This window comes from Megalops cyprinoides, chromosome 6 (assembly GCF_013368585.1).
Source record: "Megalops cyprinoides isolate fMegCyp1 chromosome 6, fMegCyp1.pri, whole genome shotgun sequence".
In the NCBI taxonomy this organism is placed as follows: Eukaryota; Metazoa; Chordata; class Actinopteri; order Elopiformes; family Megalopidae; genus Megalops; species Megalops cyprinoides.
In genome coordinates, this window is record NC_050588.1 from 17,174,846 (window position 1) to 17,304,291 (window position 129,446).

The 129,446-nt window shown below is 42.6% G+C and overlaps 3 protein-coding genes across 5 annotated transcripts; 2 read left to right on the forward strand and 1 right to left on the reverse strand.

The window, feature by feature from the left end:
- The first annotated feature begins 1,011 nt into the window (after nt 1-1,011).
- On the forward strand, nt 1,012-67,472 carry LOC118779168 (voltage-dependent L-type calcium channel subunit alpha-1D-like). Of its 3 annotated transcripts, XM_036531128.1 has the most exons (49): nt 1,012-1,171; nt 8,678-8,984; nt 10,517-10,622; nt 25,365-25,504; nt 27,915-28,081; nt 28,358-28,510; nt 29,296-29,492; nt 30,720-30,823; nt 31,901-32,064; nt 34,815-34,902; nt 35,298-35,324; nt 36,175-36,335; nt 36,539-36,764; nt 36,937-37,144; nt 37,387-37,507; nt 37,660-37,774; nt 38,608-38,656; nt 38,839-38,887; nt 38,980-39,109; nt 39,629-39,758; nt 40,540-40,599; nt 42,133-42,239; nt 42,521-42,608; nt 43,010-43,117; nt 43,198-43,250; nt 43,345-43,491; nt 43,751-43,952; nt 44,368-44,526; nt 44,944-45,054; nt 46,677-46,760; nt 47,676-47,687; nt 51,269-51,301; nt 52,224-52,352; nt 53,039-53,104; nt 55,775-55,866; nt 56,022-56,181; nt 56,468-56,595; nt 56,820-56,916; nt 57,112-57,214; nt 57,570-57,671; nt 59,475-59,608; nt 62,504-62,620; nt 63,051-63,442; nt 63,771-63,797; nt 64,482-64,613; nt 64,999-65,165; nt 65,521-65,642; nt 65,903-66,220; nt 66,424-67,472. In XM_036531128.1, the coding sequence occupies exons 2-49, from the start codon at nt 8,788-8,790 to the stop codon at nt 66,724-66,726; spliced, it is 6,285 nt and encodes a 2,094-aa protein (XP_036387021.1). In that variant the 5' UTR covers nt 1,012-1,171; nt 8,678-8,787; the 3' UTR covers nt 66,727-67,472. The 3 variants fall into 3 exon arrangements, with proteins under 3 accessions (XP_036387021.1, XP_036387020.1, XP_036387019.1); XM_036531127.1 differs by lacking the exons at nt 1,012-1,171; nt 8,678-8,984; nt 10,517-10,622; nt 47,676-47,687 and having other exon boundaries at nt 25,375-25,504; nt 43,751-43,811; nt 43,905-43,952; XM_036531126.1 differs by lacking the exons at nt 1,012-1,171; nt 8,678-8,984; nt 10,517-10,622; nt 47,676-47,687; nt 63,771-63,797 and having other exon boundaries at nt 25,375-25,504.
- A 4,789-nt stretch (nt 67,473-72,261) lies between these two features.
- On the reverse strand, nt 72,262-75,247 carry LOC118778989 (parapinopsin-like). Its single transcript, XM_036530794.1, has 4 exons — nt 74,917-75,247; nt 73,485-73,813; nt 72,600-72,842; nt 72,262-72,393 (listed from the first exon to the last, which is right to left on the reverse strand). The coding sequence occupies exons 1-4, from the start codon at nt 75,245-75,247 to the stop codon at nt 72,262-72,264; spliced, it is 1,035 nt and encodes a 344-aa protein (XP_036386687.1).
- Nucleotides 75,248-85,452: 10,205 nt separating this feature from the next.
- LOC118778990 (voltage-dependent calcium channel subunit alpha-2/delta-3-like) lies at nt 85,453-127,835 on the forward strand. Its single transcript, XM_036530795.1, has 38 exons — nt 85,453-85,535; nt 86,743-86,824; nt 92,498-92,614; nt 95,692-95,751; nt 102,256-102,418; nt 104,130-104,261; nt 104,587-104,647; nt 104,852-105,002; nt 106,129-106,203; nt 106,871-106,960; nt 107,978-108,091; nt 109,688-109,766; nt 110,794-110,927; nt 111,147-111,164; nt 113,959-114,030; nt 114,163-114,243; nt 114,729-114,803; nt 114,941-115,024; nt 115,174-115,245; nt 116,365-116,426; nt 117,048-117,115; nt 117,850-117,895; nt 118,393-118,490; nt 118,662-118,755; nt 119,249-119,344; nt 119,499-119,620; nt 120,218-120,295; nt 120,557-120,618; nt 120,794-120,838; nt 121,031-121,093; nt 121,838-121,908; nt 122,480-122,555; nt 123,178-123,230; nt 123,715-123,770; nt 124,647-124,764; nt 125,640-125,752; nt 126,813-126,895; nt 127,743-127,835. The coding sequence occupies exons 1-38, from the start codon at nt 85,453-85,455 to the stop codon at nt 127,833-127,835; spliced, it is 3,240 nt and encodes a 1,079-aa protein (XP_036386688.1).
- The last annotated feature ends 1,611 nt before the right edge of the window (nt 127,836-129,446 follow it).

The following is a 129,446-nucleotide window of genomic DNA, read 5'->3' on the forward strand; positions in this document are numbered from 1 at the left end:
TCTGATTAGAGAAAGAGTTAAACATAACATTATATTATTGACTTATTCGTTTACAGAATGATTGCACAGCATTAGAACAGTAAAAGCTACTAGGTTAATAAAAATTCAGAATCGTCTCTGTTGTTGTTTAATATAATTTTAAACTGTGTTAATGTGCTTGACACTATCTGTTACATCATAATGAGTCACTCTCTTGTGTGAGAGCTAACTCACCTACACCTGCTGAAAGGATGAAACGGGAACCACGGGCAAAGAGCAGTGATCCTGGCACCAGCAGAATCCAAGAACACATTACATGTATTGTAAATATACTCATATAAATACAAATATAAATTTGCCACTATTTTAATCAGCACCTACTGTACAGAACTCTGTGCAAGCGTTTAACGAATAGTACCATATTGCACATGCTGCATACTAGTGTCCTTTTTATAGGGACATAGGTTCATAGGTCGGATTTATCAAGTAGGCTCTGATGATCTTAAGTAAAAAAATAAAGTGACTCATCCATGCATGACTGTACAAAGACCCAATAATACTCAGAATTTGAAACTATTGTGTTAGCAATTGTAGTAATTTGTAAAAAAAAAAAAAAAAAATGTTAGTTAAATGCAAAAGAAATCAAATCTATATATTTTGAAGAAATATTTCACATCCTCCTTTTATTAGACATGACTGTAATCTTTCATTTGGCAATAAAGAACAAAACTTGAACAAAATTTTCCTTGAAGGGATTCCCTTTTGCTTTATAATACATCTTGAGATCTTTAATAAAATTGTCCTGGATAATATCGGTGTTTGCGAGGAGATGCAACATAGGTAGGTTTGAAATATATTGGATTTTACTTTATGACGTGTAATTTTAACCGTGGGATGCAGTGAGCAGTGGAACAGCCGGAAGGTAAATTGCTGTGATGTAGCGGCTGATCTCACTGTTCGCTGGTCTCGTGATGCTGCTTGCGAACGAGGATGTTCCTGCGCGCGCTCGCTCTCTGCGATCGGAGGGTTTAATTAATGCATATGTGTCCCTCTTGCCCTCAAGCTAATGCATTTTAATTCGCTATTTGGGACTGGACGTGCGTTTTTTCGGTTGGAAAAGCAGCGGACTGTTCTTGTTGAGATAGCGTGGATAAATTCTAGTCATCAGCTGGACACGGAGTTTTCAGAAAAGGTATGTTTTCATGTTTTTTGGGGGGGCAGTGCATGGCACGTGCTGTTGTGCCCTTGGTGGTAACGATACATGAGAACTGGCTGGTAATGTGAACATAATTTGTTAATTTGTTCACGGTATGCTTGTGTCGATTCTATCCTGCGTGTCATTTTGATAACCGGTCTTATTCTCTTTTTGGTTTTCGCAAAGGGGGAGGGTGCGCTGTTTTGGGGTTAGGTAAAACCGTTCATTTTAGAACGAGTGATCATGTCCTGACGAACCTGACTGAACGGTAGGGAAACAAAAAAAATGTAACGCGAGTCTTCCGGCGGAGCTGATGCGCTGTGAAACTGCAGTGTAACACACTGTAATGTTAACAGCGGCGGCTGATTCTAAAGAGCGTCGGAAGGGCAATCTGATGGGCACGAGTCGCAGTTCTCGCAATGGATTCAGGGATGTGACTGTCGACTTAAATACATATTCTGTGGACTTGGGGAAACATCAGCACCATTTATACGCAGCGTGATACGGGTATGTTCAATGTAGAGTGATGAATTCTGTTTTGAATATGGGTACATTAAGCTGTCATCGATGCGCCTAATGAAAAAAGAACTTACATTTGACAGCGCGAGAAATTAATGTATATGGGTCGTGAAATGGTATCGAAGAAACCCTTTGTTAATTATAGCATTCTGAAAAAAAGAGCAATGATGGGGAACCAAATGGGCGCTTCGACTGTAGTTTGATAAATGAATGTAGCATAGATTTCACCGTGCCATCAGTATTTTCTGAGGAAACAGCAGAGATTTGAATCAGATGGAACAGGCGATATGACGCTTATTTTATTTCCGTGTTTTCTCCGCGGGGCCTAGCAGTTCAAGGACTTACACAACTGATTTGACCAAGTGATGTATTAGAGTGACAGCTTCGAATTCACGCAGCTTATCCGGGTGTTTTTGGCACGGGAAGCGTGTCAGCTGTGATGATATTTCAATGCCTATGACAGTGTTTTCAGTTGTAATGAATTCAAGAATGTTTACAAATAATGCCCTTGGTTGCTTTCATGCCACGGATACTGTTTAGCGAGGCTAGCCGTCGCACTTCATGCAGTTTCGCGGAATCTGTGTGCAGATAGCCGAGTTGCATTTAATGATTTTTCCAAAGGCAGCAACTTTGTCACAGCCATTGACTGTTCTTTAGCACAAAAACGTCGCCGTTTAATCTAATGCCGAATAACTAAAATCTTTTTTTTTTCACCGTTTCACAGCGCGCGCGCACACACACACACACACACACACACACACGCACACACACACACACACACACACACACACACACACAAGCATATAACATCACACCTAAGGCAGTATTGTAAACTGTCAGCTTTGTAATTCCCCTGACCCTTTCCTTGAGAGGACATGTGCTTCCAGTGTCGTGTGCTAAAATAGGGTGAGTATGCCCATCTGATGGCATTGTACAAGCTCTCAGCATCATCCATATCATCCTCAGTGAGGTTTAAAATGTGTTTACTTTGTGGCAGTAAAAGGCAGTATTAAATATTCAATATATCTATCAAACACTATTAGATTATTTCTGAAGTATCCTGATGTTTTAGTTTTATTCTGTAATTAGCAGATGACCTCCATTCCCTGTCACTATAAATAGGTACATTTCTGTAACTGGGAGAAGGGGAAAGACAGCTTTAATAGGATGGAGCTGGTATTGTCCCAGTGCGTTGGGCACTGGTATAGTGTGTTATAGAGTGAAACAGGGCACTGAGATTGTGTGTTTTAGAATGAAACAGTGCAGAAATATTATTAATAGTGCTGGAGTTATGTGCATACAGTGGAACAGCGCGAAGATATTGTGTGCTTTAGAGTAAAACATTGCAAAGGTATTATGTATGATGAAGTGAACATTGTGAAGGTATTGTGTGCTATAGAGTGAAACAGGGCAAAGGTATGATACATAGATCATGTGTTATAGAGTGACAGTATAAGAATTATTTTGTACAACAAGGTCAAAGTACACCCATTACCTTTTGCTATTGCACAGTTGATGGGCACCTCACACCTGAACTGTTAGATGACAGTTCTGGTCATAGCCATAATGTAATAGCATACAGATAAAGGGACAGAGGCCTACCTTTTACATGTGTATTTATGGTGATTAAGAAGCGTAGCACATTTAATTTTGAGATGCAGTGAAGCAGTGGGCAGCCTGTTAAAGTGAATTTACAGCAGTTTCCTCCAACAGAATTTATTCTGCTTTGAGTTATCTAGGTTTCTCATTGTGGAATATAAAATACAACTAAAATTGCTCAGTGAAATGTCTAAATGTGCCCGGACTTTAGCACACATTTTCCCAGAGGACCATTGTCTAGGTCCAGCATGCACACAGAGGAGCACAAAGCACATACAAATCCATTTACCAAATCCTGTTGATCCCATCTGCTCTGACATGCTTTTATAAATGCTGTAAACATACCTTTTTTCTTTCTGTTTACTAATGGTGATGGGGTTGCTTAATTTCAGTGCCAGATCAAGAGTACGTGTAGTACTTCAGTACAGCACAATTTTAGGTGCAAAAGCTGGTCACCATTTTGTAAATTTAATATTAATTAAATAATAATTTGTTCAATTTGTAAATAAATTTAAGTGTAAATAAAATTTAACATGATGCCAGGTGGCTTGGTCTTTCACTTTAACACAGCTATACACAGTCATATATATATATATATATATATATATATATAGAGAGAGAGAGAGAGAGAGCTCTGCAGCTCTGTCAGCATATGGAGTACATGGGGTGCAACATAAAATATATTCATAATCATTTTAAATGAAATTACATTACGTTTTTGACAGGAGATAAAAGATTTTGGTGAGAATTGTTTTAAAAAAATGAAATTCTGTATGATTCTGTACATTTCTACTAAATATTGGATTAAAGCTAAAAGGATAAAGTTTAGTCATGTGGTTGTAAGTCATTACAATTTCTGTAGTTTGAACTGGATGTAGTAGTAGCTTGAGTACAATTCCAACAGGGGTGACTATCATTGTGTACCGATGAATTAATACATATATTTATAATTAGTACAACAGCACATATGTAAGGCATTCATGTGTTATTCACTTTCCCTAAGGACATTAAGGAGCTAACAAGTAGGGATGCCACCTTTGATTTGTGAAAAACCAGGACACTCGGACAAATTTATTTGTTTATTTATTTATTTTTATTTATTTATTTATTTTTTTTGGAGGGGGGGGATTAAACCATATTTGCAAATATACTATGATAACAGTTGTAGAACTCCCTATTGCCTCTCTTACCTATATTTGTCCCTACGCATACACACTCCCTGACGCAGACACACTCCCTGACGCAGACGCACTCCCTGACGCAGACGCACTTCCTTTTTTTTTTGGCATAAAAGATTTTTATGTTTGCTTAATACAAAACTCTGGTGCTTCTTTGTTTTTGCATGATTTTCCAGCGCTGTTTTTCCTTCTTATTTAACTGAAATTTTGGCTGGACACAAAACACAGGTGGCGGAGAACGGGTCTCCTTGGGTGGGTCCTACCCATTCAGAAAAGTTTTCTCTTTTTGCCCAGTCTGAGTTGTACATTGTAAATTGTTTTTCTTTGACGCTGGTGGCTCGTCTGATTTTGTTTTGTCATCCTCCTCATCCATCTCTCCCCCCATTTCACAAAACCGGCAAAATAAATAGAAAGTTTTAAAAAAAAACTAACATTACCTCTAGATAGCAACTGAACTCACAGTGGGGTTGTGGATGTGGATGCGCGGCAGACCAACAGCCCGGGCAGTTGTTAGGCAATAAGATAAGCTTTCGTATTTCTGCTACAAATCAAATAAAAATTTAGACATGGCCAGTCGTCGCTGTGTTTTACCCGTTTTTACCTGTTTACAGACATGGGATTGGATGAACTATGAACTTCTAAATTAGAAGTACATTTTCACAAAAAACCGGGACAATTTGTGTCCCGGGAAAGAATAATAATTTTCCGGGACAGTCGCTCAAAAAAGAGAACAATCCTGGGAAAACCGGGACGGGTGGCAACCCTACTAACAAGTAGTTTCAGTGTGGCACTGGCTGGCCAGTCTGCTGCAGGCCCAAGCATTCTCATGGCTATAGCCTCTTTTACATCCCATCCTATGGGATGGCCTTAAAGAGCTCAGCTCACAGTAACAGCCAAGACTTTACTGAGTTGCTAGAAAAGCTATGTGTCCTGTGATACATTAGCCTACCCATTTCTGTAAAACCTTTTCCATTCCTAGTTCAAACAATAGACCTCATTGAAAAAATATTTTCACTAAAACACTGCCTTCCTCATTAAATGTGTCATTATGTTGGAAATCTTCCTTGATTTCCAACATAATGAAGTGGAAACAATTTATAAGTTAATATATGGAGGGAATAATAGCCTCTCTGTGAAGTAAAGCCTAGTAGGCAGTTCCTGAAGCACTGGGAAGGATAGCAGGCTAAAATATTTGAACCTTGTACATTTTGCTAAAACGTCATCTTTATATTTAAAAGTAGACCTAATTACTCATATTCCCTATCCACTCTTAAATGTAGCCAAATCCATAGTCAGGGCTCCTTTTGGCAAGAACTAAAGACACTTCTAACACAGAGAGCAAAACCTGAGACTCTCTGGAATGGAATGACACAAAGGGGTTTTTGCTTCAGTGGGTAATGCGTTAGAGAATGTGGAGCCATGCTTATCAGACATATGTCTGGTATGAGTATACACCAGGTCATGTGGTACTGCTCATCACTGAGATAATTATCAGGTATGAGAGTTTCCAGTTACCCATTTCTCTGCTGACACATTGTAGGATCATGTAAAGGTGTGGCTTCAAATCAAGGGGGTGATTCGTACTGAAAAATGAAGGTGGCCTTCATGGTGAACAGATGGCTGGGACGTGAGGCTAGCTAGGATATACAGCTAGGTAGCAAGGAAAATATGGATGTGAAAGTGTATCAGAATGTCCCGATTAACATTTGGCTTGCTATTTATGTGCTATTTGTAATTTCGTACATTTTTGCTGTTCTGTAGACTTGTCAAATCCTCTTCTTCAGTTTTGTCTGCTTCTCCTTTCTATAGCCTGCAGGATATATTCCCTTGTCATTCAGTCTGGACTCTTGCTCCTTCATTCTGAAAATCAACCGGCATGCTCCTAAAACGACTGGATTTCCGAGTCCAGTGTTTTCTTCAGCAAAGAGCAAACTGTCAGCAAAGATGTCTATTACAGGGAGTTGTAAGGGCTTCATTGCTTGAATGGGATGGCTGTTAATGTATATATCAGATAGAGCAGATGCCCCAAACACCTGCAATTTAGTGTCACGCCAATGGGAAAATAAAGAAAAATACTTGCAAACAAGTGGAAAGTGTTTTTTGGTGTTCTTAAAGTTAAAAAAACCTTTTTTTTTTGTAGAGATGATGTTGGCCTTTTGTATCTTTTTTGTTCACTGAACTGATTTTTTATGTATTTCACACCCATTTTATGTAATGTTTTCTACACTCTTTCTTTATGTGAAAGGAGCTCTATAAATCTAGTTTATTATGATTATTTATTATTATTATGGCTTCGAGCATGTGTAATGATTTAGATTTTGTGAGAGGATGTGTAATGGGCTAGCTGAGTTGTATTTAGAAGTAACTAAATCACAATTAGAAAGGAATCTACACACGTGTTTCATATTAATGTCAACACAGATTATGCCTAGGAAAGGCATTTTAAAATCAACACTTTAATATGTGAATTTCTAAAGCAACATGAGAGAGCTAACAGATTTAAAAAGACGTTAAAAAGTTGGTGCCTGAATTGCAGGTGTGTCAGGCACACAAGTGGCAAAATTATTTGATGTGTCAAGGGGAAGTGTCAAAAATCATGATGGCATATGCCTAACAAGGAAAAACTATACCAAGAAAGAGGAACAGTGATAACTTGTCAAACCTCACTGACAATGATAGACTGACACTTTTGGTAAAACACAGTACATTCAATGAATAAAGGGCCATACGAAAAATTAGTCCCACAATATGTAACAGTCAGCAGTGCAACACAATACAGTTGATCCTTATTGGGAAAATGGTGCACTATATCGTGAATAAAGTCTGTACAAGTAAACAAATAAAAATGGGAAAAATCAGCTGAACTTCTCAGGAAAATAGGGCATTTAGAGGAAAATAAATTCTAAATGTCAAAGTAAAGAAGGAAATAAATAAATACTCCATTCAAGCTTGATATGTTAAGTAATGTTAAAAAATGTTAATTCCCTTTTTGTACATCATTCATTCAAAATGATATTTTAGCCCAGATATCAGATGGCTATGCACTCAAACCCTAACATCCAGAAATGCTGTTTGACCCAGACTGAACGTGAGTGATATAATACAATTATAGGCCCGGACCCAACGTGTGTTGTTGGGTCCTGATCGGGTTCATGTTGGGTTGCAGAGCAATAACCCACTCCCAACAAAAACTGAACCGTAAGCTTCACAGGCTGTAATACCAAGGCCAGTGGGCAGCGATGCATAAACTTGTGTAATGAGCACAAAACCTGTACTTCTGAGCAGTGGAAGAGAACAACATGGACTGAGTCATCTTGTACTCCTTTTTGTACATACGGATAGGTTTAAGGTTGGAAAAAGCCAACGGAAGCCTGAAACTGTTCTGAAGGCAAAGGCAGTCCAGCTCTTTAGTAGTTAATAAATATTCACACATTGTTTGGTATATCATCATTTTGTGCACACCCTGTACATGTATACACACATAGTACAACCCTACAAGGTGTACAGCCATGAAGTTGTTCACAGGCTCTTGTTACCTGATCTGTTTTTCCAGGGAGGAATAATGTATCCTTTGTTGCTGTGTTAATCAAGCAGTAATGCCCCTCTGCTCACAGCCCTCTTCACTTGGTGTGGCCCACCTCTGTGCTCACCTGCTGGAGTGTGTAATGAGATGGGTCTGAGGGTGCTCCCCTTACGCTGGTCCACATGCTTCCACTCTGGCAGCCTGTGCAAAGTCATTCACCGAATTAGTCTGAATCTCCAGGAGTTTCAGAGATTTGCTTTTTAACTGAATGGTAACAAAACATCATTCTCACTGTCATTTTCTGAATGCTGTCATAAAGCATTACTAATGTTTTCAAAATGCTTATGTAGACAGTGAAACTGTTGCAGAAACACAGATATGCCAGTTTTTTCATACCTAACACCTGTCCATCACAGTGGTGTAGTTACTGTTTTTATTTCTGTACTCTGTGTGGCATTGTTGGTTTCATTTATTATTTTTTCTCTCTTCCAATCCCTCTTCCACTTTGTCCCCATCCTCTGTTTATTCTTTCTCCATCTGCCTCTCCATCCTTTCTCCCCTCTCTCCCTCTCTCTTCCCCTTGTTGTACTCACGCAAACACTCTTTCCTCCCTTTCGCTGTCACATGTCTCCTTCTTTCCCTTTCTGTCTCTCTCTCTCTCTCTCTCTCTCTCTCTCTTTTCAGGGGCAAATTATGCCAGCAGCAGCAGGGTCGCTCTCCCTGGTGACGTGCCAGCCCTCTGGTCAGACAGCTCAGCTCCGCCCCCCACTCTCCCCTGGCAGGCTGCTCCGACCATGAGCGCCAGCGCCACCGCCCCTGCGCCCACTCCCACTCCCGCCCCTGTCGGATCGCTTGCCCAGAGGAAGCGGCAGCAGTATGCCAAAAGCAAGAAGCAGGGCAGCACTGCCAACAGCAGGCCGCCGCGTGCGCTCTTCTGTCTCACCCTCAACAACCCCCTCCGCAGAGCCTGCATCAGCCTGGTGGAGTGGAAGTATCCTTTCACCCAACAGAAGGCTGAGTGTTACATGATGTCTGTGTGTGTGTGTGTGTGTGTGTGTGTGTGTGTGTGTGTGTCTGTGTGTGTGTGTGTGTGTGTGTGTGTGTGCACGTGCATGTGTATGTGTATGTGTATGTGTGCATGTGTGCATGTACATGCATCAGCATATATAGTGTGTGTTAGAGTGGGTGATAGCTGTGTGTGTATAGTGTGTGTGTTAGAGAGAGTGATAGCTGTGAGCTGTGTGTGTGTAGTGTGTGTTACAGAGGATGATAGCTGTGTGTGTATAGTGTGTGTGTTAGAGAGAGTGATAGCTGTGAGCTGTGTGTGTGTAGTGTGTGTTACAGAGGATGATAGCTGTGTGTGTGTTAGAGAGGATGATAGCTGTGTGTGTATAGTGTGTATGTGTTAGAAAGGGTGATAGCTGTATGTGTACGGTGTCTGTGTTATAGGGGATTATAGCTGTATAGAGTGTGTGTTAGAGAGGATGATAGCTGTGTGTGTATAGTGTGTGTTAGAAAGGGTGATAACTGTGTATATATATATAGCCATTTTGCTCAGGGGAAAGGGGCTTTGGCCTTGACCTTATCTTCAGCATGAGATCACATTGTCATTTTTCCTGTTTTTCTTGCTTTTATTTCCAATGTAATTTGAAGAAAATGTTTTCATCCATTATATGTGTTCTTTTGGTATTGCAATTTGAATGTTTGAAGAGCTCCATCAAATGTATATACGTGTCTATAGGGGTTGACTCTAGTGTATAGAATGAAGGCCTCATTAGGCGCAGTGTACAGAGTGAAGCCCTCATTAGGGTACAGACTGAAGCCTGTACCTTATGATTGTGTCCTGATTTCACACTGAGCAGTCACAGAGCCCAGGGTGCCACACAGGAACAAAAGTAATCATATCTGATAAATGCGTTATTAGTGTTAAATGGGTAAAGAGATGCTTTGAACAGCACACTTATTCATTTTAGCTCCTTTACTGGTCGCTGTATGAAATAACTGTTTGCATTCAGGAATAAAACTGTGGCAGTGTGGCATCTATTTATTTTTTTTAATAAATATATCATAATAGATGAACTACTTGGTGACATACTGGGGCAGGGGGGTGCTAGACAGTCATGGCATCTCTGGAGGCAAGATACTGCGCTCCAGTTTCTAGTTAGGTAGTGATCCACATGCATATGATATCATGTGCAGACTATGCTGGTTCTGTAAAGACACTTATCCATTCAGGGCAGTGAGCATTCTCTACTAGTGTACATAGGAGGGGAGACTTAAGATTGTAATTGTGCAGTCACCACTTGAAGACTGTTTTCAGGAAAGCTTCAGCTAACTTGAAGGGGCCAGGACAGCATGTCAAACTAGATGGCTGCTATTGATCAAAATGGCATTTTTTTTACGAAAGAGCAGAGCAGAAAGCCATTATTTTTCACTTATTAGGACATCATTCCGCTTGATCTGAGTGTGATTTTGGGTGTGAACCTTTATGTTAGGATTGCTTTCCTTGACCAGGTCTTTCAGGCCATTTGATATCTTTATATTAATTGCCATTTTTGCCAACTGCATGGCCTTAGCAGTGTACATTCCCTTCCCTGAAGATGACTCCAACTCCACCAACCACGACCTGGTAAGTATGGATGGGCTCTTCCTTCCTGTGGTTTTCAGACGACACATCCAGGCCAGGTGGTCGGATGTCACCTTAGTGGGGACTACCTACTCAGTGGATTGAGACAGAGGATGCCTGTTTTTCTTTTGAGATGGAGGCCTCTCAGCGCCCTCTCCCTCTTCCTCTTTAATGGTCATGGACTGGATGTCCATCCCTCATTGGAGAATTTTCAGCTTCTTCCTCAAGGTTTCCTTTAGATTCAGCATGTTTTGTTGTCTGGATCAGGAGCGTCAACGAGCATTGAGCGAGCTCTGAAAAGTCTCATAATTCATGTTGGTTCCTAATGGGCTACCTTTTCATCCCACCAAGACAGGAAAACTAGCTAAGTACTGCTTTGCTGTCTGCCACTTTGTGTATAATGCAGTGTGATGACTGTGGGCTCATGTAACAAACAGAACAGAAACTGATAGAAATTTATTTTCTACAGTTACCAATTAACATATTTTATAGCATAAACAGTATATTTTAGCATGATTGGAAATGCACCAATATCGAATCTCTGTATTCAAGTATGATGATTTTATCAACTGTGGGCCTCTCCCTAGTGACAAACCCTTTGTAACAGGCAGAAAGGTAAGGTGTCAAGAGTAAAAGAGTGAGAGTGTGTAACAGGTAGACAGGATGTACCAGAAAGATAGGGTGTACCAAACAGACAGGATGTAAGAGGCATACAGACCATGTGTAACACACAAACAGTGTGTAAGACCAATTTTACACTGGCTTGGAAGCCTGGGTTTTTCCTTGGATTTCCTAGGTTGGCCTTTGGTATAAATGGGTCTTTCCAGGTTATCAGACCTGGGAATGTTACCCGGCTCTGGAGCTGGGTCCAACCAGGTAAATTCTCCAGTCTACTTCAGTGTAAATGGGGATCCCGCGTTCATTATTTGGGTATAGTGAACTTCTCCCTTTGTGACTTTTGTGTTCATCCATTGCAGGCTACCTCTACATTCACAATTACTGTCATAAAGGACATCAGAAAAGCTATCCTCCTGTGTAGATATTGTTGTTGACTTCAAGTTCAGATTCCTTTCATAGAATCTCTCGCAGTTCCATTCAATCAAGTAAACCGACACTTCTCAGGCTGGAGTTTGCAAGAGTACGTGGAATTGGATTCAGTTTATCATCATATATTAACTGACACAGAGAATAAAATAAAAACGTGTCTGAACAATGTCTACCAAAAAAAATGTAGGCTACTGCATTTTCTGTATGTCACTGCTATACTGTATTTCACTGCAGCTGTGTCCTAAAGGCAACTGTCATATTAACTCAACTTTGCATAAACCCTGAGGGCAGAAAATTTTAATTTTTCAAGCTAGCTAGCTGTCAGTCTAGTGGAGTACATTAGCTGGCAAGATTGTGAATAGCTAAAATGGATAACTGGAAAGAAGGAAACAAGTCAAGGTCAAAAAGGAAAGAAGAATGACAGAAAGGGAGGAGGAGGGGAATGGTGGAAAGGGAGGGGGAACATCTAACCACTGCCAGTGTCTTCAGAAATTCATCTTATTCATTGGTGAAATGTGTAATGTGGGAATGTGGGAGAGAGACAGAGGCAGAGCTCAGCTGAGCAGTAGGATTTTAACAGATTATTCTGACCATTGGCTGGATTGGGCAGGTCCCATGTAAATGAGGGGAACCCAGGAAATTACTCGATTCGCGTCTTGGAATAAAACTGTCTCATGCCTTTCGTGCATGCGATCACACCAGTGTGATTAGCCCTTTCGCGTGTACAGTCCAACTGGTGTGATTAGAACACAAGATCTAAAAATTCTAGGTAACTTTAGCTTTGAGGAAACTGGGATTTATTATTACAAAGTATAGCTAATGCGGCGGTGAAAACTATGAGAAGCTTAATAACACTAATGAAAACATAACGAGCCATGTAACGTAACATGCGCGCTACATAGCATAAAATAAGTTACGTATGAAATGGTTAAGAGTCATACTGATGGCTTGAGACAGGACATAAAAGGCAGACAGTTTGTAATGCAGCGACCGGATGTAAGAGGCAGACTGATGGCTTATAACACATAGACAGGATGTAAGAGGCAGACAGGTGGCGTGTAACACACAGACAGGATATAAAAGGCAGACTGATGGTTTGTAACGCAGAGACGGGAAGTAAGAGGCAGACAGGACTGGTGTAAAAGCAGGGCCAGGGGATTGCAAGCTGGGTGGATTATCTGTCAGTGCAGACAGAGGCAAGTTGAGACAGACAGGCCTGTAATGAGGAGGCACTCTCATCCCGGCTCTTCATTAAGATACAGGCCACAGATAGCACCTTATTAAACAGGAGATTATGGCATTTTCACTTCATCTGTCAGCACCAGAAACAGTCACAATGTTCAAAATCTTTTGGCTCCAGCGTCAGATTGCGTGCTGTGTTTTCTTGGGACCAACATTTCAGTTGTGTGTAATTCAAGCACAGTCACTCACTCTTGTGTGTGCAGGTCAGTCTGTACAGCATGCTTTAATAATGCCCATTTTCACATTTGAAACATCATGCAGACGTAAGAATGAAATGTTTGAGAAATTTCCCTCAATACTCAGCTATGGTGCAGCCAATGACAGAAAATACTTTGTCTGGAATATATGAAGTGTGTGTGTATGTGTGTGTGTATGCAGGTGTGGGTGCGTGTACATGCATGTACACATAAATGTGGTTGTGTTTACACTTGAGTGTGTGTGTGTGTATGTGTGTTTGCATGTGCATGGTTGAGTGTGTATGTGTTTGTGGTGGTTGAAGGTGTTGTCATGCGTCCTCACAGTAACTACATGGCCTCACTCCGTCTGTATTTTAGGAGAAGTGCAAGGCTAACAGTCAGTGGATTTCCCTGTGAAGTCCCTCTCTCACTCCTGTACTCCTCTCAGTTAAACTACAAACATGGCGTCTCCAGCAGAACATGGCGCGTTTGGCTCTGAGGCCACGCTGATGGAGTCGCAGCCTCCTGAAAGCACTGAGTAATCGACCTCTGCACTGAACGCTCCTGCGGCTAACAGAGGCTCGGAGCTGCCAGTGGTGGGGAATGTCAGACATCATTACAGTCAGCGCGGCGTCTCGTGTGAATCGCCCTGTTCGCAGCGCACAGGCAAACAGCTAGGGAGAGAGGTGTGTTGTGCTGATTGTGCAGCAGGCGGGAGAGCGCTGGAGCCGAGCAGCCCGGAATCTGCACAGTTGAGAGACAGTGGACTGCGCGAGTGCGGGAGGGGAAAACACCCAAAGGGGATGAAATGAAGTGCTTCTCCTGTTTGTTACAGCGCGGTGGAGCAGAGAGTATTAGTTAGGCAGGCTGCATTCACAGCAAGGAATGCTGTGTACACATTGCACGCACATCCTCGGAAGCTGAAAGCTGTCGATAATGACATTTTAAAATGCAGAAAATGGAACCTGATATGTGTATACATGTATGCCTGCCAGCCATGTTATTAAACCTTTTTATGAATAAAGAGCAGTTTGTCTCTGAGCAGGCTCCGGCCTCTGGAGCATGTGTCCTGAGCCCCAAACTGCCATTGGCTACTGGGAGTGATGTGCTGTCCGCAACAGGAAATGTGCAACAAGCATGTCTGTGTGCAGTATCTGCAGGAACATGTTTGTGTCTGTGTGCAGTGTATTTGTGTTTGGGGTGTAGCCATCATGTCTGTTCAGTACTATCAGCAACTGGCAGAGACAGGGTACTCAAAATAGGGCTTCAACAGGGCTTCAAACAGAACTTGTCTCAGGAACAGAGGCAGCTCAATTAGCTATGGTTTCATTTGACTCGGTCTTCACCGAGTAAGATATTTAAAAGGAGTTCATAGTCAGACTTGTAGCACCAGGGCTATCTGAATTATTTATCCTTAAGATTTTAAGAACAAATATTTAATTTAATGGATCATGGAGGAACATCTGTTGAATGACAGAGGTGAGAGCAACGCTTCCTGGGATCTATGAGTGGAAAGAAGAGTGCAGTCTGGGAACTGTGAGGGGAAAGAGCATAGTGTTTTCAGTGTATTAGTATGTGAAAGGGTTAGGGCAGGAGAGTTTGTTGTGAAGCCTTACTTGTTGCAGTTTGAGGCAGGTGGCTCAATTAGATGAGAGTTGACTGATATTTTGCCAAATTCAGTCCTCTGATGGGCTGTGCCTCCTAGTAAATGAGTTATAGGTGTGGCTCCACTGGATGATCTGAGGTCAGGCTTATCCGTTCAGCACCGCCATTATTAATTATGGAATGTGCTTTTTCAGTATGGATTACAATAGCCTTGTACCTTGTGAATATTTCAGTTCCTCTGTGCTTTCAGGTGGTTAGAGGTGGGGTTCTTGAGATGAGTCATAGCTAAGCTTATGTGGAGTCTTCTGAATGAATGTGGAGGAGGACGTAACCTTGACTTGTATCTCTGAGCATTAGAAAGTAAGATGTGATTGGGTAATTGTAGCCAGACTCCTTGGGCGTGCAGCCGTTATTCATGCTTCACTCCTTTTGAGAAAGGGGACTTCTGGAGGAAATTACCCACAATGCATCACACAGGATACTTTGCCTCCTGGAGACAGCTGGGTGGCTAGGAAAGGGCAGAAGTCCTTGTGGCCATATTCAGAGACTTGATGTACGCAGGAAACAACCCTTGCTTCTATTTTCTTTCTCTTTGTGGAGTCTGTGTGACCGTCACGTGTATGCGTGTGGGTCGGGTGGCAGGGCTTTAAATGTCATGCTGTGTGTGCCAGTCGGCTGTGCTGTGTCTGGGCCCGTTAAGATCAGCAGCACAGGGGCACTGCAGACGGGGTTAGCGGTACTCTGATCTGTGATTTGATTGGCTCTGTCTGTTGACGTGGTGCTATGTTTCCTATGCAGGGGGGTGTTTATGGGCAGTTGCATGGTGACAGTTTGAAATGGTAACTATAACTCAGGTAAAGACTGTCCCTCTGACTGTAATTCTCAGGAGCAGAGGTTGTAGTGCTCTGATGTTTCCCTTTAACCATGACAGTGAAAAATAATTTCCAGTAAGGCTGTGCAAGTGTGCAAGAAACAGGTGTTTGTGTCAGCGCATCACAATTTCCACCATCATCCTCTGAATGTGAATGTAGTCTGTTTAGCAAATATTGCAGATAATTTAGTTGCTGTAATAAATGAGAATCCAGTGTGGTTTGACATTAGAGGGCACAGTAAGTGATTTTGGTGTGAAACCAGCCACTTACCTGATGAGCTGGGGAGTCAGAGCTGAGCTCCCTGCGACATGTTGGAATGGTTTATTGTAGACCGTGGCCCCTGGACTGTGGAGTGCTGTGTAAGCATGCTCAGTGCTGGCTGGAGGAGGGAAGGACAGCGTTGGCGCTTCGTTTCCGCTCCACAGGAACTGAAGAGTAAACAGTCTCTCAGGGTTCCTCATGCTTCAGCAGGCTGCCGCAGGCCTGCCTCCACACCACCCCATAATGGCTCACCAGGAGTTCTGCAGCAAGAGTTTGCCTGCTTGCTGTGCAGATTCACTTAGCATTCAGTGGAGTTCGTTTATGGAGTTATCTCCTTGGCCCTGACAGATATGGACAGAGAACCATCCATTGAGAATATTTCTTCATTTTACTCAAACATTGTGTTATTGGTGAGATCTTAAACGTGTGTGTGTGCATGTGTGTGTGTGTATGAGAGAGAGAGAGAGAGAGAGAGAGAGAGAGAGAGAGAGGGAGAGTGAGAGAGAGAGAGAGAGAGAGCTCACATGGAGCAGCTGTGTATGTTGGGATGGGGAGCAGTCCAGTCTTGGAGGGCTGCATGGTCACCTGGGCTTTTTAACTGAAACTCTGCCTCACTTGTAGATTGCTTTGGATAAAAGCATCTGCCAAATTAATAAATGTTAGTGTAAACTGAAATTATTATTTGGATAAGAAGTCTGTTATAAATCCGCTAATAAAAGTCATAGGGTGTTGGATCATTATCAGATAAGAGGACAATGTGTATGGCCGCTGGACTGGTTGTTTGGGAGTAGGGGTAGATCAGGGGTCAGGTGTGAGTCTGTTAGTGTCACATACACCATGAGCCACAGTCACTGAGCTGTGATTGGTTTTTTAGCAGTTGTGAACAGGCCAATGGCTAAGCTGTGATTCGTCTTTCCACAATACTGAATCGACAAGTCAGACGTTGCTGAGCTGTAATTGGTCTTTGGGATGGGATGACATGGGATGTGTAAACAGTGGGGGGTGTATGGCTTTATGGATTTAATCCTCCCTGGGATTATTACCATGAGCACTCTCTATAGAACACAAACCCACTAGGCCCACTGAATGTCACCTCTCAGTCTTTTTACACCTTCTCCCTCTCACATTCCTCATCTGCATTTAGCAATACTGCATTCACCAGGGAGGCTGCGTGGCGAAATGGATAAGGCTTATTAAGCCACAGGTTGCCAGTTCAAATCCTGGGTGCTGGTCTTGTTGTGCTCATAAGTAAGGTAATAATTCGAACTTGGGAAAATGTTCCTGTGGCTGTATCAGTAGATGTGCTCTGCATAAGGGTGTCAGCTAAGCAGATAAAAGATGCTGTGTGAAATGTTTCCCTTGTATAGATGGAGGCTCCTCTTCAGGAGCTGAGTGTTAAAGAGGGTTTTTTGCAGTAAAGATTCCTTGTGTCTCCCGGCCTCCCTAAAGCCCCATGCCTGATCAATGCTGGTTGACAGCGGCGCCTGCTGGCTCATCACTGACTCTGCATCATGCTCAGCCCGACACGGAGGAGTCCTTAAATATGATTATTTACTCGAACATAATGGTGCTAAAAATAGCAGTGTGCAACACAGCTAGAGATGACTGAATCCTCTTTAGTGGAACCTTACATCTCCCAGCCCTTCCAGCAGGACTCGAGGATTCTCACTATTTGCTAACACTATCCTCTGTCTTTCATAGCTCTGGAATGAAGGTGATTTTTGGTTGGCTGATATGCATTGGGGAAGGTCAGTGCTTTCAAAGGTGTTCTATTCTGTGCTGATGGAACACAGCTCACAGAATCATATGGTTTATTTTATTACTTTTTTTTGATACTCACTTTTGGGAGGTCTGATCGTTGTCTTTGTGTGTATGTACACGTGTGAATGTGCACGCATGTGTGTATCTGTGTGTGTATGTTTGCCCTAGTGTGTGTGGGTGTCTGTGAGGGTTTTAGTTTGGGCTTTAGTGTGTGAGGATGTTTGTAAGTTAGGGTGTGTGTGTGTGTGTCTGTAGCAGTGGAGATCAAAGTGAAGAATGTGCTGTTTCCTCAAATAAAAGGACAAAGCAGGCTTTTGTGTCAGTTTACCATAATCTGTGATATTTCAGAATGATGCCATGAAATGGATTGCGGGAAGTGCAGTATGAGTGTGTACAGTATAGGCTGTAGTGTGTAGCAGAGGTGCTGGATTCATCTCTTCTGCCAGCACTCTTGCCTGAAGAGACGGTTTGACTTCTGAAGAGACAGTCTGTACATAAATGCAGGTACCTGTGTTTGTGGTCTGAGGCAAGTTTCATAACTGGATCGTTGCACAAACAGTCATTGTCTGAGGTGTGTGATCTCTGTTTGTTGAAGCCCACAATACTCCCAATAATAGAGCAGCCCATGCGCTTCTTTGTCTCCCCTGTGGAATGTGCAGGGTATCAACAAAGGAAACAGCACAGACTCGGACAGGATACCATAAGCAGTTGAATTGATATGTATGTTTCTAATTAATAACACAAATGTCAGAGGAGAAGGTTACTGAATAATGGTATTCTGGAATGCAGAATCTCCAACATATGCTTTCCTTGTAAAAAGTCATCATTTTCAGACAATCCTTTTATTATTTAGTTTTCAGATACTCTGACTCTTTGCATCAGGCACAGTGATGGGAATACTGTTTTGTTGGACCTCACAATAATTTGACCATTTCAATCTAATTTTCCATTTTTTATTTCAAACCAAACTGACCCCAAAATCATGGTTTAAACATGCAATGCAAAATGGAAGATGGTTTGATGAGCTACTGATCTTTTTCTTGAAATAGAAATTAAAATGATCCTGTGTCTTTCAGTTGCACATTATTACTGTGCACCCCCACCTCCTCACTACACACACCCACACACATACACACACTCACAACTAAACCTGCTCACACTGTGAGCAAGGGAAAAAATGTAAACATCTTAGAATGTCCACCTTTTTACTGTTTTTCCTCCCCCACTGCAAACAGCCAGCTGCCCTCCCACACATAAATAAGCACAATTCTGCAGAAAACATTAACATTATTGTAGAATTTAATGCAGTTCAAGGTCAATCAGTACTGTAAAATCAGAAGATTTGAGTGGTATTTATAGTCTATATGAAAGTCATATGAGTGGGTATCCTACAATGCCGTGTGGCTGGCGCACACACAAACCCTGCTGCTGTGACTGGGAATCTGACAGGTCTGAGCACAGGAAGTAGGAAGAGACAGCCGACCGGCACTCTGGTGCCAAAGAGTGCTTTGCTTCCTGGGGAACTAATGAGATAAGTACGGGTATTACCACTGAAAAACCCCTTGTTAATGACCCCTTGTTAATGACCCCCCTCGTTCCTGCTCTTAGATTTGAATAGGGTACTGTGATGTGGACTGTAATGGAGGAACAGTCTTGGTGTCTGTTTGTCTGTCAGTTTATATATTGATTTGATTGATGCAGACTATTTATTTGCCAGCTCACAGTAAGGACCCTGTATTTTCCCTGCCGAGTTCAATAGACACTTGTGTGTGCACACATGCTTGCAGGTATGTGCACACCCACAAGAGAGTGCAAAATGTCTGATTACAGAGACCTGCAGGCAGCTGTTCTGTCTCCTGCTGAGTGACCAATTGATCAGGAGTGTCTCTCTAATGGCCACACACAGAGCACGCTAGGCAGCCAGAAGTAGAGGCCCCAGTACAACACGGAGCAGCAAAGCACCATGGTGCAGCACATCAGCCAGCTGAAAGCACTGATCGCAGATCAGTATGGAGCCACAAAAGCACTAGTCAAAACCACTGGTCCCAGTGTCCAGTGTTGTTAGAAAGGCTGAGTGGAAACATCTGTAATAGGCCCACCCCAGTTCAAGGTCTAAACGACTGATAGTGTTTCATTTGGCTGTGGTTTATATTGTACTTACAGCTGAAGATGGAGGATTATGATGCCACAGCTCTCAGTATTTGGTTTTGTGCATTAACAAATTTGGTGCTTATAAACAGTGACAGTGCTGTTTCTTATATTAACAAGGGAACCAAACAGTCCCTCCCAGACAGTAGTATCTCCTTTCCAAATTCACTGTCATACTGACCTCTGAGAGCTGAGTACACTCAAAGGTAACTCTACTCTCAGGTGGAACGGTGGCGGTGCTTTCAAATGACACTGCTGTGGTGTGACATCTGGGTGACACATGCACGCACACACATATACACACCCTCTCTCTTTCATATGTATGCACACATTTGTACACACGTGCACATACAGTGTCTCTCTTTCATACATATACACACAGACACATACATAGTCTCTCTAACACACACGCACACACACACACACACACACACATACACACCTGTCCATGTGGATTGTTGTTGTCTCTGTTCACCTGCTTTTCCTGTCCCAGCATGGTTGTCATATGATGCTGACTGTAACATAAGCAGCTGCCCCTGTCTGTTCAACCCTGACCATGACACTGACTCAACAAGCAGCATCTTAATCATGTAGCTTCCAAGAACATACCTGGTGTGTCAGGATGCTCACTGGTGTATGTCTATGTATGTGTATGTGTGTATGTGTGTGTCTGTGCGTGTGTATGTATCCAAGCATGTGTGTGTGCATGTGCGTGTGTGTGTGAAAGAATCAAATAGCACATGCCACACCTCTGCCCCTCTCTCTCACTGTCTCAGTCTTTCTTTCTCTCCTTCTCTATTTCTCTGTGTCACCTTCACCTGTGGTCTCTCTCTGGTTCTCTGTCTTTGTCAAATTTAAATTCAGATATGCATAACAAAGATTGCATTTCTAAAGCACTTAAACACAGTGCACTTTAAAATATGTCTCCTCAGTCTTTCACACACAAACCAAAGCATCATCCACTTCTGAAAGATGATTAATCTATTTCTTATGCAAATGTGACTGTTATGTATGTACAGGATATAGACACTCTTGGCGCAGTTAAAACGAGACAAGCTTCACGTTTCACCATTTAAAAGGGCAGATGACAGCAATGCTTATCACACACCAGTTACATATGACAGCATGTATGATTGACAGCATTTATCATCATCATTTATTTACTGCAAAAGTGCCAGTGCTGTATGACGTGAAATGGCATGCTAGGTCATGTATAGTAATATCGGTCCCAGGGGACTCTGAGAATCTCCTGCTCCATACTGCGGCCCAGCTGGAAGGCACTGAAACTGAACATTAATTGGTGAAAAAAGGTAATGAAAGTTTACCTTTGAAATCATTTTGGTTGATGATAAAGCACTACATAGATTACTAATTTGATAAAACTATGGTCCATGCTGATGGACCTACATCCATGACTAACAAAAGATGTGCAAGAGATTGCATATGGCATGACTAACAGAACATGTATGACAGACTGAATAAGACATCACTAACAGAACAAGGAGAAGAGTCTCCATCAGTCATGACTAACAAAACATGCAGATGGGGCTTTATCAGGCATGACTAACAGAACATGCAGAAAAGACAACTTCAAAGAGATAGTAGATCCCGATCACTGATGTAAAATGGGTGAAAAGGGTATGAAACCTGCAGTGGGTCAGATAGCTCCAATGCTCCTGTGTCTCAGGGAGGTGTGTGTTCTTACATGCATCACAAGAGGCAGAGCGTATTTTCATTGTAACCGTGTGCACAGGAGCATGGATGCGTTGTAGCTGTGTAGATGGTACCAGTGTGGTGGCAGGACCCCCTGCATCCTGTGAAGACATATAAAAAGATGCTCTCCAATCTGCATCTGTGAATGTCAGACTGCATCTCGCTACCAGAAATCCCCACTGTGCAGTTTCATCCAAACCCTGCATGTGTTTCAGTGTGGCACATGCAGTATTTCTTCGAGAATGTAAGCCAATGAAAAGGTGTACATCGTCGTCTTTTGCTGTCATCTGTTGTCAAGCATAGTAATCATCCACACATGCCTGATGTTATTTAGAATACTTTCATTTGCATGTGAACAAGACTATTAATGGGAAGTTTGATTAGGCATTTACAGTAAACATCTTCTTGGTAACGTTCCCTAAATCTGAGTATTTCCATACATACCAACTCTGATCTTAACATGAGGTTTGCATGTAAATGTGATCATTGACCTTCCTGCTGAAAATGGAGGGGACCATGAGCTCAACCTAAAGTCAACCTTTCCCTTAAGAAGCAAAGACTCCCTCACGCGAGCCTAAGTGGGTTATTTAAATGCTGGTAAAACACAGCCTGCAGACTGGAGATTCTTCATTGTCTGCCATTCAAAGAGCAGAAGAGGGCAATCCACTGCTCTCTGAGGGACGAGAGTGCTTGTATTCACAGAGTTAAAACGTGTGTGTCTAATGTTATCAGCGCACTCCAGACACAAAGCCATCTCTCAGATCCCGAGGCCATCGCAGAAACGCGGTGGCTGTTGGTCGTGTGTTCAGCAGAAGCTGATTGTTATCAAGAGACTCCCACCAAATAGGGACCTGGCTCAGGAGCCTCCCAGCCAATAGAGATCTGGCTGGGCTTAAACTCAGAGAAGCGTCCCACAGAGCAGTCTCAGTGCACAGTGACAGTAACAGAAAGATGGCAAATCGGTATTTCTGCCATAGTTTAAGACCAAGTCACCATTTCGTATGCTAACTGCAATGCTGAAGCGAGCCACCCTTTTTTATAGTAACCAACTAATGATGAAGAGCAGGTGTAATTAAGGGCAGCGGAAAATCAGGAAATAAATGAATCAATTCATTTGGCATGGGAAGATACCAATAGAGGACATAACACCAGACAGCAAAGACAGACACAAACAGAAGACAGAACACCAAACTCCATACAGTCAGAATAATTATTTGAAATATCCAAGCTAGTTGTTACTAGTTATTAGTTTGCATAGGTGATTGTTTGGCATTACTTTATAAAAAACTCTTACAGCAAATGGACACAAAAGGAATGCTGTGGTTTCTACCAATGTGAGAATGAGAGGGACAGGCCTGGAAGTGGCCCAGTGCCTCTGTGTAATAGTGTGACCCTGGGTGAATGCAGTCATCCTTCTTTATTATTCATCTCACCTCAGAGCAACTCCGAAAGCCACCTGTCACATGCAACTCTTCCAGGTGTTTGAGTAGCCTGGTGTACGTGTTCCTGTCCTCCAGGCTCCTGCGGTGTGTGTTTTTAAAGCGATCACCTTACTAATGTCTCCTTTTAGGTACAGTCTCACCTGGAGCGCTGCATAAAATCCCTCCTCGGGTAGAACGGCATTATGATGGCAGATTATCTGAAGGGACTGTGTTAATTACTGCGCAGTGGAGACACAAACTAACTGGTGTTTGGCCAAACTCATCACCAGGACCAGGCGGTGTTCAGTTACAGAATCACATTCAAAAGAGGTGCAGTCACAGACTGCAGAGCCTTGTCCATTTAATTCAAATAGTTTCTGCATAGGCTCCCTCTAGTGGACAGTTTTTGGCATTACTATACATAAAAAGTGACAGGCAGCAGCAGGGCATTACAGACACTCTCTCCCTTGTGTGAAGATCTGAAATTAAACAGACCTTTTATTTCCCAGAGTTCATTGCAGACAATTAATGATGATAAGAAGAACAATAATAATGATGTAATTCTTTGCACTTGCTTCATTAGTTTTACAAATTTGAATTTCCCTTTTTAATTATTTTATACCATGTGATGCATCCACTGAAAACATAAAGAAGGAGAATCCATCTGATTTTGTTTTCCCCATTTTCCTGGTCCAGTAACGTTATATGTCATCAAATTGCATTTCAATCTATAATACACCTATTCATGTTAACAACACAGCACAGCACATATTGGAGCAAACAAGGGAAAGAACTCATTGCCACTACTCCACACTGCTGCCCACGACCACCAGGTCCAAATTCCGGTGCTCTAACGACTACTCAACATTGACTATGGCCCTCAAGTGCAGAGATCAGCTCTTTAGCTATGACTGTACATTGTCCGATGCAGTTACTACTATTTCACAGTAACCACAACCCTCAGGTCGAGTCCAGCTCTTTAACTGCTACTCCACACTGCCACCCTCAGCTCCAGAGTCCAGCGCTCTAACCACTACTCCACACTAAGTCATGGCCCTCAGGTCCATGTGATCAGGAACAGGCTTGCTTTATTGTGATAGAGCTGGATTCTCTGCAAAGGTTTCTTAGCCACATGCAGTTAGATGAATCCCAGTGTGTGTGACGATGAGCCAGCCTGGTGATGGTGCAGTAATGCCTTATTACAGTAAGGCTGGTTCATGTTTATGAATGAATGTGAGCAGATAATAGAGACTTCTAGCTGCCCTTTTCTGGCTGCTGTTTATGTAAGAGCAGAAAGGTCCCAGTGGTGTGTTCCGGGTAGAGTACTGCAGTAATCTCTCCTTGTGTGTTAGCGCAGCAGCACTGGCTCAGCTAAACATACTCCAGCTCTTCTTTTGAAGAATGGCCTGGGACTGCTGTTTCACACAGTATGAACTATCTAAAAAGTGTGACCTGTGTGTATGTGTCTGAGAGTGTCAGTGTTCGTCTATGTATGCATATGCTTGTGTGTTATTTTTGTTAATGCCCCTTCCCTACTCTGGCTATAGAGCACGCCTCCCCTGCTATGTCCCTCATCTACACTGGCTTTAAGCCATGCCAGCAGTTTTAACTTTGTTTCACTGACTCATACAATCAAGCAAAACAATGAATAAATGTGTACCCTCTGTCCTGGAGAGTTTGAGAGTGAGACTTGCCAGCAGTTCAGTTATATTCTGACATCGGCGTCCTGTTACTGGATCCGTATAATGTTACATCCGAGTATCAACTCTGAGTGTATTGATTGAGTATTGTTTTATTGACTCAGAAGGGGTGACCAATGAGGGAGAAGGCTTTGATTGTTTGAACTCGATAAGTGAGATTGATTTTTCCATATTGACCAAAATGTTAACAGAAGATCATATCTCAGGGCACCCAGGTGGCTTAGTCAGCAAAGCATTTGTCTTGAGTGCAGGCTGAGTACAGCCTGGACTACTTGGCCAGGATATCTGCTAACAGTTAGAGCGGCACAGCGGCACAAAAAATTGACCTCATTTCGCTGGGCTAGGGGAGGGCTGGTTTACCAGCAAGTACCCCTAGCAATATCATTCTTAGGCACCTTGCAGTTCATCAGATGCTTGCAAATTGCTTGAATGATGTCAGTGTAATAGCATTTACGTTCCAATGAGCATCCACTTCAGTGTGGTGCAAAAAATAGCCATTCGCTACGTGCAAGTATTTAGAAGGATCGTATTTGTCTCACTTCAGTGCTCTTAGCAAGTACACAGGTTGACATCAAATAAGCACCTGACAATTCCTAACAAGGTTACATAAAAAGGAAAAAAGCATTTTTAAAAGAATGTACCTCTATCAATGGAGTTTTGTTTTTTATTTTTTATATAACACAAAAGAGGGCTGAAAACAGGTATAACATCAGTATATCAGTCAGTCCACTGATTATAAATGGCAGTAATAATTTAATTTCTATAATGTTCTCTCTCTTTTTATGTCTCTCTCTTCCAGGAAACGGTTGAATATGCCTTCCTCATCATTTTTACAATTGAAACCTTTTTGAAGATTATAGCATATGGATTAGTGATGCACCAGAATGCTTATGTGAGAAACGGCTGGAACATGCTGGATTTTGTAATTGTAGTCATAGGGTAAGTACGCATTCTCATTGTCTCTGTTTTTCCTGTTCTGGCTGCTCAAGGTATCCAGGGCCTCTGCTGAATGTAGTGATGGACAGTGTTCTTCCCAGTGTGCTCTGACCATATTGTCATTAGGGAGGCTTGTGTCCTTTAGGGTTCCAGAAGCTATGGCGCTGGTGGCGCTTCGGATCTGGTAGGTTTAACCATGCTGGGCAGGTCGCAGGTGAGAGACCAGACAAAATTCAGCATCAGGATCAACTGTATGAATATACATTAAAAAAAAAGGTTTTGCAAGGTTTGATCTTTTTTCATGGGTAAAACATTCACTTGAATCTACAGTTCCCCTGAAAAATCCTGAACTCAGTAAGAGTATCTGGTTGGCCATATAAAGCATTCATCACACTTTGTCAGGGACTGTTCTTGAAGCTCGTGCACAGCTTGGTACATATAAATGTGTTCATGCAGTGCTTGGTGAAGAACAGGGATGCTCTGCTCTTGTTAGAGTGCATATGTATGTGCGTGGTAGGTATGATTGTGATAGGGGTGAAAGCAAGACAAAGAACACAGATATCAGGGAGTCACAACTTGGCCCTATCATCAGCTTATGATGCTATCACCCAGTAAATGAGAATGTCTCCTATATATGTGAATATGCCCTTTTCCCTTCTCTGCAGTCCCCCATTCAGAATTGCCAGTTGGAAATATTAGGCTTGTCTCACCATGAAAATCACTGCATTTGTGCAGAAGGGCTGGGGTGTAGGGAATGCCTCCATACTCCTCTATCGCAGGATACTGTGTCCGTATACCTGATACTGCTATATCCATGTACCCCATACCCATATACCACTGTACTCCATGCTGCTGAACCCCTACACCCTGTACCCTGTACCCCTGTATCACTGAATACTTGCTCCAGTGTGACCCCCTGTTCTCAGATTAAACATGCAGATATGTGGCCCAGATAACAAATAAATCGCTCTGCAAGAAGAGTGAGTCACTCTCTCTCGCTCTCTCGCTCTCTCTTTCTCTCTCCACTCTCTCTCCCTCTCTCCTCTTTCCCTACTTCTCTCCTCTCTCTCCCTCTCTCCTCTTTCCCTACTTCTCTCCTCTCTCTCCCTCTCTCTCTTTCCTTATCTCTCTCACTCTCTCTCCCCTTTAATAAACACACAGTCCAGCGCATTGCTAGGTCAGCTCTCGTAGAGTGACACACAGAGAAGATCACCACCCTGTCAAGCCAAAGTGGAGGAGCTCCTGCTTTCAATCTGTGGTGTGTGGCGATGTGCGAACGCTAATAAGATGCAGAGTCCCCCGGCCCCCTGTTCAAAGTTCCTCCGAAGTGAGCATCTCTTTTGGAGGATGTAGGGTGCAGAGGCGCTGTCTGGGGTTTTCTAGCATGGTTTCGAAGTGGCGCATGACTTCCAGTGGTCAGATTTTGGGAAGAGGTCCCCCTAGAGAGCAGCTTTTTTCAGGCAGCTGGAGCCTCATTGTCTCAGAGGACTCTCACCCCAGTGCACCGCATCATTAATCTACCCCTGCCAAAGTGCTGGGTGGGTTCAGGCTTTTGGGTAGCCTGTGCTGGATTTAACCTGCCTGCAAAAGCATCAATGTGCTTCTTCTTTCTCTTCTTGTCTGGACCAAGACCAGGGCCACCTCCTATCATAATGTGCACCTGTATCATATTGTGAAAGGGGTTAATGTTGGGACAGACCCGGGATGGGGATAATATCAGGACAGAGGGGGGGTAAATACCAAAACAGAGAGAGAATAAGGACAGAGGGGAGGAGAGACTGTTCTGATGCTGTCAGTTATTTCTCCATTTTACCCATAGAGCACTACGGGCCTGCAGCATGGGCATGTGCGTGGTGTGCTCATGTCAATAAGGACACAGACCTTCCTTCTTCCAGAAGCAATTTACACATTTTAATGATGACATATACCACATGAATGAATGATTATGACTGGCTGGCCACAGGAATCTTTCTGGTTACTCATTATCTTAGAGGCTTTAGTATTTTCACCTGATCTTAGATTTTGATATATCTTTACTGAATATTTTACTTACTTCAACTGTTGCAACTGCGCATTTTGGCATGTGTCTGAACAGAGTGTGTTTTTTTTTTTTTTGGCTGTGAACCAAGAAAGCTGATCTTGACTTTCTTCTTGACTTTGTTCATGACTGAAGTTCATCTGAGCTCTTCCAGCTCTGTCTGCAGCAGCTTCAGAACTGTTCCAGTCTGCATTGTAATTAGTTCTGTCAAGAACCTGGCTGGAACAAAGGTGTATGATGTAATGCAGGTTATTTTAGTGTAATGTTATGGGATGTTATGGGAGGTTATTTAATGTAATAATAGATTTTTTGCAGGTTATTTATTATAATATGGCATTTTAGGTTGTTCAGTGCAATATGAATTTTTTGTTGCAGGTTATTTAGTGTTGTCTTGGAAGTTTTAACCAAAGACAAAGAGCCGGATGCAGCAGGGACCCAACCGTCGGCGCACGGCCACGGGGGGAAACCGGGCGGCTTTGATGTGAAAGCGCTCCGAGCGTTCCGTGTGTTACGGCCCCTGCGGCTGGTCTCAGGAGTGCCCAGTGAGTGCTGCGTGTCCCTGCTCTCTCTGCCCCCACCCATCCTGTATAAGCCCAGCTCTCTGTGTGGTTCTGCCCTCCCTGTGTAAACCCACCCTCACGGCATACCCCCACACTCTCTGTATATCTCTGCCCTCCTGGCATATCCTTGTCTTCTACATGTTCCCGCCCCTCTCAGCCTACCTCTGCCCCCCTGGTGTATCCCTACCCTCTCTGTGTGTCTCTGCCCTCCCGTTGTGCTCCTGCCTTCTCTCAGTATGCTCTTGCTTCGTCTCTTAGGTTTACAGGTTGTGTTGAATTCCATTATAAAAGCCATGGTCCCCCTCCTGCACATCGCCCTCCTGGTACTGTTTGTAATCATCATCTATGCCATCATAGGACTGGAGCTTTTCATCGGGAAAATGCACGCTACATGTTTTTTTCCTGGTACAGGTAGGTCTAACCGCCACAGTAAAAATGAAAAATTAGTTGCAGCCTTCACCTTTACCGCTATCATCATAACCAACATCATTATTTACAGAATCATAATAATGTCATTATCATCATCACTGTTAATGTCATCATGAGTGTTTTTTCCTGTTCTCTCTCACAGAGATTGAGAGGAGGTTCTCAACATCAGCCATTAAGTCCGTTTTTTTCATTCATGTACAATATAAAGGGCTCCCTCCTCACTTGCAGATTTTCAGTTTGCAGTTCTGAATATTCCCACCCCGAAGTGTGCCTTGTTCCCCACATTGCCCTCACAGAGTGCCACACTAATCCACAGTCTCTGACATTTATTTTTTACATTACATGTTCATATGTTTTTTTTGTAAACATGCACATTAGTGACCTTTGCATTATAACTTTGTTTTGTTTGGAAAATGTTGTTTCTTCTTTAAAACAAATCCCCTGTGGGATTAGTAGTGATTGATCTGAAGTCACAGCCATTTCTGCAAGATATTCCCTGCAACTCATGAGGTTCTGCTGTATTGCACGTTTGAAATACTGCCAGAGTTTCTGATTGATATACAAAAAAATGTATTTTGTTTTAACCTGAGTTTTCCTGATGCTGATCTACGTGTGTTGGATCTGTGCTGTCAGTTTGAAAGAGTAAGGCAATATAATGTAGAGGGTGTTACATAGTGAGGCAGTGTAATGTAAAGGGTGTTACACATGGCCATTTCATAAGTGTGTAAATTTCTTTTCCCCGTTTAAATTTTCTCTCTGCCCCGCAGACATTATAGCGGAGGAGGAACCTGCACCATGTGCAGTCTCAGGTCACGGGCGCCAGTGCCCCATTAACGGTACTGTATGCAAAGAAGGCTGGCACGGCCCCAACGGTGGCATCACTAACTTCGACAACTTCGCCTTTGCCATGCTGACTGTGTTCCAGTGTATCACCATGGAGGGCTGGACTGATGTGCTGTATTGGGTAAGTCCCCACCCCCTGCCTCACCTCCTGCCTCTCTCTGCATGCTGAGTGGTGGAATGACATGCTATATTGGACGAGTCCCCACCCCCTTCCTCTCAGCCTCTCTCTCTGTGCTTTTTTTGCTGTCTAACTCCTGGTTGCCATGGCAATGAGGAGATAAGGGTGCATTTCAGATGAATAAAACCAAAACTGCTTTCACAGCTTTACGTTACCTTTACCACCCACTGAAGGAAATCAGCCATAAGATGCTAACCTACATTTCCTGTGTATTATACATTCATTTATATGATACAAATGAAATTACAGATACAAAGCAAAAACTTACCTCTCAGAACATGTTCTCTCCCTGAGGAGTAAAAGGAACATTGGGTAGAATTCTCATGCAGGACATGTGCAGAGAACAGAGGTTGGTGCTGCCTGTCTGTGTTTGACAATGCACGCAGCTCTCTGGAAAGAGGTCAACTCTTTACCGTGAAAGTGTGAAATAAGGGCTGGTGGAGAAAGTGAGAGAAATTACAGTGCTAATTAGAAAGATAACTGAACCAATCATTTCTCTCCCTTGATAAATTAAGACTTTTCCCACTAGAAAAAGGTCAATAGAGTCTGCAGGAAGGCTGGATTGAAGATCAGTAGTTTTTTGTGATGGTTGGATTGAAGGTTAGAAGTGTTTGCTTGGAGATCAGGTTGAAGGTCATTAGTGTTTGTATGAAGGTCAGGCTGAAGGTCAGTAGTGTTTACAGTATGGTCAGTTTTAAAGGGCAGTGATATTCACCCAAATTATTCAGTTTGCTTAATACATAATTTTGCCCTCAATACAATTGTAGTTTAGATAAAGCTTAGTAATGTATCAGTATAATGGAAACAATAATGTGGAACTCCAGCATGACAGCGGTGTGCTTTAGATGGCTTATAGAAAATCAGCCCCTGTCCTTCATTTGAGGAGTAGAGATAAGCACAGTCACCTGAAAATGAGGTTACTCAGATGGTGAAATTGAATTATTTACAAATGAATTGGACTGAATAGCACAGCAGGTGAGTCTGTGGGCCAAGTTTAGTGATGAAAGTTGAAAATGCTCTGATAATGAATCCTTGTCAGACTTCTGTGGTTTTGCTATGATTCCCAGGTGCACTGTTTCTTTGGGGGGATGTGGATTCCCTGTGCTTTCTCTCTGTGTGTTTGGTGCTCTGAATCTCTTTCTTTGCTCTCCACTCCCTCTGCTCTTTCAGATGAACGATGCCATGGGCCTTGAGCTGCCGTGGGTTTACTTTGTCAGTCTGGTCATCTTCGGATCCTTTTTTGTTCTAAACCTTGTTCTTGGTGTGTTGAGCGGGTAAGCAGTTCCTCTCTTCTTCCAGGAAGTGCGTCCGTCAAGTTAGCCCCTTCCTTCAGTGGGCAGGACCTCTCTATGACGAACGCTTAGGGCTCATTGACTGTGGTTTTGCCCTGTGTGAGCACTCTCCTCAGCGCTGCTCCTGCCATGCAGTGCATGCTCTGGCCAGCAGGGGGAGCCAGCAAGAGGAAAAGGCTGTTGTGACAGTACTGTGAGGACAGGCCTCTAACAAGCTGCTCTGGGTTCCTGCAGGTTAATGACGCCATTGGATGGGAAACTCCTTGGATCTACTTTGTTAGTCTGATCATTCTGGGCTCCTTTTTTGTGCTTAACCTGGTTCTGGGTGTTCTGAGTGGGTAAGGGAGGAAGGATTGCTGTGGCGTGTGGGGTGCTGTTTGCCTAAGCTTTGCATGCCCCTCTGAGTGCAGAGCTGCTAAACAGCACCACCTAAGACCACCATACAGGACATGCACTGGAAACAAAGAACAGGAAGTGAGCTCCTGCACCTCCGGCAGAATTAACACCTGAGGAGCACAGCAGCACAGGAGTCATACCTGGGATTATACAGGGGGAAGGGGACATGAAGGGGGAGAGCTGGTGCAGCATTGGGAAATAATTCTTATTAATTCTTATTAACAGTGATTCTTACATAATATGGTCCATACTGACTTACAGATTTAACAACAAGGCCATGTATAAATCTTTTGTCTCTCTGTGTGGTTTGGGTTGCAGTAAAACTTGTTTGCATTTATAAATGTTTTGGTTTAGGAAAATAATCAGTCCTTTCAGTGTTTCCTTTAGAATATAACTTCTTGCATGTATGTGTGTATGTGTATGTGTGTGTGTGTGTGTGTGTGTGTGTGAGAGAGAGAGAGAGAGAGAGAGAGAGTTTGATTTGTTCCCAGTATTTATTTATAGCTCCATGCAGGCTATGTTTGACTGTATAGACAATGTATGACTACATATAGACTAATGTGCATAACTGAACATAGACTGCATGTGCATTTCATAGACTGTACATTAACTGTGCATAATCTGTGTAAAAGCTGTGTAAGACTGTGTGCTTCTTTCCCACAGAGAGTTCTCTAAAGAGCGAGAGAAGGCTAAGGCCCGTGGAGATTTCCAGAAGCTGCGGGAGAAACAGCAGCTGGAGGAGGATCTGAAAGGCTACCTGGACTGGATCACTCAGGCCGAGGATATCGACCCTGAGAATGAGGAGGATGGGGACGGCACACGCAACCGTGAGTAACATACACGCACACACACACACACACACACACACACTCACACACACACACACACAAACCATGCACATGCTCAATCACACAGACAGTATATGCGCAAACAACACACTCACACACTGTACATACAATGTCACACAAATGAGGATTTACTCCTGTGTTTGTAGTAGTTATATTATCTTTTAATCAAAGGATACAGGGGTGAGTGCTGTAGCTTGTCAGTTGAACAGAGCATTGAGCGCTGCATAATAGGCCTACAGTGTATTAACATCAGAGTGGATTTAGTGTGAGGATCCCTGCTTTCGTACAGTTCAATCATATGAGAAACCACGCTTTAATACTGTTCAATCTATTGAAAAACCATGTTTACCACACTTGTGTGCCTGCCAGCTACATTCTCCAGGAGGGACCCTGTAGGTATTGTCATTTGCTTTAAGATTACAGGTGGTCAATCTCTGTAGCTTCATCAGTTTCTGAACATGGAGGATATCTCTGTAATGCTCCTGTAACAGCATTTCCCCTAACAGCACCTCTGAACATGGCTCTTCTGTCTGTCCCTGAGAGTGAGAATTTAGAGACATAGCCAATTCCAGTATAGGTCTGTCTGTCGGTATGTGTGTGCATGTGTGTGTATACGTGGTTTATTTTACTCAAAGACATCCTGACAGGACAATTAAGCATTTGGTACGGCTTCTTTTAAAAGAGATGTCTCTGCTCTAGGACTGCTCTGCTGCCTGTCCATCACGTTTCCAGTGATAGCCTCTAAGGGTCAAAAGCAGCATATCCATCACATATAACCTATATAACCTATAACACTGGCTAATATAGGGAGATAATGTTTAGGCTGGGCTTGGACCTGTAATTGCTCACTGCTGAGGTGACAACAGAACCACAGTGATTCGAAATAACTGACGGGTGGATTTAAATAATGCACATTTTGAAGAATGAATACATGTAATGTAAATGTGAATGAACAAATGACTACTGTTGCAATTAAGCAGTATCTAAGATGAATGGAATACCTTGGACTTGTCACCTGTGGAAGGTCCAGTTTCCTGCTATCACACCCCCTATGACCGCACTGGAATGCAACGTTAAATTCATCACATTAAGAAAGTGTGCATCTCTGCTGCCCAGCTGCTCCATGATGTGACTCCTGTGGGCTGTCTCATTTTCTCCTGTGGTGGTCCCTTAGAAAGCTAGAAAAAAGTGTTTGCTTGTTATTGCTGTGTGTAGAGGGTTTCATAAAACACGATTGTGAAGTGTTAGCGCACAGCAGAGCATATTGTTCTTCACATTCACCAGCTGGTCCAGGAAGAGGGCCCTGCTGTACACCAACCTTTAACACCACCATCAGAGAGGAGCTAGAGCTTACATTGTGTGAGCATGTCCAGTGTCTGCCCTGGGCATGTGCAGTGCACTGTCTGCTATGAGCATGGCAGATACCGTATGCTAACATATATATGTGAGTGTTGTGATTTGCATTCCAGCTTCTTGGCTGCACTAGCACTAACTGGGAGTCGTGACCATGACTAATACTCTTTCCTCTCCTTGTGTTCATTGTTGCTTTGTGGTTGTCCTTCTCACCCGTGTCCACAGCCACTCATTTTGTCCCGTGTTTTCCCATCTGCTGAATGCATGGATCTGCATGCATTTCACATCAAGGGGTCACACTGGCTGACCTAATGGAGAAGAAGAAAGGCAGGTTTGCCTTCTTCGGCCAGTCATCTGAAACACATGGTAAATCATGCTCCACAGCGTCCATTCTGTGTGTGTGTGTGTGTGTGTGTGTGTGTGTGTGTGTGTGTGTTGGCAGCGCTGTGTTGCTGTGATTCAGTGTGGTGATTGGGTGCTGTGATTTGCATGCCATGATGCTAGAGAGTCCCCCTCTAGTACTGTGTTCACCTCCCTTTATTTCCCATTCTGTGTTTTCCACTTCTTTTTGCATCACAGAGATGCTGGCCTTTTTGTACAAAGAGGAACAAATGGGTCTGGCAAAGAGAGTGTCTGTTTCATCCAGCAGGCAATGTGCTTGATAGATGTATAAATCCCAACTCTATGTCAGATTGTCCTACCATTATAAAGTGTTATAGATAATGGCAAAAGCAGAGCTCAGCACTCAGTTCTCAGTGATGAGCAGCAGTGAGATTGAAGTCGTGCCGGTCATGCCGAGTGTGTCTTCACTGGGATCTGTCACTGTACCAGCAGCCCCGGGTGACCCCACGTTCCTCTGCAGCCCTGGACTCTGTACTCAACACAAAGCATCACACATGGTAGAGTTCTTCTGGTGCACAGAGAACCACTGAAGATGGACTGAAGCTAGGCTTGGTCACTCTCTGTGCTCCCTGTCATGGAACATTTGAGAAATCCGTCCTCATCTACAAAGATCCAATTTCTTCTGGATGTTTTTCATCCAGGATTAAGGATTGGGTGGATCTTCTGGGAAACTGATGTTGACATCTGAGAATGCATGAACAGTATTGAGAAACACAGAAACACAGAAATCCGAGATACTTCAACAAAACAAAAGGCCTTCTGCTTCCTTTTTTTCTTGTTAATGAATGTATCTCAATGTGCATAATTCTGGCATAGACACCTGGGTGACTGTTTCCTGGGAATTTCTGCATGGGGACTGAGGGGTCTGATATCTTCACGCCTGGTTGGGGTGTGTTCTGAGTGTCACCTGTGCGTTTGCTGTGCGTTCTGTTTAATGCAGCCTGTTTTGTGTGCGCTCTGTTTGTTTAACACAGCGAGCATGCCTGCCAGTGAGACAGAATCCATCAACACAGAGAATGTGAATGGAGAGGATGAGAAGACCCCATGCTGTGGCCCACTCTGGTGAGTCTCCTTCACACCACAACATCCTCCTCTCACCACAACAGTTCTTTCACACAACATCCCCCTCATACCTCTATATCTCTTTCACAGAACGTCCCTCTCACACCTAAATCTCTTTCACACAACATCTGCCTCAAACTACAACATTACCCTCAGACCACAACACTTCTCTCATACAACAACCACCTCACACCACAATGTGTATCTACCTCACAGGTCAACCTTCCAGTGCTGTCCTGTCTTGTTGTCCCATGTAAGAAATACAAAAATGATGTGACTGAGACTTCTCTGAAGTGGTCGTGCTTAAGTGTTTGTGTTCAGAGTCAAAGTGAAGGGCTTCATCTGTTTCCACTGATGTGAGTGTCTATAACTGTTTCATTCTTTGATTCTTACAGTCAAAAAATTTCAAAGTCAAAGTTCAGGTCAGTAGGGGTGATTATCCTGTGGGTGCATGTTATTGTCAATGCCTGCATCATTCTTTTCAAGTTTTTGCATGGACCACTGATTTTTCTCTTTGAGTGGTAGTGTTTTGTTTGCTGTGTTTATGTTGCTTTTATTAATGAAAAGCAACCTTCTCCAACAGAGAACTGGCCTGACCAGAAAGCCTCTCTGAGTGTGTTTTTGATCCTGTCTGAAACAATTTCTCTGAGTGTGTGTGTGCGTGTGTGTGTGCTTGAACCTGACTATAACAGCTGCTCTTGGTGTGTGTGTTTGAACGTGCATAACCCCATGATGGAATGGGGTGTTGTGAGGACTGGGTTGGTCCTCTGGCTTCTGACCCTCTAGCCAGCAGCTGTTAGTAGGCTGAGAGAGGAGCATTCTCATCCCTACCCGCCTCCTGCTAATTTCAATTTAGCTCTCTGACAACAGCACTACAAACTCAAGCACTACACTCAAATTCAGGTTTCATCAGCAGTCATGGCATCCTGCATGGCGTTGACTGTAATGGCTCGGTGAAGTGACGAAGCTGTGTACACGTAGATCACTCTGTGAGAGAACTGATCTCCCTCTATACCAGGAGTGTCGTCAGTCTGTCATATTGGGCGAGAGGGGCTTTACATGGTGTGAGTCTCCCTGCATGTGTCGCCTGCCCCATTTCCAACACCGAAGTCATAGTTTATGACACGGGCCCCACACACTGGCTGACTGACATCACTTCCTGCTTTCAGAGTTGACTATACAGACGTCACTTCCTGTTGTGAAACTGACGAAGTGACTGATGACTTCATCTCTTGCTGTCCGCCTCGATGACGTCCTTTCCTTCTCTTGCAGCCGGCGCTGGCGTCGCTGGAACAGGTTCTGTCGGAGGAAGTGCAGACTCGCTGTGAAATCCGTCACTTTCTATTGGCTGGTGATCATCCTGGTGTTCCTCAACACGCTCACCATCTCCTCAGAGCATTACAACCAGCCGAACTGGCTCACACAAGTGCAGGGTGAGGAACAGGACACTGTGCGTTGAAGATATTGTGCAGATGTGGCCAGTGTATAGTGTAGAAGTAGTTACCGTGTGGTCGGTGTGTTGTGTAGAGGTGCTTACAATGTGGTCAGTGTGTTGTGTTGAGGTGCGTATGCTGTGTGTATTTTGGTGATGCATTTTATGATGTGGTTAATGTCTAATTACTGTTTTCTCCCACAGATGTTGCTAACAAGGTCCTGCTGGCTCTTTTCACTTGTGAGATGCTGGTGAAGATGTACAGTTTGGGTCTGCAGGCATACTTTGTATCACTGTTCAACCGCTTCGACTGCTTCGTGGTGTGTGGGGGGATCACGGAGACCATCCTGGTGGAGCTGGAGATCATGTCTCCGCTGGGCATCTCTGTGTTTCGCTGCGTGCGTCTGCTGAGAATATTCAAAGTCACACGGTAAGTCTGAAGGGAGAAGGCCTGGAGCTCAGAATCTCATGCTGTAATGTTTTATTAGCAGAATTATGTCTGACGATGTGGAGGAGAGACTTTTATGCTGGTGGTCATCAGGGGTTGTATCAGCAGTTGCGGCTCTCTCACAGCACTCTCCCATTCCCATGCTCTGTTCCAGACACTGGGCGTCTCTCAGCAACCTTGTCGCCTCGCTGCTGAACTCCATGAAGTCTATCGCCTCCCTGCTGCTGCTGCTCTTCCTCTTCATCATCATCTTCTCGCTGCTGGGCATGCAGGTGTTTGGTGGGAAGTTCAACTTCGATGAGACACAGACTAAGAGAAGCACCTTTGACAACTTCCCCCAGGCACTGCTCACAGTGTTCCAGGTGGGCTCAGCCAAAGATATCCGAGGGCTATGCGGTCTTTGGTATATAGTGTGGTATCTTAAAATTGCACCTGGTAAAAATCCTTTAATGTCCTGAACCAGTCAAAGACTTCAGTGCCGTTAAACACTGCTGGCTTCAGTTCAAACTGTACGGGAGTGGGTTGTGGTTGGGAGGGTTATGAAGAGTAGCATGTTCATGGTCATATTCTGATGTTGTGTGTGTGTGTGTGTGTTTGTGGTCAGATTCTGACAGGTGAGGACTGGAACGCGGTCATGTATGACGGTATCATGGCTTATGGCGGCCCCTCCTCTTCAGGAATGATCGTCTGCATCTACTTCATCATCCTCTTCATCTGTGGAAACTGTATCCTTTTCACACACCTTCGGGCTGCACTCTGTCCCTCTGTCTCTCTGTGCTAATACTGTGCTGTGCAGTAGCACTGTTCAAAGTGTTAGGCGTAGTATAGTAAATAAGCAGCATGTGAATGGTTTTCCTTAAAAAGCTGCTGTGATCAGATATCCTGCTGAATGTGTTCTTGGCCATCGCTGTGGATAACCTGGCAGATGCTGAGAGTCTGAACACAGCTCAGCAGGAAGAGGCGGAGGAGAAGGAGAAGAAAAAGAATGCAAGGTAATTTCAAAATTTCTAATTAATACCAACCAATAATAATACCTGACAGCTAATCAATATCTCTAATCAATACCAAGCCAGTGGGACAATCTGAATACAGTCATGCGCTGCTTAACGTCCACAATACGTTCTATGAAATAGGACGTTATGTGATTTGGACATTGTGCGAACACCATACTATATACTTAGCAAACCTATATGGAGTAGACTACTGTAGCCAAGACACTGTAAACATACAGTATCGTACTGTATTTCAAGTAATGTATCTGGTAAAGTACACTGTAATATATGGGTTAAGTTGGTTAATACTGTACAATACTAAACATAATACACATTAACACACTGTACCATTATACGCCTGGCAGCGCAATCACTTTATTTCCATGAGACATGAGATACACATGTTGTTTGCGGGAAGTGTTGCCTTCACTACGTCCAGTAATGTCCACTACGTCCCGTTCTGCGATCGGGATTTTTAAACTTTATTATAACCTTATGGGACTACGGATGTATATGCGAACGGACATTGCCCCAATGGACGTTAAGCGGCGCATGACTGTATATACTTTCCTGTGTCAGTGAGAAATTTTCTTTTACCTAATACTGAACTTAACCTTTAATTCCATTTATAGAAATGGATACCACAGGTTCTGTCAGAATTTTTTGTTAATAGTAAAAATGTGAAATATTTGTTTGTGGTCTTGAAAAATGGTCAGCAACATAAATCTCTCTGTTTTTTCTCACTTTAAACATACCTGTGTGTGTCCATCTTTGTAAACATGCCTGAATGTGTGTGCTTCTCCTTAAGCATGTCTGTTTCTTCTGCTTTTCAGAAGTGGAGGAGATAAAAAGGACGATGAGAAAATAGACAGAGACACAAAGGTAAGCTCGCACTGTGCTATCTCCATCAGTGCGTCACTGAGTGTACTGACCGTGACCTTTCACCTGATCAGCTGAGCATGAAAGGTGCAGCTCTGCCAGTCCTGAATTGTCACATGACTGCCACATATGTGACCAGACTGCTCTGAAGTGTCATGTGACATGTCTCATGCTTTGTCATGCAGGTTCCTGTTGATGAGGAAGACGAGAAGGACCCCTATGCTGATATTCCAGGTAGACAGTGGAGAATACCATACCTGCAGTGTGGGGATGAGCGTTTTAGTGCCAGTATGGTGCTAATGGCAGGTTCTATGTTTTCCCTGCAGGGGAGGAAGATGAGGATGAGCCAGATGTTCCATCTGGACCCCGGCCACAGATATCTGAGCTGGTGAAGAAGGAGAAGATCATACCTATCCCAGAGGGCAGTGCCTTCTTCATCTTCAGCAGCACCAACCCGTGAGTGCCAGTTTTCATTTACATCTCACAGTCTGTTCCAGTGAATGTAAAAGCACAGTCTATGATGACTAGAAATTTAGCTAATGCATTCCTTCTTCCCTCTGTGTAGCAACCTCCTGGAGGTTTTGGTGCAGTCTGCTTTCCTGTGCTGATTAGAAATGTTCTGTTGTAGACCACACCCCTTCAAGAGTGTTTATAATGAAATCAGAGCACAAATCAGAGCACTTTTAGCTATAATAATGGCAGATACAAAACTTTTAATTTGAGTTCTAAAGGGTTGTGTCTGTTATTTGGTTTCCCTGGAAAAAAACATAACATTTTTGACATAAATCCAAATCTCCATCTGCACCTACTCAAATTCTAACACATTATTTCCCCCACTTTTATGAATAGTTTAAACTTATGACTAAAACGTACATTATGTCTAGATTTTATATTTCTTCACATACCAGTAGGCTTCAGAATAAGATAGTGTCAGCTGTATTGTCTGTGCCCATGCCTGTGTGTTTTGTGTTTCAGAATTCGGGTGGGATGTCACAAGCTCATCAACCATCACATCTTCACAAACCTCATCCTCGTCTTCATCATGCTGAGCAGTGTGTCCCTTGCTGCCGAAGACCCCATTCGTAACTTCTCTGCCCGCAACATCGTGAGTACATTGTGCTGACGTTCCCTGAACGTTAGAGGGTCATGAGAGCGTGCTCTCAGTGTTATGGTAACATGAGTAAATCATTCTCTGAATATTGAAGCATCATGTGTGTAGTGTTCTCCAAATGTTAATGTAGGGTTGTCTTTATGTTAGTCTAATGTGAGTAAAGCATTGTGAGTACTGTGAGTACAGCAATGTTACAGAGTATCTTGTGTAAAGCACTCTCTGAATGTTACAGTATTATGAGTACAACTTTCTCTGAATATGAGACTACTGTGAGAAAAGTGTTTAGACTGCCCTGATGTTAGATGTTAGACTCTGCCCTTATCATGAGAAGTGTGTGTGTTTGTGTGTGTGTGTGTGTGTGTGTGTGCGTGTGCGCGTGTGTGTGTATGAGAGAGATTCCAGGACATCACATTTATGGAACATGAATCTGGATTTTTGTGCTTCTGTATGTAATGACTGCCATTTTGTTTTTGAAAGCAGAAGATGTATTTCATTATTTAAAAGTAAACCAGGAGGGGGAACATCTGTCTGTACACTAGCTGGTGACCCTATATTTTCAGGAAAGGAACAAAGAAAATTGGTAGAAGTCTACAATTATTTCAGATAGAGTCTGAAATTAGAAATTAGTACAAAGAAAGCAGTGAAGGCATATTCTATAACTGGGAAACAAAAGTACAGTCCCCATGTTCCCTTTGTTTCCTGTGAAAGTCTACAGCGGCTGTTTCTCTCTGATATGCTGTTGTGTTTCTGTTAAACTTGTATGTTGCTTTTGCAGATACTTGGTTACCTAGACTATGCGTTCACGGCAATCTTTACTGTTGAGATCCTGTTAAAGGTAAATGCTGTGTTCCGTGCCTCTGTGCTGTGATGTGAGTGCCGGTGCAGTAACACTGTAACCGTCTTGTTACCTTCCAGGTCCTAGGCTATGCAGATTATGTCTTCACTAGCATGTTCACATTTGAGATCGTGTTGAAGGTAACCCTTCTCTGACAATCAGAGACTTGCTGCATCTTCCTCCTGTTTCACCTGCCACTCAATGGAACCTGGCTTGTCTTCTTTTTTTTCTTTTACCATGGCACCTCTTTTAAACCTCAAACATCATCAGCGCCTCATCATTAGGCCTGCAATATGCCAATAAACTCAGTGTGTAACGCGTTTGGGCGCTCTCTCTCTCTCTCCTCATAGCAGAGTGAAAGCACATAGCACATTCAGCAGAGGCATGCAGTGTCTGAAAGCACAGCGGCAAGCAAACCGTTTGGACTTGACACAACTGTGTGGCTGTGAGGGAAGAGAGGGGCCTCATGAACCCCGAAATGGGTGGAGCTTTCATATATTTTTGATGACTCTCTGCTTGGAATCAATCAGATTGTTTTGCCTTAGAGGGCAGAGTCTTTTGATTGGTTCAAACGAGTCAGTGATTGACAGCACACTGGAAGCTCACCTGATTTCGGGGTTCATGAAGCCTCACTCTCCCATCACTACTGTGTGGCTGTCTTTAAGAACTCAACTGAAAAAAGCTACACTTTGTGGGGGCAAAAAAAGTACAGAGTGTTCGTAAACCACAACTGGCTGCGACTTCAGTTGAGTTCTTAGGGCTGTTTTGGGGAACCTGCTTCCCTCGTTTCTCATTACTGACCTTACTTAGAAGTAAAAGAGGGGGCAAAAGGCCATGTCCTGTTAGGAATCTGACATGGTGTACTCTGCTTTCCCTGAGCTGGTGAGTGCATATAAATAATGTGTGTTATTTCAAAGAGGCATCAGTAGAGTCTCCTTAGTGGATCCGGTCATGTTGCATTGAAACACAATCAGTGTCCTCTGTCTGAGGGAAAACTCCTTGTCTTGCTAAAGAGTCTCTACAGCCCAGAGAATTTACATGCACTTATCTACTGAATCCTTTTTCTTTTATTATTTATACAATTTGCCTTTTTGCTCATTTCTTCTCTGCCTGCTGGTTTTTTGGGGGTTGGGGTTGGGGTGGAGGTGCGGGTATCTGACTGAAGGGAATGTGACTCTGTGGCAGACATGAATGTGACAGTAAGACGTTTGTTTTTTGATTGCTATCGCTCCGGTGTTAGCACATTAACTCGGCAACAAACTGCATGTTTTATTGCCGTGGCCCTCGCTTTGAATAGCAGATTGCAAAATAAATTGCTTACTACTGCATTCATGGGAAATCAGCCACATGGTTTAGCAGCGTTGCTGAAGCATCCAGCCTTCATTGCACTGAGTTGCAGTGAAGTGAAGTTTCCCACTAAGAAGACAGGTATCTTTGGGAGTTTGTATGCTGTGCTGGTGTCTATGAGAATGACTTGTAACATGGGCAGTAAAGTTCTAGAAAGAGCTCTAATGTCCTCGTGCCCTTCCACAGATGACCACATACGGAGCTTTCCTCCACAAGGGTGCGTTCTGCAGAAACTACTTCAACCTTCTGGATCTGCTGGTGGTGGGAGTGTCTCTGGTGTCTTTTGGAATTCAGTGAGTATATGCTGAATACCATATACCCCACTTACTAGATATACCCCACCCCCCTAGGTACATCCTGCCCCCAGGATAAACCCTGCGCCCTTATATACCCTGCCCCCTAGATGCATTCCTTCCCTGCATAGTGAGTGAGAGTGTGTGTCTGTTTGTGTGTGTGTGTGTGTGTGTGTGTGTGTGTTTGTGTGTGTGTGTGTGTGTGTGTGTGTGTGTGTGTGTGTGTGTGTGTGTGTGTGTGTGTGTGTGTGTATGGCGCTGATTCTGTGTTTGGTGTGCAGGTCTTCTGCGATCTCAGTGGTGAAGATTCTGAGAGTGCTGCGAGTGCTCAGGCCTCTAAGAGCCATCAACCGAGCCAAAGGCCTCAAGGTGCTTCCTCTCCCTCTTCCTCTTCCTCCTCCTCCTCACTTTTCCACCTCCTCCCTCTTTTTCTTATGAAACTGAAAAAATGCTGTAAAAATATTCCCCCAGACTGTCTTTTCTTCATCTTGCGAGGAGAATGCATTGTGTGTGAGCGCATACCACACAGACAGTGTTTTAATCCTGTCCAGACAAATAAGATTGGAGTAAACTTGATCATATAAGGTTAAAATATAAAAAATAGGAAATACATTTTAATCGTATTTTAGATTATGTCTTACATTACATGTTCCACAGTGGATTATGTCTTACATTATTTACATTATAAAACACCTGCTCCCTCCTGCCCCTGGACCTCTGCTTTGTCTATAGTGTTCCCGTTTGACCTCTGACCTGTTATCTCTCTCCAGCACGTGGTCCAGTGTGTCTTTGTAGCTATCAGAACCATTGGGAACATCATGATCGTGACCACACTGCTGCAGTTCATGTTCGCCTGTATCGGAGTGCAGCTGTTCAAGGTGCGTTACAGCGCAGTGTTCGGGGGTTGAGGTGAGCTGGATGCGGGCCTGCTCTCACTCTGCGCTTGGCTTTGTCACAGGGGAAGTTCTACCGCTGCACAGATGAGGCCAAGTCCAGTCCCGAGGAATGCAAGTGAGTCCGTCTCTCTCCCTCCACGTGGCAAACACAGCCAGTATCCTTGGCTTCGGTGGTGTCTCTTACCTGCGCTCATATGACCTTTCACCAGGGGGACCTACATTATGTATAAGGAAGGAGATGTGAACCAGCCAGTGGTGCGGCAGCGAGTTTGGCACAACAGCGAGTTCAACTTCGACAATGTGCTGATGGCCATGATGGCCCTGTTCACGGTGTCCACTTTCGAGGGCTGGCCAGCGTAAGGCTACATGAGTACCGACTGCACTGTGCAGCTTTTTACGCACACTGGCCCACTTTATACACACTGACCCACTCTGTACGCACTGAATTTCTCTGTACACAGACTTGCTTACCACTAGATGTATATCATGACCTGACTCTGTTAGGATTCGGGTTTCTTCAATCCCTATCCCTCTCTCTCTCTGCCCTCTAATTGGCTCTGTATCCATATCACTCTGTCTCAACCTTCTGATTGGCTCTGTATGTCTTTTGCGCAGGCTGCTGTATAAGGCCATTGACTCCAACCGTGAGAACATGGGCCCCATCTATAACTACCGAGTAGAGATCTCCATCTTCTTCATCATCTATATTATCATCATCGCCTTCTTCATGATGAACATCTTCGTGGGTTTCGTTATTGTTACCTTCCAGGAGCAGGGAGAGAAAGAGTACAAGAACTGTGAGCTGGACAAGAATCAGGTCAGAACTGCACCACTGTGACTGTGTTCATCAGCGCCACACCACTATAACCATGATCCTGTGTGTCATTCCATGAGTTTAAATTGAATGTTGGTTTTAGTGGATCAGCTGGTGGGGGGGCCATATGCAACATTGTCCAGGGTCACATTTAGCCCAAGAGCTGCACTTTGGTAATGCCTGGGGTAACTTAACTGGAATGTCCACATTCCTCCTCAGCATCAATGTATGTGTGTGTGTGTGTGTGTGTGTGTGTGTGTGTACCCACATGTGTGTGTATAACACAGTATGTGTGCTGCTCCTCAGTATCTGTGTGTATGTGTATGCACGTGTATGCGTGTGTGTGTGTGTGTGTGTGTGTGTTTGTGTGTGTGTGTGTGTGTGCATGTGTGTAACATGTGTGTCTGTTCTTCCTCAGCGCCAGTGTGTGGAGTATGCACTGAAAGCGAGACCACTGCGGAGATATATCCCTAAGAACCCCTATCAGTACAAGTTCTGGTACGTGGTGAACTCCACAGGCTTCGAGTACATCATGTTCGTACTCATCATGCTGAACACCGTCTGTCTGGCTGTGCAGGTAAGTCCCACCCTGGACAGTGCCTCTGCAGTTCCACAAGCTCCAACAGTGTCTGGGACTCAGTTTTCCCACAAACCCCACCCCCAACTATGCTCTCTGTGATTCCATAAGTCACACCCCCACAATGCTGTCTGTAGTTCTATGAGCCCCACCTCAGCAATGTTGTCTTGCTTCCAAAACCCCATTTCCAATCCTAACCCTGCGTATTTAGTGAAACATTTCGACTCTTATGGAGTATCAGTTACTAAGAGCAGAAAGTGCCACCACTAGGTTCTTTGTCATTCCACAAGCCCTACCTCCCAAAAACACGGTCTCTTCATGAGAAAATGAATTTATTTATCTCAGATAACCTTGTAATAATAAATATTGTTGTGTAAGATATGTTTCTGTAGAATGTTTTCTTTGCTCTCTCACCAGCATTACGGCCAGTCCCCACTGTTTAACTATGTAATGGACATTCTCAACATGGTTTTCACCGCTGTTTTCACCGTGGAGATGGTCCTCAAACTGATAGCCTTCAAACCCAGGGTATGTCCTCAGCTCATCTGAAACTCACACTATCAGACAGGATGTGTCTTCTTTTAACCTAATCCAGGATGAGAATACAAACAGCTATTAGACACATTCCTGGGGTATACCTTTTCCTGACCTGAACCAGGATCAGAGGGCAGATACACATGGTTTGGCCAGCACAGAATACTGACCCCAATGTGATTTCTTCGTCAGTTCCAACACTGAGAATCTGAGCAGCCTGAGTGTTGATGGATATGTGGCTCATGTGACGTATTTCAATTAATGACAAATATGTGGTGTGTGTGATGAGAGAGGTAAGATAACACTTAATTGGTCTGTTGCCACGATTGATGCTGATGCTGTCACTTGCAGCAGGTTATGTAACGTGTACCATATTTCTTTGTTTATTTGTAGAGTTTGCCTCTTCGAATGATCGGATGAAAAATATTTTCACATTTTAACAATAGCCTGACAAGGCCCTTTTGTAATGTGTGAATATATAAATAAAATAAATGAATGAATATTTATTCTGTAAATGTACATTATCATTTATACATAATAATTAACCTTTGTGGGCCTGTTAATTCCAGAATGTTTAGTTTAGGTTTAGTTTTTCTGATGAATACTCAGTTGCTTGTTCCTGTTCCCTTTGATCATTAAAGTACTAAATGTACCTGGAACAGCCACCCCTAGTTCACTTTGTCATAACAGTGCTAAGGGAAAGAGGTATTGCTGATAGACAGTTTGGCTATTTCACAACAGCTGTTTGTCCAAAAGAAGGACAGGATGCTGGTAAGCTGCTGTGCTTGGGTGGGGTGTGGGGCCTGAGTGGGGTGCAGTTGACTGCAGAGACTCCTGCATTTCATTTTCTCACTCTTCTCACTGGCTGAACTACAACATGCAGCATGATGAGTGATTTAGTGTCTCTTTCAGTTATAGACCTTTTCCACTGGGGAGCTGGAACCAGACTGGCTCATTATACCCCTTTTCCACTGTAGAGATGAAATCAATTTGGTTCATTATACCCTTTTCCACCATATATATGGAATCTGGCTGGTTCACCTTACCTGTTTTCCACAGTTGAGCTGTTGCCAGGCTAGTTTTTTGTACTTGCTGGTACTTGTGATGCTTGGAATGCAGTGATGGGTTTGCAGTGTGTAGACACCTCTGTTTGTGTGACGTGGGAGATAAACATAATTATTCTCTCACATTCATTCTCATATTGTCCATTTGATTTGCTGCTAACCCCCCTCGGCCTTTATATAGGGCTATTTTGGGGACGCCTGGAATGTGTTTGATGCTTTGGTGGTCATTGGCAGCATAGTAGACATCGTCCTCAGTGAGATTGATGTGAGTACACAATGCCTCACCCTGCCCTGCCTGTCCTCTCCCCTGGAGTCAGCAGCCTGGTTCTTCCTGTCTTCTGTCTCGCTGAGCTGAGCTGTGCCACTGAGCTTTACTAGAATTTCTTGTGTCTTAACCTCTCCACTTTTCTCTTCCTTCCTTTCCCTCCCTCCCTCTCTCCTGCTCTGTCCCCCTCTCTGTCCTCCTCTGCCTTACTGTTTCCCTCTGGCTCTCTCTTTCTCTTTCTCCTTCCTGTTTCCCTGTCTCCTACGCCTGGATGCGTGCATTAAAAGCACTACTTCACTGATGCGTGGAACACTTTTGATGCCCTGATTGTTGTTGGTAGCGTCGTGGACATTGCCATCACTGAAGTCAATGTAAGTAGTGCTGTTTCTTTGTCTCCCTCTCTGGGATGGGGGTCTTGCAATAACGATGTGTGTTAGGCCCCACCCAACCAGACTGCATCGGGTTCTCCTGTCAGTATGACATTATCCAGACGGCATCACACATCTGTCAGAGTCATCATTATGAATTACTGTCCAGATGATTATCAAAGTGATATGTGGCCTGCAGCACAATATGAATGTGTTTTCATTAAACTGTTTCGGTACATGAAATTATGCTTAAATTCATCACTATGTGCAGACACCGGGGGTTTATTGCAAGACTGATTTTTAACCATGTATTTTTATGTTCTGTTCTCTAGAAAAGTGTTTGTGCATATTTTAATAACAAAATCATACAATAGGAAGCTATAGTTTGTCAAGTATATGCATACACATATACATGGATACTTGCACACACATACACACGCACACACAAACACACATACACACAGATATTCTCTTTCTCTGTCTCATATCCCCAAACACACATACACATCTCTGGACATGAGGATAAGCAGAGATAATGTGTATATTTTAATGCAGAATTAATCAATTTCAGTTCTAATGAAGTGCCATCAGGATTAACTGTTGGTTTCTGTACTCTTGTGTCATGTCTCTTGTGTTATGTCAACACATCGTCTCTGTTGTACGTGCAAGTTTATGTCTTAAGCACAACGCTGTGAAAAACAGATTCTGGTTCACAGAGGGACGTTAAGCAAACTCTGCATTAACGCGTGTCACCTCTGCAGACACGTGTATGATGTGTGCGATTACACATGTGACATGTGCAATCATACGTTGTGATCTTTATGGTCATGTGGGTGCAGTCTGATTGGTTACACGTGAGATCCGTCAAGTTCTGTATAGTTTTTCTAATTTTTTTCTTTTGTTCATTCTGTTTCCTAGAAACTTGTAGAGGCAAGTATAACAAATACAATTTCCTTGCTTTGCTCTGGTCTTCTCTACAATAATACTCTTTCAGTATTTCTGAAAAATGTTTACACTCCACACATTAAGAAATACATTGTTAACCCAATAGCATATTATCTTGAACTTATTATTATTATTATTACTTATTAAACTGAACTTATTATTTTAAAAGAGTAAAAGACTTACTATTAGTCTATTAAAGAGATTGTAGTACACTGCTGTTAAGGAGATTAGGACATTCCAGAAAGGGAGGTGAAATGTGTCTCTGTCTACCAGTGGTGATCAGTTGTAAAATGGAAACAGGCTACGCTTGAGTCACAGTTGGAGTATAAGGTCTGTGTGTGTTTATAAAGACAGAGTAAAATGGTAACTAATCTGACTCAAACATGGCTTAATACATGCTCCCTGGTGTGCTAGTATTTAACACAAGATGAAACATGTTAACTCTACACCATAAACGTTCACGATATACACACACACACACACACATGGACTGACATGATATCCTAATGGTACCATTTTATTGGAGTTCATTTTATGATGTGTGGTTGTCCAAAATGTAGTTTCTGTGCAAAGATTACAAAACATACACACACCATTAAGAATAAAGCATGCTGTTTATAGATCACTGCACACCGCAGTTCACACAAGGTTGTCTCAGGGTTTCTGCTGAAAGCCACAAAAACACTGAGAGACCATTGTGTGAGCGCACAGTAGTGGTTCCTAGTGCTCTGAAGTGAAGTGGCTTTGTTTTCATGTATCACTTTCTGAACTTCACTGGCCGTTTTGTGTGGTTGCCTGTGTGAGTGCCTGTATGTGCAGATTTGTGTATGTGTGTGTGTGTGTGTGTGTGTGTGTGTATGTATGCGTGTGTGTGTGTGTGTGTGTGTGTGTGTGTGTGTGTGTATGTATGCATGTTGTGTGTGTGCCTGTGTTTGCCTTCCTGTGTGTGCATGTGACAAAGATCTTGTGATTTCATGATTATATCACAGGGTCTTTCAGTCCATTTATGTCATAGAGTTGTGATTACTATGTCATAATTAACTTTAGGAAGCTGAGGAAGTGGCTCTGCTAAGTTCAGAATGATGATGTAAAAGACCCTGTGATCTATAGCACTGTTTCACTGTATGCTACTCTTCTTCACAGTCATAGATATAGAATTATGAGAGCAGGTGTATCAAAACAGGTGCATTTCTGCATTTTTAATTCCAGGCCACTGTCTTTAGTGAACCCATACCCTCATTCTATATCTATGATCACAACACTCCTTGAGGGCGCACTCCATAGTAGCTTTGCCTTGCTCTGGGCTGCGACCTCCATACTGTGGTACGTCTGTGTGGTCCTCCCTGTCACCGCATGTCTCTGTGTGTGTGCTTATGTAAAAAGTATGAGTGCATGTGTGTCTGTGCATGTGTGTGCGTGTGTGTATGTATGTGTGTGCGTGTGTGTATGTATGTGTGTGAATTATGAGGTCAGCATCCCACCCCTAACATCCTCCCCCCCACCCCCAACCCCCCGGCGATGGCCTGCAGATGGCGCTGGGTCACCCACTCCATGCCCCTCCGGTCAGTCCAGTTTCAGAACTGTGTGAACTTTGACCCATCTCTCTTTCTGTCACTTCCTCTATCTTCACTACCAGGCAGAATGCCTCTGGGGCTCAGGGCTGCCTGCATGAAGATACACTACATGTGTGTTTAACGTGACTGACTGAATAACCAATCACACACAGGGTAGCAGATGGAATAACCAATCATAGGGTACCATGCTGACTATATAATGACAACATACCTGGCTGAATGACAAAACACACACAGGGTTGCAGGCTGAATATCCAATCACAGGGTAGCTGGTTGAATATCCAGTCATAGGGCAGCACAGATCAGAGCCAAAAGGAGGTGGGTGTGGCTTTTTTTAGGGCTGAAACAGCCTGCGATGGAGCTGCACTCTGCCCTCTCCAGAGTTCTGGGCTGAGGGTTAGTCAGATATTGCGCTCCCTCACATCTTCTCTGGGGCACTTCTCAGGGTCCTCTCTAACAGATTTTCAGTGTTTATGAGTGTTGGTTTTCCCAGGTTTAATCTGAATGATTGTGTGTGCTTTCTGTCCTGTCTCCTGTAGTAAGCTCCTTAAGCACAGAGGAGCTGGAGTGTAGGGAGCAGGTGTGTAAACTGCAGTCAGGTGCATGATCCTCACTACCAGCCGGCTGCCTCTCTCTCTTTCTCTCCCCCCCCTCTCAGCCTCCCTCTATTTCTCTGTCTCTTTCTCCCAGTCTCTCTCCTTCCATCTCTTTCTTTCCCTCTCTCTCTCTCTCCCCCCCCCCCCCCCTCTCTCTCTGTCTCTTTCTTTCTGAAATGCATGGGTTGCTCCAGTACAGACTGAAAGAAGCTCCTACTTGGAGTCTTGTGTGGAGTGCTTGTGTGCACCATGTTTAAGCTGAAGCATGTCTCATTAACGCTATGGCTACTGTAGGTTTCCTGGAGATTCTACCACATTAAGACACTTATACATTATTTTTTCTTTCTGCTCATTTACATGTCATCCCTTAAGGGTGTGCTGTGAACAGGGACATAGTGGAATGCTAAGATGTAGCTATGCTCTTTTCTGTTAGGGTATTTAAAAAATGGTGGATAGTTCAGTAGCCTTTTCTCTGTGTCTTTGGAGTCAGATCTGCCTTTTCTTTACTGTTAAACCTTAATTGGTCTGTTTTAGTTTAAGCTGATTTAGATGTGGGTTGTTTACAGCGATAATGCCAGGAGTGACCCAAGTGTTCCTGAGCTGACCTCAGTACAGTGATTCGCTCAATCAGGAGTCAACTAGGTGTGTGAGGGCTGACCTCAATACAGTGACCCCCCTCAGTCAGGAGTGACCCAGGTGTTCCCAAGCTGACCCCAGGACTGTGTAGCTCCACAGTGGAGCCCCTTCCACCATTCTGCAGTGGTCATATCTCTTCCTGCCTCACAGTTTCCGCAGACAGCCCAAGGTTTTGTGCTGCTTTACCTGGCTCCCAGCCCTCTGGTACATAGGAGAGCTGGCCTTTCCTGTACACTCTGGGAGGTCAGTGGATGCACTTGGCTGGAGAGCAGGAGACTCCAGGACAGAGCATGCATCCTCTGGCCCAGCAGATTCAGCCTTGTCTCCAACTCATTGTGTGTCCTGTCCTGAAACATCGCAGCAACGTTGTGTGTTAGCTGGGATGTCCTGTCCTCTGTGTCACAGAAACATAACAGTTCTTACCAACAGAAACAATGCTGTGTCAGCAGGGACATGTGCCGATTATTAATATCACAGGAACATTTAGACAATGTTGCATGTTAGCTGGGATGTACAGTCTTTGACATTATAGACACATTGTGGTAGTGTTGTTTGTAAGTCATTAACTTTACAGAAGAGCTTTGATAATTTTCTCATGATAGCCTATACATGACAGCCTTTTACAGAGGCCTTGTGACAGAGGCCTTGTTGGTAGTTCGTCTTTAATGTCTCAAGAATCCTTGTGATACGCTGTGTGATAGTCACTACTTTGGAGAAACATTGTGTGTTAGTCATTAATGCAGCTCTTGTGATTTTAAAGCCCACAGAGGCTCCCCAGGTGGATGAGTCTGGGGTAAGATACTCCGCCCATTCCGGGGGCCACGCCCTGCCCCGCCTCGACTTTGCTTTCAGTTTTTTTTTTTTCTCGTTTGTTTTCTATCTGAAACATGTTACCTGTTACCTCCTCACCTGTTTGGGTTTCAGTTTGATGTTTTCTTGTTTTGTCTGCCTTCCACGTTTTAGGCTCTGTAGTGTTTTTTGGTTTGGAAGGAGAGTGTCACACAAACGCCTGTCAGTGGGTGGGTGCAGGGTGCTGCTGTAACAGCGCATGCCTTCTCTCAGCGCAAACGGAGCCATGCTTGCACTGGGACACTCAGTCAAGTATGGCCAAGTCTTCCAGCATGCCCCCCACCTCTTTCCCCCTCCCACAGATCGAGCAGTAGACCTGGCAGTGCTTTAAAAATCTGCTCCATAGCCACACATGAGCTAAAGGCATGCCCTGCATGAAGGAGCTGGGACGCTGGAATCACTCTAAATATTTCTCCTTACCCCCCCATTTTTTCACAGCACTGCAGGGTCTTCATTTACAACCCTGGTTTAGCTTTGTTCAGGACCAAATTTATGTGTTACTGTTGTCTCCTACAGCTGGCTGATTTTGGTCCCATATTGGAGCTAATCAGGGTCTGTGAAACGCCCCCTATGGGTGGAACCTGGAAGTGCTGTCACAGAGAAGTGAATCACAGTCAGCTTGTGAGAGAAATTTTAGATGACTGTGAAACTCCTTTTCATGCATATTTGTTCATGTGTATCCGGTGCCTTTAAAAAAGCAGAGACCTTTTCAGTCAAATTAGGTCTGCATCTGAGAGGCCTGCCAGGACATGAGTCGTGCCATGGCTCACACGCTCCCCCTGCTGGCCACTCACTGTTAAAGCACTGCCGGCGCTCAGAGCATGTCTACTGGAGCTTATGCGCTGACTCCAACCCACTCTTTTCAGAACACAGAGGACAGCGCCAGGATCTCTATCACGTTCTTCCGCTTGTTCCGAGTCATGAGATTGGTCAAGCTCCTGAGCAGGGGCGAGGGCATCCGGACTCTGCTGTGGACGTTCATCAAGTCTTTCCAGGTGAGACACACTCATTCCTGACATCACAGGAGGTCATATGTTTGGACAGACATTACTGATGTTACCCTGTAGACAACAAAAAGATCAAATCAGTTCAGTGAGTTATCTGTTTGAAGTTTCCATAACCTGCCTACTAGCCACTTAAGGTAGCCTTTTCGTTTTCAGGATTCAACCATTAAAATTGCTAATTAAAATGACCTGGGCCTTAAACAATGTGAGAATCAACTACTGTGTGGTTCATCCAGTATGGCAATATCCAGTGTGTCACAGCTGCACTGCACACTGAACTCTGGGGCAGCTCTCTGTCTGCCTTACTGTTCCACACTGTTCTCTCTAACTCACTAACAGTGCACCAGTAACAAGAAACATAAGCTGCAATCATCTGATAGGTGAAGCAGCTAAAGGCAAAATCACTGGATTCAAATTTTAAGTCAGTGATAGATAGATAGATAGATAGATAGATAGATAGATAGATAGATAGATACATACATACATACATACATACGTACATACAAGTGTTTTGCTGCTTTGCAGGTCAGATCAGAGCGCTCCTCAAATCACCATGATCACATTCCTACCTATGCTGCGTAATAGGTTCTAATCTCATTCCCAGAGGTGTAAATGAATGGTTTAATAGAATAATTTGGAAAACATTGTTTCTGATGTGCATTCTGTGTGTCCTTCAGGCTCTGCCATACGTTGCACTTTTGATAGCCATGTTGTTCTTCATCTACGCTGTTATCGGGATGCAGGTGAGCTCAGCTCCATAATATGTCACCCAGTTTTGAAGTGAAGCATCTGAGCAGAACTACTCAGTGAGCTGTTGATGATAGAGTGCATGGTGTGTGTTATCTGTGTTGATGATGGAGTGCACGGTGTATGTTATCTGTGTTGATGATGGAGTGCACGGTGTGTGTTATCTGTGTTGATGATGGAGTGCACGGTGTGTGTGTTATCTGTGTTGATGATGGAGTGCACGGTGTGTGTTATCTGTGTTGATGATGGAGTGCACGGTGTGTGTTATCTGTGTTGGTGATAGAGTGCATGGTGTGTGTTATCTGTGTTGATGATAGAGTGCACGGTGTGTGTTATCTGTGTTGATGATGGAGTGCACGGTGTGTGTGTTATCTGTGTTGATGATGGAGTGCATGGTGTGTGTGTTATCTGTGTTGATGATGGAGTGCACGGTGTGTGTGTTACCTGTGTTGATGATAGAGTGCATGGTGTGTGTTACCTGTGTTGATGATGGAGTGCATGGTGTGTGTGTTATCTGTGTTGATGATAGAGTGCACGGTGTGTGTTATCTGTGTTGATGATAGAGTGCATGGTGTGTGTGTTATCTGTGTTGATGATAGAGTGCATGGTGTGTGTTATCTGTGTTGATGATAGAGTGTATGGTGTGTGTGTGTTATCTATGTTGATGATAGAGTGCATGGTGTGTGTGTTATCTGTGTTGATGATAGAGTGCATGGTGTGTGTGTTATCTGTGTTGATGATAGAGTGCACGGTGTGTGTGTTATCTGTGTTGATGATGGAGTGCATGGTGTGTGTGTTATCTGTGTTGATGATAGAGTGCATGGTGTGTGTGTTATCTGTGTTGATGATAGAGTGCATGGTGTGTGTGTGTTATCTGTGTTGATGATAGAGTGCACGCTGTGTGTGTTATCTGTGTTGATGATGGAGTACACGGTGTGTGTGTGTTATCTGTGTTGATGATAGAGTGCACGGTGTGTGTGTTATCTGTGTTGATGATAGAGTGCATGGTGTGTGTGTTATCTGTGTTGATGATAGAGTGCACGGTGTGTGTGTTATCTGTGTTGATGATAGAGTGCATGGTGTGTGTGTTATCTGTGTTGATGATAGAGTGCATGGTGTGTGTGTTATCTGTGTTGATGATGGAGCGCACGGTGTGTGTTATCTGTGTTGATGATAGAGTGCACGGTGTGTGTTATCTGTGTTGATGATAGAGTGCATGGTGTGTGTGTTATCTGTGTTGATGATGGAGTGCATGGTGTGTGTGTTATCTGTGTTGATGATGGAGTGCACAGTGTGTGTGTTACCTGTGTTGATGATAGAGTGCACGGTGTGTGTTACCTGTGTTGATGATGGAGTGCATGGTGTGTGTGTTATCTGTGTTGATGATGGAGTGCACGGTGTGTGTGTGTTACCTGTGTTGATGATAGAGTGCATGGTGTGTGTGTTATCTGTGTTGATGATAGAGTGCATGGTGTGTGTGTTATCTGTGTTGATGATAGAGTGCATGGTGTGTGTGTTACCTGTGTTGATGATAGAGTGCATGGTGTGTGTGTGTTATCTGTGTTGATGATAGAGTGCACGCTGTGTGTGTTATCTGTGTTGATGATGGAGTACACGGTGTGTGTGTGTTATCTGTGTTGATGATAGAGTGCACGGTGTGTGTGTTATCTGTGTTGATGATAGAGTGCATGGTGTGTGTGTTATCTGTGTTGATGATAGAGTGCATGGTGTGTGTGTTATCTGTGTTGATGATAGAGTGCACGGTGTGTGTGTTATCTGTGTTGATGATGGAGTGCATGGTGTGTGTGTTATCTGTGTTGATGATAGAGTGCATGGTGTGTGTGTTATCTGTGTTGATGATAGAGTGCACGGTGTGTGTTATCTGTGTTGATGATAGAGTGCATGGTGTGTGTGTTACCTGTGTTGATGATAGAGTGCATGGTGTGTGTGTTACCTGTGTTGATGATAGAGTGCATGGTGTGTGTGTTATCTGTGTTGATGATAGAGTGCACGGTGTGTGTGTTATCTGTGTTGATGATAGAGTGCACGGTGTGTGTTATCTGTGTTGATGATAGAGTGCATGGTGTGTGTGTTATCTGTGTTGATGATAGAGTGCATGGTGTGTGTGTTATCTGTGTTGATGATGGAGCGCACGGTGTGTGTTATCTGTGTTGATGATAGAGTGCATGGTGTGTGTGTTATCTGTGTTGATGATAGAGTGCATGGTGTGTGTGTTATCTGTGTTGATGATGGAGTGCACGGTGTGTGTGTTATCTGTGTTGATGATAGAGTGCATGGTGTGTGTGTTATCTGTGTTGATGATGGAGCGCACGGTGTGTGTTATCTGTGTTGATGATAGAGTGCATGGTGTGTGTGTTATCTGTGTTGATGATAGAGTGCATGGTGTGTGTGTTATCTGTGTTGATGATGGAGTGCACGGTGTGTGTGTTATCTGTGTTGATAGAGTGCATGGTGTGTGTTATCTGTGTTGATGATGGAGTGCACGGTGTGTGTTATCTGTGTTGATGATGGAGTGCACGGTGTGTGTGTTATCTGTGTTGATGATGGAGTGCACGGTGTGTGTTATCTGTGTTGATGATGGAGCGCACGTTGTGCGTTACCTGTGTTGATGATAGAGCGCATGGGATCTGATACTCGTGTTGCAGGTGTTCGGGAAGGTGGCCATGGTGGATGGCACACACATCAACCGAAACAACAACTTCCAGACCTTTCCTCAGGCCGTGCTGCTGCTCTTCAGGTGGGTCCCTTCCCCTCACTGCTGCACAGTGCAGCTGCACTTTTACAGGCTCTGGGGCTGTGTGTGTGTCTCTGTGTGAAGGCATGGCCCTGTGTGTAGGCGTGGATTCTATGAACTCGGCTGTTGTAAAGGCGTGTCCGTGGGTCTTTATCCAGGTGTGCCACAGGTGAGGCGTGGCAGGAGATCATGTTGGCTTGTATGCCGGGCAAGCTTTGTGACCCAGAGTCTGAATACAACCCTGGTGAGGAGTACACCTGTGGGAGTAACTTTGCCATCATCTACTTCATCACCTTCTACATGCTGTGTGCCTTCCTGGTATGCCTTTCTGACACCTAATGCATTTTCACGCCCTCTGTACACACACACTCTACAGGCACTCTGCACACACGAATATAAACACACACGCTGCACACAGACTCTACTCTCACCATACTCTACACAAACTCTGTACACAACCTACAGATATACTCTACACACACTGTACATACACTCAGCCACATAATGCAGACACATGTAATTGAATAAATATTCTCAAACATGTACACACTGATAAGGGCTCACAAGCAGGTTTCTGATAATATTAACTAATTTCTCATTTCAGATTATAAATTTGTTTGTTGCTGTCATCATGGACAACTTTGACTATCTGACACGTGATTGGTCGATTCTTGGCCCACACCACTTGGATGAGTTCAAGAGGATTTGGTCTGAGTATGATCCAGAAGCCAAGTGAGTCTGCCATTTAACTATGCAATGCAGTGGACTGCAAGAGTGTGTTTTTGTATTTCTAGTAAATCTGCCATTCAGCCATGTCATGTACTGAGCTATGTGTGTATTTGTATCTTTGTATATGTGAATATGAGTGTGTGTGTATTTCAGTGTGTGTGTGTGTATTTCAGTGTGTGTGTGTGTGTACAGTGTTCTGTGCTCAGTTTGTGTGTACGTCCACTCAGGGGCAGGATTAAACACCTGGATGTTGTCACATTGCTGCGCCGCATCCAGCCCCCACTGGGCTTCGGCAAGCTGTGCCCCCACAGAGTCGCCTGCAAGGTAATACACACTGCTGTCTCACAAGCTCGCACACAAACACACTTCAAATATTCTCATATACACACTCTCTTGTACACCCACACCACACATGGGTCAAATACTCTCTCACACGCATACACTCCCATACACATACAGTACTTTTGAGTGTTGCCTTCTCTTCTTCTTGGGTGTAACTCAACTGATTTCAATTTTTAGAGGTTGGTGGCCATGAACATGCCTCTGAACAGCGATGGCACGGTAATGTTCAACGCCACCCTATTTGCTCTGGTCAGGACTGCCCTGAAAATCAAAACTGAAGGTAAGAGAACATGGCTGGGTGACACAGCCAGCTATGAAGGCCTCAGCTCCACTCCAGCAGGTCATGGGGACTATAGCAGGACTTTGATGCTACAGAGAGCTGAGCTGGGAGGGACTGTGCTGCTGTAGGGGGACAGTGCTGTACAATGCCGGTGCTTCTCAGTACTCTGTTTAACATAGAAATTCAAACTACATTATTTCTGTGTATGTTACAATATAACCTGTTTCAGTATTGAAGTGTATTTTTCATAAAACTCTATCCTATGATTGTTGTTCGATTCAGACTACCTCAGTACAAATGATCTAGAGGCCCAGCGTGTTTCCATTATAGCTCTTTGTGCTTCGCTGTACAACAGGGAATCTGGAGCAGGCCAATGAAGAGCTCCGAGCAGTCATCAAGAAGATCTGGAAACGAACCAGCATGAAGCTGCTGGACCAAGTGGTGCCTCCTGCTGGTGGTTAGTCTTACTGCGCCTTCTCAGGCTGGACAGACAGGCCCCTCCCACATAATCCTTACAACATAGCTACTAAAATATGTCCTTGTCTTAATGATACACTCACACTCAGTTATACATACACTTTCTCTCTCTCCCCCTCTCTCCTCTCTTTTCCTCCTCCTCCTCTCTCTCTCTCTCTCTCTCTCTCTTTCTCTCTCTCTCTCTCTCCCTCTCTCTCTCTCTCTCTTTCAAACACACACACACACACACAGACACACAGACACACACACACACTCACTCTCTCATTCTCTTGCACACATTATCCACAGTGCTGCCTTTGTTTTTTGTATGTGTCTGCTGTGTGTTCTCTGTTCACTGTATCTCAGGCTCTCCGCAGTGTTGCTCCGTGTATGTCTCTGCGCTCCTGTTCCCGCTGCTGCAGCCCCACCGCAGTGGTGTGCTGTACAAGCCACAGCTTGCATGGCCTGTAGATGGCGCTCAAGGCGCATGCTTTGTTCCACTAAATCTGGTCTCTGTGCCCGAGCTTGTCTGCAGCCTCTTCTCCTGGTGCACACGCTCAGCCCTTCAGAATATTCTGAAGCAATTCTGTTTTAGGGTGGTGGCATGGAACTGGTGTGGCCTCTGAGTGATATCTGTCCCCTACGCTGTTGCTAAACTGACACAGACCCCTGCTTCAGAATCATTCCCTATAGCTCTGCTTGCTTGCATGTGCTGGGTAGACTTTAGGCACTGCTGTGTGAGACAGGTTACCCAGCCTGCAAACACCAGTGCTTGTGTGACTGTGTTATTTTGTTAAGGTAGAAACACGCAACATCCTTGCATAAGAACTAGACAGTACATGAGACGTGTACATCAATGTGTTTCACACGGATAAATTCCTTTTTACTTACATCTGCTGCAATAGGCTGGATAATTTTAGAAGTTGGACAGATAAGTAGGACCTGAACCAACACTTCATACTGAAACAGTTTTGATGTGATGCGTTCCAACCGTGAAGATGTTTCAGTGTCCTGAAAGCTACTGAAGTCTTTTATGTGATTCTCGACTATTTTGTAGAATTCAAGGACAGACATTTTGATTCCCCCACCCTGTGTCTCCACCCTCCCCCGCCTCCACCTTGTGGCCCCCTTCCCTCCCCCAAAGCCTAAGGAGGGTTCTGTCTCTCTCAGCACTAAGGAAGATCTCACACATGTCTGCAGGGAACAGTGATCTGTGTGGAACAGTGCTCTGTGGAACAGTGCTCTGTGGAACAGTGCTCTGTGGAACAGCGCTCTGTGTGTAGTAAAGTACAATCAGCATTGTATGAAAGCAGGAAAATGAGTTGAACTCTGTGTTCCAGCTGCCCTTGCCAGAGGCCTATGTCACTAATGGCACAGCAGTGTCTTAGTCTCCCCAGTGATATGTGCAGCTGTATAGCATGTCACTCAGCTGGTGACAGAACCATTTCTAGCATAATACATAGAGGCATTCACCTGTTCCTCTGTGTGGAGTGAGCAAAACCACTGCTCATTACAGCTCTCCATGAGTAATCACTGTAATGATGTAGGATTAACAGTGATGGATCTAGTCAAGGATGCAATGACATCCCTACTGTTGGGCCGATCTACAGGATATGCTGGTGTGTCTGAAACCCAGGCAAGAATTGTCAGAGGTGAAGGTTAATTAGTCTACCTGAGCCCCAGGTTACCCCTATGTACTGTCCCTAAGGTCCTCCCCTCTCCCAGTCTGTGTGGGTATGGATCTGTGGTGTGGCAGTGTGATCTGCTCTGACGGAGGAGGGCTTTGTGTGGTCTGTTCATTCAGATGATGAGGTCACCGTGGGGAAGTTCTATGCCACCTTCCTGATACAGGACTACTTTAGGAAATTCAAGAAACGCAAAGAGGAAGGCCTGGTGGGCTTACACCCAGCCCAGAACAACACAGCCGTCGCTCTGCAGGTGAGTGCATGGGGATTATCTGCAGCAGGTGTGTGTGGAAGAAGGGCACACCCATTTGCACACTGATGGTGGGGCAAAACCTTGGTGAGACTCCCACAGAGGAGATGGTAATCGCTTTTTGGTGACATTCACACAGAGGGATCAGACAAGTGGCTTTAGCCCCGTGGAGCACTGCGCTATGTTAGATCCTATAAGGACTTGGTGCTGTGATGTGTGAGGTCTGGAGCTGTAGCGAAGCTGTGTAAGGGTTAATGAGCAGGATGTTGCACATGCTCAGGGTTCAGCTGGTCGTGGAAACACACCTGGCAACAGTCTCGTGCCAGGGCATGACACTCCTGAATTGATCCATTGTGCTCTCAGGCTGTATCCTCTCCACTTTCTGCCAGACAACAACACAGACAATATTCGTAACCTTAGCAATAATAAGAAATAAGAAATTACTGTGCTTTGGTGGATATTGCTGTTTATGTCAGTCGTCATAGCTAAACTGATCCGGCTAAACTGATATCCATATCACCATATTACCAGACACAGATTAATAAATAATTACCAATTACTAATAAACAGTTCCTGTTTAAAGTGTGAAAATAAAAATGCAGTGTTAAGCGCTGAAGTGGTTGGGCATATGTGTGGAACTTTAGTAATGACTGATGCCTGTAATGGAACCTTTAGTGAAATACTGCATTAGGATCATTCATTTGATCATTTGACTGCATTCAGATTTCAAAGAGATTTAAGTGGCTCCTCCCACTCCATCCTGTCAGCACCAATCACTGTGCAAATGGGTTCGACGTGAGAAAGACATATATGACATGTCTGTAGATATTTGATATGTTGATTGTAATGTAATTGTTATCAAGCTTAGGCCATGTTATGACACCTGTTGTTAGATTAAGCAGTCTTTTTTCAGGCCTACTTTAAGTTTCTCTCCATTTGACTGAAAGAGATGCCTGAGTGATTATAAAAACATGAACGCTCCCAGTGTAAGATATCCTGACACAGTAGTCAGTGTGTTCATAAATTATATCTCATTGTCTCTGCTTAAGTGTTAAATTATTGTGTTTGCATGACTGTACTCAACATTTTGTTAAATGAATGACTTTACCCAGTATTATATTGTAACTGTAATGTTCTGTGTATGTCCATTCACATTTAAACGTCACATCTGCTGAGAAATATGTTGCTTGTGTTCCTTCAAAATTCCACCAGCTTATAAAAAGTATGTAGATTTTTTTTTGTTTCCTTTGAGTCAATTCCATAGCCATGATACTGTTTTTACACCTCATCCCAGCTAACACACCTGCCTCTCACTCCTGGTCTGTCTCAGTGGAAGTTAAGCAGAAGCGTGGCGCACACAGTGCTGTTTCTTTGACTCGTGTCAAAGTGCACTTAGCACACTGTGCAAGCTGCTAATGGCTTCATGCTGTGGAATCGCTGGAATTGGGGCTCACATTACTTTAGAAGTCAGGGAGACTGTGTGTCACCTTTAGGATGTGGCAGTGAGTGAGGCTGAGAGTGTTGCTAAGCTTGTTGTTTTATTGCTTTTGCTCACAGGGTTTTGACTACAGAACAGAACATACAGAATCTCCTACCATTTTATTAAGCTGACTGGCCGTTTCCAGTTATTGTGGTTCTGTTAATTGGTGTGGTAGTTTTAAAAATATGAAATGAAAACTTATTGCCTTGGTGCCTTCTTTCTGATTTCTCGTTGTAATCTGTCTTCTTCTACAACCCTAAATCTGGTTGTTTGTTGTGGTTGTATGAAGATTTTATCATTGGCTGTTTGAAGTCCTTTTAACTTTGACTCAGGGAACACTGGCAAACGTGTTCTGACCTGCCAGAAGTCAACACACTACACAATCTACTTCTTCAATCTATTTAGTTGGTGTTTGATTTTCAGGGTTCAGAGAATGCTGAATGAAGAGTTAATGCTGCGCAGAATTTTCTCAGAATATTTCTGGTTCAGTGTGTTGTTTTAATTAGGTAAACTATATGGGGGCATTTACATAGTTTGTATCACGTTTATAAAGTTAGATACTGAAGCAATTCAGGTTAGAGGCCATGCTCAGAAGTGAACTAGCAGAACCACACCTATATATTCCACCCCTGTAATGGGGCTGCAATGCAGCAGTCAGCACATTCAGCTCCAGTCTGGACATTGGAACGTCAAAGGTTAAGTGGGACATTAAATACAAGGCAACATGGCTCAAACTTTGTGTATTTGTGATACAGCCCATGTAACAGCATGTCTGGTAAAATAAAGGTTGAACAGATGATTGGAAGTCATGATGATTGGAAGGATATGATTTGATTATTTTAGCATGGTTAAAGCAGTTGGATGTTTGCCCCCCTGCAGTACATGTTAACTCTTGGTCAATAGAAGTAATTCTTATTTTCGTTGAAAACAGTTTGAAATTTTATTTTATGAAGTTTGACAGTGATGAACCGAACCTGTGGCTTCAGCTGAGCAAGGTAGCTAGCTAAGAGTCGCTAATTGTATCTCAACTGGAACAGCTCTTGGGCTCATTTTCTTAATTTACTGTACATACTGGAGTGTGTAAACTAGCCAGAAAAACAGAGAGAAAAAAATCACTGCTGTGGATACCAGTGTGTTACACACGGAATGTTCTGTTACATAGGGAATGTCTTCTTTATGTGGTTCAGATTGACACCAGAACTGTATTCCTGTGTGATGGGAGGAACGTATGTGTCAAATGTAATTGTTCCATCTTTCACAGTCTGTCTGTCCAGTCTGTCACAGTGGCCCAATCAAAGTGTTTGTTCGTAAGGTTCTGGCTGCTGTAACTGGCCTATGATTGGCCAAGGCCTGGGGAACGTGTGTGTGAGGAGACCTCCCCTGACTGGTTGTCAGTGCCTCTCTTGTCATTATTTCAGGCCGGTCTCCGCACGCTGCATGACATTGGTCCTGAGATTCGACGGGCGATATCATGTGACCTGCAGGAGGAGGAGCTTGTAGACTTTATACCTGAGGAGGACGAGGAGATTTATAGGGTAATCATTAAGATCTACTTCACTCTAGAGTAAGGACACCCTGATAGAGAGGGTAATTCACAGTAGCAGTTTTGTAGTCCTGTAGGATCCATTTGGAAAGAACAGTAGCACTTAAACAAATGCTAGAGCCAAATGCTAGAGACAACGTCCCTGACTGCAGTACGCAGCCATTGAAGTGAACAGGCTAAGCACCTGTGGGCTGTAACAGGTTGTTTCAGTTAAGATTAACTCAAAGTTGAAGAAGCTGTGTTAGGTTCATTTGACACATCTGCCATGACCTCCATTTGACCTGCTTTTGACTTCATTTTTTGCTCATGTGATCGCCAAGAAGATTTCAGCCCTCTAATCTAGTCTAACCACACTCACTTGCTAACCCCTCTTTAAATTACTTACGGAACACTGGAGGTTTTGACTGGGCTTTCATTCACAGCGGAACGGTGGGCTTTTTGGCAATCACGTCAATCACATGAACGGGACCCGGAGGAGCTCTGGGCAGCGGACCAATGCCACACAGCGCCCTCTGCAGGTCCATGCCCCTCCACACTATGCCCGCATGGAGCAACCTGTGGGCAGGTTCAGCAGGGTGGCCAACGCCCTCTCCTACAACCACCACAACAGCCACCACAACTCCTACTCCAAGTCACCAAAGTCCACCAATGCCAATCTCAACAACGCCAACGTGTCCGGCCTGCCCAATGGGAGAAGCAATCGCTACTACGAGCACATCCCCGCCAATGGTTACCCTGCCAATGGTTACCCTGGCCACCAGGGCCCCTACTACCCGGGCGACTATGACAGACCCAGCTCCACCCACATTCAAAGGTGAGTGAGACACGCTCCCTGGCCACTCTCTGTAGCAGGAAACTGGTATTAAACTTTAGCACACTAAACTATTAATCTGTGCTGTTCAGGAGATATATACGATTAAGCTCTGATATTTAAGAGAGTTAAAAAAAAATAACAATCACAGGGCATGCTCATGCACTCATCCCATCTGAAAAACAGACTAGTAGTAAAAAAACACTCTGTCACCTCTCACATTCTCTTTCCTACCTAACCAAAATGCTCTCTCACAACCATTTCTCTGTTCTCTTTCCTGTACTACCTAACCAACGCTCTCTCACAACCATTTCTCTGGCATCTGGAACAGGACTCGCTACTATGAAACCTATCTTAGGTAGGTCCTTTGCAGCACATGTTCATGGAAATACCCTCTGCTATTTTTGGCCAGCAATTAGGGATCCCAATAGTTCCACTTTCTTCTCCAGTCGAATCACACTGGTCTTTAAAGAAGATGCTAGAACAGGAAAGGGCAAAGAAGGCATAGAGCCTCCTGCTGAATGCATGTGTCAGTACTGTACTCTGCTACAGCACTCCTGTACAGAGATACACCCTAGCTGATGTGGTCAGCCTGTCTGTATTCTCTGTCTCAGTCAAGCTGTCTGCATTCTTTGTGCCAGTCAAGGTGGCCATGTTTTCTGTGCAAGTTGAGCTGACCGCATTCTTTGTGCCAGTCAACCTGACCGCGTTCTGTGTGCCAGTCAACCTGACCGCGTTCTGTGTGCCAGTCAAGCTGACCTCATTCTCTGTGCCAGTCGACCTGACCTCGTTCTCTGTGCTTGTCGAGCTGACCTTGTTCCTTGTGTCTGTCAAGCTGACCGGGTTCCCTGTCTCAGTCTTTCCTGACTATATCCTCTGCCAGTAGCCACTCGGTTGACGCTTTTAAGCAGCTGAGGGCTAGAAGAAAGGGCTGTCTGTGTTGCCCCCTGGTGGTTTGAATGTGCATGACAGTGCATGGCCTGTTTGCTCCCACTTCCTGGAAGAGTTGTTACTAGTAGCTCCACCCGCTTCCTCCATGCAGGTCCCACCAAGGGGACGGCCGACATCCCACCATCCGCAGGGAGGAAGACTATGTTGAGGAAGATCGCTACTCAGGGGAGTACTACAGCGGAGAAGAATTTTATGAAGATGACAGCATGCTGTCAGGAGACAGGTAAGGTCATAGGTGGTGCAGAGAGTGCTGGGTTGGTATACCATTTTGTATAACCCTGTGCATTGTTGTATTTCTGTTGTTTTGTATTGTCACATATTATTTTAACTCTGTGAAATCCTAACTCTAACCTTCTTGTTATTCATCAGGTCCACACTGTAAATGAGAACTTTTTCTTAATTGTCCCTCCTGGTTAAATAAAAAATTAATAATACCTACACAGACAAATGAAAAGGCCAGCTTGTTTTTAGTTTAGTTTGCTTAAACCCAAAGGCAGTTGAGAGGAATATCTGAAAACCAAATCAATCCAAACAGTCAAGTTGTGAGATGTATCCATGGTGACAGGAGGCAGACATTCTAAAATCTGCTTTTTTTGTATGACCTACAGGAGGTCATATAAGGAATACCTGGACAGGTATCCTAACAGTGACCTTGACTACGAAACACCCAGAGGATACCATCACCCTGACAGTTACTATGACGATGATGAGCAGCCTCTCTACCATGACTCGCGCAGGTCGCCAAAGAGGAGGCTGCTTCCCCCCACACCTCAAGGTTGGGTTTATTCATCATACACTGCTTCAACACTGCTGTGCCATTGTGCTTAGTGCCATGAGGAGATGTGTGGCAGCACGGGATATTTAATTACATTGAAGACTCTGATTTGGGAACCTAAAAAATAAATCGAACAAAATTGTTGTTTGTTTTTTTTTGTTCTGTATGTGGCTATATAGAGGTAAAGACTTGAAATCCAATGAATCCAATGAACTTGCCTTTAATAAGCACAGCACACAGATGTCTGATTACTCTTTTGTCTTTAATTTGTAAGTTGGTCTTGACCCATGGGGAATATCTTACAGCTGAAAAAACAGTACTAATGCCTTCCCTCTATCTCCGGCCATGCTCTCAGCCTGTAGGAGGCCATCGTTCAGTTTCGAGTGTCTGCGCAGACAGAGCAGTCAGGATGACCTGCCCATTTCTCCAGGGCTGCACCAGCGCACTGCACTCCCTCTGCATCTGATGCAGCACCAGGTACAGCTGCACATACATTCATGTGTATATATATATATATATATATATATATATATATGCACAGTATATACAGTATATAGAAGCATACTGTACATGCATACATATATGTAGATGTGCACACACACACATACGGATGTACACATACACACATATTCAGGCCTACATATGAGCATGCATATACACATGCATGTACTCACACATGCACCAGTATGCACATGTTCCTGTCCCTGTGCAAGGCCACTTCGTTCTGCCCGTTTCAGGTGATGGCTGTCGCCGGTCTGGACTCCAGCCGAGCTCAGAGACTGTCACCAACCCGGTCCACACGCTCCTGGGCCACGCCTCCTGCCACGCCCATCAGTAAAGACCGCTCCCCGTACTACACCCCTATGATCCGAGTGGACCGACCCAGCCGTGACAGCGTCAGCAGCAGCCAGTCGTCAGTGCGCAAGAGCTCCTGGTACACAGAGGAGTCCGACTACCCCCACAGGACCTACGCACCAGCACACCTGCAGATCCCCACCGAGTTCACACACCAGTACCATCAGAAGAGAGGCAGCGCCACCAGCTTGGTGGAGGCGGTGAGTCAAAACAGCCAGTCAGAGCAATAAGATTCACAGCATTTAGTCAGGGTCAGAACTATTGTATGTTACTACATGATTGTAAACCTGAAATTTGTCATTTTGATTTATCGTGAGCAGCCTGGAAAATTGGGAATTGTACAAACCAGAAGAAATGGCAGAGGGCTTTTATTCTGACAAGGTGGTTTCTCCGGCCATTACAGGTGTTGATATCTGAAGGCCTGGGGAGGTACGCAAAGGACCCGAAGTTTGTGGCAGCCACAAAACGTGAGATTGCTGACGCATGCGAGATGACAATAGACGAGATGGAGAGCGCAGCCAGTCACCTCCTGAACGGCGGGGTGACCCCTGGCATAAACGGGGATATGATCCCCATCCTGACCCGGCGGGACATGGAGCTACAGGACTTCAACGCTGGCTACAGCGACGAGGAGCCTGAGCCAGAGCCCAGCGCCAAGTACGAGGAGGACCTCGCCGATGAAATGATATGCATTACGACTTTATAGCAAACCAATTTAGAACAGAGAACAATAAGAGGAATAAAAACGCATCTGTTGGCTTATTCACTTAAGAAGTGCCTTTCTGCTGTGGAATATGAGAGGCACTGGCAGGTGGACCCTTCTCACCAAGGCAACACAGGAACCACATTCTCCAAGAACCATGTCTGTCCCTCACACAGCAAGGGCACAGCTGTGAGCTGTGAAACCAACATGGACAGAACAGGCAGCGTAGTGTTGCGTGGTGTTTGCAGGGTGTTTTTGGATGGTGTTCACAGGGTGTTTTTGGATGGTGCTGGCAGGGTGTTTTTGGATGGTGTTAGCAAGGTGTTGTTCAGTCCTCGGCAGGGTATTTCAGGTGATGACAATCATACTGAAGATGTCATTTCCCTGAGTCACTTTATGTTGCATCAGCATATCAAGCAAATAAGAGACATATCCCTCTTTTAAACTGGATTTGGAAAATGAGACAAAGTAACAAAAAAAAACAATTTTTACACAAATATATCATGTCTTTTTGGTTGCATTATCAGACTAGAGATGATCCATTTCTATGGCTGTCATTAAATGGAGGCTCCTACTAGATGAAAAGGAAGTGCTCGTGAGCCATGTAGTGACAGCGAGGTTTTTTGCAATTATAGAACAGCCTATTTAATATTGCATATTACATCTACTGTAAATGGCCTGTAAGATATTACAAAAGTAAACTTTGTAAAGAGATGTTATATATTTTGTAATTATGTACCGTATATAAAGACAGCAATATGGTTCCTAATTAACCTTATAATATGATAAAGTAGATTGATGTTATTTTATTAGGAATATATGTGTGTATATATAGAGAGAGCAAAAAAGGTTTATTTGCCTTTTCTTTTTTGCTCAAACATACTCTTAATTTATCTGCACAATGGCAGTTTTTAAGAGGTCATGTGGACATGAACATACATTTGTGTAAGATATGCAGGAGAGTGTCACACAAAGCAGGACTGTGTCCTAAGGAGCACCCCCTGGATGCAGAGACTTGCCAGTGCTCTGCTTATGTTGATCCAGGAGCTGATGGGAAAAATGGATGTGTTTTACACAGAGTTCATGCATGGCGAGAGTACAGCCGGTATGGGACATGAAAGGTGCGTGTGTGTGTTCGTTAACGATGCTGCTTAAATTAGCTAATGAAACTGTAACTTCTCCCTTTGGCTTGATCTGGACCCAGTGAAATTCTCTCATTCATGACCTCATCACAGAGAGACGGCAGGATGGTTCATGGCAGGATTGTTTAACGGCAGTCAGTACTGGCTGGTTTAGTTTGCTGAAATAAAATGGACTTTTCCCATGTGAGTAAATGCTATCTCTCAAAATTAAATATATCTCAAAAACCATTAGTCCGATTAGTCGGAGGATATGTTTGCCCCATAAAATCTTTGTCATGAAGACTCCTGAAAGTCAACTCGCCAGGAAAACTTGATGCGAGTTAGCATGCTGCATAGAGGTGTATTTGGATGCTCTCAGACACCTGCAGTGCAAAACAGAGAGAGAGCAGCATAGCACCATCGTGCTGGGAAAGTAGCGGTGAGAGAGGGTTTATTCAGCTGGGTCCATATCAAACTTATGCAGAGATGAGCTGGAGAGTGCTAAAGCAATATCCCCTCCCCCAGTCTTACACCAGTCTTCTGCATATACCTCCACCGGAATGGGGGACACATATCAGTGTTTTAAAGGTTCCTTTTCATGTGACATTTCTCACTTTAAAGGGTATTTTTCTTTGAGTGTTCCTACTCTGTGTCACCACAGAGGAGATACAATCATTTTGTCACTTTAATGAAACACAATGCTCAAAAAAAAAAAAAAACAGCATAATCCTTGAGTGCCCAAGGCCCCAGCCTGGGCTAAGATGTGATTCCACAATGTACACAGCATAGCAAAGGGACATTTGATTTGTTGTTGTTGAGTGTGTACTGTGTTTTCAGCTAATCGAACACTCGAGTGAACATGTAGGTTTTTCACTTGGTGTGCACAATGAAAGGGCTCTTCCAGTTGTCAGTGAGAATAAAATGTGTTCTGGTCTTTTTTTGTAAATTTCTGAGTCAATTCTTATCTTGTGAAGGACCTTTGAACACCCAGGCACATAGTACTGTACGTAGCAATTACTGATATTCTATAAATATGCATTATTTTTAAATACGTGTGTAAAATGTGTTCAACTGAAGACTAAACCAAGATACTTTTTACCTCATGTCAGGGATTCCTGAGAGAAAAGAAAATATGAGTTGGTTTCATTCTATACCAATGGTATTTAAATATTAGCACATAGTTGTTTGTCTTTGCACAAGTAAGTGTATAGTGCTTCGTTTCTGTTTTTCTTTTCTATGAATTTCAAATATTTGTGTGTAAGGTGAGCAGATTTTGTACTTTTACTGTGGCTGTGTGTATGGTTTAGTGAAATCTATCTTTGTCATTTACATGTCACCTTACAATGCTGGAATCTGTACAAAACAATTCCAAGGTGCGCAGGTCTTTATTTATGTAATAAAAACAGTTTGCGGGGTATTAAATAAAATCTAAAAATCAATATAAAAGGGTTTACAAACACCTGTTAATTTAAACATTTAATCTGTTTTATTATTATTATTGCTAGTGTTAAAGATGTATTTAAATATATTATGAAGTTGTAAAATATGTACAAAAATAAGGAAAGATCTGTGGTCATTTATTCAACTTGAAAGCCCTGATATATGCTCTTTAATGTTTTTATTCAGTAAAGATATCCTTTCAGTAGCAAATCATTTATTGCCCTCTAGGTTTTGTATCAATAACATTTTTGTATCTTTTTTTTTTTCATTTCTTTTTGGCCTTGAATTTATTTGAATCAATACTGATATTTTATTTTCTAATGATTATTACTGAATAAACTTACACTAAAATTGAATGTAGTGAGCAAGTGCCATTTATGAGGCAGCATGGTGTCACCAGTGCTTCCATTATGACAGTTGGTCCAGAGCCCCAAGGAAGCTGACCACTTGAAAGAAGCCTGCAAATGTTGAGGTATGTTTTTCATTTGATTCATAACAGATGTGGAATAAAATGTGGAATATCAGGGCATTGGAAGTACGGTAAGTATGGTCTTATATCAGGCCCTTGGAATTGTCTGTATGCAGATCTCATACCTGATTTATCCTGTGGTGCAAAAGTGGTACTCTGGTATCAGTGCCCGCAGGATGCGAGGCGCTATTGCACCCTACCAGTAAAAAAAAAAACTCCTGGGAGCTACCTAGGTGTGTTTGCTTTGCATTTGTTGATGTGTGTGTGTGTGTGTGTGTTTGGGGGGGGGGGGGGGGGGCAGACAGGAGGCAGACAAACACACAGGAATGCATCCAGACAGAGACAAAACCACTCAAGTGCACATGTTTTCCCACCATTTTCCTCTCTAGTTTTAGTTTGTTGTTTTGTGTTGGAAGCCTAGGAAGGTGAATCAGTGTGGATATTTATTTTGATTTGGCAGAGTCCCGGGAATTAAATGAGAACCACGCCTTCTGAGTTGTCACACGCACAAAAAAAAAGAGTTCCTGGCTTCTGTGCTGGTCACGTGCAGCGCACCTGAGAAGAGTGAAGGCTGCAGAGGGCTGTCTCTGGAAGGTCCGTTTCTGACTGCCCGCATGCCTTAACTCTTTCGCACGTAACTTATTTTTATGCTATGTAGCGCGTGTTGCTTTACATAGCTCGTTATGTTTTCATTAGCGTTATTAATTTTTTCTTAGTTTTCAGTTAGCATTTGCTATATTTTTAAATGTTAAATCGCAGTTTCCTCATAGCTACAATTAACTAGAATTGTCCAATCTAGTGTTCTAATTGCACCGGTTTCAGCATATGCACTAAACGGCAAATCACACCGGTGTGACCGTACGCGGGAAAGGGTTATGGTAAGAATCTCTTACAGTAGCGTTATAATAACCTTAATTGGCTTATATGACGATATTTCAAGCTTGGGACTGTTAATTAGCCTGATAAGGTTGTTTTGATTTAGCGAACGCCAGCCATCACAATTTGGATGTGGTGTTAACGTTATTTCCATGGAGTCTAACGTTAGCTAGCGTACTTGTTATTCCAAATTCCACTTGTTGTTACTGACGTTAGGGCTCTGGGACTACTCGTTTAACTTTACCAACGTTAACATTTTGCCGACGATTACAACATGAGTTGAGCTCCTCAAAGTGCCAACTTAACGTGAACGCTAGCCCCTGATGGTTCCATTTTCTTTATGCTATGCTTACTATAACATTAGCAAGGCTAATAGGCTACTGTCATAACCACGACGTAATTAAACAATTTGCTTTTGGATTTGTTTCGGAACATGAGACAACCGTGTAGACATTTAGCTAAAATGGACCTACATTACTTATGATGTAGTTAAACGGAACGCCTCGTTACAGTAGCCTAATTATGTCACTTGAGAAGCGGGCAAATGCCAAGCTCACATCAGCATCCTTGTCACCGTTTTCACCCCTGATGAGTTTGCATCCCTGATTTTGGCTGCAACTGTTGATGATGAATGAGGAATATCGGTACGTTTTAAATCTGTCTGCAGCTCAACAGGGTGATGGAAATGAAGCAGGTCTCTTAACAGCATGATAACCTTGTTTGAAAGCCCTTTATGATGGTGTTTAGTATAATCACGTTGGATAGTTTTTACCTAGTCATCACTGTAGGCACTAATTAGAGCTGGATGGGACCCAGACTGAGGGGACCATGCTGTGCTTGGAAAACACCAGGCTGAACACGAGGGTTTTCAGCTACTGTCTGTCTTTTGTTTGACTGGAGTGGGTGTTTTGGCCTCATTTCTTCTTCTAGACTGAAATAGGGAGTGGCTGTCCACCATAAACATCATATGTCTTGCACATAATCTTTCCCATGCAGTAGCTACACACTCTCAGCCAGCAAAGCCAGGTGAGGAGGAACATAAACTCCAGCATGTAGATGAAGTGCTTTAAATTGTCTGGTTAAGGAGTCTGGCTATGGTCACAACAAACAGTAGAAAAGCCACCATATCTTCCTGATAGGAAGTACTGCCATTGAGTTGAACAGATCAGGCCTTTTCTACATGTTTCCTTTGGACCAACATTCAGTGACCATTCTTAATCTGATTTTCTATTGAAACACCCTTCTTAATTTTGTGAATTTCATTCTTAATATGAGATTTTAAATTTTAAATGTGCATTTTAAAAGCACATTCACTTATTTAAGGAGGAAAACCTGGGGCATATCAGAACCTGGAGGATATTAGGCTAACTGATAAGAAAGGATGATGGAAAATAAAACAAGCATCTACTTTATTTTAACATTACTAAAACAAAACAAAAAATACAAGAATATAACATTTAACACATTCCAGTGTGTGGACCCACTGCTGTAGTACTTGGCAGCATTTAAATGCCATTACAGGGGTATATTAAGAGTTTACTCTAAACACAGATTTTTCTTCTCCTCTAAGACAGAAGCAGTAGTTCTGAGGTTATGAATGGGCCAGAACTGGGGCAGGGAATTGGACAGAGTTCACATAGGAGACACTTTGCCGCTGCTCTTGACGTTCATTGTGGCAACCACGGTGTCGGCTTCTGAACCCTCCTCCTCCAATGCCCGCGGATTCCTCCCACACAGCAGGAATGGCACAGCGTAGCCCTGAAACTGACACCAGGGACACGCCCATCACCTAGAGAGCCCAGTTCCCACAGATACTGAGGCTATGCCCAGCTCACCCTCTGACACCAAAGCTTACCCCTGTCATCCACAAAGAGACAGCAACCATGTCTATACAGAGGCTGCAGCCACACCACTGTCACACACAGAGAGGCCACAGTAACACATGTATATATGACATCACTGTGTCTTACCTGTCTGTTCATGTAGATGTATATGAGGGGATTGTACACTGTGCTGCTCTTTGCCAGGTATACTGGGACAGTGCCGATGATGGGGTTGATGTGCAACTCAGGGTCGATGATCACTGCCAAAGAGACGCAAGCGTACGGCATCCAGCCAACGAGAAAGGCAAGCACCATCACCACCACCATGCGGCCCACCCTGGCCTCCGCCTTGGCAGCTGCCCCACCCTCCACAAAGCCCAGCCGGGCCACCTTAAACAAGTAACATGAGTTATAAGCACATACCATCATATAATGCTACAGCTCACACAGCACCAGCACTGCCCATAGCATCTAACACTACAGCTCTTACTGCAGGATGCACATATCTACCATACTGGCATTCAATTATTTAATGATTATTTAATGATTGCAGTGCACTCCACATATATGAAATGCTGATTTAAGGATCTACCACATAGAATGGTCCTCTGGGACAGAAAAATTGATATATAAATGCTGTTTAACTTTTCTTACTTAAATCAAGGAATCAGCTTAAAAATCAATATAGGCTCATTCGAATATGATGCTATCTTACACTAATTACTGGAGCACCTAGCATTTTTATTTTGACATTTTTTTTGTATTTTGTTAAGTGTGTGGATGTGTTTCACTAAATGCTCTTGTTATATACCCGTGTCTGGATTCCTTCCATCCGTAACTCAATTAAAAACCAATCACTTGTAAGAATCATCTTGACCTGCAGAGATGCGAGACTTAAAAAACGGAGTGCACTGTATCGTTTTAAGTTAAAACTAAAATTAAAAAAACAGCTGCAGAAGTGGTTAATGGTAGACCATACACAAATCTTCAGTATTTCCTGAAAATAAAAACACAAATAAATGGGTGCTCCACCTGTCTAAGAGTCCACAGCAAACGGGAATAGCAAACCACTATAATGACGAATGGCACAGCAAAGCACAGGAAGAAGTAACACAGTATGTAGGAGACGTTGGCGGGGTCCCTGCTGTGCCAGTCGGGGGCGCAGGAGGTGCCCACTCCCTCAAGCTGGTAGCTCCCCCAACCGAACAGAGGCGGCGTGTTCCACACGAGGGACCAGACCCACGCGATGGCCAGCCCTGTGGCACCGTGCTTCGTCTGGAACATGACGGTGCCTAACGGCTTGCAGACCACGACCATGCGTTCCACAGCTATCACTGCGACCGTGCACAGAGCTGCGATTCCTGCGGACCACAGATTCGCTTTAGTTTTGCTGCGTGACCGTACGACATCTTAAAGACCGGACAAAATGTGACCCCTTTGGAAGTTAAAAAACGTCAGAGATTGTTGATTCTCCGCATACAAGCATAATTTAAAGAAAACACTTGAACACGGTTCGGTACGAAACCAGGTGGTAGGTTATGAACATAATTTACACTATATTTCCGTGCATCAGCTGGAAGTTCAGTGACGTCTTGTGTGCTCTTGAAAGTAAGCACAATTGCCAAACTTCATAGGCTACTTGAAGTCGTGTATGATGCGTTTATTGATGAAGGCACAGGACTCTTCGTATATGATTTGCAATAGCATCTGTTGTGGCGTTGACACTTTATAGGAACACTGTGCCTTCAGGATATTGAGCGTGTCAGGTACAGGTTCACTGCAGTATGAATGTGTATCATACGGCGTGAAATCTTTTTGCTGCTCGCTATTTCACACATGCATTCGGGTCTTAATGCTCTGCCACAATTCCTAATGTTTTGACTGAGCCACATTCATCTTTCAGTAGTGACCCCTTCAGTGGATTTCGGTGGCGGGTAAAGGTGAACTGGCAAAAGCGGCTTACTCCGTTTCTTTCTGGTATCCCAGAAACTGCCACCATAGAAAATAATCTCATTCCAGTTGCTACAAAATAAGATCCGTTTTTTTATGTTATGGTGTTTCTCGGTGTATTGGTGTGACAAACGCGGTCAAGGGTGGGGATCGGGGCATGAGGGTGGCAGCAAGAACCAGACAATACCACAGTACTTTAAAGCAATTTAAACAGTGGTTTTGAGTGCAGTCAGTGTGTATGACCAGATAAAGTGATTCTCCCTCTGTAAATAAGACTTCATCCAATCTCTGCTCCCCTCTCCTCCCAGTGAGTAAAAACCTGGACATTACACTCTTAGTGACCGCCAGGCTCTTGATGCTTAAGTGAAGTAATAGCCTAATTTATTTCATTATTACATTACACTGCACTTCACTATTCGATGTTCTGCATGAATAGGAACATTAAACCCCTCTCAATGTTTAATGTAGTCTAATGTAGTATTAGTATATTGAATGTAAAGTAATAAGAACTTACCAAAGAATGCCACCGAAAATCCCTCAAACACACATGCCTTTCTGCCTAACCAAAAGTACCCCTTGGCGTTGGTTACCACGGACAGTAATCCTCCTGTGAGAGTGGAGCCCAAATCGGCAGCAGCCAGGTTCACCAAGGCGTAGTTCAGAGGCTGTCTCAGCTGCCTGTGGCGGAGAGTCACTATGATCACTGTCCCATTAAGAATGATCGATGCGGATGTGAATATAGCCATGACGATGGACAGTGCTGTGTATACGCTGGGGGGAAAGGCGTACTCTTTCACTATTTCTTTAAAAGTTGAGTTATGAGCAAAAATAGCAGCGTGCTCCATGTTTCCTGCGGATTTGGGGTAGCGAGTGCGTAGAAAGGATGCACAAATTCAAAACGAGACAAATACTAAGGGTCATGGCAGTTCAGTACCTTGACAACCTGCCCAAGTGATTAAAAAACAGGGAACGTGACATCTTGAAGATTATGCTCCACTAATCACGAAGTAAAGCTGTAGATCCCGTTTCTAGAGGAAAGATTACCCTGAAGAGTGTCAAGGTGGATGCTGATGGCTTTTCTGTTGATCACTGTATCTCGTGTTAGTTTCCAGTGGTGTTTTTCTGGAGTTAAACAAGCAGCACATAGGCAATTCCAAAATACCCCCACTGGAATGCTGAAAATGAATTGCATCTTAAAATAACGACCGAGTTTCAATCTAAACGGACATCGGCGACCTTGGGACAATTAACTTCAATCGATCAAATTTTCTTTGTTATATCTCATCTTTACAATCGAGACTACTACAAAGCACTGTACATGTAGCCAAATGGATCTTCCAGAGGGAATCAGAAAATCTAAGGCCAACTGGAAAAACTGGAAAATCATTCCCGACCCCGGGAGGTGGTCGAGAGACCCATGAAAAAAATAACGTTTGCATAACACACAAAAGGCATCTCGCAACAGTTACATTCTATACCCAAAGAGGTGGGCAAGGGATGGTATGGTCGACTCGGGCAGGTTATGAGTGGGGCTTCTGGGAGTGGATGATGCAACAATGGTGCGGGCAATATCTTCGGTGTGGTACAGTTCTGCAGAAGCACTTGTTGCTCAGACTGTAGGAGAAACAAAGTCAGGAAGGGGAGGGGTGTGAGAGATAATCATAATAAAACATTTCTGTTGGTGCAAACAGTTTAAACACTAATTTTATTCTTTTTCGTTTTTTTTTTCATTCATGTTTGTCTGATTTGGTACAGACCTACAGTTACAAAAAAATTTAAATGACTTCAGACAATTTCTAAATTGGGAGGTGCTGGCAACAGTGTTGCCACAAGATGCAGTGCACATGCTGTTTATCTGCCAGGTCGACTTCCCTGAACTAACAGACAAGATTAATACATATGTGTTTGTGAATGTGGTGTTTTTTGAACTTTGAATGTTGTTCAGCGTGCCTTCACCATCAACAGAATCTAGTGCATTGTCATTTTTACTGTACCCCTCTGATGCAGTGTGTTTCTTTTTGTAGTCGAATTCACCAATAAGGCTGGCAGTCATTACGGTTCAGCAAGTAAGGTTGTAAGGTTCAACTCTAAACCTAGTCTGTTGCCTTGGCTTGTCATAAATAAGATGATCAGCACACATTTTAGATGGAGTAACCCACCTCCATTCACTCAAACCCATTCACATTTTAGAATCTGATGTTATTTTAGACAGGGGAAGCCATGTATATGCACAAAGTTATATACAGAATTTACAATATATAAATTTATAAATACAGAGAGCATAATCTACAATGCGAATGATATGCTGAGTGTGTGATATCTGATATTCAGTGGCAGTGTGACTTTCAGGGGACACTTCACAATAAAATTTTACAATAAAATAAACAAAAACAAATTATAGCTAAGCATACTACTGGACTGTGTGCTGAAATGTGTGCCCAAATATCAGGTGTGGAATGAAATGCAGACAGTCCTGTACATGACCTTTTAAGCGGTTTGACTTTAATTAAGTCAAGATGGGGATTATGGTGACTTAAGCGTCTTGCATTAAAATAGAACCAAGGTGTTTTAGTTGATTAATGGAGTCCTTTACTCATCCAGAAATACTTCTGGCTTTTTATATTTTCATTTTTAGTCTGGCTTCTTATGTTTATATTTTGAAAAAGTGAATCTGCATAGGAATACATGAAGAAAATGGAATGTTAATTCATTTGGGGAAACAATACATTAATTGCGTTTGTTGTTCAATTTAGGCTACCATTTTTAAAAAGTAGTATACGTTTTGTAGATTTGTAGATGAATCTCTCATAGATTATGATAGATTATGCATTGTTTTATACACATGGTATTATTGTGACATTTTATAAACCGTGACGTTAGCGTAACATCAGATCAGATTTGACTTACACACGTGTCATCAATGGAACACAATTTAGACAGTGGTAATTTTTTGTAGTCCCAATGTGTTCGCATAATGTGCATTATTGTTATATGACCACTAGATGTCACTAATTGGTCACGCTAGTCAGTACGGTTGTCCAGACACATTAACCGCCATGAATGCTCTTTTCACGGAAGCTTATTTGTTTTTAATGATAGGGGGTATGGGGAAACCAATGAACTCCAAACTGCTTGGCAGATACAGTAAATCACATCAGGTAGCCTGGTGAAAGTTGTGTTTGACTAACAAGCTCATGTAAGAATTTACACATTTTCTTGAAACAATATTCTCAGAGATATTTATAGAGAGATATTTATAAAAAGTCGTTCTGGAAAAGAACGTCTACTAAATGCCAATCATGTAATGTAACGTGCCTTAAAAATTCAAACTAGTCTTCTGATTTTTTTCTTGGTCTTCTTTTTTTTGAAAACTTCAAATCACTTTCCTATTGAAACACTGCAGACAAACCAAGCTAACACTTCTCAAAAAAGACATCTTACAAATGACCAATTTCACACAAATACAACTGTAGCATATCTAGCAAACACCTCTTTTGTAAAAATATAAATGGTTTAAACACAAGAAATGAAAATGAACTCCCTCCCAAAATAAAATAAAAAACAGTAAATATAATAATTAGTGTAAGTATGGTAATTAGAATAGGACAGTCTGATTCTTGCCGTCATTCCTGCCAAGACTCTGCAAATCCGAAGTTGATACATACATACATGTATCATTGAATGATTACACATTTTGTTTGTTTACTGTAATCACTTTGAGAGTCGTACTGCACACTGTATGATGCAGCATATTATTGCAGACAGTAGAGCAAAGTACGCTGAATACTGATTACTTACCTTTTCCCATTTCTGAATGCTATTATGACAGAGCCCAACAACAATAATAATTTTTAAAAAGAAACACTCCGACAGCGCTTCTGCCGATATTTTAATCAAATGTTGAACTGTCAGTGAAGTCTGGAATGTAATACTTTTACCCACGGAAACTGGACGGAATTCGAAGAGAAAAGCAGTGGTAGAAGTGGTTTCGTTTTAAAAACATGACCCTACAACTTCACATCAGTGAAACATTCGTTATGATCAACAAAAAGAAAATGACCATAAGTCATAACTACATGTGTGAAATGAATTTATCAGAATCGACATAACTGAATCTAAACGCATTTTGCTTTCGATTGTCCGAGTCCCATGCAGTTGAAACAGCACAGTTTTAATTGCGTGAAGAATTTTACCTCAACTCTTCCAGTTCAGCTGTGAACAGTTACCTTGCTGAGACAGGGTGCACTGCCCAATGGCACAGTTCCGCTCAGCAACATGTAATCATGTAACAAAGGTAATAATCCAAAATCTGAGAAAAGATGAGAAATATAATTTCTCCCGTTATTGAGTTCGACGTATTAAACACTGGGGAGGGCCCGTTTACAGCTTGCGCACGCATAGAGATCTTGGAAAGAATGTATTACCACACTTTTACCACATTTAATCAGAGCAGATGCCACACAGATTGTGAAAAGATGACAAGAATAAGATTAAAAAAAAACGTTCAACACAGAAGTGTCCGATTTTTTTTTTTTTTTTTTTTTTTTTTTTGCATGTACTGACCTTTTATGACGGTTGCGCGGAAAATCACGCAGTAAATCTAAATCAAAGGTGTCAGTAATGGCATACCCACGCGTTACCGTTACTGTCACCGGGACGGTAAAAGGGTTTTAAAGACAGTGACGCTCCAGGTCATTTTAAGCAGGCTCAGCACGCTCTGTTGAAATCTGGCTCAACGTGTGCCTGAATCTTGTGAAATATTGTGTCTGATCCCCTTCTGTCTCTTAATGTCCCGTAGAAATTGCTAGATTGTTAAGGCAAATAGCTTGTCTTTGACTTTGACTTTGTAATACACATTTTAATAATGTGCGTTGAACCGCGGAATGGTGTGAAAGACAGATAGTCCATAAAAGTAGATTGCACACCTGTAATTAACGGATGGAATGTGTCATTAACGGAAAGGGACTTGCAGATGAGAGCGAGGCAGAAATTTTGATCAATCAAAATCCAATCAAACGGTATTCAGGACAGCGCCATTCCTATTGTGATTTAAATTCGATTGGAATGGCAGAGTATGAAGGGAGAGTGTGATTGAAACAGGGCGATCCTCGCATTCCCCGCGCAGTGTTTCCCCAAAATCAATCGAAGAGATAATAATAAATCAAATGAATTAAAAAGTTAGAGTTCTCGTTGCCACAGTTTGATTCTGAGGACCATGAAGCAAAAAGAAAATGCCTATGGAGGAAACTGGAATTGGAGTGCTGAATATTAGCAATGGCGTAACTAATAAGCTTCATAATTATTATTAATATGGTGGAGTTAATGACATGTCAGTTATGCTTAGTGGGTGATGAATGCAGAATGCAAACAATATTTTCATGGCTATATCTTGCATAGTCTATCACAACAGATGTAGGAAACATCCCCTGACCCCTGGTTTCTCAAATGAAAATGAAATCAAAGAAAGCATTCCCCATGGTCACTGTAATTACTCTTTGCGCCAAGAGGTTGTAGGTTTGAACCTTGGGTGTGGCACTGCTGTTGGCTGCTTGACCCTCAATTTCCTCAGTAAGATATGCACCCATATAAGCTGGATAATAGCCCTTTGTGATGTTGTACTAAGTGCATAACTGAATAGTAGCCCTATGTAAAATGTACCAGTTGTATAAAAGGACAATATTTAAGTAGTCCAGAATGTGTCACCAACAAAGGCTTGTTCTCAGCACATCAATGCTATCATATACGATCAGGCCAAACCCAGCTGCAGTAATCTGACACCATATTTTCTCTCACAGGGTTTGGACAGCCCCTTTGTGCAGGTTAAAAACCTCCGTCATCCTCTATGCGTGGAGGCAGAGCTATGTCCACATAAATTCTCCAGCAGAATATAAACCAGACTGACCGTGAGTCAGAAGTACAGGAGAAAAACACAGCAGAATGATGAAGGACACTTCATCCAGCGGTCCTCCAGCAGTGTAAAACCTCACTGGTGATTAGCTGCCTGTTTGTCAATGAAAAGAGAATCTCAGTGAAACAGAAACTCTTCAGTCTGTATGGACCCTCAGCTACCTGCTCTTCTCACCCCGGGTGTTAAAATGGATGAACAGACACTGTTCTGTTATTAAAAGGGTGCTTTTTGTTCATTACACTTCTCCTCTCACTTATTCGCCACTGGTGTCTGAGCTACAGGGATGTCCTGGGATGTCTTCCTCCTGCCCTGTCACCAGCAGTCAATAGGTCATTATACAGAGGCGTCTGGTTGCTGGCAGGAGGAGGAGCCGGGTGGCATCCCCGTGATTGTGAAGCGTTTAATGAGTTTCATCAGTGTGCTTTTCATCGGCACCGCACAGGCTCCCTTGATATATGATGTCATTAGTGAGCTAATCAAGGGAGCCCACAAATATGCAGAGACTGTCACAGGAAGCCATCAGGCATTGAACTTTGATGACATCACCATCAACGTCCACCAATCAGAAACGCTCTTCACAGACAGCCAACTGTATGAGGCAGAGTTTCTGCAAGAGAAAAAGAGAAAAACACTAAGAGAATGAAAGAAAAAGATTTAAGAACATCAGACAGGAAGAATACGGACATGAATATAATTATTTTTGTTGGTCTTAATGATGTTTGGTGTTTAAATATCAGGAAATCTCGAACTGTAAACACATACACTTGTTGTTTGTACCTTATATTTTACTTTGTCAGATCCGAATAGAGACACTATGGAGCGTTTGTAAACAAATAGTTGGCTAATTGCCATTGATCCCAAAAATAGTTTAATTATTCTGTGCATTTTGTTTTACACCAGAAAGACATCACAGTTTGATTTCTGATTAATTTACCTTTTGGCTTTCAGATTTGGGCAGTAATGATTAATTTCCGCGAAATTATATGGGTCTTCGCACAGGTCACATGCGAAGGCATTGTTTTTCGTATAGTTTCATCTCCCAAGGAGTATCGCAGCAGTTAAATGGCATTGGATCTTTCGGGAAAGCAGGGCCCAGCCCCAAGTGTAAGCTATGACAGGTCCCTCAGAACACCGTGAGCACGTATCGGAACAGGACTGCATTCATAAGCAGATCTTGCAGATGTCAGGGTATGCGTTTCTGCTTAAGTTCGAATAAGGGAATTCAGCTTCATAAATCCGACTTTTAACAAAATAGGAAATAAATGCCCAATAATGCGCATTAGGCGGTACGGGTTTTACATAACCCATTAATCTTGATATTCCCCTGGGACTGCCGAGAGCAGTCGACTGTCCCCAGCTGAATTCGCTGTTTTCCCTCCCCTGCCAGGGGAGAAGGTTCTGCGGCTGCCTGCGTTCCAGTATCTTGTGTACGTGCACCGCATTACGGCCTCTGAGAGCATTACTCGGGGGTGCTTTACAATTCGGATAGTTTTTCCAAGTGGACAAGCAAAATAAGTCAAACAGAAATCAAATTTTACAGATTTTACAAAGCTGGGTCAAACAGCGATTTAAGGCAAGCATTACAATAAAAAATAGCTGGGACATAATTTCAAACAGGTGTGATATTGTCTATGCATGAAATTTTACAGGAAGTCACCACATTAGCAACTGTATCAATCAGTTACGAACAACCGTACCTGCTGACGGATGTTATTTCCCGCCATTAGTAATGATAAACCAGCCACCTGCGCTGTTCCACCCGCAGGCCCTAACACAAGGAGGAGTTTCTTTTTCTTTTCTTTCGTCTTTTTTTCTTTTTTTGAAATGCATATGTGTAAGATTAGATTCATTTCTATAGATAGATTTATTGCTATTATAAAATGTCATAGTCTTCCATGTCATGGCAGATGTTTTTTTAATTCTGGTTTGGTATTCATGCAGGAGATACCAAAGCCTCCCCATATTCTTGCAGACAGATCGAATACAAAGAGGATGAATTTTCATTACTAGGGATCACAGCAAAAGTACCTTTGGAGAGCAGACACCCACACATGTAAAGGAGGGAATTATGTGTGCAATGTGTGTACCTCCGAGCATTAACAAGATTCTCCCCTCCGGTCGAGGTACAGAATTAAGGCAGGACCTCTTCGGTGAGACTGCTATGTATGTTATCGTATCGTGTGTATCATGTTAACATTTGTGCAATGTGCAGCATATGTGTAAATTGTGAGCAAAACTGGATTACAATGTAAATACAATATGTATACATATATTTCTCCTACCATAGGCAGTAAAACACAGCGACTTGTGGTCATTCCACAATAACGCCAAAAGGCAGATCCCTTTTTCTACATTATCTCAGTTTCGCAAGTGAATATAAGTGAGTATTCACTTGTTTCAGGCGCGCCTATATTTGCCACATTCATAAAATTCATCCAGTAGCGTGTGATGAAACCTAACATATTCATTTGCTCAGCTGTTATCCTTTTTGCAGCCACAATACAAACTACAATGGATTGACATATTTTTTAAGTTAACTTGAAGTGTAATCGCCAGACTCCCGGTCCATGTTAAAGTCATTTTCTGAACCAAATCCTTTAAAATACCATTTATATTTGGAGAAAACCATTTCACCGTAATAAAGCGAACTTGTTAATTTTTTATGTGTATTTGATTATTTTTATTAAATACATAAGAATACTTTAACATTAAGAAGAATATGTCTTTTCAAGAAATACATTTCTCCTGAATATATTTGTTGCATTGAAGCAGTGCCGAAGAAGTACCGCCTTGTCTTATAATTCTAAATGATTTACGCCTATTTTAATTTTATGGTTAATGATGACTGCTTCGTAATATTTCGGTTATTGAAGGGAATTCCATTTACATGACACCTTTCAACGACAACAACATTATAACAATACTATTATTATTATTATTATTATTATTATTATTATTATTATTATTATCCTAGCAGAAGCGTTAGTTGTTTTGTTGTTGACGAATATTGTTGAAAATGAGAATGACGCTATTTGCCATGCAGTGATGCTCGAGGCAACAGCTGACAACAAAGAAAAAACCGTAACACAAAGCAACACACAAGAAAATGAAAACAGAGTAATAATAATTCTCTTCAATTATCATGATTTTTTTTTAATTAATATAGTAGTCTAATGCTGGTTGGTTGTAGAAACTTTCACGTTAATGTCGAGTCTTTAACGTTAACACTTTAGAATACAGGCATCGCGTTATTGAATTAGCCTACAGAACCTAAACGTCATCTTAAAAAACAACTGGTCGACATTTATCTTACTAAAGAGAGCTAATGGATATTGTGATGGATTTTACATGCTTGGGAGACTCTGAGAGCGTGAGGACGAAAGGCGCGGGGAAAAGGCAGCATTGGGGGCAATAAACTCGCTATCTGTGTGCAGTCACTGTGCCTTACAGGCCCCAGTATCGTCACACTCCTCAGACTGGGAGCAGATAGCAGGTGTGACATATCTGTTGGCAAATAATGGCAATCTACATGATATCCAATCCACTGATACAAAATTATATTTGATATATTAAATATTGCCACGTTTCGTTTTGCAGTGGCCCAAGAACAGGAGAACCCAGCTCGCGTTTGCTTGTTTGTAGTACAGTGATATGATGCAGAAGACGCAGTGCATCTGTTTTCACTGAGAATAATTGGAAGGGAATGACAGACTACTTTTAAAAAGCGTTTTTATATCCCACGTGTGTGCACAATACAAAAAAATCATTTCATAAGTGGCCTAGAATTCAGTATTTTGTACAACGCTGGCGTGAGTGAATATGCGTTTTTTTTTTTTTTTTTTTGCCCTGTTATGTTACAACAGGAAAAGAGAAATCGCTTAACACGTACACTTAGGCCTGTTACTATTGTGCAGTTCTGATGTAACTGTTTCAAAACACAGCAATCAAATAATATATCAACGTGTCACCGTAAGCCATCTCATTACTCATATTAAAATGTTAGAGAAAGTTATTTCTGAACATCATTCTGTGTTTATGTGCGGCTGCAGAGAGCGTGAAGAGCGGACACAAAATCCCGTAACACGAATGAGGTCAGAGACGAGAGCATGTGGGAGACAAATTTACAGATGAAAGACATGAAGGTTCCCCGCAAGGATTACAGCACAAACGCAACAAACATCATCGATTTACTTTCTTGGTTACTTCATTTCAGTGCGACGTGTCCCGCTTTTCATACAGCTGCACCTGTAGGTCAAAAGGGCGGGACTGTACAGCTAAGCGCCACAATGCGTCACAATGCACAAGAGAGGCGAATAACTTTTTAAAAACCGTAACCTGACATTTCGTCAGACAAGGAAATATTTTACCGTTCGATAAATGGCCTCTTTCCCTATTCCACTGGATGGTAAGACTCCGGCTTCCCTCCTTCCCGTATCCTCACCCAGCTTTGTGACCCGGTCAGGTATGCGTTCTTGTCTTAGGTAAACCCCGGGTCCCTGGCTGATGCACGTGCTTCGGTCAAGGCGCGTTGACATCTGTCTGATTCACATTGCGGGTTGTCGCACTTAACCCATCTCTCCGTTATTTTCTGTCCGTTACAGTTCCCATGCTGGCTCCCTCCCTCTCCCTACCCCTACCTTTCCTTCACGCCTTTGCAGGAATTCTAGTTGAATCGGCAAATTATTTAATCTGGCACGATGGCTGAAAGGGACATATGGTAAGGAAGGGTGAAGGACAAATAGGAAAAAACCACCAACGACAAAAGCGGAATATTCGCCGCAGGGCTCAGCTGATTTTGGTAGTGTCCTTTTTACGATTTCTCTGTCACACACACACACACGCACACACACACACACACAAGCAGTCCTCCATCCTCTCACTCACGCACCCTCTCTTCTTTTCACATCTATTCACTCTTACTCAGGACTTCCCTCGCAGCGGGGGCGGAACCGGTTTGTAGGAGATACAACCCCTGAAGGAAGCAGTGGTGGACTATCGCGGAGCCGCAGGAGCGCGGAATTTGACTGGGGAAGAGGGACTAATTTTGAGTTTTCGGCGTTTTTTTCCACACTGGGAGAGGTTGGCCGCTGCGTCATAAAAATGCCGTGGAATCTTAAAACTATAGTTTCGCGCGTGTGTTGCATGCGCTGTTTTCTGCTTTGGATAACACTCGGTGCAACGGTCGTTGAGGGTGTCGGGTCCCAACAAGGGATACCTCTATCTGTGTAAGTGTTACTACTTCTCTGGACAATTTCACCAAAAAGTTTCGTTTTCTGTCGCAGCTTGGACCTGCGCAATGCTTAGAGCTTGCTATGTTATGCTGCTTTTCGTGGAGTTTCAGAAGTGCATGCATTTAACCACCTCTTACTACTGTTTAGTGCACCTTAGAGTAGAACAATATTCTGTCACATTACAGTCGCATTGTATCCCTCTTCTGGTTTGATTATATACATTTGCCATTAAGTCAATTTGCAAAGGATCTCCTGTAGTCAGCTGTAACTCAAAGTTACAGTCATGTCTCTCCATGATGGTATCCAAAAATTCAGTGTCCAGCCCCTGCTCCACTGATTCACACTGCTGTCTTGACCGCTGTTCCATCCTGCTGCCCTGACTGCTGTTTCACCCTGCTGTCCTGACCACTGCTCCATACTGCTGTCCTGACCACTGATCCATACTGCTATCCTGACCACTGCTCCATACTGCTGTCCTGACCACTGCTTCACCCTGCTGTGCTGACCACTGTTTCACTCTGCTGTCCTGACCACTGATCCACACTGCTGTCCTGACCACTGCTCCATACTGCTGCCCATTATGGTGATACAGGTGGATTATGGGGAATACAGCATTCTTAGGGCATTTTCATAGTAGGTACGATTGCGTCGTACCGTGCCTGAGTACAATTGTCCCCCCCTCTCCACTCCCCCGCCGCTCAGCTTTCACGTTAGTAATGTTGCTCTGTACCTGAGTACACTTGCGTATCTCCACACTGTGATGCGGCACCTAGTTGGTTTGCGATCCGCCAGTAAACACAAAGAAGAAGAGTACACCTCACATTCGCATTCTAAATATCAGTCCACTTCCGTGTCTTGGTACAGTAGTTTTCACACCTGATGCGAACCGTACCCGAGTACACATGAACCGTACTCGAGACCACCTTTTCAAGTGGAACCAGGCACGGTTCATTGATCCGCGCCCGGGTACGGTACACAGTGTTCACACTAATCAAACGAACTGGACTTTTGGGTCAAGTGTACTCAGATCCGGGCCCGTGTCCCTGATGTGAAAGCCCCCTTAAATACACTAAAAGTAATTATTTTATCTGCAGCACCTTGGATTTAATGGGCACTAAGTATTAAGTAAGACAATAGCAGCCTCTTGCATGTCATGCTTTGTGTTTTTTCCTCTCAGTGTGTTTGACTTTGTTCTTTTCAGAGTGAAGCTGTGGGCCTCTGCTTTTGGGGGGGAAATTAAGTCCATCTCTGCCAAGTACTCAGGATCCCAGCTGCTGCAGAAGGTACTGCGTGTTTGTCACCTCAGACACACCACTGCAAAGGATGTGATTAGTGTTCACTTGCTATTTCCATCATGGAGGATTTTGCAAGGGGTGCTGACAAGAGTAGTATGCTCATTTATTCAATCTTCACTGAAAGACAATAAAGATTCCAAAACCTGGCAAGATCACAGGTGACAATTTAGTAAAATATTTGAGATAGCATAGAAAAGCACTGAGAAAATTACCAGTATGTTTTATTTAGACGAAAGCACATTTTCCTACATTAAGTACAGTGTCTTTTCAGGTGGGGAGCTTCTGAATGGAAGTACTTTTATTCAGTGTTTTTTTATGATTCTTTGTTTTTTCTATGCACTCTTTTTTTCTTTTTCATGAAGATGTGGTTGATGAGTGAGTCACCACTTTCTCTTCTTTATTATCTTTCAGGAAGAGGTTAAATCAATAAAGGTCCTTTTCAAACTTCCTCAGATCAAAACAGCAGGAAATTAATAGCCATGTTCCACTGTAAACTGTGTTCAATCACTGATTAATGTGTCTGTAAACCAAGTGTGATCTCTGATAACGTTTCCATAAACCATGAGTGGTCACAGATGAAAACCTCTGTAAACCATACCCGGTCACAGATTAAAGCTGAAAAAGCCATAGTCCTCATGCAGGTTTGTGGTGTCAAACCTGATGATGTCAGTCACTAGTCTGTTGGTATAACGGAGTCTTACAAGGACTCCATGGTCACCTGATTACAACCGGTTACACAGCTACTTTGTGGTGGCAACGTAATTTTACTGCTCATTGACATGAACTGTTTATACTGCACACTCCTCTATGAAGGTGGTTCCCTCTACTGAAACTGTGCAGATGAGTGACCGCTCAGGTGTGCAGCGGTAATGGTAGTATCTTTGTGAAGGGTCTGGCACACATGTGAGGGATAGCCGTGATTCTGTCCATGATAACCGCATTCCCAGAATGCCTTTATTGCCTGTGCTGCAGTGCATTGCATCACTCCAGATAAGGGTGTGAGGGTTATCTCTTTTCAACTGCTGCAGGTCTGCCTGCAACACCCCCCAACACCCCCTCCCCTTTTGATAAATCCCACCCCATTGATCACTGTGCGATGAAGAGCACTTAAACCCACACATTATGGAAAATAACTGCATTCCTGAACCATGCTTACAAACACATAAAAATGTGCGTTCAAAATGGGGAAAAATGTACACTTAAAACAACACACAGGAACAGGTGTGACAGCATGTCAGACTAATTAACTCTGCAAAAACTAAGAAGGATTGAAATTATATGGCTCTTTGTGGCCTGTAGGTGGTGATATCATGACCTACTGTTATCAGACTGCAGGCAAAGCTAAGGTTTGAAATTGACACTGATAGTGATGTTTGTACCCTATGTTTTAGACTTTTATATTATTATGGTGGGAAGATCCTCTGTTCTGCACTTATATTTGTGAGTGTATGTTTACACATTCACACACACACACACACACACACTGTGACATCATACACACTCACACTTATGTACACAGATTCATCTGCACACACACACACACATACACACATTTGCAAACAAACACAAACACACATATACACACTTTCACTGTCACACACGCTCACACACACACAGCAGTGGGAGAGTAGTAGTAAGAATATAAGACTGCAAATCTGAAGTCGTCATTGTGGAGTAATGGTTCGAGTGCTGGACTCTGGACCTGAGGGGGCCAGCACTATAGAGAAATTTCTCATTTGCTTGACCACTGTGCTGTAATCCACAGGATAAGGCTGCTGTACAGAGATTGAGTAACACATTAAAAACATACAACTGTGTGTTTGCAGCATAGAGACAATGGATATACAGCACATCACTGTGAAACACAGGCACATCCTTGTGTGGCCATTTTGGTGGAGATAAAACACATCAGTGATTTTCCTTCTCCAATGCTTTTGGGGGTTTATAATATCGTGTTCCTGTTTTTGGAAACCATCTCTCAGGTGACTTTGGGTTTCTCCTTTTCACTGTAGCGTTAGTGTGTGACTGTGTGCTGATTAAGTGGGGTAATTGTGAGGTGGTAAATGTGGTGTATTTGTGGGCTCTCTGCAGCTCTGCGCTGACACTCGTGTCTCAGAGATAAGCCTGCAGCAGCGCCGCTCCTAAACCCCAGATGATGAATGACTCCAGCACTGATGAATATCCACTTTCACTGCTGTTCATCATCACACACTGAGCGCAACCAGCACAGCATTAGAAATAAAACACCCAGCTCCATACAGCCTCTCAGCATCAGTACCTCACTTATTATTACTATGACTGTTATCTGTGGGTGTATGTGTGTGTGTGTTTATGGATCTGTGTGCATGCATGTGCATGTGCTTGTGTACATATGCGTGTTTGCTTGGCCGTGTGTGTTTGCATCTGTGTCTGTATATGTGTGTGCGTATCCATGTGTGTGTGCCTCTATGTGTGATTATATGTGTGTCTGTATCCGTGTGTCTACATGTGTGTATGTATGTGTGTGTGTTTGTATTTGTATATGTATCTGTGCTGTGTGTGTGTGTGTGTGTGCGTGTGTGTGTATGTGTGTGTGTGTGTGTGTGTGTGTTTGTGAGTCAGAGTAGAAAATGAGCTAGGAGGAGCATACTGAGCTGTGCATGAGCTTTCTGGATGTACAGTAGCACTGGCTGTGTTGTGTGTGATTATGGTCACATCTGCAGTCCCATAATTCAGCATGTCAGATCAAAGGCCGTACCTCAGTGCTATTGTGTTCCACTGTTGTGCTATGTCAGTGTTAGAATTACAGTGTTGTACTGTTGTGGTGTTACAGCGTATTACATGTGTCATGTGTTGTTTTAATGCAGTGTTGCAGTGTCTCAGCATTCCAGTGTTGTAATATTATAGTGTCTCAGTAATAGTGTCTTTGTGTTTCAGCATTACATTGTTAAAGCATTTCAGTGTTACAGTGTTTCAGTACTATAGTGTTACAGTGTTTCAGTATTATAGCGTTACAGTCCGTCAGTGTTACAGTGTTACAGTGTTCCAGTGTGACAGTGTTGTGGTGCTGCAGTGTTGCTGCAGCTGAGTCTGTCACTCTGTATGTAGTTCAGTCAGTTAATGTCACTGAAGATCAGCTCATCCCCCTGGCATTGTGGATTCATTCAGAGGCCATCTGGGCTTCAAGCTTCATTTAAAGTCACATTTTAGCAGCCACAGTGGAGCCCCCAGTGATTTCAGGAATGGTCTGGGCCTACCACCATATGTTTGAAAAGACCCTGGCAAGGGATATGTAGTCTTTAACCACCTGTACTGTGAGAACCCTTTCAGCTCTAGATAAAGAAAAATAAATGCACTATGTATGATATTGTGCTGCACATTCAGCACTGTCACAACCAGTGTAGTTTAGTCATGATTGCTTGTGTCATAAATGGTTGAATCTTTAGAGTGTGACATGATGAACCCTGAGTTTCCGTATTTTCCTGTGGGGGGCAGCATCCACTCTGAGGGTTATGGTGTGGTTAAAGATCACTGTAAACGTCAGCCTGCTTCACTGGAGGGACGTCAGCAGGGTCACACGCACACCCTTGCCATCCATGTGACCCATGACATAACTCATTTGGGTGGTGTGAAGGCGGGGCTGTCGCAGAGAAAGAGGCGACCCCTGGAGGGGTCACTCTCACTCTCCCTGCAGGAAACCTGCCCATCTGCAATCACTATCAGCATCAGGCCACAGCCCCTGACTCAATATCACACAAAAGTGTAATCAGATTGGCTGATTAAACAGAGAAAATACAATCATTTAAAGGACCCTCAGCAGTTTGCATTCCCTAATGTCAGCACTTTTGGCCAGGCTCAGCTGGAGAGGTCTGGCTGCCGGGAGCAGCTTCCATCAAAAGCGGCAGCCGTTATCTCCACTGGGCTGGAAACACTGGGTCAATGAGTCATTATTAAGCGCCTTCCACAATACTTACTGATATAGCATCCACAGCAACTGCTGCTCAACAGTATGGAATAGAAAGGAACAGTTCGTTAGATGTCTCTGTCATCCAGCAGATCCTTGGTGATTGATGTCAATTTCAATCAATATTATTTTTGGGTTTATCTGTGTATTTATTTTATAGGCCTGTTATACCATTGGTAGTGGTGGTGGGGGGGTTGATGGGGGGGTGGGGCTCAGCCTGGCCTCCACACACTCACTGAGTCGGAGACGACAGGCGTGAAATTAACTGTTCCGCCTCATCGGAGGTCCCCGTTCCTCTTCTGAAAGAGCAATTTGTCCTCTCCTGTCCAAGAGGGGGGCGGGGCTGGGGATGGGGGGAGTGTCAGAGGCAGAGCTGCGGGACGGTTTCCCTGCAGACCCCTGCAGATGCTCCTGTCTGCCGCATGCCTTTATGCACGCCGCTGTGGGGTTTTAGGGCGTGTTGGACAGAAGCGAGCTGACACCATGTCATAGCATCTCCACTGAGGCGTCGCCCCCATTTCCACAAAACACATCTGAACCCACCTTGAACTCATCTTTGAACTTATCTCACCTTCTGTTGAATGTGTCAGTATGTGGTGTGTGTGATGTGGTGTATTTGTCTTACTGGGATGTTTCTGGGTGTTTTAGGGCCACAGGAGGCTGTGTGTTCCTAAGATAACCCTTATCCCATAAACTGCAGAGATGGTATTATAATAAATTTGCTTTGGTACCTAGAATTGGTCTTATTGTTACTTGTGTGTCATGTAGTGATTCCATTCCAATCATCTTCTGTCCAAGTTCAAATTATCTTCTATCCTTGTTCAAATTATCTTCCATCCATGTTCAAATTATATCCCGTCAATGCATAGCCGTTGGCAGTGAGCTCCTTCCTATGCTAGACAGTAAAGCCTTCCACCAGTCAGATGGAGTACAATCTGGTCCACATGGGGTGTGTGAAATCTACTCCATACTAAGGCGGTGTATTGTGTTTGTATGAAATGTTTTGGTCAGAGATGCAGTGACTCTGTGGTAATGGCACAGGTAGTAGCCCCGCAGCTGTGATTCCTGCACAGTGAAATGAAAAATATTTTTGGTACTTTTGTCTCTGCTGAAAGGTATTGTTTCACTCATCCTCAGATAAATATAATTTCAGGTAATGAATGATATTTAAATTTGCCATCTTATTCAGAGAAATTTAAATGTCATTCAGGGGGAAGTGACTAAGTCCTCATTCCAGCAGGTTCTGTGGAGGGAGCAAACAGGTAGACAGGTAACATTTTCTGTACCAGGTAGACGGGTAACATTTTCTGTACCAGGTAGATGGGTAACATTTTCTGTACCAGGTAGACGGGTAACATTTTCTGTACCAGGTAGACGGGTAACATTTTCTGTGAAGAGTCCTATGTAAAAACTGCATAATAAAATGTTTAAAGAGTGCTTTTGAACATAAGCAAACATTTGCATCTGCACAAACAGCAGAGTCCTTTCAACACAGAGCAATCAAAAGCCTCTACATCCAACATGGTCATAGTTTGTGACAAGAATTTTTCAAAGACATATCTGTTTGAATACTTAAGCTTTATATCTAATGTAATTATAATACTTAAAAGGCAAATGAAACCTATTTATTGGGACTGCTCTTCCTCCAGGACAGCACAATAAACTTGCAATTTAACAATGAAAAAGAAAAGAATAAAGATTTTCCTCTTTTTTGACAGAAATATAAAGAATTTGAGAAATCTGTTCGCATTGAAGAGATTGACGGACTGAAACTGGTGAAAAAGCTGTCGGAAAGCTTGGAGGACATGTTCCACAAGAAAGAGGAAGCCATGAGGGTATGAGCTTTTTCTACTCTTTCAAAAAATGTGACCCACAAACTGTCCAACTTCATTTCCTTTTGAAACATGGGTGGCTGAGGTTGGGACATGGACAGGCATTGAGTAGACAATGTGTTTGGAGTGGTTAGGTGGGTGAGTTTTCTTTTTTTTTTTTCAAAGAACAAATTTTAGTAGACCTGGTAGAAAAATGTTTTGGATTTTTTTTATTCAACAATACAGTTAGTATATTATTACTGTAATGGCAAAGCACCAGCCTATTTTCTCCTGTTAAATGGGACCATGCCCTTGTGCACTGGTAGCTCCCACGTATTTGCAGAGATATTGATGGGTTAATCAGGAACTGCTGCAATATGTTCTTATGCTTCAGCAAGCATGCTGAATTGGGACTGAGAAAAAGTGCACAGAGCACATTGTCACACAGCCAGGGTCTCCAGAAGAACAGAATGCAAGGACTTATTGAGGTGCTGCTTCTGTTGTGGGTTTTAGGGACAACAAAAACAACAAAGGTTTTGGCGATACATTTCTGCCCATTTAACTGAAGAGCATTTTTTGCACAGCTTTGTGGATCAAATATATTTTGTTGAGAAACAAAGGAGAGTAAATTAATCATGTTTTTGATTTCATCAACCAGCTAGGCAATCAACCTACCAATCAAACAAAATTTGCAGCCCTGTTAACAATAGCAGAAAATTCAATTCAAGGAGTATAAAAGTTGTTTATTCTGGATGAATTTTCTGAGTTATTTTCTAAGAATATATTTTAGAAAATATATCCAGAAGTATCAAGATATCAAGAAATATACTTCAAATATGTAAATTGTTATACCATTGAAACTGAAATGAAATGAAAACTCTCCCAGTGCTCCCACATTCTGTGAAGGCATTGCATTTCAATACAGTTATGTGAATAATATCCCCCAGGGGAATAGTGTGATAAATATGATCCAGGGATTACTATAATTAGAGTGACCGGGGGGTTTAGTGTGATTATTGTGATTTGGGGATAGATGCAGTTGGTGACATTCAGATGGTAGTGCGATGTATACAAGGGAAGAAAAAAAAACAGAAATGCAAGATGCTGCGTTCACTTCTTTGAAAGTGACCTCCTGAGCGAAGGAGGTAAAATCATGTTGCTAAAATAAATGCAGTTCAGCGTGTCCCCATTTCTAGTAACTCTGTGTACAGGCTCGATTTATAAAACATCTGCAGGGAGTGCTGGCAGAACTGGCACTGAGCACAAGAAATGAGAATATCATTTTCGCAAAAAAAGGGAATTTTAACATACATGTCCATTGTTATGCATGCAATTTGGCATGTACATTTTGGGCGTTCTGATGGAAATGTCCCAAAGGCCCAAGGCAATTAACAAAATGGTTATGTACAACACAATTGCTTGATTTGCAAAATAGGTATGGAAAACATGTCATAAAATATGTCTTTGACTACATGAAAAAAGAATATTGCCTTTGCTTGAAGCAACTGAAATTCATCTCTGAATAGACTGAGCAGCAGTTCCCTATTGTATAACACTGAAACATTCTGCAATAGTGCAGTACCCTTGTGAAATACTGTTCTGAAATATTATATTTGTATTATAGTTTCAATTTCTCTTAAATCCAAGTTTTAAATGCAAATGTTTGATTTTTTCTTTTTTTGGAATCTGAGAGTGCTGACATACTACTGGCAGTTAATTTCCACAAGGTGTTAAAATAAATTAAGTTTCTTTGCACTAAATTCTGATTTTGTTTATGTTGCAACAATTGCAAGACATGTTTGACAGTTATTAATTGCAGTTCCTCTCCTCCAGTGATGACTCCAGCGTGTTTTCAGTCTGTACAGTCCATTTTTGGCAGTGCTCACCCCCCCCCCAAAAAAAAACAGGACAGCATATTTGTAAGATGCAGATATTGTGTAGAGGGGTAATGTGTCTAACCCTGTCCATTCACTCTCATACATAACCCGTCACTCATATTTTTCTAGTGTCAAGAAAGGAGGTTCCAACATGTAATGTAATCCAATATTTTTTACAATTTCTAAAAGTGACAAAAATCCCTGAAGACAAAGGTCATGGGTATTTTGGTGTACAATTAGCTGCATAAATAGCCTCAGAAAGAGTACAGTGGTCTGCCAGACCTTACTGAAACAGCCCTGCTTGGAATTGAGTTCTCACAGTGCTGGTGTAAAACTGAAACAGTTCAATTAAGACTGTAAAGCATGGAGCACTGCAAAACATGTCTGCAAGTTGCCTCAAACAAACATCACTGTGTTTTCATCTTTTCTCATTTAATCTGAATCTGTTAATTCTATCAGATTCCATAGGTGAAAGACCCTGTTGTCTGTAAGGCTGTGGTTAATATAAACATGTCCAGTTCAGAGGGCCTCAAGACTTTGTTCTTTTTACCTGACTTTACCTGATTCTACTTCTGATTCTTGATTCTATCATATACCCAGGCTGATATGAAATCTTTTCTACAGGGAATTTTAACATCTCTTGATTCCCTTCCTCTTTAGAAACATTTTTCACACCACAGGAACAAACATTTCTTACTCACGAGGCAAATGCACATGTTGACATCTGTTTACACATTTAAAGTAATTAAGTGATTTGATTAAAACAAAAGGAAGCACTATTATTTAGTTTATTCTTATTTGTAATTGAAGTGAAACATGATCAATTACTAATATGCTATGACTAATGTGATCAGGCATTTGTACACATCATCAGATGCTGTTTGTATTAATTATAATACAATGAATAACATCTGATAAAATCATAAGGCCACATAATAATACTATAATAATGAGGGTATAATTAAGCAGCAGTATATCACTTAGTTTACCTTTTGCATTTGATTGCTGTTCAAAATTTAGAATTTTGAATAGTATTTTTGTTTTTTAAGCTGACTATTGTAGTTTCATCTGAAGCAAATTAATTTATGAACTTGGTTTTTAGTTTTAAATTAAACTCTTTAATCATATTTTAATCCATGTTCTATTTCTGTTAATAACTGAACATTCTGTGTGTGTGTGTGTGTGTGTGTGTGTGTGTGTGTGTGTGTGTGTGTGTGTGTTCAGCGGTTAGTGGAAGCAGCTGAAGAAGCAGACTCACAGCATGAAGAGGATCCTGACCTGCAGGTGAGCAGAGCCATCGTTCATCACCCTGCAGCAGTCAGGGTTTACTATAGGGTGCTGTTCAGGAAATTGCTTTGTACTTTTTTACATCACAAAGTACTCATCTAGGGTCAGATTTCCTTATGACAATTCTATCCATAAGCATTATAAGCTAAAATGCCAAAGTCATCCTAGATCAGCATTTGGGGGCAACTTCTGCCCAGAGCCAGTTGTTGTTATATTTGGAAGAAGAACCCAAAATGGTCACTGTACTGTACTCTTTTTTGTTATCAGCAGAATCCATCAAACAGCAGTGAATAATTAAAGAAAATGAGTAATCAACCAATACATCTGTCAGCAAATCAATATGTACACCAGTAAGCCAATATGAATACCATCATGCCAAAACTTACACGACCAGACCAATACATACAAACAAACACATACGCCAGCAAACCAACATATCTGTTGGTAAGCCAATGTTTAAACCAGCAAACCAATACACTCATTGATAATCTTAGTATATTCAGCTAATTTTATGCATGAATCAGCAAATCTAAACAAGCAAACCAATAAAGCCAGCAAAACAACATATCCATCATTAATCAGAAATTTGTAACATCAGACAAATACATTCCAATTACAAATATAATACAAGCCAATAGAAAAGCAGCAAATCTGTACATTTCTTTATCTGTCAAAAAGAATTCCAATAGATCACATACATTCCTGAACAGCACCCCACAATTGAAGCTGCATGTTTTACAACATTTCAGCAACACATACAAAGCCTCTGCACCATCTAGCAAAAACTGACATTACATTGGTCCCCAGGAGTTTCTCAACAGCCCTTTCCAGGGGGCAAGGAATCATTTTCCAGTATTCCTGGTTTTTCGATTCCCTCTGGAAAATTCCCTGTGTTCAGCATTTTGTGACAATTGAAAATACGCACTTTAAAAAAATAAGATTTCATTGATTCCTTTGATTGGATTAAGCACCATGGATAGCTCCCAATAAAATGCTGTAACTCATCACTCCTAAACACTGCCATCTATGGGCCAGAGAGTGTGATCACAGAAAAATAATTTGCAGCCATGACTAGGATTTATTTATTATTAAGGTGGTGTTTTTTTTTTACATTTTAATCTTATCAGCAATAAACAGGTGCATGGCATTGGTTCACAGATAAGCTGAAACTACTAGCATGCCTTAACTGAACCCTGGTGCATGGCATGACAAAGTGCACACTTGTGACATACCTCATGCAACTGGCAGCACAAACTATTCAACAATGAAAAGGACCATTGGTATTGACCATTAATCATTGATATTTGCTTTCCTTGAAATTACATGAATTGCAAATAATCTCTATGGAGAAACTGTGGATTTGGGATTGTACTTTTAACGTAGAGCAGCAGCAAGGATGCAACGCATTGTGACTCAGACCAACTGTCCAAAGGCTCCTGCTCTCTCCAGGGACTTCACACTTTTGGGACCTCTATTTTTCCCTGGGGCCTCACGCTCTCAGAGCAGCTGACCAGGGGTCTCTCTGTTAAGTATAGGGTCTATGTGGTGTGCATTTTTAGAGAGACAGACAGCAATGCCATGGGGCAAGCAGGATTTCAGAGGGGTGTGTAGAGACAGAAGCAGCCATGGTATCTCCAGTCCACTACAGAGAGGGTGCATGCATGAGAGGGAGGCAGCACCTCAGCATGAATAACAGCAATATTCACTTTGTGCAAACAGAAGCTGGACTGTTATACTGCTGTATTTGAAACCCGATTGTGTGAGTGTTCAAGAGTGAGATATTCATTAGAAGGCAGTGTCAAATGTTTTAGACTCAAACGCTTTAAACGCTGGAGACCTGTGGTCATTAAGCTAGACAAGAGCCAGCATCAACACATTGATCCTAAAGACATCACACTGAGTCACAGTATAACGCATGCATACACATTCACACACACACACACACACACACACACACACACGCACACACACACACACGCACACACACACAGACACACACACACACAGACATACACACACACACACACAGACATACACACACACACACATGCACTCACAATGATATAGAGCGCTGGTTCTCTTTCATGGCTTTGACCTCTGTGTCCTGGGACAGTGTGACAGAGGCCTTTATGCGGTTAGAATTAACAGTGCTGTGAAACTGAGAGAGGGTTTTGTCTTTTATTACTGTCAAGCTCCATTAAAATCAATCAATTCCTCCTCTCAGACCCAAGGAGTCTTATCAGAGCCCAGCTGCTAGGGGGATTGCTGGTATTTTGAGGTGGGGGGGCGGGGGGTTGGGATGAGTGCCGTGTTCCATCTCCGGTGTGGGGTTGGGGGGGGGGGGGGGCGCACTGCGGGAGTCCTTGGTTATTGTCTCTGAGTTACCCGGTTGTGTTTATCGCCCCTCTGTCTTCGTGCCGCGAGGTTTCCGTTCCACTCTGAGCGCGAGGAGCGGGGATTTCAGTGACTCTGAAAGCGCTGCCTGGAAGACAGTGATAAATGAGGCTCTCGCGCGCTCCTCTCTCTCTCTGCATTCCACTTTAGCACCTACCCGCAACCGCTCGACTGCAAACCCTTCACACTCACGGACACGCGTGCTAGCAAATAGGCATCTTTTTATAAATAGGTTTTATTGCATGAAAGAACATTTCATATTTTATTAAGTACAATGCTACATCAGAAATTTTGTTTAGTCATGTGATTAACATCACTACTAATTTATCTGGGTTTTTAAATAAATTTACATGGCAGTTTCAGGATGCTGTAATCAACAGTGAGAAAGCAAATGCATTTGCTTTAAGTGGTTTACAATTAGAGCCATTGTTACCATTTTATTAGATGTGTTTATTTATTCATAATTATTTTTCATTTACAGATCTAATGCTATTTAATATAAGATACCCTGGATAAAAGCATATGTTACAGAATATAATAATTGCAATAATAATAATAAATTATGAAAATGCTGTCAGAAATAAAAATAACAACAACTACAAAAACATGGTAACAGTAATAATCATTCGTTACACGGTAAATATATACCTTAAGGCAACATTGAGTGAGACTTGAAGAGAGCCCCCTCTGGGATTATAGGAGAGAGAGACCATATATTGTGACACAGACTAGTAATATTATCAGCCCTTCATTTATAGAGCAGCTCATTTACTGCTTCTTTACTCAGTTATTATCTCTTCACTCAGGCCTTGTATTCATCAGACATATCTTGTCTCCACAGAGCCAGTACTGTTCACTGTTTAAAGGTTAGTTTAAGACAGACAGTGTGTAAAAGGCAGAAACTAGGGATTTAGATGGTTAGACTGGGGGCTGTATTTTGTATACACCTGTATATCCTTGTACAATGTTTCATTGTATTACATATGCATGTATGTCTCCTGTCTGTTCTGAGTGAAAGTCTCTTCCATTGATTACATGTGCTTCCTTGATGCTATCTGTTAACAGACAGGTGGTTCTGAAACATCACATTATGGAATGTCTTCGTAAAGCAGGCCGGCAGGTTGCGTGGATTGGCCTGTTACGCCCCTAGAGAAAGACTTAAACCAATCCAATTAGGAGCATGGTTAGTGCAGTCCACTAATCAGGGCTCAGACTGCAGCGTCAGACTATTAATGCGATTTAAAGAGAAATACACTTACAGAGCAGAGTTCCTCAGTTAGATAGACAGGCACAGGGCTATAGTGATCAATATGTCACACACACGCACGCACACACAGTATATTTATTTGCACAGGGAAGCTGAAACAGTGCCTTCTTCAGGTGAGGCAGAGAGGTCTCTGCAGTGGCTATGGTGCATAGACAAGTCTGTTGGAGGTCTCTGGAGCTGCACACGGTGCGTCTGGGTTGAGGGGTCTTGGTTAATGACCTCGGCTCAGAAGGACTCATATGAAGCTGGTCAGTAGTGCTGAGTGTGGCTATTCTCTGGGCATCAGCTGGGCGCCCAGGCATGATATTAAGTGTCAGCAGTTGGTTTATGATCTGCGAATGTCAGTAATGGCCACGTTTCAGCCGATGCGCGCTCCTTTACACTGTGTCAAGAGCCCCTGTGGAGCTCTGGGAAGTCTTTCCTCGCTAACGCAGTGATATTAATATGATATTAGTATAATATTTCTTCTGCCAAAAATGTTTCCTCTCCACAAGGTGCAGTTTCACCTCACTGCAGGACTGTCATAACCCCTTACTCTCCCAATTACTGACCACCGCCTCACCGTAAACAAAGCACCTTGAACTATGAGGATACAACATGTACAATTTTTAAAATCATGTTAGGAGAATGTTTATTATGGTTTACCTGTGCTGCATTATTGGAAGGGAGCCAGTTTCCACTGCAGGCCTTGGAAGTGTGAATGATTGAGAGCTTTTTGTTCATTCTTTAGGTCAATCTACTGCTCTTTCTCACTTTGTCTCAGATTCAGTTTCAAATTCAAATAAGCGTTATCACCACAGCAGCACACAGGTGTACAGTATGCTTCAGGCTGTGGCACTTGGACATATATTTCTCTTTTGCTCTCTCACTCAATCACACAATCTCTCTGTGTTCTTCTCTCATTCTTCCCCCACCCCTAACCACACACACACACACACCTACACACAGATATGCACATACTCAGTTCTGCACATATGCACACAAACACATCCAAATCAGAACTCTGGTTAGTAAAGTTCCTTCCAGCTTGTGTTATAGCCTTCTCCTGCCCCTGTTGAATATGTGTTTTGTTATTTTTTATGACCAGGAGAAATTGAGAAAATATGTTTATAAAAGATCCACATTCATGTGTGTGTGTGTGTGTGTGTGTGTGTTAGTAAATGATAATAGAGGGCTGAAAATGTGAGAATAGTGGCCATTCATTATTTTAATTGCATTAATGCGATTATTTATTTTTTCATGAACTTAATTAAAAATAAAGATGGGTACACGGACTGTTGGCTTGATGGCAGTTGCTGTGCTGGAGTGAATAACTGCAGAGAATATACCAGCCTGTTTTCAGCCTTGCAGAATGGGTTCATACTCTGCTGTAGAAGGCACAATGAGAACACGCACTAAAGTTTATAATGGGAAATGCAGATGCGGTTTAATGATGCCTAAAAGTATTTACCAGAAGGTTTTCCTGTCCCTTTGGCATTTGTCGTCAAAGATGGCGATATGGACAAAGTGTTTTATTTTTCCTCTCTGAATGTCATTAAAGTGATGCACAAGAGGACATTGTCACAGTACTGTTGTTAAAATCAAACATCTAAACGTGCCTGGCCTTAAGGAGGTGGAAAGCGGGGTACACTTGATTATTTGGTAAATATGGTGTGTGAGGATAAAGCTTATAGGTATCAAGCTGTCTAAATCATACTTTACATCTCCTTTTCAAGGAGTGATTTATGTGTTTTTCATGGCTGCCTGAAGTTCATGCACTACCCAGCACTCAGTGAATCTTACTGCTGCAGCATTCTGACAGCTAGCCCATGACATTTCCAAAAGTGGCCGTAAACTTGCTGCAACAATTGAACCCCCCCCCAATGCCATCGGTCGCTTGTCCTCCTGCTACAGTTGTTTTTACATTGCATTACATTGCTGGCATTTAGCAGATGCTCTAATTAAGATCAGCTTATATGGGTTACATTTTTTTTTACATTACCCAATTATACAACTTGATATGTATGGTTGCAGTTCTGGGTTAAGTACCTTGCCCAACGGTACAACGGCAGTCCCCCAGCGGAGAATCGGACTGGAATGCTTGCTGCTGCAAGTTCTGCTCCTTACCATTATTCTAGGCTGCCATGTTTGTCGTCTTCTCTCAGGAAGAGTCTGGCTCTAGACTTAGTTTCCCCAGGAAGAGCTTCACATATATTTCAAACTGCACTTTCAAATGGAATAATAACAGAACAGCGAAGTGTCAGAGAACAGGCACAAGTGCCTTAGAGAAGAAGATTAAAGTAGATGAGCAGCATCTGTTATCCTATTATGTAATCACTTACACATAATGTCATGACCCTAGTCATGAATCCTTTGGTAACTGTGGGTTAGGGTGGAGAAACGGTGCTTTATCAGGACAAGTGGAAATCAGGGGAAAATACAGGAGTGTGCTTAATTGTTGAAGGTATTGCATGGAAGAGGGTTTGTGTTGGCACTCAGCTTTCAGTGGCTGCCTTACCGCTGTCTGCATGACAGTTTTCATGCATCTGTGCTGTGCCTACAGTCATTGTTGGGTATCCCATGTGTGCATGTGCGTGTATGTTTGTACATGTATTGCTATGTGTCTGCATGTATTAATAAAGTATATGTGCATTCGTGCATATGCATGTGCATGTGTGTGCATGTGTTCATGTGTGCATGTGTGTGCTTGTGTTTGTGTGTGTGTGCATGCATGAGCATGTTTATGTGTATTTGTGTGCATGTGTTTGCATGGCAGCTGTGTTATCAAACCGCTGCAGATCTACAGCTTTTGATGTGCTTTTGTTCTGTCTCTGTTGTGTGTGTTTGTGTTCTCTCCTCAGTATGAATACTTCAATGCTGTGTTAATTAATGAAGTAGATGAAGAGGGCAATTATGTGGAACTGGGCAAGGAGTTCATTCTGGAGCCAAATGATCATTTTAATAATCTGTCAGTCAACTTGAGCCTCAGTGTCGTTCAAGTCCCAACCAACATGTACAATAAAGGTACGTGTGAAGGTGTGCGTGATGGGGAAACGTGTGTGTTTCATGGGTAAAAGTATATGTGTAACAAAGGTGTGTGTGAAGGGTAAAGGTGTGTTTTATGGATTAAAGGTGTGTGCATGATAAAGGTCTGTGAAAGATAAAGGTGTGTGTTGGTGTTTCTGAGGGAAAAGGTTTGTGTGCCAAATAAGTGTGTGAACACAAAAGGTGTCAGTTATGGGTAAAGGTGTGTCTGAGGGGTAAAAGTGTGTGTGAGAATGTGTGTGATGGGCTATAGATAGGGGCCAAGGGCTTAGGGGAGAAATGGTAGGGGGTAGTATGTTGTAAAGGAAGTGCTGTGAGAGAGCAGGGCCCTGGTAGTTGGATGTGAATCTTTTTGTGGCAAATCATTCTGTTTGCTTGTGGGTGTTTGCTTTGGTTTGAAGGTTGTTGTGGGGAGAATGGCCTTTCAATGAATAGAGAGAGAGTTCTGGGCTGGTGTTTGATTTCAGAGAGCAATAGAAACAGGAGCCGTCAGAAACGAGAGGCAGGTTATTTCCTCAGAAGGCTCTGCACCTGCGTCAGCTTCTCTCTCCTTTTGTTTCCTTTGATGTTGGATGGATTTTTACCTCTCCGTATCATCAGGAAAACAGCAGGGCTGACTGGGGCAGACAGCCATGAATCCTGGATCTGTTGTGGGAGTGACACTTTAATTCTGCTGGCATCCATCCTCACTCTTCAGCCCAGAGAGAAAAGGGAATAAAAACAGCCATTAGTATTTCGACAGCCCCCTCAGGTCAAAAGGCCACTTTTACTTGAATGGCCTGAATGAAGAGAATGAGGAGAAAAAGTCTCTTTTATGCTTTCTTTTATGCCTTGATTAAATTTGTGCTGCATTTCATGGCCAAGCAATTGGAATGAATTTTGCAGTCACACCAAGGCAAAGCCCATAGGTGAAAACACATGAGGCTAAAACTGAATCTATGCAAAATAGACAGGATCAGATGTGGAAGTAAAACTTGCTTTTGGCTTTTAATAGCACTGCAAATGAAATAAGAAATGTCTTTGGCATGTACACTGAAACACAGTATTTACATGCAATGAATACTGATGTACTACTGATGAATTAGACTGGTGCTGGATTTGGTGTCTGTGTAACTGATATCCCTCCAGCAGAGATTTGCTTCTGATCTCATAGAACATCACACTGTCCTCCTGGAGGCAATGGTGCTCTTCTGATATCCATCAAGTTCTTGAACAGGGAAATGGAAAATATAATAAAATAATTACTTCTGGATATACTTCATTACATTTTGGTTGTTTTTTAATGCTGTAATGTCAGCAGTCTGCTTTCAGGCTTAAATCTGACACATCCCCACACATGTACACACATATACACATGTCCAAATACTGACACAAAGCAAAGTGTGTTTCTCCAATGGAATAACAAACTGAACATATTGCACACATACAAATTCACATGAACACACACACACACACACACACACAAGAGAACACACACATACACACACACACACACACACACACAGCCACACAAGAGAACACACACATACAGTAAAACATTTCACTTACTGCAGCTTTGTCAGACTGATATAATGACTATATTAATTGTTGGTTTATTTCATTCCTGGACAACAAACAATGATTGCCTCTGTAACATGGTTGTGTAATGGTTTGATTAGCACTGAACCATGTTTCTCTTCCTCCCTGCCAGATTCTGCCATAGTGAACGGGGTGTATTGGTCTGAGGCTCTGAATAAAGTGTTTGTGGATAATTTTGAGAGAGACCCATCGCTAATATGGCAGTACTTTGGCAGTGCTAAGGGATTCTTTAGACAGTATCCAGGTGAGTGCTGTGTTTGTGGAGAGAAAAAGAAATTGAGTTTTACTGTAGGGTATGTTAAGTCATACTATAGGGAATCTTGAATTACACACATGTATTACAGCATGTGTGCACTGGTTATCTCAGTACTGTTAGGCGGTTACTCGTGATAAAATGTGGTCAGCAGTGTCCTGTGTGCACGGGTTTTCATGCCACTTTGTTAAACAAACTTTGTACTCGCTCTTTGTAAGCCGCTCAGGGTAAGTGTCTGATGAAAAAATGTAAAAATGCAAATGAAAAGTTGTCATTGCAACATTATTGAAAATATGTTTTGGAATCTTATTTCCAGGTGTAAAGTGGCATTCAGATGAACATGGAGTAATCGCCTTTGACTGTAGGAACCGCAAATGGTGAGGACTGCCTCTGCTACATCAATTCTTTTTTATGCTCATGAGAATCGTTAATACTTACAACCACTGCTTACACAATGCCTGCTGTTATGCCTGCCCTTGCCAGGTACTGTAGACAGGTAACACTGTTTATGACTGTGTTATGACTGCTATCAGTCCTGTGAAGACCACACACCGGTGACCTGATGGGGTATGTCTGTGCAGGTACATCCAGGCAGCGACATCACCGAAAGACGTGGTGATCCTGGTGGACGTCAGTGGCAGCATGAAGGGCCTGCGCCTGACCATCGCACGCCAGACGGTCTCATCCATCCTGGACACGCTCGGGGACGACGACTTCTTCAACATCATTGCCGTGAGTCTCCCCCTCCTCCGCCATCCCAGGGATCTCCGCTGCATATACAGGACCATAGATGTTGAAACACATTAGAAAGACGGGGTAATCAAATCCAAACCACAGGATGATGTGGTGAACGCTCGGTATGATTCAGCACAGTCCGTCTCATGGCACGCGTATGTGGAATGAAAAGTGGTCAGAGTCAGGCCATCAGAGGTCAGTTTGTCTTTGGCAAAGGGGCAACTGGTGAGCTGAAGTCAGGCTGGGGGGAAAGAGCAGAGAGCCAGCAAGCACAGGGCTAGAGCATCCAAGTGGAGTCCAGCAGCTGTGATCATCCTGTCTATGCTGGGGGCATGTGTCACTGTGCAGCTCTGGGGCCTGGCTTATCCCTGCTGTGCCTTAGTCGTGTCCTCCCCCCCCCCCCTCCCCCCTCTCCGCTGGAGTCATATTCCAGCCTAGTTTCCTTTTACTGATACCACACCTGACGACCTGGCTGTGTCCACCACATTTCAATAACAGCGCGTGTGCTGACTGAGTCGCTTAAAAGTCTCTTTTATCAGTTTCCTGATATTATCTTAGTAATATTCAGTGTTCTGTGTTTCGCCGTTTGGCATTTAGTGTATGGAAACTCCTTGTGCGTGTAGTTGTTAATGATGTTTTTGCGAGTAGACACAGCAGTTCTGCCCGTGGTAGTCTGGACTCCAATCAGTGACACAGGGAGCCTCTTTATTATCATTATTCTTATTGAGTCAGATGCTAGTATGCGGGGCTATCTTTAGTTTAGGAGTAAAAGCATGTCCTTGAGGCATCAGTGCCACTCCACACAGCTGGAACTGCAGGAAATGATAAAGTGCAGAGCCAGCAGAATAAGGAATTCTGTTTGAATGTACCTGGAGATGTAATGTGCAGTCATGTGTTAAATGAACAGTATTATGTGTGAGAGGCAAGCTGTCACTCGCATTTTCCTCATAAATTGAAGCTGTTGTCATGACTCTGTGAAAAGCAGAGCCTGAAAAAGAACAGCAGAATTATCCCTGTATGGAGCCAATGAAATGTGTGAGAGTATCAATCACACCACTCCTTGCCTGAGTGATCATTGACATGTGTATGCGCGCGCGTGTGTGTGTGTATGTGTTTCTTGCAGTACAACCAGGAGATTCACTACGTGGAACCATGCTTGAATGGGACACTGGTCCAAGCAGACCAAACTAACAAAGATGTGAGTTTAAAGCATAATTCAATCTGTATACATGTGCTGCAGTTCAGCAAATTACAGAATGAAGTAGAAGTTGCTGTATCTCTTTATGTTGGGATAGAACATCCATCTGTTCTTTTTTGTGCAATGCTGTGACCAGAGGCTGAAAGCACCTCTACAGCCTGGGGGTGTCATCTGTGCTGATATGTGAAACACATTAACCTAGCGGTGACCCCTGCTGGGTGGAGGTCTGCATACCTCAAGCAGAACTGTCACTCCTTACTTTCTGACAGGCTTTATTACATCAGACTGTCATAACCACAGAGTGACAGAGTGTGAATTTACATTGACTTTACTATGCTATCCACATCTGTGAGACCTACCTCACATACACGCACAAACACATGCACACATGTATGCACATTTGCACACACACACACACACACACACACATAGATACACAAACACCCAGTCGTGTGTATGTGCACACACAAACATATCCAAATTAGAACTTTGGTTAGGAAAGGTCTGTCCAGCTTGTGTTATAGCCATCTTCAGGCTAGAGTCAAATACTGTCTTCATCAGTGAAACACTTAGTACATGCCTTTTATGAATGTAGTTATTTAGTGTGAATAGCATTAGTGAATGCACTTCTTTCTGCTCTGTCTCCATGCATCCACCTCCCATACAGCATTTCAGAGAACATCTGGACAAGCTGTTTGCCAAAGGAATGGGTTTGCTTGGGAACGCCTTGACCGAGGCTTTCACTCTCCTCAATGAGGTGTGTGTCGTTGCTCCTGTCTGATGTCACTGTTCATTTGTGATGTAATTGCTCTTGTGTGATGCCATGCTTCTATGTGACATCATGGCTCTTGCGTAGTACAGCTGCTCAAGTGTGACACCATTGAGACCAAGTGATGCTATTGTTCCATTATGATGTCATTACTCAAAAGTAACAAAAGTTTCAACACCAAAGAGCAGAGTGCTGAGAACATAGCCACAAATATATTAATATACTCCCATCAGTGTTGTCCAGCTATGCTAGATGATGTTCTATGTGAAGATGTAAAATCTGTCAGGAGTTTTGCAAAACTTTTTCAGTTTCAAAGTTTCAAAATATTAGGAATTGTGAAAAAAACTCCTACTTAATATGATTACATATTTGTTAATTCATAGCTTTGTATAATTTTTCTATGACATTAAGCAATACTTACCTTTTATTAAGCAAAGATAAGTGCTAATGTGCATAATTCTTTTCCCTTGTCGTAGATGGTTGATGGTGGCTCTGAGACTGTTTCAAAGGTTACCTCTTAGAAACAGTAGATTTGAAGACAGCGCTCAGCTTTCACTGTGTTGTGGATCAATAAATCACTTAATTACCATCATTAATCTGAGCAGATAAGCTTCATTTATAGAGTGTTGTAATTGCAGGTATTTGTAACAAAATAATCTTTTTTCCCCTGGCAAGTTCACTGTATTGCAAAGGAAACAGGCTGCACCCCCCCCCCCCCCCCCCCACACAATGATTACAGGCTTACAGAGAGTTAAAAGGCAGTAGAATGTGTGCACTCTGGTGTTCTGCAGCTTTGGATCAATATTACCATTACCACTATTATGGCTGCTTTCATCAGCATGAAGGCAGCATCCTCTGAATATTCAGTTTAAGGTAAAGGGCACCTTTACTGTGATAAGGAGACTACATGTTTTAAATGAACATATACCTTTAATGTTGTCCATACATGTATGTATGTGTGTGTGTGTGTGTGTGTGTGTGTGTGTGTGTTCGCTGTTGTTACAGTTCAACCAAACAGGTCGTGGCAGCCTGTGCAGTCAGGCCATCATGCTGGTGACAGACGGGGCTACAGATATGTACGACTCCGTGTTCGCTAAGTACAACTGGCCTGACAGAAAGGTGAGCACCGCCCACTGACCCCAGCATGACCCCAGACTGAGTTCTGCACTCACAGAACCCTGGGAGTGACAGATCTCAGATCAGTACAGTGCTCAAAGTCCATCTCCAGCCATGTTCCACCTGACACCAGAAAGGCACCCTTCTAACATTTTAATGTTGCACCATGTATTAAATATAAGAACATAGATAACAGCATAGATTACAGTAAAACAACAATAATACAGGAATATAGATAACAATCTGTAACACTGAAGGTCACCTGAATATTACTATGAATTATGCTTTTATTATTGTGATATATATTTGGGGGGAGCTAGTGTGTGGGGGGATTGGGAGCTGTAGTGGGAAGGGTTTGTCGAGGGGGATGGGCGAACTGTTTTAAGAGGAATGCTGTGTAGTGGTGCAAGTTGATAGGGGGTGTTGGGAGAAGCAGGAGAGCTCTGTAAGGGGGGGGGGACATGTGTGGTGGACTGTGGCAGAGGCCCCCATGTGTCATGGCCATGAGCGATCACCGGCAGAGCTGTGAATGGCAGTGTGGAATGAAGCCGTTAATGAGCTTTTTATCACTGTAATTACCTTTACTGCCGCTGCCCTGTGCTTACTGCCGCTGCGAGAAATACTGTAGCTTTCAGCAGAACCAGTCACACCAGAATATAACAGAACCAAGCCTAGCAGAACATAAATTAACAGAACCAAGGCCAGCAGAACGTAGACTAACAGAACCAGTCCCAGCAGAACATAAACTATTAGAACCAAGGCCAGCAGAGCCCAGCGTTTTTTGATTCCATAAATATTAGCCTGGCTGCTTCACTGACTGCCTGACGTTAAAGTGTGTTAATTCGTTATTCATTTGTATGACATTCTCTTATGAGACAAATGTGTTGGATAAATGCAGCACATTGGCTCATGGCTGTGCAGCTGCTCCTGTTTGATATTGGAAGCCAGCATTTCGCCTTCGTTTTTAATGCCTCACTGACCTGGTACTTATATCTATTTATATCTGAGTCACTGTGCTGGTGAAAATGCACAGGGGAAACATTGTACAGATCCCTGTGAATGAAGAAATCCATGAAAAACTATACCTACAGACTGAGCTAAGGGGATTTATCCTTGACACAAACAACAATGTTTTTATTTAAAACTTTTCAATCATTCCATTGTAAAGCCATGAATATATAAATAATAATGATATGGACACATATAATGTGAAAAATACATGTCAGAGAGCATTTGTTGGCGTTGCACTCTGCAAGTAAAGCCAGGAGCAGGGGGTGCTGTGTGGTACGAATATTCAAAACCAGAAAAAACAAATTCTTGAATGAGGTGGGACTGCTGGAGTATGTGATGAAGCATTCACTTTACCCATAAGCTCAGATGAAATTAATGAATGCTTTGAGGATATGGTTTAAAATATCATTAAATGCACTCTTCAGACATAATTTCCATTGCCTGAAAAGTTAGAATGGATTGGAATGGACTGTGGCAATACCAAGAAAGGACTTTGTCTTACTGTGAGATTGGCTTTATTTATCTCTTAACTGTGGACTGTCGGAAGAGGTTTACATGATGGTGTTGGTCTGTGCTACTACTCTGCAGGTGCGCATCTTCCCCTACCTGATTGGCAGAGAGTCGGCCTTCGCTGATAATCTGAAGTGGATGGCATGTGCAAATAAAGGTATACTGCTGCTTTGTCTCCAATGACAGAGGTAAACAGAATGAGCTTTCCTCTCCACCACCATCTTCAGTATTCTACCACTACACTCATAATCACTGCTCACATTGACCAGCCTGAGTGTGTGTTGGGCTGTCATTTCTCCTGTAGGAGATTTTCTCTCTGGATGGGAAGATGATGGAGTGTGTGTTTGCGATCCATCACACTCCTCTCTGGAAGAGAGGAGGGGACAATCCCTGAGAGCCAATCAGACTTCAGGAGCACCCAAGCCCATGAGCGCTGAATACATAAAATACCAAGTCTGTGAGAGCCAATCGTAGTGTCAGAATGCAAGAAAACTTGAGTCATTGAGATCCAATCAGAGTGTAAGAGAACATGAGCCCTTGCAAGCCAATCAGAGTTCAGGAGCACCTAGGTCCCTGAGAGCCAATCAGAGTGAAGGAGAACCAGAGTCCCTGAGAGCCAATCAGAATACAGGAGAAGCTGAGTCAGCACTTCTGCTCAGAGGCACTCACCCTTCCCTGCTTTCCTCAGCACACACAGGACCACCTCTCTGCATCAGAGCTCTGCTTTAGAGGACTCTGAGGGGCCCAAGCAATCACCGCCACACAGATTTGTACATCAGCTTTTTCACTGAAAAATCCAAACCAAACATCAGCAATCTGCTGAAGTCACGCTCCTGGAGTGTGCTTGGGCTCCCTAGATACCCTCTTTAGAAATGGCCTTTTAAAAACTCCTTTATGATTGAAAAACTGTTTATTGCAATGTTTGTGGCTGCCTCAGGGCGTGTGTAAGAGTCCACAGTTTAAATGAGGTTTGAGGGAATTTACCCCCAGGGGAAGCAGAGCAAATTGGTCACTTGGTGCTGTGCCCAGGAAGGCACCATGGGGAGTAGTGGTGGGAGCTGTGGGGCTCAGTCTCAGCTGGGACATGCTGTTGAACCCAGAGAAAGTTTTAAGTTATATTGTAATAATCTGTGTATGTTTCTGTGTGTGTGTGTGTGTGTGTGTGTGTGTGTGTGTGTGTGTAGGCTATTTCTCCCAGATCTCCACTCTGGCTGATGTGCAGGAAAATGTGATGAGGTACCTACATGTGCTGAGCCGGCCAAAGGTGATCGACCACGAGCACGACACCGTCTGGACTGAAGCCTACATGGACAGCTCGGTGAGTGACAGTGACTGACTGTCAGTGGCTGTATGTGTCCAGCCATATTTCAGCAAAGCTGGTGTAGAAAATAATTTAAGGAAGAGGCACACGAGGAGCAGAGCTGGATAAGACAGTACTCCCTTTGATTTTGCAGCTATATCTACAGCTGATTGATTTTGATAATTTTTTTTTCTGATAATTCTATTCATTTCTTTTCAAATCTTGTTTGTTTTGTAGCTCCCTCACACGCAAAAGGTAATCCTTTCATTTCAAATCTCATGCCATGTAGTGTTGTCATATACATGAAAATGTCTGACATGTTAATTAATTTCTACATAAGTGATCACAACATTCCTGCCTGGTTTATTTCTGTGATTTTTTATTTGTCATTGTTTGATTTTTTTGTCTCAGTGATTAAATTCTGTCTGTAGCCATTTTTTTCTGATTTCTGTGACCAACTGACTGCTGTGTCTGTGATTGTTCTATATTTGAGTGTTTAATACCACTGTCTGTGACTGTTTCTTTCTGTACCTGTGTCGGTGTGATCTCTGTGTTACTGGGTGACTTTGGTTCACACAGTTCGTTGAAGTAAATCATGTTAAACCCAGGCATTTCAGTGATGGAGGCAGGGCACTCCAAGGGTTCCTCACAGTGACTTTGGACATTGTGTCTTTCAGTCATAGCTCTGTTGTGTTGAGCTTTATCTCTCACACAGTGCTTACAGAGCTGAAAGTCAACGCGTCATTTAAATCTAAAATTTTAAATGATTCAGATCAGCAACGATGGCAATGTAGCCTGTCTAGTGGATAGTCTAACCACCCTCTACATAGCTCACATTTCCTGCAAGTGCTGGGCTAACATAACGAACAGGAGGACCAAACGTTGCCCCCTGCTGAACGTTTGAGGGACTGCAGCTCTGTAGTCACTGCTGATTTGTAGTTTTTGTGCTGTGCTCTGTTCTCTCTGACTTCCTGTAAGAGCGACTTGTCCTTTAAACTCCATATCTCATTTGCCGAGGAGAATCATCCATCATTCTGCAGCTCATTACCTCTTATCTGCTGCAGCACACAATGCATTTACATCTGAGAGGCTGAGAGTGCAAGGTGGCACAGTTCCTGCAAAATGCATTTCTCTTTGCAACCTTCTACGTGTCAGGAACCTTGACAGAATACGATGCACCTGCACAGGTGTGCTTCCAATGGTATGTGGCTCACCTGCACAACTGTGTTTCTACTGTTATTCACCTGTACAGGTGTGGTTCTAATGGGATGTGCTTTATACATGCAGGAGTGTTTCTGATGAGATGCGCTCTACCTGTACAGATGTGCTTCAACTGCACTGGGCTGTTTGGGATCCCTTACACGGAGACAAAGAGTGCATTGTTTCCTCTGGGTCACCCTCTGCACTCTCGCGGTTTTTACTCTCTCTCAGTTTTCTAACTCTTTATCTCTCTTCAGGCTGCACCCCTCTCTCAGGGCCATGACCTTCTCTCATATTGTCTTTCCCTGTGCTGTGACTTTTTCTCCCATTGTTCTGTGACTTTCTCTCTCTCTGCACTTTGAATCTCTCTGTCTCTCTTTCTGCATTGTAACGCTCTCTTTGTGCTGTGACTCTCTCTCTATACTGTGACTCTGCCCTGTAATTCTTTGCCCATGCTGTGACTGCACTGTGACTCTCTCTCGGCACTGTGACTCAGCACTGTGATTATTTCGCCATGCTGTGACTCTCTTCCTGCACTGTAAGTCTCTGTGTGCAGTGTGACTCTCTGTCTCTGGAGTATTTTTGAAGTGAGGGTGCAGCTGCATGAGAGAGGCAGCATTGGTCTCACTTTTCTGTGTATGTGGGAGAAACACCAGAGTCCAGGAACCCCGGGGGCAGTCAGAGTTGTCTCTCAAGCCTTTATCTGACAGCTATTCATAACCTTGCTTTCAGCTTCAAACTCATTGGCCCACAAATAAAGTAACAGATCTACTCATCATTGCATTTGTGCTAAATATGTGTTTGTCAGTTTTGTTTAATAACTATTTAAATCAATGTGTTTTGTGCTGTAATCAAAAGTGTTTGACCAGCCTTTCTTTACTAATTGCTTGCATTTTTGTAAATACTGCTTGTGTAGTTAGTGCTAGATTAAGAATTACCAATATTTTTATTCATCACAATTTGTTTAATGTATTTGTTTAATTGGTGGTATTGTTTCTTTAATCAATATTCAGTTAGTGTTTGGTCAATATGATTAGTGCCTAGTTGGGTATAGTAATGCTAGTTTAGTGTTGGTTAGTTTGTTAATGTTTGTTTTATCAGTGTTTGTCTAGTTAGTTTTGGTTTAGTTAGTGTTCATTTAGGTACTTAATTTTCTTGAATTAGTTGGCATGAATAGTGCTTCTTTAATCAGTACTTGTTTTAATTAATTAGAGTTTATGATAATTAAAGTGAGTGTAAGTGGTGTTTTTTTAAATTTTTAAAGTGGCCAGTGTTTGTTTAATTAGTGCTCAGTTGGTGATTTATTCACGATTTTAATTGTTTAGTGTTTAGTATCAGGGCATAATTAGTTTGTATAGTTGTTGCTTGTTAAATCTTTTTGGAGTGATCACTGATATATAATATCTATATAATATCTATATATGTTGTTCACTGATATGCAGCATACTGCAATCTGTGATCTGTATATTGATGTTGTTTTATGGTAGAGCTGATTATTTGTTTTTGTGTTTGTAAGAAACCCAGGCAACTCTTTTCTCTAATTCAACACTTGAATTATATGTTTATATGCCCACTTTTTATCAACGTATTGATTGATTGATGCAAAGTTATTGACTGGCATGAGAGTATTGACTGATATAAAGTTATTGATTAATGTCAGGTCATTTACTGAGGACAATTTATTGATTGATGTGAGGGTATTGATTGAAGTGATTGATCTGTGGACAATGATTAACACAAGCGTGTCGTTTAATGTCTTGATTGAAGGCATTGATGAGACGATTTTGACTGATATGAGGGTATTGATTGATTTGAGGTCAATGAGTTGTGTTTTCTGATCATGTTTCAGCTGGGGGAAAAGAAGGGTCCATTTCTGATGACCACTGTGGCCATGCCTGTGTTCAGCACAAAGAACCAGACTGTAAGAACCTTACTGGCCTTGTTTGCATATCTGCAGGGCAGAGCAATGTGTGTATAACTGAGGTGCAGTAACCGCGTGTAACTGTGAGGTGCAGTATGTGTATCTGGTATTTTCGCTCCGCTCTGTTCACAGAGGAATCAGGGTATTCTCCTCGGTGTGGTCGGCACTGACATTCCCATCCAGGAGTTGTTGAAAGCAGTTCCAAAACATAAGGTATGTATCATTGTGAACATATGCAATCATTTATCATTAATACAGAAAATGAACTAGTCAACATAAAGAATATGACACTACAATTAACTAAATGTTACCACATGTAAATAGGTATTGTCTGCAGGTAATGAAATACTTGCTGAAGCTGAATGTTGGATGAAACATTTCTCAGTCTTGTTTTTGTATCATCTCACCAGTCATTTCATAACATTTCATTATTCTGAAAATCATGAGAAATATATATTTATTTGTTATTATTAACTCTTTGTTATTGTTAACTCTTTAAAGCTTCTGTTCTTTCCAAAGTATTATTTTTTAGTTTTGGGATTTTCAGAATCATAATTTCCTTGAACCTTTGAGCAAGTGGGTGTTACTTACTTAAATACATGAATTTTGGATAATTGAAAATAAAACACGCTGTGGTGTATGGTTATGAATGTCAAAGTTGAAGAGTATGGTTGATTGATGTTCTGTTTTGGTGACAGTTGGGTATTCACGGATACGCCTTCGCCATCACCAACAATGGGTACATACTGACCCACCCTGACCTACGACCTCTGGTAATACAATCCCTTCCACATTTTAGATCGGTGATGGAATGCATATCATGTGATGTTGATGATGGTGGTGATGATGATGGTGGTGGTGGTAGTGGTGGCGGTGATGATGTTGATGATGATGACTGTTCTCTCTGCAGTATCAGCAGGGAGGGAAGAGAAAGAAGCCAAACTACAGCAGTGTGGATCTGTCAGAAGTGGAGTGGGAAGACAAAGACCATGTTGTATGTTTACTCCTCTGTAACCCAAACACTGTGACACAGTATCATGTTACTGCACATTGGTTTAGCCTTGAATGTAAGGCTCAACTCATTAATGTAACAGTGCGTGTTGCATAAGTTGTGTGGGTATGTTTACTGTGTTTATGTTCCAGCTGCGTACTGCCATGGTGAACAGGAGGACTGGAACATTTTCCATGGAGGTGAAGAAGACTGTGGATAAGGGGGTAATTTACTCATATGTTTGATCCTGCAATCCTTTCAATTCCAAAAAATTCAATTTGGTGGCCAAACTCCTGCATCTTCGTCCACAGTGGTCAGTCAGTCAGCCATGTACTTGAAGCATTTCACTTGCTGATTTTGTTATTTGTACAAAAATATTATTTTTTTATAATACAATGATATTATATATTATTCTTGCCTACGTCAAAACTTATCACCCTGTTTTAAAAGTTAAAAGTTGCACTGTTTTCCAGAAGTGTCTTTGACTGCCTTTTGCAGGGGTTAAGGCATAATGTAATGTTAGTCCTGGGTTTTCTCTTTTGAATCTCTCTACAAAATGTATTATGCTGCTTGTTCAGTGCTGGCTGGCAATTGTGATTGTAAAAATATTCTCTAATAAATACAGTTTGACTGATTGATTGATTAAAATGCATCTGCATGCATTGAGCAGGTGTTAAGCATTCACCATAAGAGGACACATTTGGAAGAAGCAAATTGTGATTAATGCCATTAACTAATACGAAAAGCATTTTGTTTGATTAGAGCTACTATGTCCTGTGCATGTAATGTCACTTCAGGCAGCCCATCTATAATTTAAAACATTATTAAATAGAAGTGCATCAATTCCATTAATTCCATTTAACTGAAAATGCCAGTTCCAATTTCAATTTATGCAACATGCATAATTCTAATTCAATCCAATTCCAGTGTAGTCTAAAATTCAAATCAATTCCAGCGCTTGAAGATTCTTCAATTCACAATTCATAAGTTCTCCACTTCAACAGTCAATTAACTATTTAAATGTTAATGAACATGAAATTCAATTCAAAATATTTATTAAATAAAAGAAAAACTATATGCTCTCCGCAGTGTAGTTCCAATTGAGTTCTATGAAAAACTGAGGTATACCATCTGTGTATCTTTTTTCTTGCATATTTCATATTTGACTGCAGCAAGCGGAATATCCTCACATACAGTGCTTCCACAGTACTGACTGCAGTAACAGTGGCTAAATGGTGTAAATGACTGTTGGTTGTGTGGTATTGATGTGACATGAGTGTATGAGGTGTGGAAAGGCGGATGGTGCTAGGTTAGCGCTGATCCTCTCTGTTTCTTCCTTTCAGAGACGCGTCCTTGCAATGCACAATGACTACTACTATACTGACATCAAAGGAACACCATTCAGGTAGTGTCCAGGTTTTACCTATCATTTCACAAACTCTGCTCAACAACTCTATAGACATCTAAACTCAAGTTCATTGTGTATTTATGAATTAAGTGCTGCTTAATATGGATTCTGTGTTTTGAAATATCATGTGCAGGTATGAAAATGTTCTTAAATCATAAAGACAGTGTCCAGGTGTGTGTTTCTGGTTACAGCACTTTCCCAATCTCTGTGACACATGCACAGGGACACACACATGCGCATTCCCACAATTTTGCATACTCTCTCACACACACACACACACACACACACACACACACACACACACAAACATACACACACACACACACACACACACACACACACACACACTCTACGTCTCAGACACATACATGCTCTGTCTCTCTCTCTCTCACACATACACACATACCTTCTTGCACACGCATACAGATACATACACATATGCACATAAACACTCACTCACATAAACAAGCAATGCTGTCTTACATACAAATACACACAAATTCTCTCTAACACTTGCACAGACACACACACAGACCATTATGTAAGTGCAGTTGAGAGAAGCGTATAACACCAGTATAAAAGTGCAGTGTGTAAATGGTTACTCATTTCTGTGTTCAGTCTAGGCGTGGCTCTGACCAGGGGTCATGGCAAGTACTTCTTCAGAGGGAATGTGACTGTCGAAGCAGGTAACTGTCTGTCTTCCACATAAAAAACATCTTTTCTTAATGAGAAACTACCTAACCCTACTCACTCACAACATGAGAAAACAATAAAATAAACTGTGAAGGTTCACAAAGAATGTGCATTGAGTTGCCATATACAGTACCAGTCAAAAGTTTGGACACACCTGATTAAGATAATGGGAAACACGCATTAGAAGACATTTAGTTCTAAAAACGTGTGCTTAACTGCTTGAAATTTGTTTCTTAGACAAATATAAATTGTGAAGTTGATGATGATGTATGAATTTCTTTCCAAAAAACTTTAATTTTAAAGAATCTGAAATATATGATAGTTTTGATTTGTTTATGACACCTTTTTGGTCACTGCATAATTCCATTTGTATTGTTTCATAGTTTTGATTGCTTTACTATTATTCTAAATGTCGAAAATAGTCCAAATAAAGAAAGAAAAGTGTGTCCAAACTTTTGACTGTAAGTATAACAGTGTAACAGACTTACATGTAACACACAGTCACCTGTGTAACAGGCTTAAATGTAATACATGCAGCAGTGAGACAGGCATACATGTAACACAGGCAACAGTGTAACAGGGTGAAAAATAACCCAGGCGGAAGTGTAGCACAGGCAGCAGCACTGGATAGCAAGCCAGAGGTTTGTGATGAGAGTAAGAAGTCTGCACAGTGACGCAGATGGTACAACACTTTAGGGACTGTTGTTGATGTGAATTTGTGCTGCAGGGCTCCATGACCTGGAACACCCAGATGTGGCTCTGGCAGATGAATGGTAAACATTAGACGCAGCGTGTGTGTGTGTGTGTGTGTGTGTGTGTGTGTGTGCACGTGTGTGTATGTATGTGTGCAGTACATTCAGTGTGTGTTCTATGTCAGAGACACATTTTGCTTTGTTTCAGTATTTGCTAAGGTGCATGAGTGTTTTTGTTATATGTATTGTACGTTTGTGTGGATGTGTATGTATATGATATGTAAGTTGTTTTATGAGCTTATTTCAGCCTGTGGAGTGTTTTCAGCTTGTGGAGGCATTCATTTTGAGTCAGGATTTTATTTATTGAGTGCAATATTGAGATGTTGGTGGTTATGCTAACATTCCAACAGTTCGGCGTATGTTTGTGTTATTTACTGAGCACAATATTGAGCTGGAGCAGGCTTAGTTAATATGCTAACTCCTCTGTGTGTGCTGCATTTACTGATTGCAGTACTGAAGTGCTGAGGGCTAAGATAATGTCCTAACAGTCTGTATTTTCCTCTGGCCCTGAATAACAGGATCTACTGCAATACAGATGAGCACCATGAACATCGATACCTGTCCCAGAAACAAGCCATCAAGCTCTACCTCACAGGACGCAAGCCACACCTTAAATGTGAGCATGCTCTCATCCAGTGCCTCACGGTCCAGGATATGCAGTAACTCACTATCTCATCTGCTTTTTGTCCGAATTGCGCTTTATCAGAGTAATCTAACACCATGTAATAGATTATTACAGCAGCACTGTGTGTAAGAGGTGAGTGGATGTGCTGCTATCCTGCTCTAGGTGACAAGGAGCTGATTCAGGAAGTTCTGTTCGATGCTGTAGTGACGGCTCCACTGGAGGCATACTGGACCCGCCTTGCCTTAAACAAGTCTGAGTAAGTCAAAGGTCTCACTCTGAGCAAATAACCACAATGTGAATATTTATTCAGTACATGTAACCACAGTTTGAATGCTGTCACTCTGTGTGTAACCTTAATGTGAATGCTCTTATTCTGTGTGTATAAGTATAGTATGGGCACAGTGTGGATGCTTTTGCTATGCGTATGTAAATGTAGTATGAACACTCTAACTGTGTTTATACTTGCAGCCATGAGTGTGACAGTGCATTCAGGTATAAACGTACTTGTCAGATAACATCCTGTAAGTGGGTGTTCAAATTTCCACCTCATACGAACAGTAAAGTTGTAAATGAATAAGCTGACTGCCCATATGTTGAGCCCACGTGTCACTTGACAGCCATGGCTATATACTTGACAGGTGTGTGATGTATGTGGTTAGTGCAGTCAGATTAAGCGCAGATAAATTCCATTCATGAAAACCATAGGCCAGAGTGTGGTTTGAACATGCACACTTTTCTCTCATTGGAAGGAACCCTGATAAAGGGGTGGAGATTGCCTTCCTTGGCACCCGTACTGGGCTCTCCAGAACCAACCTGTTTGTGGTCCCGGAGCAGCTGACCAATCAGTAAGTTCGGTCCTCATGTCATGACTCTCAGTCTAACATCTCAGGTGTCTCAGATGTGTAGCACGTGTGCAGGTGTTTGGCAGCTGTATAGAGAGTGCAGATGTGTGTCAGGTAGCCTGTTCAGGTATGTTTTATCCATTTTCTACCTTTAAAGGGATTTCCTCACAGCTGAGGATAAGGAAGGGGTGTTCAATGCTGATCATTTCCCACTCTGGTACAAGCGAGCAGCAGAACAGGTCCCTGGTACCTTTGTCTACTCCATCCCTGTCAATTCAAGTAAGTACCTGTTATCTCCCTCCCTTTATCATATGTGAATACACCTGTGCCTTTTTTCTTCTCATTCACCACAGGTAAACACACCTGTGTCCTTTTCCTCCAGTTCCTCACAGATAAACACACCTGTGTCCTTTCAGATAAACACACTTCCTCCCTGCCCTCTCCTCATAGTTGTCTGGCCAGAAAAAAGTGAAGAAAACTGCAGTACCTGCAACACGCTAGGGCTCACTGTCGGACATGTGAAGGCTACTGACAGAATACCAGTCCCAGTTGCTTAGTCTGGCCATGGCCGCGGCTTTACACCCTGCTCTGCCTGTCTCCTCCTCATCCTCTGAGATTTTCCATATGGACTGTCTCTCTGGATCTCACTTCCTGTATCAGTTTTACCTCAGGTGTATCTTAGTGTTACCCCCAACTTATCTCACTCCAATCACAGTCTCATTACAGTCAATGTAATTATTGTTTTTGTGGAATGAATTTCCATTATAAGTATTCAGTGAGATAGACAAAGGTACATTTTCAGACAAACTTTGGCTGCAATTAGAAGAATAACTTTTTAAAAAGGTAATAATACTGTCTCTTCCTTGTTTTAAACAGGGACAGATAACAAAAGTGTCGTATTAGCCAGCACAGCTATCCAGCTTCTGGATGACAGGAAGTCCCCTATCGCAGCTGGTAAGAGATGTAAACAAAACATTCTGTCTTGATGACTCTGCTGACCACTTTGCCTTGAACTGGAGTTATAGGTTCCAGACTGCTCCATTTTACATCTTATTGAACACTCTGTGTTAATTTACTGTAAACACCCCAATTCTTGCTGTAAACGAACACTTGCAAGTGAATTGTTCAGCAGGCTGTTAATATGTCCAGTTTTTGTCTGGTTTTGGTTTTGTCTCATTAATATGTCTGCAATTTGTGTGAACCTTTTTGGAACAGCTGTTGGGATCCAGATGAAGCTGGACTTCTTCCAAAGAAAATTCTGGACAGCAAGCCGCCAGGTAAATTGAAGAGAGCAGGTAACCAAGAGGTCGCAGATTTGGGCTGAAAACCCATGAACTGGCTTATCCATCCAGTACTGATGCTACCAGAAAAATGCTGTTAATTTACGGCTTACCGCTTCCTGGAGTGTGTGAAAGCTTACGTGTTTACTGGACATGTCTCGCCTTGTTTCAGTGTGCGGCGCTGGATGGGAAGTGCAACCTCAGCTGTGATAATGAGGTGCGTGCAGGAGTGGGACGACTGAGAACAAATTAGTTCCTGCTTGTTCTCTATTCTTGTGGTTATCCTTCTGTTAATGTGAGACGTGCTGTAATAGAACAAGTAATTGTACTTCCTGTTTGTTCTTCACTGTTGTACCTCTTCCTGTTAGTCTGAACCATTACCTGTGACTGCTGGTTCTTCCTTTTACAGAACATAAACTGTTACCTCATAGACAACAATGGTTTCATTCTGGTAGCAGAGCAATCATCTCAGGTAAGGCTCCATATATCAAGAGCGCAGGGCTATAGACTGTTTTTGTAACTAACTCATAGATCCTCTTTTTGGGTCCTCTCTTTTTCTTGTTGTGTGTCAAAGCCCTGGTAACACACAGTTTGGCTAAACTACATAGTTAATACACATTGGAGGGATTGGCTAGCAGTTGAAGTGAATGTTTTTTTTGTTTCATAAAAGTACACTCCCTAAATGTGTTGATTACACACAGTGGAGGGTCCTTCATTGCATACATGCATCACGAAGTATTGCTATGAGATTTATTCAAAAGAATTGTGATTTTGTGGTATAGAGGAAGACATTCTCCATGTGTGTAGCTATTGCTCCATATTACAGAATATGATGGAGATAATTGTCTGGATATTTTGGGTTGCAATACAGGAAATAGAAAAAAACATCTCACCAATTCCTTTTTGAAATGGCCAAAATGGCAACAGACTGTTTCACCAAACCTAGTATTACATTTGCAGGGGACGGACTTAGCAATGTCTTGTCTGGATTTCTAGTTTATGATAATGTAGTTTTGTTTTCATTGGTTGTATTCTACAGTCTTCTGACTTTTGGTTGTTTATTTGTTTTGTTTTTTCAATTATATTTTTAATTATTTTCTTTTTTAATTCTACTCTGAAAAATGCTCTTTTTTAACAACTTTTAAATGAGCAGCTTTCGAAAATGAAGTCTCCTTCCCTCTCGCTCTCTTTCACCCTTCTCTGCTCTCTGTCTCAGACGGGCCTGTTTTTCGGAGAGGTGGAAGGAGCTGTGATGAACAAACTGCTCCTCATGGGTTCTTTTAAAAGGTGAGAATGGGTTGCAATGGAGCGTGACAAGTGAGGTGAAAAGGATGTACACATAATGTCAGTGTATGGTTGTAAGCTTCCCAATCTAATGACAGTTTAAAACAACAAACGCAACCTGCCCCTTATTTATGTTGGTGTTCTAGTGCATTGTGTGGTAGCAAAGCAATTAAATATATATCTTTTCCATTAGAACTCTGTAGTTCCCCAGTGGAACACAGGAGGGATATTTGTCCCAAGGCTTCAGACGTTTTTGAAATCAGGACATTCGCTACTCTCGTATAGTTTGTTGGGTGAAATGAGGGCAGGGCTTGGGAGGATCTAGGGGTATGGTTTGGTAGGCTTGGGGTGGGGCTTGGTTGAGTGAGATCTGTAGCCTGTTGGAGTAATGAGCAGAGCCTGCTGAGTTTAAGGAATGGAGCAGATTGCTATAAGGGCAGAGTCTGTTCAGTGTTGGGCAGGCCCTACTCCTGGTCTTGGCAGGGTCTCTTGGAGTGTGGGGCAGGCCCTGTTTGGTTTGAGGTGAATTCTGTTTGTTTCAGGATTGGTTAAAGGGCGGTGTGTTTCCCTGCAGGGTGACTCTCTACGACTACCAAGCCTCCTGTACCGTGTTTGTGGAGAGCAGCAACAGTCCACACAGTTTGCTAGATGTAGGTGTTCACAGCAAAATATGGACTTTTCACATGTTTGATCTGAATATTATTTTATCACTGTTGTTTATTTGTACATTTCTGGAACATATTTTGTGTGGTTGTGTAAGAGTATCTGAACTTTGACTACCACTGCTGTATTTTTCAAGAGGAATTTAATAATTATTCTGTACCAATCAGCCCTGCACCAGTCAGCTCAGTGTCAGTCTGTATTATGCACTTTGTAGCGAATTGCTGTGCATTTGTCCCACATTTCCACCACAGAGACACCACAATGAATATTTCAGTTGACCTCATTACAGAATCAACAGCAAGCCACAGAGCCCCTGAACGCTGAAAAATCCATATTCAAAAGATTAACTAAGAATAGAAGTAGCAATGGGCATATTTGTCCAATTTTATTGGTAAATACTGTGAGTCATATGTACTGTTGGCTGGTATAGACACGTAGCAGTAATTTTGTGGGGCATTGTGCTGATTCTATCACCCCAGATGTTTAATGAAATGCACCCCAGGTGTTTAATGTGACCTCAGATGTTTAATGTAACTCAATGCTATTTTTTAATTTCACTCCTCATTTTTAATGTCACTCTCTTCTGGTGTGGAATGTTTTATTTCCTAGCCCTACTTGGCATTTGTTGCTGCTGTCAAGTGGCTTGTGACGGAACTTGTCATGTAAGGATGGCTTCTTTTTAATGGTTATCCATTTACTGCGCAATATGTGATACCCTTTGTATTGTAATGCATTAGTGATAGCTGTCATAACATGTTGTACTGTGGTATTGGTGTAGCATGATAGTGTGTTAGTGTGCTATATGGTGCTATGTTAACGAGGTAGTGCGAAAGTACGGTGATATATTAGTTTTTAATGTAATGATTATTACAGTGGTACAACTGAACTCTTTGTGTAACTTAGAGAAAACACAGTTTAAATTTATAATTAGGTGGCCTGGGATCATAGCACTGCTGTTTTACAAAATGACCTTTTATGAAACACTGAGTTGAACAGGATTTAATAACTTTACTTTCAGGTTGTTTTAACTGCTCGGCTAGAGTTTAAATATAACTAAGACCCAGGTGAATGATGGGGCCGGTGTCGAGTATGCAAGGAGAAGAGAGCACAAAAACAGAATAAAAATTCTGTGTTTTTATATCTCAGATTTCTACTGGAGTTCAATCTGTACAGCTGGTGGCACTCTGACCTCACAGCCAAAGGTAAGCTTCTTCAAGGGGGATAAGCGCACAACCTCCAGTCCTGTTGACTCTTTCAGATGGTGTTAGTGTGTGACGGGAGTCCCTGTGGTGGGCAGTGCTAAACTGTATAGATGAGCTATGAGACAGTCAAAATATTGTACTGTTTCCTGTTCTTGACTGTGCTATTTCCTGTTATCAGACTGTACTGATAACTTAAATATGGAAAACATCCCCACAATACAGCAAATTCTAACATGGATTCTTATAATCATTATGGTTTCATTGCAATTATTATTAAAGACTATCTGTCATTCAATCCTGTAACATGCAACAAGTCCAGTTATTGAACCATTATTGCACACCATTAACCACTACGCATAGCAGATATATAACCACACAGAGATAAGTTGGCTGGGCCCATGCCTCACAAAATGCTAGAGCTGTAGGTAACACAAGGGGAGGAGTGCAACTGAAAAACAGTGAATTCCAATGCAGCTGAAGCTGTAAAAAAAGCCTTTGTATGTGTTCCTTAGCACAGAGGGTTCTTACATCCATATGTGAAGAATTTAAATTTTATTATTACTCACTGGAGAGAGAATGCTATTTGAAGACCACAGTCTGTATCTGTTAATTGTTGTGTTATTTCAATTCTGTGGGCTGTTCGATTACTTGCATGTGAAAATGTGTTCATTTTTATCAGCTTCAAGCTGGAATGCTCTTTTCTCATGGAAGACTTGCACTACCTGAAAGTAACACTAGATGGAAGCAGATCCAACATAATTATATGAACAGCAAAGCGGAATTCGGTGTTGAGAGTGTATATCCTCCTGTGTATTTGTGTGTATGTGTGTAAGTGTGTGCATGTGCAGTCTGGTAACATCAGGACTCTGTCTCCAGCTCAGAGGGTAAAGGGGAAAACTATGCTGGTGCCATGTGACACAGAGTATCCCGCCTTTGTCTCTGAGCGTACCATTAAGGAGACCACCGGCAGCATTGACTGTGATGGATGTGTCAGGTATTCCCAACAGCTGTACTCTCAACAGCAAATGTGTTTGACTTTAGTAATTGTCATATTGCCCACCCCCCAAGTGGTTAAATAAACAAGCTGCAACCATTAGAACTGCAGAGTCACTCAGTTTCTTCTAGCACAGAGTCAAAACCCACGTGTTCTGACTCCACCTTGGTGGTCCTAAAGCAGAATGCTCCCTATTCTTTGCTCCCAGTGGCAGACCAATCTATAGACTGCTAGGTATTATGAGTACATTAGCATGATATAGTGTAATGTTGTGGTTATTTCTGAGCACTTTATACGTGTAGTAAATCAGATAGGGTGAACTAATACAGACTGGGGGAACTTGAGTTCCTGTCATGTCTGTCTCTGTAATGTTGTTTACAACACATTGCATATTTGTTCACTGGCTAGCAGACAGTTCCTCAAAGAGCATCACAAGTCCAGAGGGTGCTCTGATACCAACCACACATGATGGATTTGTGTCATGTGATAAGTTGTGGATTAAGCACCTTTGGGAGTGGAGTGATTAATGTGTAACAAGGGGATGTTCCATAAACAGAAAACATTTGCAAGTTGCTGTTTTCCCAACCAGTTATAGACCCAGCACACAAGTATTACTCAACAAAATGATTTTCCTGACACACTGTTGACAGTTTTAAAGCAAACAATTAAATAAACCTTTTGTAACGAAATCCTGTATCACAAATGTCAAAAATGCAAGATCCTTACTTTACATGGTATGGTGTATGCCAATATAGTTGAATGAGAATGCCCCCAAATGAACTCTATCTTGCACAGATTCAATCTAACAGCAGGTGAAGTAGATCACAAAACAGCATTGAGTTGTGACCTTTGACCTTTACCTTTCCCCCCTGCAGGTCGTTTGTGATACAGCAGATCCCCAGCAGTAACCTGTTCATGGTGGTGGTGGATAATGAGTGTGACTGCAGCTCCTCCCCTCCTGTTACCATGGAGCCCATTGAAATCATTTATATCCTGATCTGCAGGAGACTGTGGGATGCATCTGTTGCATCTGTGTCATGTATTAATACACACAGAAAAGGTATTCTGAACAAGCCAGCCATAGAGAACCTCCACCTGGAAATGGTCTTACTGAACCATTTATTCTTCTGTGCTTGTTTTCAAAGCAAGGTGTCTGATTAATCTTCTGCACTCTGTGCTTGTACTTAACTAATTGGCCACTGTCTTGTCAGGCCCATGTGTCTCTGAAGATGGGCAGGTAAATGTACAAAAGAACAAAATGTATCCAGTGTGATTGGACCATAGCTCAGAAAGGTTATCCTACTACAGATAAATAACAGCTTGAGACTGAACCATTATGAATTTACCACACTGAGAAGTAAGTATCATATACCACACATCTGTCTACTGGGCAGGTGAATCCTGAACCCATTGACTTGTGTAGATCAAAAGAATTTTTGAATTTAGAATTTAAATTTATTTTAAATAGAAAATTAAAATTAAAAATTAAATTTTCCATTTATTTAAAGAGAATTTAAATTCACAGATCAAATTCCCTTCAGTATTAACAGTAGCAGAACCAGGGATTTATGCATACCTTTAACAACCAGAGACTGTCAAAAAGGGATTACTTTTAAGATGTCTACTTGTTGATTTTACAGACAAACACACAAGTTCATTAAATCACACAATTTGAAGATATGAAAAAATGATAGTGTTTTGCAAGGGGTTATAATGCATAATGCACTAATAGATAAGCTCCTGAGTGCACTGTGAAAGTTTTAGAGTGGAAAATAGTCATGGTAAGTGTGCATATAGGATTGCATTCATCTCATCCCACACTCATGCACAGGTTGTTGTGATGGAACGCACCTAAGGTCCTATTTTGACTACAAAAGTTGGGTGTAAAATGCAGAAAAATGCACTGCTACACTACATTAAGTATGTTATTTTAAAAAGGTAAACTTGCAAGATAGGAATGTAAATGTGCTTGTGTGTATGTTTTGAGTTTTGATATATCAGGAAGTTGTGCTTCATGCACCAGTAAACATTCTTTAACTCCAGTGAACACAATGAATCTCTGAAGTGCGAGCGCTTGAAGTTCCAAAAGGACAGGAAACGCCCTGATTCCTGCCATCCTTTCCATCCAGAGGTACACATATTAGCATGCACATGTGCGTGTGTGTGTGTGTGTGTGCGCGCGTGCGTGTGTGTGCGTGCGTGCGTGTTTGTGTGTGCGCGCGCATGTGTGTGTGTGTGTGCGCGGGTGCATGTGTGTGTCTGTGTGTGTGTGCGCGCGCGTGCATGTGTGTGTGTGCGCGCATGCATGTGTGTGTCTGTGTGCGTGCGTGTGTGTGTGTGTGTCTGTGTGTGTGTGTCTGTGTGTGTGTGTGTGTGTGTGTGTGTTTGAGCGTGTGTTTGAGCGTGTGCGTGCATGTGTGTGTGTGCGCGCATGTATGTGTGTGTCTGTGTGTGCGTGTGTGTGTGTGTGTGTGTGTGTGTGTGTGTGTGTGTGTGTTTGAGCGTGTCTGTGTGTGTGCGTGTGTGTGTGTGTGTTTGAGCGTGTGCGTGTGTGTCTGTGTGTGTGTGTGTGCGTGTGTGTGTGTGTGTTTGAGCGTGTGTGTCTGTGTGTGTGTGTGCGTGTGTGTGTGTGTGTGTGTGTGTGTGTGTTTGAGCATGTGCGTCTGTGTGTGCGTGTGTGTGTGTGTCTGTGTGTGTGCGTGTGTGTGTGCGTGCGTGTGTGTGTCTGTGTGTGTGCGTGCGTGCGTGTGTCTGTGTGTGTGTGCGCGCGCATGTGTGTCTGTGTGCGTGTGCGTGTGTGTGTACGCGCGTGCATGTGTGTGTGTGCACGCGTGCATGTGTGTGTCTGTGTGTGCGTGTGTGTGTGCGTGCGTGTGTGTGTGTGTGTGTGTGTGTGTGCGTGTGTGTGTGTGTGCGTGTTTGTCTGTGTGTGTTTGTGAGTGCTGTGCTCACTGCTGTCCTCCTCTTCCGTCCTGCAGGAAAATGCTATGGAATGTGGTGGAGTACTAGGCCTCAATCCCCAGCCCATGGTGACTCTGCTCTCCCTGCTCTGCACCTTGCTCGCCAGGTGACCAAGCCCACACCTTAGGGCAGACATGCTCAACCTGCCCAGAGAAAACCTTAAACTTGGATGTCCCTGTAGGCTTGACTAAATCTGGCCTCCGCTACAAACATTAGCATCCATGGACATTTCACTTGCAAAGGCAGCTGAAACAATGCTATGTTTGTGAAGACATGGCTTCCACCAAACTGATACCTAAAGTTCATATTGATAATTTGTAAATATAATAATTTGTAAATGGTAACTGTGTGTTGGCTGACCTGATATGGAATGCTTGAGCTGTATAATATGATCCTGTTTGTGAACTTTAATAGTAGAAGTGTCTGAAGTGATGGACTCACAGAAAACAGTGTTAACTGCAGCTCTGAGGTGGTCTCCATCAGCTGTTTTAGTTTGGGATGATCAAAGCTAGTAGCTTTTCATACAAACCAAACAGATGCATGATTAATCAAATAATGCAATATTTTAACTTTAATTTCCATTTGTAGAAAGGTAGTACATCATTAAAACTGTAAATTCACAAGGACAAACAGTTGCCAATGTAATTCTCTGTTTTAAGAATGATGCTACTCCTACACTACAGCTGCCAACTGGCAAAATAAATGCAGTTTTTTAGCATCCAAGCTGGTCCATTTCTGCATAACTGGTTCAATGAAGATGGTGATGTGTTTTGATTAGACAATTGTTGTTGTTGTGTATTATTATAATTGGCTACAGCCAGTGATGTGTGTTTTAAGTGAACAGAGAATTGTTTTTAACTCTTGAAATGTTCTCGGAGACTGATAAGCAAACACTGACACACACACTCAGTTTACTGAGCTGTGCCTTTGCTCTGTCCTGTCATGCTAGATGCTGAGTAAAGAGGGTGTCCCAGAGCGAACATTTTAAACCCCCCACGTTCCCCTCACTATTTGCTGACTAAAGTGGCCCACTCAGTGACATCAACAAAACATTTTTGAGAAGGCCTCCATCATAATTTTTAACATATTGGAAATAAAATGTGCCCCATCTGATTCAGAAAGAAAATCACCTTTATTTAATGAATAGAAATAAGCTGGGCAGCACGCATGTATTCTCACACAAAACATACAATATAGTGGCGATGTTTCTCTCATTTTTACACATTACAACACACCGGTACACAGTGACTCTTATATGGCATGCTGGACATGTGGAATTCCACACTCAACACCACAACCCAAGACAAGTTGCGCACACACTCTGAGAGGACTGTGTGCTACAGTTAATATGAGTCATTTGTTAGGGTAAGAGGTTATGATTGGGTACACGATAGGAGTTAAGGTCAGGGATAAGGGTCAGAGTCAGGGTCATGGTCAAAGCTATGTTTCAGATGGGGATTAAGGTCAAAATTAGGGTTCGGGTTAGGGTCAGCATTAGACTTAGGGTAATGGGTTAAGGTTAGGGGGTGGCTGCACCTATTCAAACAGCACTTTCCACATTCTCATGGACGGACAGGCAACAATCTGTGGGCTGATGCATGAGGGAACAAAAGGGCCTTCGGCTGGGGCATTCAGCGGCTGCGTGCAGTCCGGCCATTCACAAAGCCTCATCTTTTTACATCATTACAGCAAAAACGTACACAACATACAAATTGTATAAT

What these genes read in the sequence shown, in the direction of transcription:
- LOC118778989 (XM_036530794.1), bottom strand. Translation starts at nt 75,247, where the DNA reads ATGGAGCACGCTGCTATTTTTGCTCATAACTCAACTTTTAAAGAAATA. An exon ending in ATTTTCGGTGGCATTCTTTG is followed by an intron (nt 73,814 to 74,916) that starts GTAAGTTCTTAT and finishes TGTGGTCCGCAG; the next exon opens with GAATCGCAGCTCTGTGCACG. An exon ending in TGCTGTGGACTCTTAGACAG is followed by an intron (nt 72,843 to 73,484) that starts GTGGAGCACCCA and finishes TACTTGTTTAAG; the next exon opens with GTGGCCCGGCTGGGCTTTGT.
- LOC118778990 (XM_036530795.1), top strand. Translation starts at nt 85,453, where the DNA reads ATGCGCTGTTTTCTGCTTTGGATAACACTCGGTGCAACGGTCGTTGAG. An exon ending in AACCAACATGTACAATAAAG is followed by an intron (nt 102,419 to 104,129) that starts GTACGTGTGAAG and finishes CCTCCCTGCCAG; the next exon opens with ATTCTGCCATAGTGAACGGG. An exon ending in CCGGAGCAGCTGACCAATCA is followed by an intron (nt 119,345 to 119,498) that starts GTAAGTTCGGTC and finishes CTACCTTTAAAG; the next exon opens with GGATTTCCTCACAGCTGAGG.
- LOC118779168 (XM_036531128.1), top strand. Translation starts at nt 8,788, where the DNA reads ATGAGCGCCAGCGCCACCGCCCCTGCGCCCACTCCCACTCCCGCCCCT. An exon ending in ATCAGCCTGGTGGAGTGGAA is followed by an intron (nt 8,985 to 10,516) that starts GTATCCTTTCAC and finishes CAGGTCTTTCAG; the next exon opens with GCCATTTGATATCTTTATAT. An exon ending in GGACTGATGTGCTGTATTGG is followed by an intron (nt 29,493 to 30,719) that starts GTAAGTCCCCAC and finishes CTGCTCTTTCAG; the next exon opens with ATGAACGATGCCATGGGCCT.